Source organism: Tribolium castaneum, chromosome 8 (assembly GCF_031307605.1).
Source record: "Tribolium castaneum strain GA2 chromosome 8, icTriCast1.1, whole genome shotgun sequence".
In the NCBI taxonomy this organism is placed as follows: Eukaryota; Metazoa; Arthropoda; class Insecta; order Coleoptera; family Tenebrionidae; genus Tribolium; species Tribolium castaneum.
Window position 1 is genome coordinate 7814968 of NC_087401.1, and position 111836 is coordinate 7926803.

Genomic DNA, 111836 nt, shown 5'->3' on the forward strand with positions numbered 1-111836 from the left:
CTAGCTAAAAACTAAATAAAATGTTGAAGTTTGACAATATTGTTGACCATTTTGCAAAGCATATGTGCTATTTAAAAAAAAAACTGAGGTGTAGCTGTTGTTTGCTAACTACTTTGGAAAAATCGTACTAGCTTTGAATTTTGACAATTGAGAACTTTGAAAACTCTAGAAGGCTCTGAATATTCGGTTATCGAATGTAAAAAAAAATACTTATCGCAAAGTGTTCAACATCTGTGATACTTTAAATAAATCACTGCTAATGAAAATTTTAACAAAAAAAGTGACATGTGCCAAAAACTATATAACAGATAAGTACCAACAACATGGGTAAATTTTACTCAGCGTGAAAATGTGAATACAAAAATGCAATAAAAATGTATGGAAATATTAAAATGTCAAAGTTGGCGTCAATGTCTCATAGTTCCGGAAGTTTAGTCATTTTAAAATTACACATACTGGCAAAATTATCGCATCACTTAAGGCTTAAGAGTTCTGAAATAGTACTGAAGTAGTAGCATTCTCAAGTAACTTCGACGGCTATAAGTTTTTTAAAAACAATAGGTGTAGATTCATGGCAAACTAATTAAATGTCAAATTATCAAAATCACAGCAGGCTATGCAGAAGGGAGGCAATTATCAAGGTTCGAGGAGGTTATACTAGGTAAAAATGATTACCTCTGAATGCCAAAGTTGCCTCAGTATACCTTATCCGAGCCAAAAAAGTGATCAGAATGAAATTCACTTTTTTTTTATTTTTCACTTTTTATTTATTTTATATATTTATTTACTACGTTTTCATGAAGGTTTAAATTCGATTTGAAAACTGTTTTGGTATCCAATTTCAAACGTGTTTTCATGGCAAGTTTTAAATCTGGATTTAAAATTTTGACAATTTTATTTGTCACTTGTCATTGGAAGTATAACTTAAATTCAACTGTGAACACTTTCTGGAAGAAATGTTATATGGATTTACAATGAATTTAACCCATTCAGTGGTTCATTTAGTGATAGCTCAAGGTTTAATGTCCAACAAGTTAAGCTTTTTTACAAATTCTCCGTTTTCATGAAAAAGGTTCGATTCGATCTCGATAGAATCTCATTTAATTTTGTTGTTTGACCTAAAAACTTTTTAAGATTTTGGGTTGGTAATGATAACGTATGAGATGTAATGTTAATTAATAATTAATTATTAAAATTCAGTCCGACCATGTTCTGACGCATTTCTGTGGCACGACATTGAATATGAATTGATATGAATACACAGACAGACAGAAATTCATTACCAAAGTTACTGCTTTCAATGAAACAAAATTATATTTTGTTTGTTTCCATTGACAACAGTTGCACAAAATTGCATTTGTTCATGCGAAATAGAAAAAATAAATTTTCTCAGGTGATGCGATAATTTTGACTATGAGTGTACCTAATTTAATTGAACTTAGTATGGTCGATTTGGATCGTATACAAACAAAAGTTGAAGCTCTAGCTATATTAGAAATTAAAAAGTTTCAAATGTAGGCCCTAAAAAACATGAAATAATGTCTAATATCAATATGTTACTTTTATTGCCGTCTTCCACCATTTTCACTTGTTCTAACCAAAAACGCAATTGTTTGTTAAAAATAAACTGTAAAATTTGTAAAGTCAGTAAATTAGAGCAAAAATGGTGTTATTTTGAAAAAAAGAGCGATTAAATATGTTTTTGAGATAAAAACTTACTTTTTCTTTGAGATGTTCTGTAATTGGGTGCGTGTCCCTTTTTTCTATTAACTTTAGAACATTTTTTAAATTGTAGTTTCGTCAAAAATTAGCTAAATTTTGGTAGGTATTTTTGTTATTGACTTAAAAACTCTAGAATATTTTGAATATGAAAAATGAGAACTTTTATTCCGAATTTTAGTTTAGATTTTATGTGCATTTTGACCTGACCTGACCATTTTATGTTCACTTAAATTGTTTCTGAGTGTAATCACCAAAAAAAAATCCTACATTAGAAAGCATATTTCTTGGAAACCATTTACTTTGTGATTAAAGTAAAAAACCATCAAAATCAAATGACAGTTTCTTATTAAGGGTGGATTTTACAATCGTCTGACAACTTATAAATTTTTAAAAATACATTGTTGTAACAATTGTTACTATAGTAATTCGAAAATAAAATTAACTAGACACCCTTTGGTGATGACTTTTAAACTATGTCGAAAACAGTAACGAAATTTTCGTAATTCCACATTTAATTGACATTTAATGAATTGTTTAACAATTTTGCGTGTATAATGTTAATTACTTACACTACTAGCTTTGACTTTGGTTCTGCGGTTTTTCGTGGTGCTATAAAGTGTTTTCTGTTGGAATTTGAAAGTGGATGAAAAGTGAAAAAGATTTAAATTTTGATTACAAAGTGTTATTAAACAGTTGTCCAATTAAAGACTATAAGTAATGGGTCACAGTGAACCCATGTTGGGCTCAAGAAGCCAATAAATTAGTGAGGGGTGTGAATTTTAGCTTAGAATTTTTCCACTGAAAAAATTGTGATATAATTCGGTAAATCTACAAAATTACAATTAAAATTAACAACTGCTGAATCCATTGTTCCAAAAGGTAGGCTATTCACTGTCTTTGTAATAATTTTCTAATAAAAAAAGTGAGCCAAACAGTTATTCGTTATTCATGTTTTCCTCGTCATCTCTAATTTGTCAACATTCGCTTCTTGTATCAAAGATACAATAGTCATTCCACGTAGGCAATGCAATAATTGTGAAGCCTCAAAATTTTACAACGATCAAAATATCAGAATAAACATTTTCCCGCCATTTTTGGTTACTGTTTTTGACCTAGCTCAGTGGTGCCCCCAACGGTAATTTTACTTTCGAATTATACTACGAATAACTTATCCGGGGTTTACCTGATGATTGTAAAATCTACCCTAAATTTTACGTCAGTTGAGGCTGTTTTGTTTTTTTAGTTTTGATTATTTAGCAAAAGCAAAAATGGTTTTTCAGATGACTATTGTGGTTTTAAGTCCTAATAACCTTGAAAATGTAGGATTTATGAAAAAAGTGCTTGTTAAGTATCAACACCACTCAATTTCTATTAATATATAGAAATGAAGATATGAAATGAAAATTATTTCTATTTGTGAAAGGCTCATGACTACCATTTCATTGGAATTTTTGTGAAATTTTGACTACTAGTCGTCCTCTTTCCCAGATTTTCGATAATTGTCTTAACCGTGAAGATTAGCTTGTGGCAGTTGGCGGAAGAATCGAAAGAGAACGAAACGAACATTAAAGTGATGGAATGCGGGAAAAGTTAGCAGTGTTGAAAAAGTACTTAGTTTTTCGTTGACTTGAACTGTACTTTATTACTTAAAAAAAATACAAAAAATTAATCAAATAAAATAGTGATTTAATTGTGCAATATGGCGCTCTTCAAGACGGACTATTCCCGCTTCTCTTGGCGAAGGAAGCGAGACAAGACCATTCAGGAGCAACACGCTGGATTGTTAAAAGGTTAATAACGGCCTGAATTGCGGGTTTTAACTTTTTTGATTTAATATAACTAAAAAAATTGGTTTCGTTTGCCTCAAGTAGGTACCATGCAGACACCTGGCTACTTGATGTACATCAACAAGGGACAGGATGACGAAATGGAAATTTGCTGCTTCAAGACGAGCAAAATCAAAATCGTTTTTACGTACTTAGCTACGGTACTTACAGGTGGAATTTTGAGGCTGATTTTTCATTGGATACCGCATTGGTACGTCTTCGCGACGTGCAATAAATGTGCAATCACTCAAGCGGAGAAAATCCTAATCAAGGTTAAAAGCACAATATACAGGGTGGTCCAACTCAGCTCCCGCTTTGTTTAGCTCCGAAATAAGTCTGTTAGACCTTGTTCAAGACGTACGTACTAATAATTTCATTAAAAAGAAACAGTTTCTATTTTTTATTCATTTTTAAAACTAAATATGTAAAACCGATTTTTTTTTGGTTTTTATTTTTTTTAATAGTAATTCCTGGTTAGCATTCCATTACAAAAAATATCTTGACGTCATACTTTTTTGGGACATCTGTATAATTAAAAATATTTTTCTCAATGTGTTCTAGAGTATGAGTACAAAATATCAAAACTTTATCTTACATAATGAGGAAATTTCCATTTTTTTGAAATTAATATCATTAATAGTCTTCATAATTGTAAAACTAATGGTACTTTTCATTACAACTTTAAAAAACAAGAAAATCGTAGTTCCATATCTTTGAAAACTCTGGGTGTATAATTATGAACCACATCTACTTATTCATCGAACGTATCTACAAAAGCATTGACAAATAATGAAATTGTATTTCTGTTTATGCAAGAGTCGATAAATAAGAAGTCGTTTGTAAAACACTTATTTTTTTACATATTTTTTGTACAAAACATTTTGCAAGCATCGCTTGTTCTAGAAATTGTAAAAATTTCCATTAGTTAATATTTTTAATTTTTTTAAATAAAACAATATTGTATTAATATAAATATTTCTCATTAATTAATATTTATTATTTATAAAAAATTGTAGAAAAAATCTGAAAAAATTCGAAGGCATACAGAAAGAAATAAAGCAAAAAAAATCGCAAACGCTGATTTTTGTGTGATTATTAAAATGGATTATTATTAGTTATTAGTGATTTATTACAGTATCTACTTAAACAAATTACTTTAATCATCACAAATAACATTTTCTTTCAATATTTATTTCTTTTAAGTCAATAAAATTATCCAGAGATCTCAATACAATGTCAAAAGGAACAGTAATGTGTAAATCGCCACTACTTTGTGAACAGTTTATGCCGCGTGACGTCATCAGGGTCAAAGCGGGACCGCTGTCAAACCGGCAAACAAAAAAGTTTATATTTTTGTTATTTTTAAAGCTATCGAATTTTTTTTGCATACAATTTCTTGATTTGAGTACTATTATGTTGAAAATAAATAATAACATTTTGAAAAATTGGAAACTTCCTCATTACTGAGCTACAAGAGATGGGAGCTGTGACGGACCACCCCAAATAGGCCCGCCAATAAAATGAAAATTTTAGGAGATATTTGGAGGTAAGCACAAGATATACCACGTCAAAAACCTGAAAGTTTTGACGCCTGAAAGTGTCCAAAAACTCAAAGACGACGACGAGAATCTACTTAATTCCCATCACGTGACCGTGAAAGAGAATAACCCTGTATTGTCTGTGCATTTTGAGAATGGGGAATTTCGCGATTTGGACAAGTAAGTGGACGATTTACAATCAAGGTTGGTAACACTGAGTGATTTAGGCTTCTCATGTTCACTTGTAAAAAGGTGACGTACATCTGGGATTCCCGCAAATTCGAGTTTGTGAAATTGCGCGGTTTGGATCAAGGTGTTTCGAGTGATGTTTTGCATAGAAACAAAGGATTAACAAATGGGGAACAATTCACCCGCCGATTGGTTTACGGCCCGAATAAAATCACAGTAAAGGAGCTCTCAATTGTGACGCTTCTTTTTTTGGAAGTTCTTAACCCGTTCTATATTTTTCAAATTGGGAGTTTTATTTTATGGTTTTTGGATGATTATTATTACTACGCCGCTGCGATTATTGCAATGTCCGTTTTTGGGATTTGTATGACTGTGAGACAGACGCGAAAAAATCAAAGGAATTTGAAATCAACGGTTCACAGTTCAGATGTTTGTACTGTTTTGAGGAAAATACCGAAGAATTGTGATGGGTCTGGAGATGTGTCGTATCAGACTGAGTCCATTTCGACCGAACTTTTAGTACCAGGGGATGTTCTAGTGATACCTTCACATGGCTGTGTTATGCACTGTGATGCTATTTTACTCACAGGGAATTGTATTTTGAACGAGTCCATGCTAACGGGTGAGTAATGCGATAATTAAGATTGGTTTGTTGTTTTGTCGAGTTTAATTGATGGAATTGTGCTCAATCAAATTTTTGACAAGCTAATTGACCTATTGTGTGACAAATTACTTTATTTTTTCCACATTCTTGCTTCTCATAACACCATTTTTATATTTCGGTTGCACGTTGCTAAAATTTTTTTGAAAATTGTTTCTTGAACATTTTTTTAATCAGAATCATTATCAAAACAGTTATCAAATTAAACCTACAGTTGTGTTATTGAACCAAAAACTTAGTTTTTTTTTTGAAAAACTGTCATAAGCGGAAAATAACATAATAAGGGCATACAGGATATTCGCGAAGTTGAGACGTTCCTTTTAACACGAGTTACTATGCATTATTCTTAAGAGTTTTAGCTCAAATCGTCTTAATAAAATGTTTTTAATAACGGAGATAATTTTTAGGTTTTCTAAAATTTTGAGTCCGGTTCTGTCTAACTGCCATTTTGAGAGGAGGGCTTCAAAATAATCTACCTCATTCTTGTGGATACCAGATTTTCAATAACAATGCTTTTATTATTATTTTTTCATATTCTAAGTACTCTCTGAATACCTCAGCTGCATTGTGATAGCATTGCCCATACAATTGCATTGCATCTGTAAGATTGTTGTTATTATTGTAATAGTGAGCCTCTCCGACTAGTTAGATGACAGCTGTAACAGTTTTTGGTGATTACGCCAATGGTTCTTTGATTTTTTTGATCTGAGCAGGGTCGGCTTCCGAAATTAAAAAAAAAAGAAGTGATTGTATCTCAGTTATGATCAACATTTTACTAAGGTGTTTTAGGCTAATACTCTTAAGAACAATGCATGCTAGCAGCTCTTAAAGGGAACGCCTCAACTTCGCGACCAGTCTGTATATTTTTGGTTTGAAAACTTAGTTTTCCTTAATGTGAAAAGTCACACTCACATTTTTAAGTCAAAAAGCAGTTGTATCAAGTAGTTTCGTCTAAAGTAGCTAAAGAAACACCAAATTAAATGTAAAGTTGTCTAATTTTTTCTTTTTCAAAAATTTTATGCAGGTACTTCACAAAAATTTCAGTTTTTGAAAATTTGTCAAAAATAATCTTAAAATTTACAAAATTAGCACAAAATCGCGGTGTTTGGGTTAAATACTTTTTTTTTCCTTTGAGAGAGCCATCTTAATTTGATTAAAAAATCATTAACGTAATGGCGAAGGTTCCATTATTTTTGTTTTGTTGTTGTAACGTACGAGGCTCATGGATCTCAAGCAATTTGTTAGAAGTTTATTTTTAAAATTTGTTTATTGACAATATTATTTATTAACTTGATTTCAAGTTAGTTTCTTAGTTCACTACGTTGCAGTATTGTTTTAGCACGTTTTTCGCTAAAAAAAACAAAACAAAAACAAAAAACAATGCACAGATTTAAGTCAATGAAGTGGTTATTTTTTGCCGACAAAAAGCCCACGACAAATAAGCCTCGGACAAAATAGCTCACCGACAAAAAAGCCCCGAACAAAATAGCTTACGACAAAATCGCCTAGCGACAAAACAGCCTATTGATAAAATAACTCATTACAACCACAGTTGATGGACGTTAGTCACATAAAAATTCATACAATTGATAAACCGACTGAAAAATTGTTCTAAGTTTTAAATGATGAAAACAAATAAATTAAAAATTAAAAAAATATTAGTCAAAAGTTTGTAGTTGTTCTTAGTAAGTTATAATTTCAAACGGATAAAGAGTTAGTTGAATGAAAATTCTATTCTATAACGTAATCAAATAAAAACTAAAATTTATAATTTGAATAATTACGTTGATAAAAATTGCTCTTTATCACTGACAACTTTTGAAAACTTTGAAACATTTAAAAAATTATGAATATGTAATAAACAACATTTATTTAATGTCTTGATTTATTTCAAGATGAATTCAAATGATAAACAAAAAACTCACTATAGGGCAGATTATAACCATTTTTTTATATTATATACAGGATGTATATAATGCAGTGGAATTTAAATTGACAGATTTTTATTGTGTTTGATAGATTATAGTTTTATTCTGTTGAAGTGTCAAATGTGCTACTTGTGATTTTCTCCAACGCCAGTATTTTTGTATGTAGTAATCGTAAAAAATCAACATACGTTCAAAATTTCAGAGCAAGAGTTGATCTAAAGACTTTTTGAACGCACTGTATAAGTCAAAAAATCACAAATTTACATCGGGTAAATTTGGCTTTTCGAGAATATGGTTATAAAAATTGTGACATACTATTGACATGTTGTCAAAATCTTTAAGTTAAAGTTTAGTTCTTTAATGTTCTTTAAATTTACAAAAATTAAACACAGGTAAGACAGTTTGATTTAACTGATATTTATGTTCAAAGAGCTCTACAGACTATCGTTAGATTTTTGACAGTTTTTGTCTTCAATGACAATTCAAAAGTTTGATACACAATAAGCAAATTTTGGATGTACCATTTTTTATGTCCACCGATAGTACTGTTTTTTCAAAATCGCATTTTTTAAATCATTTTTTCCGCCTATAAATTGACGAGCCTTTTATGAAATGGCCCAACAAAGAGAAGTAACAATAAATAATAGTCGCAAGGGTAACCGATTCATAAGGTAATGTTGTAGCCTAGATAACTTTGCTCCCAGTGGGGTGTAACAAAATTGTGTAATCAAAAGTCATCAATTTGGGCCCAAATTGTAGATAATTAAAAATACAATAAGCACAAAAAAAGTTTGACTGTTTGAAAGTGGCTTTTTGAAGTGAAATTTCTTTGCATTTTTAGAAACAGTACCATATTTTTTATACAGAGTATTTCATGCACGAGCACCCGCCAAAAAATATTACTTCTAGTTAATTAAGAATATATCGTTATAATCCAATCGATAGAGTATTAAATGGGCTTTTCTTTCAAACCGTGTAGCAACGAAAAGGCAAAAACTAAATTTTATAAAATATTTTTAAATTCACATATTAAAATATAAAAAAATCTAAAAAAATCTGTCAAGGTTTGCCGAGTTAAAAATAATTCTGACGTTATATTTGGAAGTTTTATAATAATTTGCAGCTTGTAACACATTCGTCTTGAAACTGCGTCTTTTAGTACTGATTTAAGAGTTTGGATTTGTTTTAATTTTTCGCGAATAGTTGAAATATATCTAATACATAATTTTATTCTAGACACAAAATTAAAACGCACTCACCTTGTGACATCTACTTCTGCTAACACTTGGAGAACACAGAAATAAATTAACCATGCAAATTTTTAAAATCACAGTTAAAATCTGTGTTAAGTATTCAAAAATTCACAACACGCCTTAATGAGCAAAATTTAGATTATTTATTTATTTAATTTAATAAATTTGCAAGGCTTACGTTCAACAGCGACCGACAAACTGAATAAAATAAGAAGGCACAACAATTATTGTGTAAGAGTATCCGGACAAATCGTCATTAACAAAAAACTTAATCTGTTTATGTAAATAATCGCTGCAAAATGCGAACAAAGACGTCTGTCTGATTCATTGATTTTTGTTAGCATTCACATTTTTTTGCACAGGGTGGTGCATTTTTAATGTCCATATTTTCGAGTTCATTATAGAAAAAATATTTATGTAATTATAGGTGAATCGGTCCCCGTGACCAAAACCGCCCTACCTAACCTCCCTGATCTCATCTACGACCCTAAAGAACACGCACGACATACCCTATTTTGTGGCACTCAAGTCATCCAAACTCGTTACTTTGGTAATGAAAAAGTCCTTGCAGTGGTGGTACGCACGGGATTTTCGACAGCCAAAGGTGAAACAACCAATCACAATCAAACTTTAAGTCACGTTTTACTTGTAGGAAGTCTCGTCAGGAGTATATTATACCCACCTCCGGTGGATTTCCGCTTCGAAAAGGATTCTTACAGATTTGTTATTTTATTGGCCGGAGTGGCTTTGATCGGTTTTATATACACAGTGGTCACCAAAGTAAGTCGTTTGAACGAACAAAATAGTGTACCAAAATATACAATCAAACATTCTAGGTTATGAGAGGGGTGTCGTCACGTGATTTAGTAATCGAAGCTTTTGATTTGATAACAATTGTGGTCCCGCCTGCACTTCCCGCCGCCATGACAGTTGGACGTTTCTATGCTCAAATTCGGTTGAAAAAGCGGAAAATATTTTGTATTTCCCCGAGGACTATCAACGTTTCTGGCTCCATAGATTGTGTGTGTTTCGACAAGGTTAGTAATTTTTGTTAATTAATTATACAGGGTGTTAGGAAATGGCTAAGAACCCTTATATCATTTTCCCAAAAAGTGGGTACTTTCTTCAGAAATTTTTATTAACCCACCTGTTGAGAACCACTGTGTGGCTTATGGTAGTTTATTAGCAATTAATTTTTTTATTAAACAAAATGGAGATGGTGACGCATGGGCGTTTTGAGAAATTTTCAAAATTGTGGCTAACATGCTCATTTGTGTGGGAAGTTCGCATCCCGGCCCTGGCAAAAAAAAATTTTTCCTAAAATTTAATAACAAAACACAAATTTAAATAGAAGAATAATGTAGTGGACCAAGAAGTTAATTTAACTCCGCTGTTATCTCAATAATATTAAAATTTACGCTAATTTTTATAATTCTAGTTCAGTGGTTCTCAAAATTTGGGACTTTAATTTCAGAACGATTTTTTGGGAAAACTATGCATTTTTGATTTACATAAATTTTGCTTAATCGATTTCTCTAACACGCTGTATAGGGTCGTCCAGCTCAGTTTCTGTAGCTTAGTTATTATTGAAGTTGAGTTTTGATCTATGGCACATTTCAGGAAAATATTTTTGCTTATAGAGTGTCTCAAAAAATGTATGACATTATGTTTTTTTTAAAGGTATGCTATTATTTTTTTGTGCTCATTAGGATACCTTTTAACTTCTTAATTGTCTCTAGAGTTTTTTCAAATCGGTTCAGGGGTTACTGTTGAAAAATATAAACTATATTATATATAGCTATTTTTTTAAATAAAAATAATTGAAAAAAATGGTTCAAGTTACTAAAATTCGGATTTGAAACTTCACTTTCGGTTTTCTACAAGAAAAAGAAATCAAATTCCAAATTTGATTTTAGGGTTAAAAAGAACAGTAAATTTTGTGTACAAAGCACCATTTTAAATATTTTGTTATACAGATTGGTAAAGTCCATTATTGACCTTTAAATGTTAGAAAACTAATTTTTTTTTCCTAAGTTGTAGTTGCTAACCTCCGTCTTATCTAAAATTATTTTCAAATATACAGGCTGATTCTGAAATGAATTACAATACAAACTTATGTTTTTTTTTAATGGAACAGTATTTTTTGCATTTTTGGGTGTAGCTTTTAAAACTAATTATTTTGATCTAAATTTTTATTGGTCGATTTTCTTCTTCTTTTTTAAAGTGGTGAAAGTCCCACTTTTCTAGGAATCTTAGTTTTTGGGTAATAATTTTTTAAAAGAACGTGTTTTTGTTAGAAAAATTAAAATATTTTAAAAACTAAGCAAAAGCGACCATTAAAAGTTTAGATCAAAATCATTAGTTTTAAAAGCTACATCCAAAAATGCAAAAAAATATATGGTGTTTCATTTAAAAAAAAACATAAGTTTGTATTGTAACTCATTTCAGGAACACTCTGTATATTTGAAAATAATTTTAGGTGAGGCTGTGGGATTTTTTTTACTTTTCTAACATTTAAAGGTGAATAATGGATTTTACTAACTCGCTGGGACACCCTGTATATTGTTTAATTAGAATAACAGTTTACAAAAATGTTATGCTTAATATTTGGTCAATTTTTAGAAGTCAATAACTTTTTAAATGAGTCGCTCATAAATTTTTTTAAGATAATTAAAATCGTAATTCCGAATCCACTATAATTCCAAGATTATGGAAACGCCTATTGGTATATTACCAATTTTAAGATTAATTTTCGAGTTTATTTTTGTGTTTCTTATGAAAATACAAATTGACGAACATTTGCTCGCATTTAAATTCAAGTCAGTATTTTTAGAAAATAAGGAAATTTTATCTAAATCTTGATTAATAAAATTACAAGTTCGTTCCACATCATGGGAATCAAACTGATAATACAATGTGTTTTTAAATGATTCATATAAAAAAAATTGCGTCCTAGAGTATAAATAACGTCTACAAAATATCAAAAGTCTAATGTTACTAATAGTAATACTAATAACTAAGCTGCAGAAGACGGGAGCTGAGCTGGATCAGCCTATACTGTAATTTCAGTACAATGTTTCTTTTGAGCACCATTTAAATGCTATTTTAAATTTTTAACTGAATTGTGTAACTTGTAGATTTTCTGAATTAAATCACTCGTTTGCGTCCTTGTGAATTAATACTTTCCGCCTGTCTATAACTACATATTACCAGATTAGTAGTTTAACCGAAGACGTTTTAGATTTTTGTTAGTAATTTTTTGTTAATTAATAACTAAGTCACTCGTGTTAGGCCCTCGTCAACTAAAACAAATAATTATTTCCAGACTGGTACTTTAACCGAAGACGGCTTGGATCTCCTCTGTGTGGTTCCAATCAAAGCGAAGAATTTTCACATGCCTGTGAAGAAAGTCAGTTGTTTGCCTTACGACACTTTTGTTTGTGGTCTTGTTTCGTGTCACTCCTTGACAATAATTGATAAACAAATAGTTGGTGACCCGCTCGATTTGAAAATGTTTGAAAGTACAAAATGGGTGATGGAAGAACACGACATTGCCGACAACAACAAGTTTAATATGATTTTTCCAACCGTGTTAAAACCGCCAAAAAATCGTGAAAACCAAAATCTGGACGACCTTCAAATCGGAATCATTCGAGAGTTTCCGTTTTCGAGCAGTTCGCAACGAATGGGTGTAATAATACGGAAGTTGGGGGCCCAACATTTTGAATACTATTCGAAAGGATCGCCTGAAATGATCTTGAATTTTGTGCGAAGTGATAGCGTCCCTGACGACTTCCATGATGTGCTTGAAAGCTACACTCAGGAAGGCTATCGGGTTATAGCTCTGGCGCACAAAGAATTGAAACTGTCTTATGCCAAAGTGAATAAAGTCCAAAGAGACGCAATCGAGAAAGATATGACTTTATTGGGGTTAATTGTCCTCGAAAATCGGCTAAAACCCGAAACTACACCCTGTATCCAGGCTTTGAATGAGGCCAGTATTCGAGTTATTATGGTGACAGGTGACAATATTCTGACAGCGTTGAGCGTTGCCAAAGATTGTGATATTGTGACACAAGGTCAGAGTGTCATAACTGTGAATTCTGATAACAGTACACCACCGCAACTTTACTACACGTTGACCAACACGAAAAATAAAACATCGAATGAGATTAGTGTTTTGTCAAATTCTGCGAGTGTTGTCAGTTTGGATACGATTGAGAGTCAAATTCAGAGCATTACAACAAATAGTACCGTGAAAAAAATGGAGAAACCGCATTTGTTTAACAATTATCGGTTTGCAATGACTGGGAAAGTTTGGGGAGTGGTTAAGGAGTTTTATCCGGAGTTGTTGCCTCGTTTGGTCACTAGAGGGACAGTGTTTGCGAGAATGTCGCCCGAGCAGAAGCAACAATTGGTCCAGGAGTTGCAGAATTTGGGATATTGTGTAGGTGAGTGGAAAAAATTAAGGAATTTAGAGAAACGTTACTTTATTTGATCAAAAATCGTCAAATTTTTACCTATTTACGTTAGAACGTTTGAGCTAAAAAAATTGTTTACTATTCTTTAATTGGGAAGAAAAATCAGCATATTAATTCTAAAACAATTTTATTTTTGTAGTTTTCGAACGTTTAACTAGGTTATTTGGCGAAAAGCTTAATTTATTCGCGAGATTTGAGACCGAGAAATTATTAATTTAGGTCGAAAAGGACTTATTTTTGTTTTAGCAAGGTTTCAGCCACATCTTCAATTATGTCGTGTAATAATTATAATTAAAAATATTTCAACAAAAACTTGACTATCTTCTCGGAATGCAATTACTTTGCCAGGATTTGTTAAAAATAATCACCGAGATTATGATAACTTTTTTTACCTTTTTTAAAATGTCTATTATACATAACTAAAAACAGTAAAAATATATTTAAAAACATTTTTTTTCTAATTTTAATTTTACAGTCTGATGATAAATAAAATAAAAAAAGAATAATAATAAAATATACAGGGTGACCCACAGGTGCGTAATCGGTCTATAAGTTTTTTATTACTTGATATATTGCCATGCCGTTTTCATTATCCAATAGATCGACCTAAATTCTAGAAACTAAAAATGTTTTTATTATTTACAGGGTGTTGTGTGAACCAAAGTTATATTTTTTAATGGAACACCCTACATATTTTTCCATAATTGCATTCTACGCAAAAAAATTATGTGACTATATAATAATAATACTTTGTAATTTTTGGCCAATAGTCAACTTTTAGTTAAAGCACGCAGATAATAAACATGGTGTGCCAAAACGCAAAAAGTTGAATAACTCATTTTATTTAAATGGAACACCATGCATTTATGTATCGATAACATTTTTGATAAGCATTCTAATGGTATGGGGTTTGTATCACAAATTTAAAATGCTTTCAAATTTTTTTTCTAAAAAATATTTTTTATTACAAGAAAATTTGTTAGTCTAGAATCTGAGTCAAATGGTAATTTATTTTTTGATATGTACTAATGTGAATAATTACATTAGTAATCTTATTATTACTTGATACATAAATAAATTTCACTTATCAAGAATTATTAAAAAAAAAATAAATAAATAAAAATTAACACTTTAAGAAATATTTCAAATTTGCTATACAAAACGGATATTATTAGAAAGCTTATAAAAAATGCTATCGATGCGTGTAAAGAAATACATGGTGTTCCATTAAAAAAAAATGAGTTACTCAACTTTTTTACGTTTTGGCATAGCCTGTACATTATTTCCGTGTTTCAAGTAAAAGTCGACTATTTCCTAAAACTAGAAAGTATTCTGAATTTTTCTGTTGCAAATTTGCCGGAAAATATTCATAGGCGACTTCGCAGTTATTTTTCAAAAATTCGTCTTTTTTATAACGAAAAGTTGAATAATTCCGAAACGAAGAGATAGTTTATATAAAGTTACATTATTTATTTACGTAGAATCTAATTATACCAAGAAATATAGGGTATTCCATTTAAAAAAATATAACTTTGGTTCACCACCCTGTGTGTATAATAAAAATATTTTTAGTTTGTGGATTTTGTTGATCTATCGGACAATGAAAACAAAATTGCAATATTTCAATTAGCAAGAAAGTTATAGACTGATTGTACACCCTTGGCTCAGCCTGTATTTAGTCAAAAACCATAGAAACAATTATCTAACTAAAGCACGTATTCGGAAATAAAATTACCGTTGGGGGCGCCACTGAGCTAGGTCGAAAATAGTAACCATAAATGGCGGGAAAATGTTTATTCGGATATTTTGAGCGTTGTACGAATTTTGGGGCTTCACAATTATTGCATTGCCTATGCGGAATGATTATTGTATCTTTGATTCAAGAAACTTATGTTGACAAATGAGAGATGACGAGGAAAACACGAATAACGAATGACTGTTTGGTTCACTTTTTTTATTGGAAAATTACGACAAAGACATTGAAAAGCCTACCTTTTGGCATAATTTACGTTTAAATGTATCAGCAGTTGTTAATATTTATTGTAGTTTTGTAGATTTACCGCAGCATTTCATGAATTTTTCAGTGGAAAAATTCTAACCTAAAATTCACAAACTTCACTAATTTATTGGTTTCTTGAGCCCAACTTTGTGTTGGCTGTGATCCATTACTATAGCCTTTAATTAGACAACTGTTTGATAACACTTTGTAATCAAAATTTAAATATTTTTCACTTTTTATCCACTTTCAAGTTCCAACAATAAACACTTTATACCACGAAAAACTACAGAACCAAAGTCAACGCTAGTTTTTACCACCACGTACTTTTAAAGTGATTCTTTCTATTGTAAGTAATTAACACTATACACGCAAAATTGTTGAACAATTCATTAAATATCAGTTAAATGTGGAATTTTTACTGTTTTCGACATAGTTCAAAAGTCATCACCAGAGGGCGTCTAGTTAATTTTATTTCTGAATTCTGTAATGAAACCGTTAAAATTTAAAGGCAGTTAATCATTGTTGCCATAGGAATAATCAATAAAATTCCTAGATTTGCGATTTTACCCGGAGTTAAATTCTAACAGCCTGTTAAAAAAGTTACAGAATACAGAAATAATCATTAACATAAATAGGGAAATAAAGAGAAAAAAATCGTTGAAAAACTAATTGAACAATTAAGCGATCAATTAACTAATTATAATTTTTATTTCATTAAAATCTAATAAAAAAATATGGAAAAATGGAATCAAACATTTCACCAAAAAAAGTTAAAAAGTTAAACTTATTAAACTAAATAATAAATTGACTAACCAATTATTTAATTAAAATTTTATAGACTGCAAACAAAAAGATTAGAAAAATGCACAAAAAATAATATATTATATCAAAAAAAACAATAATATACTTAGCTAATTAAATTGAAAATCCTTACGAAACACAGTTTTTGCGAAACAAAAACAAAAAAGTTTTTATAACTTATTTGTATGAGATTTCCCCGTCAAAACCTGATTCGTAATAAATTTGGTAAAAGTGATATTTATTTCAAAACTATAAAATCAAATCATTTTTCAAAATTGCTCTTTTCTTTTAATTAGTGGGTTTTCTTGGGACTAAATTTGTGTCAGACAGACAAAAATGTGAGTGCGCTGTTGCCAGTCTTTCTATAGTTTTGAAACAGTGACTACTTAAAGTAAACAAAATTTTCTTTTGTTTCAGCGATGTGTGGCGACGGTGCGAACGACTGTGGCGCCCTTAAAGCAGCCCATACCGGAATTTCTCTCTCCGAAGCCGAATCGTCCGTTGCAAGTCCGTTTACGAGTCGAAATCCGAACATTTCGTGTGTCTTGAACGTGATCAAAGAAGGCCGAGCGGCACTGGTAACTAGTTTCGGTATTTTTAAATATATGGCAGCGTACAGTCTATGTCAATTCGTCTCGGTTTTGATTTTGTACAGTATCGATTCGAACCTAACCGACTTGGAGTTCCTCTACATCGATTTGTTTATCATTTCGATTTTTGCCTTTTTCTTCGGAAAAACCGAAGCGTACAGCGGAAAATTGGTGAAAGAAACACCCTTAAGTAGTCTAATGAGTGTCAGTCCGATTCTTTCACTCCTGTTACAAATGCTGCTCGTGATTGGGATCCAAGTTGGCGCGTTTGAACATTTAAAATTGCAAAGTTGGTACAAGGAGTTTCACCATAACGACGCGCATAAGGACGAAGTCGGGTGTACTGAAAATTTTGTCATTTTTACAGTTTCCAGTTTTCAGTATATAATACTAGCGGTGGTTTTTTCCAAAGGTAAGCCGTACCGTAAGTCGATTTTTTCGAATTATGGTTTTTTGATAACTGCGATTTTAATGGCGGCGTTTTCGGTTTATTTGGCTTTGTGGCCTGCGCAATTTTTCATCGATCAGTTTGAGTTGGTACTGCCTGAATTTAACTTCCGGGTTTATTTGCTCGGTTACGCCTCGGTTAACTTTATTCTGAGCATTTTTATCGAGCAAGTGCTTATTGATTACGTGGTTTTTAAGAAGTTGCGCTTCAAGTTCCACAATATTGATAAGTCGAAGCGAAAGTTTTTAGCGATTGAACGCGATATTAATTTGGATACGAAGTGGCCAGTTTTGACGTCCGATTTTAAATCGGCCGCCAGTCCGTTGAATCCGCTGCCAACTTGCACGGCTGAGATTGTAATTGAGAAGGAAAAGTTTGCGAAGAATCACGTTTTGAATAAGTTGTATGATTTACCGAATGGTCAATTACATGATGATCTTCCGTTTTCGAGTTTGCCTTCCGAGTCTAGTCCTAGTTTAAGCGACACTTATAAGAGTTTTCCGAGCGGAAATACTAGTTACGATTTGGCCAATTCGCAGTGGAATATTGCTGAGCTTCCGTATGATAGTGCGAACGATTCGGCACAAAATTTATCGAGTTTTAACTCGTTCGGAACAAGTCCGAAAAATAATAAAGAGTGTGTTAAGGCATTAGAAATGAATTATTTAGAAAATAGGTGAGGTATAGTTTTAGGTTTAGCGAACGGGCATTTTGACCCACAAGTATTAAATGTAACAGTGTATCTCTTAGTGTTCTTTATAGAAGAATTTATTTATCTACACTTAATTCATATCATTGAGGGTTTTACGGCTTTACTAAACCTAAGTTCCTTTATTTTTACAGTTTTATAAATTGTAATTTTTAGACTTAATTGATGTGTACTTAGCGGAGAATAAATAGTTATTTGTTTGCTCAATTACTAAGTTAATAACCTATGAAACCGATCCATGATTCATTCCTTTGTTTCCACCGAAAAATCTACAAATTGGCCCTAAAATTGTTATTTCTTATACATTATAAACCGGAAAATCATAAAACTATATCGTTTTTGAGTTTTTTTCCAAAATTTTGATAAACCTGGCCCAAAAAACACCAAATTAAGCTTATTTTGGTCCATTTCAAACAGCTTAGTTCGTTTTGAAGTAATAAATAAAACTTGAAAATTTTAATGATGACTGGCTTTATAAGCATTTTGAAGAAAATAAATTGAAGAAAGAATAATTGAGGTCGAAAATGTAACTAATTCGTTTGTCAGTCTGAGAAGCAGTTACATACAGAGTGTCCCAACTAAAATATGCACCTCCTGAAATCTCTAATCTCGTACAAGTTTGGAAAAATTGCTGAAACAGGTCAATTTTAGTTTAATGGGGGACCAAATTTTTTATTAGTTTCAAAGTTATTTGAGCATTCCTCTTGAGCCCTGAGCTAACCCTTCAAAAAATTTAAATGACAAGAAGGTTCTAGTGACCCATCATTTTGAGGTTGCTTTCATTGTTAATGCAATCATGTACTTTTTTTCAATTTTGAACGATTTGTTGTTGAGAATTTAGAAGTTTAAGGGTCGGTTTACAGATAGCGAAATTAAGATTTAATTCAAAATTAAACCAATTCAAATTAAGTTACCATTTAAAATGTACTGACAAATGTTAATCGCGATTAAAATTTAATTGCACTTAATAAAATTTTCAAAGGTCTAAAATACTCTCATTTAGATTTTGGAGAAGTTTTTTGGTATGGATAGACCCAGAAATCCTATCTTATCTAGATTACTGTTTTTAAAAATCGATTGTACCATTTTTTGGAAATTGAGGTGGACATTTTACCTTCCAATACATTAGGTAAAATGATTTGTTTTCTAATAATTACTTTTATTTCCTCTCACAACAATCTAGTCAATGTTCTCTAAAAGAAATCGTTTAAAATTGAAAAAAAAACATAGTATATACATATTTACTATTTCAATTTTTTAAAGGGGTGGGTTTGCTACTTTAAAGTAACAACATGAGCGCAAATATTATTTCTGAATCCGTTCATGGCCAAAAACGTTCAAAATTTGAACAAGACGGTTCAAGATTAACAATTTTCAAAATATCAGTGATCATAAATCAGTTTCGTGATTCTCGTCATTGACGATTGACGAGTCGTCAATAAATCAGTCAAAATTAAAAAAGTTCATTGTCTATGCAACCAGTTTCAAAATGATGTGTCACTCGACACTTCTTGCCATTTAAATGTTTTGAAGGGGTAGCTCTGGGCGCTTGAGGAGCGCAGAAAATACTTAGAAACTAAGATAGAATTTGTAGTTGTATGACTTACCGAATGGCCAATTACATGATGATCTTCCGTTTTCGAGTTTGCCTTCCGAGTCTAGTCCTAGTTTAAGCGACACTTAAAAGAGTTCCGAGCGGGAATACTAATTACGATTTGGCCAATTCGCAGTGGAATATTGCTGAGCTTCCGTATGATAGTGCGAACGATTCGGCACAAAATTTATCGAGTTTTAACTCGTTCGGAACAAGTCAGAAAAATAATAAAGAGTATGTTAATGTATATATAATGTATAGTTTTAGGTTTAGCGAACGGGCATTTTGACCCACAAGTATTAAATGTAACAGTGTATTCTTTATAGAAGAATTTATTTATCTACACTTAATTCATATCATTGAGGGTTTTACGGCTTTACTAAACCTAAGTTCCTTTATTTTTACAGTTTTATAAATTGTAATTTTTAGACTTAATTGATGTGTACTTAGCCGAGAATAAATAGTTGTTTGTTTGCTCAATTACTAAGTTAATGACCCATGAAACCGATCCATGATTCATTCCTTTGTTTCCACCAAAAAATCTACAAATTGGACCTGAAATTGTGTTATTTCTTGTATTATGAACCGGAAAATCATAAAACTATATCGTTTTTGACTTTTTTTTCAAAATTTTGATAAACCTGGCCCAAAAAACACCAGATGTTGATATTAGTTTTGCCTTTCCAGTGTTTTAAAACCAAAAACAAATTTTTGCTTTTGGCACCTCTCAGTATTTTTTCCGAAGTTTTCACCATATTTGATTGAATTTGAAGTTATTTTGGCCTATTTCAAACAGCTTACTTCGTTTTGGAGTAATAAATGGACTTGAAAGCTTTAAAAATGACTGGCTTTATAACCATTTAAAATTTTAGCATCTTTTTATGTTGAAACGCAAATTTTGAAGAAAATAAATTGAAGAAATAGTAAATGAGGTTGAAAATGTAATTGATGTATGTGTTGTAGGTTAACTGTAAAGTTAGGCATATTTTAAAAAGCCTAGTCATATTGTAAACTGGGCAAATTGTAAATGAATGAATAAATGTCGGGTTTTTATAATCTGACTGAAAATTTTAGGCTTATTATAAAACGCCTAACCAGTTTTCGTCTTAATGTAAAATGGTTTTTAATGGTGCTCACCTAGAAAATGACTGATGAGATTTAGTTGTTTTGTAAAAGAATGGAAAAAATTATCAAACATTTTATAAAATTCCACCTTCTATTGTATTTAGGTAGTTTAATAATAATAGTAATAAAGTTGCACCCCAAATTTAAATGTATTTGTCGACAAAAATCCTTAAGAACTAAATATTCTGATAAGGCAAGTTGTTATTTTCACTTACTTTGAGTTCTACTATCAGTACTATCACTGCTAACAGGCTATCACCCTCTGAAACACCTATTTTCACAACTATCAATTCACCATGTAGTGTTTTAATTTTGAGATTATTTTTTTTCTATACCTATTAGTTATCAGCGGAATTTTTTTGTATTTCTTGATAATAATACAACCCTTTATTAACGATGATATTGCTTTTTGTGTCTTCCAGCATTTAAAAACGATAATTTATAATTAAATTTAATGTTCAAAGCATTTTTGCTCGTTCGTCTGTCAGTCTGAAAAGCAATTACACATTTTGCAATATTTCGTTAAAAAACAACTTGGGAAATCAAAATTCAGTGATTTTTTGGAGCTAAAAACAGTTTTTTCGCGGCATTTTACTCTGGTCCAAAAATTACCTGGTTATATCACAAATGTTGATTTTTTGCCTTCTTCCATCTTTTAACTAGACGCAAAATTACGTTATTTTTGGCTTTTTAAGAACTATTTTAACACATTTTTCAGACAAAAACTAATTACTTGACAAAATTTTGTGAATATGAAGCGAAAAATCAGACCTACAGCGTTTTCTAAGGGTCTTTTTCCTAAATTTTGATGAAGTTGGACCAAAAAACAACAAATTGAGCTAAAAATGTTATGCCTTTCGAGTGTTATGTCGAAAATTTTGCCTTTTTTATGCTTTTTGCACTTTAATTCAATTAGGCCGTAGGTCTAGGTGCAGGGAATCAATAATTTAATATCAAAAATAGATATCTTTAAAAATAAAGGAGACATTTAAAAAACTAACTCTTAAAGACAAATTTTAAGTCAAGAAAACCCACTACAAACTCTCAATTTGTGCTCCATTTCATTCCATAAAATGCAAATGCAGTGTTTCAAAATTCTACTATGAGCTGAAATGGGATATAGGTTTGCTATTTCATTCAAATAAACTGATTGAAAAAAATTAAGGATGTCCCCAACAATATCCAATAACACCAATATCTCTAACATTATTTAAAACAAGTCATTCAGTTTGCAGTTCGTTTGAAGTGTCACAAAATAGGTAGTACTATTTAAAATTTTAAAGGGTGATATGTGTAATAAAGTAAGACAAAAATGACCCATGTATCCCGGTCAATAAAAACTGGCCTTTTTCAGGCTTTGGATATTTTTTCCCATTTTCTGAATTAACCAGTCATTTTTTTTTTTCAAGAAATGTCATAGACAGGGGCGGCAAAATTAAATAGCCCAGGGCAGGGCAGCAGTTGACTTAAACGCTACTGGGGGGTATAGTTTTAGGTTTTGCGAACGGGCCTTTTGGCTCACAAGTATTAAATGTAACAGTGGATATTTTATTATTACTTATTAGGGTTTTACGACTTTACTAAACCTAAGTTCCTTTATTTTTACAGTTTTATAAAGTGTAATTTTTAGACTTAATTGCTGTGTACTTAGCCGAGAATAAATAGTTATTTGTTTGCTCAATTACTAAGTTAATGACCCATGAAACCGATCCATGATTCATTCCTTTGTTTCCACCGAAAAATCAACAAATTGGCCCTAAAATTGTGTTATTCCTTAACGATATGAACCGAATAATCGTTTTCTCCTAAAATTCTAGTAAATCTAGCCCAAAAAACATAAACTTGAGTCATAAATGATAATTGTTTTCTCTTTGGAATGTTTTAGAATCAAAAATAAATTTAAAAAAATTGCTTTTTTTCAATCTTCTGGCACTTTTTAAATTAAAATATCAGTATTTTTTAAATGTTTCACCACACTTGATTGAATTTGAAGTTATTTTGGCCAATTTCGAACAACTTGGCTGGCGAAATAAGAATCAATTACAAATCTCTATTGAAGTCTTAAAACCTACTACATCTTTTCTATATAGAAACGCAAATTTTTAATAAAAGAACGAGTAAATGAACCTATTGTTGGCTTTTTTTAAGGGCTGTTTTAACACATTTTTCAGACAAAAACGCAACTATTTGACAAACTTTTGTAAATATAAAGCGGAAAATCATAAACCCACATCGTTTTTAAGTTTTTCCAAAATTTTGCTTTACCTGGCCCAAAAAACACCAAATTAAGTCAAAAATAATATTAATATATTATATTTTAGAGCTGGAAACCAATGTAGCGAAAATTTTACATTTTTCAAACATTTGGTACTTTTTTTAAATTAAAATCTCAGTATTTTTTCCGAAGTTTTCAATGCACTACATTGAATTCTGTGTAAGTGGGCATACTTGAGGCTTCAAATATGTAGTATCCATTATACACTCATTACCATTTGAAGCCATAAAATACAAAGTTCATTATTAATGTGCATTTTGATAAATACAATACATAAAATTTAGCATGAATTTTGCAGTTATTTTGGCCAATTTTAAAACACGATAAACCATGGCCCAAATAAAAATGCAAGTTTTAACATCGTTTATGTGTAGAAGCGCTCTAATTTCAAAGAAATTAGTTCGAAAATGTAATTAATTGTCTTTGAGCATTTTTGACCGCTTTTGAAAGAAGCATTTACATGTTTTGGAATATTTTATTAAAAACCATCTAGAAAAAACAAATTTCACCAAGTTTTTGAGCTAAAAACTCAGTTGTTTCTCACAATTTTACTAACTCTGGTCAAAAATTGCCAAGTTAGGTCACAATGTTGATTTTTCGCCTTCTTTATGAATCACAAATCTACAAATAATCGGAATGATTGCTTTCTTTATGAATCACAAATCTACAAATAATCGGAATGATTGCTAAAATAGGTAAAAAAATTGTATTATTTTTGGCTTTTTAGGAGCTGTTTTAACACATTTTTCAGACAAACGCAATTATTTGACAAAATTGTGTGTATATGAAACGAAAAGTCATAAAAACCTACAGTTTTTTTTTAAATTGTGCATAACCTGGCTCAAAGACTACGAAATTCGCTATGAGCATTTTGTGAAAGCAAAGTAGAAAAATCAATTTTTCTGTCGAAAATGACTATTTTTGAATAAAGCTACAAATAATCAGATAGAATGCTAAGCAAAATTGACATCTTTTGGACCTGATGTTGTTGTTTGTTTTTTCAAACAAATGCAATTATTTGACAAAATTTTGCGAAAATGTACCCAAAAATCTGGTCGAAAATGGTAATATTTTTGCCTTTTGCAAGCTGTTCGGCACATTTTTGAGTTATTGTTCATTCATTTTAGGTAATTTTGGGGACAATAAAATAAACGGAGGCCCAAAATAATACTTTTAAAAATATTTCTTTATTGACAATTATAAAGTTATAAAAAAATATTGTGTGTTAGAACAATTCACTCGGTAACATAGAACAATAATTTAATGACCTCTGAATACACGAAACTTGTCAGATTTATTTGAGATCAAAACCATTAATAAAATTTTGAATACGTTGATCTTTGGTGAAAAAATTACGAATCAAGCCCTCTGGACTTGCGTTTAATCCTCGCATAGGGCCCCACGTCTGGATCCATGACAAAATCGTACAAAACAGCCGTCCACGAATTATGTTGTGGGAGCGTATCGTAAAACTCCGGTGCGATTTTCTTCACCTTAAACAAAAAATCGTCACACGACTAACTTACCACATTTTTTCTACTACCTCTGGCAAACGTGAGCCTGGCACATAGGGAAAATCATGATGTTCGTTATGGTACCCCACATTAAAAGTAATCCAATTCAAAGGCCCATAATAACTGTACGTTTCATAGCCTTTCTTGAACATGTAATGCTCGGAAATAAAATGCCCAGCAACTGGGTGCAAACCCATCGCCATCACAGAACCGAAAATTAAATAACCTAGAACGCGGCCTCCTACAAACATAAAATAATCTCATTTGTATTTTTTATTTTGTGGGGGAAGTACCGAAATAGTAGACAACGAAAGCGTCGAAAATTATTTGTATCACAGTGTTGACTATTTCGAGCATCGTTGGCGGCTTCGGGTACGTCACGAGAGGCCTAAATGCGTAAAAGAAGGGCTGTAGTAAAACCCAAATGAATTTGCCAAAAGTGGTGCAAAAAAGCTTGGCCTCGAGATACGTGGGGATGTCGGTGTCTTTAATCTCGTCACCCTGGTACTGAAAATATTTTTTAAAAGTCAATTTTGTGAAAAAAACAGCAAAAATATATACAGGGTGAGCCCGTATACAGCACCCGTCTTCTGTAGCTTAGTTATTATTAAAGTTGGAGTTTTGGTATTTTGTAAATATTATTTATACTCTAGGAAAATGCTATTTTTGATTATACAGAGTGACCCAAAAATATGACATCATAATAATATTTTTTTTAATAAATGCTATTATTTTTTTATTAGATGCTATTATTTTTTTATTATTTTTCAGCTTCTTACATGTCATTAATTTTTCTTTCAAATCGGTTCACGAATTAGTGTTAAAAAATGCACGTGAGAATATGAAATATAAAAAACAATAAAATTACATACACAACAAATTACAATTTTAAATTTTCTGTGTATGTTAATTTTTATATTATTTTTTTATATACAGGTGTATCAAAAATACGTGTCTTAATTTTAACAGGTAACAGGGCTCAACAAATAAAACATCTTTTGTATCTATAATTTTTCAAAAAATTCGCAAATTTACTTAAAAGTTGGAAAAAGATAATCTACTGAAACGTGTACCCGCCTATGAGTACAAAAATAAAAGAGGCGAATTATTTTCGTTGTGATGGAAACGGACAATTTAAACAATTTAAAACAACAATGACAATTTTTGCTATTTCTGACGTATTTCTGATACACCCTGTATTTCATATTGTCACATGCATTTTTTATCTTCGAATTGTAATAACTGTTATTCTTTTAATTTCATATTCATATTGCCATATAAAAGGTATGTTGACTTTTGTGAATGTTTAATAAATATTTTAAACACACTTAGTAACTTTTAGTAATTAAGTATTTCCAATATTGGCTGTGTGACCAAAAAAAGTCAGTGTTTGTGCCATGTCAACTTCAGGTAAGACGTATAATTACTAAAGGTATGTTAAACATTTGCAAAAGTCAACAAATCCTATGTTTTCTCCCTTGTAGCCTGACGAAGATTTAATAAAAAATCGAAACGTCGCGAAAAATATAAATTTTAATTACTCCCTGCCTTAAATAACCAATAATCTTTTTTGGTTATAATCATAATTTTGAAGGGCACAAATGTCATCTTAACTTTAATAAGTATGTTAGACTGAAATGTGGAAAACTGCTTCATTGCGTCCTATACCCAAAATTAAAAATCCCAATGCATTTTCTGATCCATTAGCATGTTACCAGTTTTATCAAAATTAAAAAAAAAAGTAATCTATGGTCAAGTGTATAGCTATGTGTTTTCTGAAGGCATAGTTACAACTAAATAATCTGGATATCAAAAAAATTGTAGTACTATTACAGCCCTGGAAAAAATTCTGGATGATTGCTTTAGAGCATTAGATAAAGGTGAAGCCACCATTATGACAATGTGTGATTTTTCTAAAGTCTTTGACACCTTGACACTTTTAGAGTGTGGAATTTTTAACTGTAATAAAATTCATAACTTGGATATAAGGCAATTTTTGTTTCCGCTTTTTGTTTTTTCTTGCCGATCATTTGGTGGATATGGTTTTTGTTTATCTGGTCAAGACTTCACAGCCACCTCCAACTTTTTTTTTCAAATGTAATGGTATGTCGTGTGACACCTCATGTAAAAGAGCACTTCGCAAGTATTACAACGCACTATTTGTTTTTTGGATCTTTCCAAAGCCCACGTGATAAAAAAATAAAAACCAATATTATAAGTTGAACATTATTTAATGCAACAATTGTTCAAAATGGGCACCGTTCCTCTCCTAGGAAATAACATAACAATAGTAGCATGAATTTCTAACATTTTGCAACATTTCTAGTGTGTTTTACCTAATTTCATTTTATAAAAATAGGTTTTCATTTTTTAATCGCGAAGGCTTTGAAAATATTTAGAAAACAAAGAGTGCGTGGTATTCCTTGCAACGTGATTTTTCACATGAGGTGTCACTTGACATACCGTTACATTTGAAAAAAAAAGTTAACGAGGTGGCTGTGCATTTCTGACAACAGATAAACAAAAACCATATGCACCAAATAGTAGGCAAGGAAAAATAAAAATTGACCTGTTTCGGAAATTTTCACCAATATCGCCTAAATAAAAGTTATGAATTTTATTCCAGTTTCGACGAAATTTCAACAATTTTTTTTTATTCCTTCTGACGAATAGAAAACAAATTGTTACTAAAGATACCTTACAATCAAGAGCAGGTAATATTACAATCCGTGTTATACAAGGTCCAATTTTGGGACCGCTTCTAATTTTAATCACAGCGCAGAAATATTAGAATCCGTAAATTATGTAAATATCCATGCCTTTGCAAATGATACACAGTTATATTATCAGTTTATTCCTAATGATTTAGAAAGAGCTTGTAATTTTATTAATCAAGGTTTAAATGAAATTCGATTTTCTAAAAGTATTGGCTTGAATTTAAATGCGAGCAAATGTTCGTCAAATTGTATTTTCACAAGAATCACTAAAATAAACCCAAAAATTAGTCTCAAAATTGGTAATATCTAAATAGGTGTCTCCAATACGTCAAAAATTTTGGAATTATAATAGATTCGGAAATACGATTCAGAGAATATGTTAACTTAATTGTAAAAAGATCTTACATTGGCTTAAAACTTATTCGTACACTTACTAGCTCTTTCAAAAGTACACACACCAGAAAAATCTAGGGATAATTGTAATTTTTCTGAATATGATGAAATAAATGAAACTTTTGGAGTTCTTTTAAAACGAAATGTAATTTTTCAGCTTAAATTTCAAAGATTTCCTGAAAACGATTTTGTTTGTCATTGTTACAATTAAAAAAATAATAAAAACTGTTCTTTCTTACTCGACCTTGCCTGACGTTTTTGCAATTAAAAAGCCAAAAACATAAGAATATTTTTGCTAACTAATGCAGAGTATAGCCGTGGTACACTTGTCTATCTGTTAGAAGATTTCCTGCCGCGCTGCCCATAGGGTTATGAATAAATCCTAATGATTTTTTTTGTAACATTTATCCATAGAACCATTCTTTGGGGCAATTTGGTACAAGGGTCTTATTTGTTAACCTTTTGTCTTTCCTTATACCAAAAATTACGGTGATAGTTTGATTTTTATCCAAGATATGGCCAACCACACACTTCAAGCGATTTAGGAATATTTACGAAGGTAATGGAATTTCTGTTTTACTGTGGCCAGAACAATCTTCTGACTCAATACTCATTGAAATCGTCTAGGATACCTTCCAAAGGAGAGTTCTATAGATAAATGTTCCTCAAAAAATTCATCAGGAGTTATTCACAGTTTTAAGTGCAGTGTGGAAAGAAATCTTCTAAGAAAAGATAAACAACAATGCCCGCCCCGGCGATGTTAAACTGTAGAAATCGGCAGGGGAGGTCACATTCTGCATTAGTTACTAAAAATATTTTTTTTTGTTTTTTTAACTGTAAAAACGTCACACAAGAACAAGTTAGAAACAACAGTTTTTATCTTTATCTTTTTTATTGTAACAATGACAAACAAAGTCATTTTCATGGAATCTTTGAAATTTATGCTAATAAATAACAATTCGTTTAAAAAAAATGCGAAAAATTTCATTATTACATCATTATTCAGCAAAATTACTAATATCCCTAGACTTTTCTGATGTGTATATAAAAACGCCAACGTCGCATTTTTTCTAAAAATTATAAATTATTCATAGACTTCAAAAAATAATAACTAATTTAATTTATATTTTCTAGGAGAGATCTAATCATTAATAAATAATTATTTTACAATTTTATCAATCTTATTTAAAAAAAATAATGTATAATAATACAATTTTGGTGAAAATTCAATTTTTATTTTTCCCTGCCTACTATTTGGTGCATATGGTTTTTGTTTATCTATTGTCAAAAATGCACAGCCATCTCTAACTTTTTTTATAATGGTGTGTCAAATGACACCTCGTATGAATGCCCGTTTCGCAAGCATTACAACGCTCTATTTGTTTTTTGCATTTTTTCAAAGCCTACATGATAAAAAAATAAAAACCAATTTTGTAAGTTGAACATTATTTAATGCAACAATTGTTCAAAATGGGCATTGTTTCTCTCCTGGGAAATAACATAACGATAGTAGCATGAATTTATAATATTTTGCAACATTTCTAGTGTGATGTGCCTAATTTCAACTTATAAAAATTGGTTTTCATTTTTTTATCGCGTAGGCTTTGAAAATATTCAGAAAACAAAGAGTGTGTTGTATTCCTTGCAAAGTATTCTTTCACATGAGGTGACACTTGACATACCGTTACATTTGAAAAAAAATGTTAGAGGTGGCTGGGCATTTTTGAAAACAGATAAACAAAAACCGCATGCACCAAATGATGTGCAAAGAAAATTAAAAATTGAGTTGTTTCAGGATTTTTTTACAAAAATCGCTAATATCCAAGTTACAAATTTTATTTTAGACCGAGCTTTAATTTTTTTATCACTAATATTTAAAAAAACAACTAGTGCATTGTAGTGGTTTCGAAGTATTCTTTCACATGAAGTGTCACACGACATATCATTACATTTGAAAAAAAAGTTGGAGGTGGCTGTGCAATTTTGACAGCAGATAAACAAAAACCATATCCAACAAATTATGGGCAAGAAAAAACAAAAAGCCACGTAGTTCTAAAATTTCTACAAAAATTGCCTATGTCCAAGTTATGAATTTTATTCCAGTTAAAAATTCCACACTGTATTATACCAATCACTTCTAGTTTTATATTGTGCAAAGATTAATTAAATAGTGATCATTTAGTATTTTTTACTGATCAAAATCGGATTTATTACTGATCGCTTTATTACTACCCACATTATTATAACATCACACTTTTTTGGGCCACTCTGTATAATCAAAAATATTTTGCTAAAATGTGTCCTACAGTATAAATAACGTCTACAAAGTATCAAAAGCCCAACATTACTAATAATTAAGCTACATAAGACGAGAGTTGAGCTGTAACACCCTGTTATCTATGACGTTAAATTTTATTTGTCAAGTGATATTAATTATGTCAATTGAATTGTCATACTGACACTTAGTTAAGAGTAAAAGCAAAAAACTTGAAGTGTTTGTCTACATCTGGTTGTAACATAAACAAATAAAACGCCCATTAGCACCTCGTTACCTTGTGGTGCTCCAGGTGGTACTTCCTAAAGCTGATCGAGATGGGTATGCCGATGGGCAAATTGGCGAAAAAGCCAAACACCTTGTTCCACATGGGCCTGCCATGCCCAAAGGCCAAATTATGCGAAATTTCATGTACTGCCAACATCAACGAATGGTTGATAACGCCTCCAAAACAATAAGCCACCAAGAAAATCACCGGCCACGACCTGTCTTTCATCACAAACAGCATCACAAATTGCGTTAATACCATCATGGTAACTACCCATTTGAAATTGGGATCGTAACCGAACAATTTCTTGATTTGTGGGTACTTTTCTGCAAAAAAACGCTCGTATCAAGTGGCCCAAGGTGTGCTCACAAACCTAACCTAGAATTATTTTTCGCCGGCTCGCGTGGGGCTCCTCCGTGTAGACCCACTCGAAATCGGTCCGAGACACGTGCTGGCCCATCCTCACCTGCACAAAACGACACTTTAATTCACTGATATCACATAATTTCGGTGCTAAATGCGGTTACGTCACTGTCAAATTTGACAGTTGGGTTGTCACGTATGCGCATGGAATTACTGACTCATACAAATTGCTTAAGATTATCTTCAAATAAGTAACGTCACGTGATTAGTTTACCTTAGTGATAAGAATAGAATTGGGCGCGGATTACGAAAAAAAAATGGTTTTTAACGAGGCCCCGGTGGGATTCGAACCCACGATCTCCTGTTTACTAGACAGGCGCTTTAACCAACTAAGCCACGGCGCCGTTACCCCAAATTCTACTAAATTGTTATTTCAACTGTGCACACTACACTTAAGCCATTTGTGTTAATTATTTCAAAATACATCATTTAATCTGATTAAATTCAAACTGACTCACCTATTTTTTCTTCGTATTTTGTTGTAATAACTAATATTTACACTACTACGATTTTAATATTTGATAAGTGAGATTTTTTTTCAAATAGTAATAGACACAGAATTGAATTAAATTGTTGCTACACAATTGCAACAATACATACCCAAGTGTGAGGTATTATATTTTCGCTATCTACAAACATGTGTTGAATTTTTTCTTTAGAACTAGTGACGAAGCGCAGTAAAGTGGAAAAATAGTTAAGTTTTATTGGTCATTACTTGCCTCTAGTAGGGAGTTGTGAATTTTTAAATGATTTTTGACCTAAAAATAATTCCGTAAAAAATTAGCCTAGTCTTGGCATTAATTGCTTTTTAATGCAATTTTAATCGCTTCTCGATTAAATTTTGTTTCTCTATTTGCCGGTCAATATTGATTCCAAATCGAAGTTTAATCTTAAATTTTTGTTGAGATAAAACAGTCACTGAATAGATAAACAGCGTTTTATTGTGTTGACTCATTCGTGAAATCAATATTTATTTGATAATTTTCTATCATAAACTCGTTGTATGCATTGTACACATTTTTAAGATTAAGGGGCGTAAAGTTTGTGAAAATGCAAACTAATCTCTTGGTTGCCTCTATTATAATTAATCTTTTTCATTTTCACTTGAGAAGAAAAATGTTTGTCGGCCGTCTCTAAAGAAATAAGTTTCTGTCTGCGATTTTCCTTTGGAAAAACACCGCCTTGATAAATAATTCTGTTTTTCCGCGTACACACAAACAAAATATAAGAAATTGTATCAAAGTTTGGAGAGACACGATCTTGGCGATTCTAAATTCAAAACTTTACGTAAAGAAAACTCAAACTTTAAGCTATCAAAGCGAGAAGCTCTCAAGTCGATTAGGAAAATGTCAAACTCGGCCATAATTACTAGAAAAATAAGTAAGAGTAACTAGTGAGAGCCGACTACTCCTTTTCCAATTTATTGTATTTCAGAAAATCATTTGCAAATACAATTCGTGTTACGGCTAATATGTAAACTTAGCTAGTTTTGTGGAGGGAGAAACTTATGGAAATAATGTTAGACTCGTGGCTACAAATATCTAAAACGCTTTTTATTTCTTATTTTGAACTTTCCGCCAGAGTGTGCAATCAGTGCGCAGGTCTGATGCAAAGTGCACACTTAGCAAATAGCCCCAAAATTAAAATATATATATACAGGCTCACTAAAAACAGAAGCAGATGTATTGAAAGATCTAATAAAGATATTTATTTGAAAGTTGGTACTTAGTCATAATCCGTTGAGTTCTGCACAATGAAAATATTTATTTTCAAGATGGCGGCACTTCTGGTTATGATGAACATTCGTGTTTAACAATTTTTTTTAAAGTAAAAGGAGGAACCTGTTAAAACTTTTGAAATCACAAAACCGGAGAATTAGGTTACAATGTGCTACAACTTCTTATTAATTTACTTTTTGCTTACGGACGAGACATAACGGACGGTACAAAAAATCTTGTGTGTGAAAATAGCTCCAAAAAATTATTCAGTCGGGTTTTAATTATTAAAGACTTTAAAAATATTACAATTAGACAGTGTAAATAAATTCTTGGTTTTGTTTAACCAAGTAAGAGATAAAAACATTTTATATTTGCGATACCGGAGGCGAGATTATAAAGATCATCTAAACCTACACTACTAGAAACTAGAAACTAAAAAAACATTCAAACTGATTATTCTCTCTCAAAAATTATTTTTTAGCAAAATGCATTATTAAATACCTACATATACCTACGTATAAACCAAATCGTGTAATTTCGGGTTTAGGTTGCATTTTTTGTAGAATGCTTTTTTTCCAGAAGTTTAAAATTAAATTTGTGAATTTTTTTAGCTTTCAATCTTGTGTGGAAACAATTGAGTTTTTACTAAAACTTGCGAAATGTTTAAGTTTGAACACGAACTATTGCGAAAATCCCAATTGTAATAGAAAACTTGAAAGTTTTTTAGAAAACAGCGAAATTAGATATATATTTTATATTAGTATATATTTATCCAAAACTGACGCCCTTGTGTTTAAACATTCTTGCGTGGATAAAATGCTTTCTAAAATAAGTAACACGGTTTTAGGGTCAGCGTGTTTTTTACTTTGCAACAATGGCTAGGGACTTTTTAATAGGTTGGTATTGGCTACCATTTAAATGGCAATCATTCGCAATTCATGCAACCCTCGCTGCGCTCGTGCCGCAAACAAAGTGCTCATGTGGAACATTGTACTTTCCAAACTCTATTAAATTAAATAATTATTTTTTGACGAGTTAAGAATCTTAGAGAAATGTAGGACTTTCACACAACTAACTAGAATCTACGAAGTCGATTTGGAAAATTTTTTAATAACTGTTATAATAATTAAAATAAATTAATTTTTTAAACTAAAATTAATAATTGCCGAATATTACGATTTTGACACTTTTACGTAAATATTTTATTATTTTAAAATCATAGCTGATATAAAAAATGTATAAGATACAAAAATTGTTTAAAATTAAAAAATAATTTTTTATAATTACGTAGAATTAGGGTATGTATGTATATTTTCAAAAATTAATAACAGTTCAAAAACTGCCAAACGTACTTTATTTCTGAGAAACTAAAAACACAAAAAAATAAAAAATACTGAGACTGAAATTCTAAAGACCTATAAGCTGAAAACTGTGAAACTGAAAAAATCATAAAACTGGAAAACTGGAATAAAACACTAATATATTAAAACACTACAGATTCAGAATAAAAAACAATACACTTACGAGACTTATAAACTGAAAAAAAAACAGATTAAATTTCTGTAGATCTAAGAGACTGAAAGTGTTATAATTAAAAAACTGTGAAACTGCATAGTAAGAACATTAATGAGATAAAATACTAAAACCATTGAAATCTGAAAATTTTTTGAAATAAATATGAAATATTGGAAAAATAAGAAACTGAAAAGCTAAAATACTGGACGCCTGAGAAAGAAAAAAATTATTTTAAATAGTTAAATTAGAAAGGTTTAGAACACACATTTGTAGGATATTTAAAACTTATTTAAGATTCAAGAAATTAGTTTAGGAATTCAAAAAAATAAAGAAAAAAGTTTTAAAATATTTTCGTTTTTATTTCGAATTTTAAGAAAAGCCCTTCAAAATTGCGTGCTAGGAAAGTTTTCTAAAATACAAATGCAAATAACTCGATGTTTTCAAACACAACACTCTACATTTTATTGCATAGTTGCATGGTATTTTTTATGACCTCTTTCTCGATATAAGGTTTCTGGGGTCTAATTTGTAAATTTGTAAAATTTTTGCAAAATAAAAAATATTGACGGATTTGTCAGCTCATAGTAGAATTGCAACAGAGTATTTGAATTTATCGGAGTGAAAAATAAAGCACAAATTAAGAGTTTCTGTGAGAAATTGAGAAAAGAATGCTGTGTTAAACCAAATATTAAATCTTATGACGAAAAGGTCATAAAAATGTCATGCAATGATGCAATAAAATATAGAGTATTGCATTTGAAAAAGTCGAGTTATTGCCATTTGTAGTTTGTCATTTTCAGAAAATCATAGTAGGCAATGGAATATTGTCTACAGGTGCTCAAAAACTGGCGCACCAACTCAACGGTACGTTATTGAGAAGCAAGTGCAGATTACGGGAAAAATGTTGAAAAAATTCCTAAAGTCATATTTTAAAAAATCTGGAGCTACAAACTTATTGTGTTAACTTCTTTAGTTTTCATTATTTTTTTATGTTTTTATGTTCCATACCAGGTAATCGTTCCCTAACAAAACGATGAGTAATTGTTTTTAAATTTACTATCAGATTTTAGCAGTTTTTTTAATTTAAAAAAATTAAAATTTATCCAAAAATTCACAATGTGTAGATGTGCCAACACTGGGAATTGTTTCCTAGGAAACCGTTTCAAAAATAATTTATTTTTATTGTTGTTCAAATTCTATGCGATCATGACTGTTAGACAACGTTGCCACATATCATTTATCTAAAATCTATTATTTATCAATAACTTTAATACAAAAATTTTTTTACTATTTTTACCTTTATATGTAACCAGTTCTCTGCCACACACCACTGAATTAGTACGCCAGTTTTTGAGCACGCTGTATAAGTTCGCTTTTATTGCAAAAGTTGTGCTAAAGTTTAAGGAATCGACTGGAAAAAATTTGGATAAGTTATTTTCAATGTTTCTGAAGTTATAGATTTTTCTCTGTGCCTATACACGATATTTTCACACATAAATTGACATATGTCAAAAACTATGACAAATAAGTCTAAGAAATTGGGTGCTTTATATCGTCAATTTAGTCACGATTTCAAAAATGTAACAGAAATTAGGGGTTTTTATAATAAAAAAAATAGAACTTAGTTGGGTATTTAATTTTGAAACATCTTGTATTATTATTATTATTATTATATTATTATTATTATTATTATTATTATTATTATTATTATTATTATTATTATTATTATTATTATTATTATAAGACCTATCGTTTAAAAAAATTCAAACTGATAGCTTACATAGAAAAAAGTTATGGGGCATCCACGCACTCCGGGGTCACCCTATAATATTATGACGTCATACATTTTTTAGAACAATCTGTATAGTCAAAAATATTTTTTTAGAATGAGTCCTAGAGTATAACAAAAGTCCAACTTTGCTAATAACAGTAATAACTGAGTTACAGAAGACGGGAGCTGAGCTGTAGCACCCTGTATATCGGGTTAAATATGACAATATGACATAATTTTTTTTTTACGTTTTTCACTCATTCGCTAAATTTGACCTATAAATCAACTTTATTATTATTGAGTCGAAAAGAATGTTGCTTCATTGTCAATTCAGATTTTTTGCAAACGTTTTAGAAGTTAATGTTCTTTAGTTTTTTAGACAGAAACAGAACGATTTTATAAAATTATATCAAATTGGTTCAAAAAATGATAACGTCATGTATTTTTAGAGTCAAATTATATTATATCTACATTTTCTTTGATTTTATTTTATTATTTATTGAAAACCTGGCGCATCCACCATTATTTCACTTCATCATATTTGGCAATACCTTCATCGATTACTCTCAACGAACAGAAAAAACAATTTGTACACTCTTAATAAAGAGCGAAAGCAAGAAGTCGGCGTTAAATTGAGTCGTTCCAGACCCAAACTAACAAACGTTATTAGTGTTTCGTTCATAAATTCATTACGGAGTGAGTCCTACAGGCTCAGAACCCTTTTATTACCCACTGTTCCAGTGAATTTTATTCCATTGTGGTGGCCACACTGAATTATTGCACAAAACCTGATGTAATCTTATCCGAGTTGGGGTTTACAGTGGATTTTTTTAATTAAACACAAATAAACGCTTTTGCGAAAAATCACTTTATTGGCTTAAAAATACGCTTGTACTCATTGTCAAATAAATTATTATCACGTGGTCTCCAGGGCGTCGTCATGTGGGCTCATTCTCTGGGGTTTTCTTGTTCGTTATGCTCTGGACGATCAGATTAAGGCAATCCAAGCTGGAGGCAGTCGAGCCGCTTTCAAAGCCTGGAAAAGAAAATCGCTCACTTATACCAAACAAATCTTTTACTTTGTCCGACTTCAAATAAGTAGCACCTGATATTTATTTTCGAGCTCATTATTTTAATAGTTCGCATAAATCAGTCTAGTTCGGTTTGTGCGACAACTGCGGCCCGATGATTTGATGCGGAATTGGTTAAAGTGTGTGCCGCTTGATTGTACTACGGGTGCGGGCTAAAGCTAAATGCGTCCAGCTTTGACAGGACAGATCTTGTAATGATACAATTTACAAAGTTGGGGTTATTTATATCTATAAAATATCGTTTTACGGGTTGATATGTATTTTTGGACGCCACTGACTTTAACAACTATTTGAATAACAGACGAAAGACGAGCGTTTTTATTTTTTACGCGTGACAGATACGGACTATAATTCCGTTCAGTTTATGAGGCTGCAGTTTATGGGTGGCGGAGAGGCTACTTTTTTTCAGTTTGAAATAGTTAGGCAAAGTGGCCTGTGATTTCGAAATTAAGTTGGTAAGATTGACGGGAGGTGTCAAAACTGACTGTCAATTTCACACTCAAAAGCTACTCTGTATTTTTAATCAGCTTAAGAAACATAGAACAATGAACAAACAAATTTTTTAGGTTTTTTTTAAATTTTGGGCTTAAACTGCATTAAAAGTGTACCAGATATTGTAAAATAAGATTTTTATGGCTTTTTCGACCAATCTTTTCTAGAAATTTAGACAAGGATAAGGCAAAAATCAAGAAATTAGATCGATAATTTTTTTAGTCAAAGCGACTTTATATGAATGTTTATTTTTAGGCGAAATTTTGTCAAAATTTTGCAGTTCTTTTTTTATAGAAATGTTAGACTCGTATTAATTAGTTTTTTGTAATGTTTTATTAGGTTTTGTGATTAGAAACATATTTTTTTGTGAAATGTAGTCAAGAGCGTATAATCCAAAAAATCACGAAATGACGTTTCAAATTGTATTACAAATTAAGAAATCAAGTCGATAATGTGTTATTTTTTTTTTGAAAGTTTTTTTATTGCGAAATTTTGACAAATATGATAAAAATTAGCAAATGAAGTTACGAATTGTGATAAAAATTAAGAAATACAAAAAAATGTGTTAATTTTGCTTTTTTGAGTGTTTTTTATTGCGGAATTTTGATAAATATGCCAAAAAAATATTACCAAAAGGTGTTTCATTTAGTATTATTTTCGTCTTATTTGTATGTTTTTGGGTGAAGAACACAGCTATCTTGCGAGATTTAGGCACAAAACCTGTCCAAATAAAATAGAAACACTAAATTACTTTAAAAATTACATTCTAGTTTTTTTTATTTGATTTTTGATTAGAAACGTAAAATTTGATCAAAAACAAATATTTTCTAAAGGAAATCAAAAACAGTGTTATTTTCGCTTTTGTTGAACTATTACGTAATTAAATTCACTTATTTTACGAAGTTTCACTAAAACAGACCAATAACTTACCAAAACACGTCGAAAATTACTTTATTTTTGCTTTTTTTAACGTTCTTGGATAAAAAACACAGATTTTTTGTGAAATTTAGGCACAAAATCGGTCCATATTAACTAAAAACAATAAATTACATTTTAGTTTTTTTTATTCGATTTTTGATTAGAAACGCAAAATTTGGTCAAAAATAAAAATTTTCTGTTAATAAAGTAAATCAAAAATGGTATTATTTTCGCTTTTTGGGAACTATTGCCTAAGTAACTTTATTTCTTTTACGAAGCTTCACTAAAACAGACCAAAAACTTACCAAATTAAATCGGAAATGACTATTTTTGTGTTTTTAGAGTGTTTTTGTAACAGTTTTTGTCTAAAAAGCTATTGCTTTAAAAAATTTAGACAAAATAACTGAGACATAATAGTGTAGGGTGTTTTTTTTAGAAAAAAAACTTCACAAAATGCGTCACATTTTCTTAAAAAGAGCTGAAAAATTATAAAATTATAATTAATAATAAGTTAAAAAGTTTAGTTATTTTTGCCTTTTTTGAACGTTTTTGGATGCAAAACACAGATATTTTGCGAAGTTTATCACAAAATCTGGCCATATAAACTAAAAACACTAAATTACACTTTAAAAATTACTTTTTAGTTTTTTTTATTCGATTTTTAAAACGCAAAATTTGGTCAAAAATAAAAAATTTCGGATTAACCAGAATAGATCAAAAACGGTGTTATTCTCGTTTTTTTTTCGACTTTGTGCTAAATGACTTTATTTTTGCGTTTTTGTAACAGATTTATGTTCAAAACGCCATTGCTTCCAGAAATTTAGATAAAATAACTAAGGCATAATGGTGTTGGACATTTTATGCAAATAATCCAAAAAATTGTTAAATTTTCTTAAAATGAGCTGAAAAATTACAAAATGAAGTTATAAATTGAGTTATTTTTGCTTTTTTTGAACGTTTTTGGATAAAAAGCATAGATTTTTTGCGAAATTTAGGCACAAAATCTGACCATATATAAACTAAAAACACTAAATTACTTTAAAAATTACATTTTAGTTTTTTTATTCGATTTTTAATTAGAAAAGCAAAATTTGGTCAAAAATAAAAATTTTCGTATTACCAGAGTAGATTAAAAATGGTGTTATGTTCGCTTTTTTGATTTATTACGTAAGTGAATTCACTTCTTTTATAAAATTTTACTAAAACGGACTAAAAACCAATCAAATTAAGCCCAAAATGATTTTATGTCTGCTTTTTTTGAGTGTTTTTGTCACAGTTTTTGTCCAAAACGCCATTGCTTCCAGAAATTTAGACAAAATAACTAAGACATAATGGTGTTGGTGCGTTTTTTTTTAGGCAAAAACTTCACAAATTTTGTAGCATTTTGTTAAAATGAGCTGAAAAATTACAAAATGAAAGTTTTAAGTTGTGTTATATTTGTTTTTTTGAACGTTTTTGGGTGAAAAACACAGATACTATATTGTGAAATTTAGTCTAAAATTTGTCTATAAATTAAAAACACTTAAGTGTCGGTTTCACCAACCTTAACTTTTACCAAAATTTCACCAGTGAAATTTATTAGTTGAATTATTCCACAGAAACGATTGTTATAATTATAGCAACGATTGTTTTTAAAATTGTTTATTAAATTATTACTTTGAAAATGACTTTACACTATTTTTTTGGTTTATTAGGTTTTTGATCAGATATGCAAAATTCGGATAAAATTAATATGAATACTCATCGTATCACCAAAGATTAAAAACGGTATTTTTGCTTTTTTTTCTACATTTTAGTTCTCCAAATTAACTTCTGTCACAAAATTTTAATAAAATGGGCCAAAAACTTACCGAAAGAAAATGTTATTACTTTTTAGTCAAAAACGCTAAAATTTAGCCACATTTTGTTAAAATGGGCCGAAAAATTACTAAATGAAATTAGAAATTGAATTTTTTTTCTTTATGCTTGAAGAGAGCAAAAATGTCATATTTGACAAAATGCTAAAGTAACACAACACCATGTTTTTCACTTTTTAAATTTTGACAAAATATTGTTAAGCAGTTGTGTTACTGGAAGCATAACGTAACATAAAGCTCAAAACACACTAAAAGATAAGACTTAATTCGGTCAACCTTTGCTTAAATTTAATGATATTTAGACCTCTGATTGGAACCACATTTTTGTTAAAAAAAATTTTTAACACAATTTTGTTTTTTTTGACGAAAAACGTGCCTAATTGTTCAAAAACTGCGAAATTTTGAGAAAATTTTGTGATTATTTGGCATAACTTTTGATGAAATTTATAAACAAACATGTGAATTTGATAAATTGTTACTGGAAATAAAGACGTTTTGTCCCTTGTTGCGTTATTAATTTTTGATCACACGCTCGCGCGTCGATCGATTCCTTTCTTTTGGCTGAGATATTCAGCAATCGCTGAATTATGTCTCGAAATCGTTCATGTTTTTTTTCCTCTACATTGATTCGATTCATTCTAATTTTAACCGTTCGTGATTCCTGGAATTTATCGAATTTGTTCCCTCAATTGATAAATAATAAAAAGCGATTTTTTATCCGGGATTAATCCCGGGAGCGATGCATTAAAAGTTAAAATACGTGTCCTGTCATTAGACTCACTCCCACACTTTATAAACACATAAATCTCGAACGACGAATATTTAACGCCTAAATATACTTAAGGTAGCGGATGTTGTAAAAATCGGATCGGTCTCGAGAGACACAAGAGGGTGATGGCAATGTCGCCACTTACAAAGTGCCTGTCAACAGCTATTTTCAGACCGAAATCGACTTTTTTCAGTAATTCACGCTGATTAGTTTTTGGCCCGGAATCGACATAAAGCCGAACAAGTGATCTTTCAGAATTACAAATAGAATCTGGAGAGTGGGAAAGAAAATTGCTAATGAGCCTAAGCATGAAAAAACCTAATTATGGGCATGCTGTTTATTTGCAGTTTTTTAATCAAGTTTATTTCCTAAAAAGCTCTTGTGTAATACTGCAAAAACTTTGTTGCTTTAGCACTCAGAAGCTCATTTGAAAACCATATTTCATACCTAAGTGATTGATTTATTTCGTAATGCAGGGTGTATTAGAGGGAGGCTGAAATACAGACTGTTCCGACTAAAGCCCACATTAGAAGTACAGAAAGTTCTAATAATGATATTTTTCTAAAAGTTGGTACTCAGTCATAACATAACCCGTTAAGTTCAGCTCAATGAAAATATTTTCAAGATGGCGGCACTTCTGGTTATACCGGAAATCGCTCTTAACTTTCTTATTTTAAATGGCAAGCTACGTTTTTCACTGCGTCATTAGTTGAGTTATTTCAAGTGAGTTGTTATCAGCTTTTCATATACCTACCTTAACCGTTTTTGAGATATTCAGGATTTTCTGAAAATTTTTGGATTTACACCTGTCACTTAAAAAATCAGTAACTCGCTTAGTTTTAAAGATTTCAAAATCATATTTGGAGAATTAAAAGAGAAAACCTATATCTGTTCTTCGGTGTGTTCAAAATTGAAAATAAAGTTAATATACCCAAAAATTTTAAGGTTAAGTTCGGACGTAATTTTTTCAAATGGGATGTCCCAGTTTTTATTTTACTAGAGGGAGAAAATCTTGGTTCTGCATTGATCTGTATTAGCATTCCCTATACCTATCTGTGATAATTTGCAAGTTATGTTGGTTTCTTACTAACCACAGCTATTTTTGCATGGTTTGTCATAAAAATATTTCTGATTAAACTTAAACGATAAACTCTGTTCAAAATTGTGTTATCTATTCTATTTAAAAACAATAGTTTATTATACTAGCAGTTGCCCACGGCTTCGCACGCATTTTCACAACCATTTTGAAACACAGAAAAACAATGCCAAACTTAGTATAACGCATAGTTTTATTGTGAACTTTAAAACCGTGACCCAATGCGAACCCGAGTAAAATTTGTTTTTTTTTTATAATTGCAAACAAACTTATTCCCTGTTTAACCCTCTTGTGGATGTAATTTTCAAAAATCCTGAAACATATTTTCTTTCTTTTTAATTGAAAGTCCATATGCCAATTTTAACCGACTGTATAAGATATTAATTGATATGTATAACTTCAATAATAAAGAATTTTTTATATGTATAACTTCAACAATGAAAGATTTTTTTGTTTAACCCTCTTGGAGTGAATTTTTTTTATTTTTAGACAAACGCTCAAATACCAATTTTCATAAAGATTAGTTTAAAAATGACGGATTTTTATATTTAACCCCCTTAGGGGTAGAAATTCCAAATGTTCTTAAACACAAGTTTTTCATCTTTAACCGAAAGCTCAAGTACCAACTGCATGGATACAAATTAAAAATTACGGATTATTATACAAATTTCAACACCTGTTCAACCCCTTTGGGGTTAGTATTTACAACTAAAACACTGTTTCTTTTCTTTTCTTTCACTGAAAATACCATAATACCATAATGTAAATTCAAAAATTACGAATTTTTATACAAATTTTATTACGCCATTTATTTATTTATTACGCCTCTTAAGAGTTGATTTTTTAAAAAATTTTGAAACACGTCTCTTTTTAACCGAAAGCCCAAATATTAATTTTTAAGAATATACTTAACTTTAAATTTTAACACACCATTTAACTCTTTTAGGGGGTGATTTTTTTAAGTGAAAGCCTAAATACTAATTTTCAAGGTTTAATGTAACTTTAAAAATGACAGATTTTCTAAATTTTAATTCTAAATTCGACTCCCCATTTAACCTCTTTAGGGGTTGACTTTCCAAAAATCCTGAAACGCGTCTTTGTTCTTTTTTAACAAAGCCTAAATACTAATTTTCAATAATATAACTTTACAAATGACGGATTTTTCTTCATAGTTTGATATCCTATTTAACCCGCTTAGGGGGTGATTTTTCAAAAATCTTTTCTTAGTACAAGCGTACGTTATAAAAGCTATTGTGAAAATTTCAGGTTTCTACACTTAGGCGTTTAGGCTATGCGTTGATAGGTCAGTCAGTCAGGACAAGCAATTTTATGTACAGAGTTTTCATTTTAAAAGGAGCTAGTCTCAATAACTTTTGACATTGGACAAATCTATTTTCAAGCAAAAACAGGTCGGTTAGGATCGCGAGGTGAAAGTTCAAAACCAACATTAGTTACATTTTAGGTTTAATCCCTTAATCACTAGCCACCCATATTTTAAAATTTTTAACAGCACCTCCTACTTTTTTAAATATTCTCGAAAAAAATTTGCGTATCCAACTGTCAAAGCAGAAAGTTTTTTATCGATATGTTTTTTAGTTAAAGGTGGTTATATTTTTGTAATTTTTATCCGTAATAGGCCATGATTTGATATCTATTTAATTTTAATAAAAAAAAAAATGTTGATTAGGGATGCAATGAGAGAGTTTAAAACCAACATTAGTAATATTTTAACTTTCATCCCTTAGTCGCTAACCACCCTTACTTAAAAATTTGTAATAGCATTTTGAACTCAAAAATCGAAAAAAAATGTCTGCTTTTACGGTTAGATAAGCTTTTAATCCCCTTTCCAAAAATATTTTAAAAAGTTGGGGGTGCTATTTAAACTAAGATTGGTTAGAGACTAGGAGATGAATCTAAAACGTACTTTATCTTGGCTTCGAATTATTTCATCGCATCTCTAATTGACAAATTTCTTATTTAATTATAAATTAAATTGTCTTCAAATCAAAGGCCACTGGGATTATAAATTAAAAAAAATAAAACCACCCCTAACTTTAAAACGAATCGATATTTTTTTTTCTTTGACAGTTAGATACGTTCATAATTGTTCTTTCCAAAAATGTCTCAAAAAGTGAGAGATGCCATTTAAAATTTTTATTTAGGGGTAACTAACGACTAGGGGATGAAACCTAACATGTTACTAATGTTAATTTTAAACTCTCTCATTGCATCCCTAATCGACAATTTTTTTATTAAAATTAAATTGGCTTTAAATCATGGCCTACTGCGATTAAAAATTTCAAAAATATAAACACCCTTAACTAAAAAACAAATCTTCAAAAAATTTTCTTTGACAGTTAGATCCGCAATTTTTTGCTCTTTGCTCTTTCAAGTGAGCTGAAAAATATTTCCAAATTTTTAAAAATGGGAGAGTTATCGATTTTTGAACTGGAAGGTGCTAATAAAAAATAATTAAAAACCATTAATATTTTGTTAACGGCTAAATTTAGGTATAGAGAACGCTTATAAAAACTATTCTACTAATTCAAAATCGCATTAAAAAATATAGCTTTCTATTTAAAATAAGGAAGGTGATAGCGACTTCCGTATAACCGGAAGTTCTGCCATCTTGAAAATATTTTCATTGAGCAGGACCTAAAAGATTATGGTTGTATACAAATTTTCAGGTGACTATCATTATTAGAACTCCCAATACTTCTAATGTGGGGTTTAGACGGAACAGCCTGAATACTTTTGACCAAATGTTGAGTTTATTTTGAGTAAATTTTCTTCAAAAACGAGCAAGCCGAGAGAAAATAACATTAATTTCCACTTATTTTGTGAAAAATGTTTTTAGAATAAGATCATTTTGGATATTGATTAATTTATTAAATTGAAAAAACTGAAAAGTTTTGTATTCTCTGTTTTTATAATGATTTTTGTAAGTAAAATCGAGAAAGAAGAACTATTTTACGAATAAAATCTTTGCTGGGACACCTTGTGTCGTCCTTCTCGCGCTTCCTTTCACTTTTTTCTTCAACTTAAAATCTGAAACAGCCGTGATGAGTTTTGTCAGCAAAAACGGCTAAAAATTTAAATTTCCAAGTCGATATTGAACCGGCTGGCGAAAAACAAAGAGAAGCCTTTACGGAAATAAATCACTGTCAGGGTTTTTGTTTCAAACGCAAAACTTTAAATCAGACTAGGCAGAAAGCGTCATTTATTCCCAGTTAATGGTTTAAATATGAGTTAAGGCCGAGAATAATTTCTTGTCGTAAAGAAATGTTTTCCTGGATTTTTAGTAATAATAATGTGATCGTGGCCTGATTTCGAATGCAAAACTAACAATAGTCCCAACTTCCATTTCCGGAATTGTACGATGCTAAGCACGTAGGAAGCACCGGAAAAGGCGCTTTCGTCTTGAAATTGGGTTACAGTGGCCTATTTTCGCATTGTTTCGGGACGTCTTCCAACGTTTGCCAATAAATAAAATTCTACCCAACTCACGGTTACGTTGTTATTATTTAATTAGCTTGATGATACAAAGTATTCAATATTTGGAATTGCAATACAATTAAGGTAAAAGTCCCGCCGTCGCACCAAATTGATCGTTCTGGAGATGAGACAGTTAGGATTAGGATGAAATGTCATTTTTCATACATGTCAAGGTAATTACAGAATCATTTGCTACTAGAACTTGGAAGGAAATGGGAGAATAAATGACATTTCCTACACGACAGCCTTAATCTCTCGCCTGAATTAAAGTTTTGATTTGTAATTTGTTTGAATAGTTTCATAATGAATTTCATTTCTCTTGTCGTCTTTTTTTTAACACAAACATGAAATTGTTTAAAATTTACAACCAGTGTTGCCAACAGACTCAGTATTTGCGGATCAGTCTGTATTTTTGAGTTGAGAACTCATTTTTTTTTGAGAAATCTATGATGTTTTCAAAAGTGAGTTTGTTTGTTTTTTGAAATTAGGTTTTAACAGCAAAATATGCTTTAATTCAACCTTTTGTAAACCGGCCCTAAGCCTAACAGTTTATAAAATTTTGTCAGAAATAAGCTAAAAAATTACAAAATTTGTAAAAAATTATACTTTTTTTGGCTTTTTTAACCGTTCAAATACATTTTTGAGTTAAAAACTCAGTTTTTTTTAAAGAAATTTGTAGTGTTTTAAACAGTAACTTTTGCTATTTTTGGAATTTTACTTTAACAGAAATTTATACTTTAATTCAACATTTTATAAACTGACTCGAAACCTGACAATTTATAAAATTTTGTCAAAAATAAGCTTAAAAATTACAAAATTTGTCAAAAAGTACTTTTTTTTGTTTTTTTTAACTGTTCAAATACATTTTTGAGTTGAGAACTCTGTTTTTTTTAAGAAAATTATGATATTTTAACAGTGAGTTTTGCTAGTTTTGAAATTATAAGTGTACAGCAAAGTAAATTAAATTCAACTTTTTGTAAACCGACACTAAGCCTAAGACTTTTATAAAATTTTGTCACAAAAAAGCAGAAAATTACATAATGTGTCAAAAATTATGCTCTTTGTAGCTTTTTTAACCGTTCGGGCACATTTTTAGGCTAAAAACTCAGTTTTTTTTAGAAATCTATGAAAGTTTTCAAAAGTGTGAATTTGTTTGTTTTTTGAAATTAAGTTTTAACAGCAAAATAAGCTTTAATTAAATTTTTTGTAAACCGGCCCTAAGCCTAACAATAAAATTTTGTCAGAAATAAGCTAAAAAATTACGAAATTTGTAAAAAACTATACTTTTTTTTGGCATTTTTAACCGTTGAAATACAATTTTGAGTTGAAAACTCAGTTTTTTTAAGAAATTTATGGTGTTTTCAATGGTGACTTTTGCTACTTTTTGAATTATGTTTTAACAGAAATTTATACTTTAATTCAACATTTCTCAACTACCTCTAAGTATAACAGCGAAAAAACACTAAATTTGTGAAAAAAATATTTTTTTTGACTTTTTTTAGCTGTTCAAATAAATTTTTAAGTTAAAAACTCAGTTTTATTTTATAAAAAATTCATGGTGTTTTTAACAGTGAGTTTTGCTATTTTTGAAATTATAAGTTTTAACAGCAAAATAAATAAATTAGACATTCGGTAAACCGACTCTAAGCCTAACACTTTTAGAAAATTTTATTACAAATAAGAAAAAAATTACATAATTTGTCAAAAATCATTCTTTTTGTAGCTTTCTTAACCGTTCAGGCAAATGTTTAGGCTAAAAACCCAGTTTTTTTAAAGAAATCTATGAATGTTTTCAAAAGTGAGTTTATTTGTTTTTTGAAATTACGTTATAACAGCAAAATAAGCTTTAATTCAACCTTTTGTAAACCGGCCCTAGCCTGACGAGTTATAAAATTTCGTCAGAAATAAGCAAAAAAAAATTCAAAATGTGTCAAAAATTATGCTTTTTTTGGTTTTTTAACAGTTCAAATACATTTTTGGGTTAAGAACTCAATATTTTTTAAGAACTTAAGGTGTTTTTAACAGTGAGTTTTGCTATTTTTGAAATTATTTAAAGTTTTAACAGCAAAGTTAATTAATTCAACTTTCTCTAAACCGATTCTAAGCCTAAGACTTTTATAAAATTTTGTCACAAATAAGCAGAAAATTGCATAATTTGTCATAAATCATGCTTTTTGTGGCTTTTTTAACCGTTGAGGTACATTTTTAGACTAAAAACTTAGTTTTTTTAAAAGAAATTTCTGGTGTTTTCCAAAGTAAGTTTTGCTACTTTTAGAATTACCTAAAACCTAAGTGTCAGCAGCAAAGCAACTTTTAATTCAACCTTTAGTAAACCGGCCCTAAGCTTTATAAAACTTATAAAACATGTATTTATAAAATCTCGTCAAAAATAAACTAAAAAGTTACTAAATTTGTCAAAAATTATCCTTTTTTTGCTTTTTTAACCGGCTAGGCACATTTTTGAGCATATTTATAGATATCTTTTAAAAAATGTAATTAAAGATTGTTATTTTTCTATATTTTTTATAATTTCTTAATTACCTACTACTTAGTCGAATTGTATTTTTTTCATTTTGACGAAAATTTTCCTGTCAGAAATCATAAATCTTTCAGCAACATTAACCGTCGAGACAAATTGAACTAGTTAAATAAATCTTAGTCAGAACAATCTGTATTATACTGGTGTTTACTTTGTTTTGGCTAGACAAGGACAACTCTTATAGTATTTCTTGCCAAAATGTTAAAAATAATTAGAAAAAATTTGGATCTAAACTGCACACTAAGAGAATTTTGTTTTATTTGTTTATTTATTATTTTTAAAAACTATAGGAAGCAATTTTAAAAATATTTTGAAATGACAAACGGGGAGTGACAAACATTAAACGTATAAAAAATAATTTTGCATTAATTTTTATAAAAAATTGATAACTAAATTCATAAAAATACTATTACTTTCACTAACTTCATTACATTTTGGACATTTTTTAGAAAACAGTCAAAAGTTTTATTGTCAAATTGGCAGCAGATGTTGCAAAATATGATAAAATAAAATTCAATAAATCCAATGTCCACATTTTAAATTGCACTTCCGATAAGTTGGTCAGATTTGTTAATAATAATAATAACAATAATAATGATCTTTATTGCCAAAGGTGTATTTAGTACATAGGGGCAACAGAGAACAAATGAATCAACTTAATAATAATAAATATGGAAAAAATTTACAACATAAAAATAAAAAGGAATTTATAATAATAATAAATAATAAGCAATTAATGAATGGTAATCATTATAATTGAGATGTTTATCAGAACAACAAAACAAATCGATGTTTTTCGAAATCGTAACTATGTGAACCACCCCGAATACTATTACTCAAGTTTTTTAATACCAACTTATACATTAGAAAAATAATCAAAATAATATAAAAAATGTCTGATTACCAAGAAAATTGTTTGTTGCTTCGACAAGAACGACCAAAAATTTGGTAAAATAAAATCTGTAGATGAATAAAAACAACAAATTTATCAAATCATTGTTACGCAATTACGATTGCAATCGCAAAATCGACATTCTAAAGAAATCAGTAAAATCAAACTATTGTTCAAAGAAAATTATTAAAACCATGTTTAGCTACTCTTAATAAAGGTTTTACTGTTTTTTATTAAACTTTAAAAAATCTTACTAATCAAATTGACAGAAATATTTTCAAGAAATTGATTTCAATCTAATGTTATTATCATCGTTGCTGTTTCAGAATACTTTACTTATTTGATATTTGCACAATTTGATGTTTCTTTTTACAACTCCTTGAAACTTTGCTTTCAAGTTATGAAGTAAAATATGAATTGTTTGCTTCTTTTCACCGAAAAAAATTGTGTAAACAGAAAAATAGAGAGACGGAAAAGAGATCAAAGTTTTGTAAATTTTACGAAGCGTAAAACGTCGTCGTCCGTCGTCTCCACTGAAATAACTCGTCTCAATTTGTCATATTTATTCCAAACTGTTTCAATTATTTGACAATCCAACGACACCCTGCGGAAGTAAAAGGGCGTGACTGTTCCTCTCCACTCCACTTAACCGAATCTGGGCAATTTGTCTATTTCTGTATCTATTTTGACTGAGCCACGAAAGTGGCATTTAGACACGATTCGGGCATTAGCCGACTCCACATCTGGATCTTTTAAATAAAACTGATGGCCCATCAAACGTGCCGTCTCCAAAAACACGCGAAATATTTTCTCCTATGTAAAATAAAAAAAATTTGAAAAAAAATCTTGTTTTTTAGAAAAAGGCTCTTAAGATATTTGAATATATTTTTTAACTTCCTAAAAAACCGGTCTCTACTTTTAAACTGACGTTTATTTATGTGAAAACAATTTAAAACCAATGCTATTGGTTATCTTCAAGCGGAATAAAATTTTTAATTCGCTGTTCTAAAAATACGTTATTCACTCAAAATCACCGTAAAATGATGTATTCCGCAGCAAAATTATTCATTTTTTTTCGTAAAAACGACTTTTAACCTCATGGGGAGGTAATTAACTACAGATTACGTAAGTATGCAATATTTCAATACATTCAGACCCTTTTAAAATTGGCTGGGAAAATATGAAATAGACAGATAAACAATAAAGCAAGTTAAGTTTGGTTATGCTCAAGCGGAATAAAATTTTTAATTCGCTCTTTCAAAGATACAACGTTATTCAGTACAAATTATATTAAAATGATGTGTTCAGCAGCAAAATTATTCATTTTTTTCCGTAAAAACGACTTTTAACCTCATTAGAAGGTAATAACTACAGATTACGTAAGTATGCAAAATTTCAATACATTTGGACCCTTTTAAATTTGGCTGGGAAAATATGAAATAGACAGACAGACAATAAAGCAAGTTAAATTTGGTTATGCTCAAGCGGAATAAAATTTTTAATTCGCTGTTTTAAAGATACAACGTTATTCAGTGTAAATTATATTAAAATGATGTGTTCCGCAGCAAAATTATTCTTTTTTTCCGTAAAAACGATTTTTAACCTCATTTGGAGGTAATTAACTACAGATTACGTAAGTATGCAAAATTTCAATACATTGGGACCCTTTCAAATTTGGTTGGGAAAATATGAAACAGACAGATAGATAATAAATCAAGTTAAATTTGGTTAGGCTCAAGGGGAATAAGATTTTTAATTTGCTGTTTTAAAGATACAACGTTATTCAGTGTAAATTATATTAAAATGATGTGTTCCGCAGCAAAATTATTCATTTTTTTCCGTAAAAACGACTTTTAACCTCATTAGGAGGTAATTAACTACAGCTTACGTAAGTATGTAAGATTTCAATACATTCGGACCCTTTTAAATTTGGTTGGGAAAATATGAAACAGACAGACAGACAATAAAGTAAGTTAAATGGTTATGCTCAAGCGGAATAAAATTTTTAATTCGATGTTTTAAAGATACAACGTTATTCAGTGCAAATTATATTAAAATGATGTGTTCCGCAGCAAAATTGTTCTTTTTTTTTTCGTAAAAACGACTTTTAACCTCATTAGGAGGTAATTAACTACAGATTACGTAAGTATGCAAAATTTCAATACATTGGGACCCTTTCAAAATTTGGTTGAGAAAATATGAAACAGACAGACAGACAATAAAGTAAGTTAAATGGTTATGCTCAAGCGGAATAAAATTTTTAATTCGATGTTTTAAAGATACAACGTTATTCAGTGCAAATTATATTAAAATGATGTGTTTCGCAGCAAAATTGTTCTTTTTTTTTTCGTAGAAACGATTTTTAACCTCATTAGGAGGTAATTAACTAGAGATTACGTAAGTATGCAAAATTTCAATACATTGGGACCCTTTCAAATTTGGTTGAGAAGATATGAAACAGACAGACAGACAACAAAGCAAGTTAAATTTGGTTATGCTCAAGCGGAATAAAATTTTTAATTCGCTGTTTTAAAGATACAATGTTATTCAGTGCAAATTACTTTAAAATGATGTGTTCCATAGCAAAATTATTCATTCTTTCTGTAAAAACAACTTTTAGCCTCATTAGGAGGTAATTAACTAGAGATTACGTAAGAATGCAAAATTTCAATACATTGGGACCCTTTCAAATTTGGTTGGTAAGATATGAAACAGACAGACAGACAACAAAGCAAGTTAAATTTGGTTATGGCCATCGGAATAAAATTTTTAATTCGTGTTTTAAAGATACAACGTTATTCTGTGAAAATTACTTTAAAATGATGTGTTCCGCAGCAAAATTGTTCTTTTTTTTTGTAAAAACGACTTTTAACCTCATTAGGAGGTAATTAACTACAGATTACGTAAGTATGCAAAATTTCAATACATTGGAACCCTTTCAAAATTTGGTTGAGAAAATATGAAACAGACAGATAGACAATAAAGTAAGTTAAATGGTTATGCTCAAGCGGAATAAAATTTGTAATTCGCTGTTTTAAACATACAACGTTATTCAGTGCAAATTATGTTAAAATGATGTGTTCCGCAGCAAAATTATTCATTTTTTGCCATAGAAACGACTTTTAATCTCATTAAGAGGTAATTAATTACAGATTACATAAGTATGTAAGATTTCAATACATTCGGTCCTTTTCAAATTTGGCTGGAAAAATATGAAACAGACAGTCCGACAACAAAGCAAGTTAAATAAAAGCCGTAAAGAATCTTCTATTTTGATTTTAATTAACCCAAATCTAGTTCTCTAAACTAAACATTAGTAACGGATAATGTGAGATACAAAGCGTCGCGTATGATAAATGTCGTCCTTCTTGATGCAGTGTGTGCTTTGGCCAAGTTGCAGACATAAAATAAATAAATCTAGACTCGTCCAGATGTATAAATGTATGTTCTTTACTATTATTACCGTTGTATGAGACGAAACGTGATTTAATAGCGTGTTTGCGGCCAAATAATTGTCGCTTAAACGCGTACTTGTTTTAAATTAATTGGGGGATTTACCTGAATTTGGCGGAGGAAGGCGAGATAAGGGCGAGCCGAAGGCGTGCAGCCGATCAGACACGAACTGTGACGACGGACAGTTCTGCAAAAAAATTATTAAATTATGAAAAGTGGTGGCAGGTGCGTAACACGAAACCATAAATCAGCGCTTTTTGCAATCAAATAACATCATAATATTTGCAAAAATGCATTTAGGAGTGCGTTGTTTTATAAGTTGCCAAGTGTACCAATTATTTTCGAACAATAATAGTTGAAATTGTAGAATTGCCAAAAAAACTGTATTTTTTATGATTGAAGTCACGTGTTCAATTAACACTGTTGTAGTTTGAATCTGGTGGGACAAAATGTTTCGATTTTCAGTAATTTGGGAACGTTGTCTGGCTCGGGTCCAGGATGTGTGCAGGCAAAGCGACAGACATTGGATTAATCGTCGCAACTAACGGACAAGATTCAGATTAAATTCCTCCGCTTTCATAACAGTATTAATGTGAGCCAAATTTATGCCTAGTGCAATGCCTTCCATGGACGATTTATGGGCGGATTAAGCCGTTTTCATTTCGGTTTAGACAAAAAAACAGAGCATTTTTTTGGTTCGTTGTCGAAGCTTGTAAAAACGTAAAGAAGACAATTCAGAAATTTTAGGGAATTATATTTGGAATTGGAATTCCGACATCTTCCTGAACTTCGAAATACTAAGTTTTAGAGTTCATCAAAATTTTAATTTAAGAAGGAAGTGAATAAAAAAAGGGATGTAAAAAATTCAAATGAAAACAAATAAAACTCGTAAAGGCGAAAGAAGGCAATTTAGAAATTTTGGAGAATTATATTTTTTGTGGATAAGTTCAAAGTTAGAATTCTGTGATTTTCTCGAATTTCGAATTTCTAAGATAGAGTTTATCAAAATTTTTTGTTTTTTTTTGTTTAAACTTAAATCAAAGGAAATGAAATTCGTAAAAACGTAAGCAGATGATTCTGAAATATTGGAGAAATATATTTTTTGTGGAAAAGTACAGAGTTAGAATTCTGACATCTTCTCGAATTTTAAATTTTTAATTTAGAGTTTATCAAAATTTTTATTTAAGAAACCAGCTATTAATATAAGAAAAGAAGAAATTTGTTTTTTTTTGTTAAAATTTAAATCAAAGCAAATAAAAAACGTAAGGCAGGCTTTTCAGAAATTTTGAAGAATTATATATTTTTTTTGAATAAGTACAAAATTAGTATTTTGAAATCTCCTGCAATTTCGAATTTCTGAGTAGAGTTTATCAAAATTTTTATTTGAGTAAGTAGTTAATCCAAAAAAGGGAAAATTTTTTGTTTGTTTCTTGTTAAAACCTATATCAAAGCTATTGAAACTGTTAAAAACATAAAAAAGACAATTCAGGAATTTTGTAGAATTATATTTTTTGTGGATAAGTACAAAGTTAGAATTCTGACATCTTCCTGAATTTCGTTTTTTTAAGTTAGAGTATTACAAAAAAAGAAGAGAATTTTTGTTTTTTCTTTGTTAAAACCTAAATGAAAGCAAATCAAACTCTTAAAGCAATTTAGAGACTTTGGAGAATTATAATTTTTGTCGATAAGTACAAAGTTAGAATTCCGACGTCTTCCCGAATTTAGAATTTCGAAGTTGGAGTATATGAGAATTTTTATTTAAGAAAGTAAGTTAATATAAAAAATTGAATTTTTCAGTTTTTTTTTAATTCAAACCTAAATCAAAGCTAACTAAAGTTGTAGAAACGTAAAAATGGCAATCGAGAAATTTTGGAGAATGATACAATGTGTTTTTAAATGATTTTCATCTTGTCGTCTGTAAATTTGATAAGTAATATCAGGAATACCGGTTTATAGAATTAATGACAGGCATTTAGACACCGAATATTACTACTTTCCATTTATTAAGTCTACCAATTTGGAAATAAGCTTTGACAAAAAAAGTGTTTTTTTGCACAGTATAACAATTTAGTTGCAATTTAACGACATTTTTAAAATTAATTAATTGACAATTTGTGAATTTTACAGTTGTCAAATTGTTAAAAACCAAAAACCTGACAGATATTTAAATATTATCCACAAATCTGCCACAAAATCAAATATGAACTACTCTTTCGACTAATTTCTGTTCTAAATTTTGTCTTGAACTTCGCGAAAACATCAGAAAATTTTTATCAAGTTTTGATAAACTATGTCACTTAAAAGATAAAAACCATTTGATCTTAACATTGGACCAAATGCTCGATAGGCGGTTATGACGTCATAATTTCAAATTTAAATCGAAATAACTTGAGTTAGAGAGCAGATACAGAGAAACAGTTTTCACTACTGTAATAAGCGTTTTCATTTAAGACAAAGTTGTCTTTTAAGTTGCCAATGCCTATAAGTTAAAAAAAGGGAAAAAAGTTACACGAAAGACTTTGTATTTTTGTTTGGTTTAGTTTTTATGTTTTGGTTTTATGTTGAGTGTTTTTAGGTTGATTATTTAAAAAAAATACAAAAAATAATTGCTTTTTACGAAAGAAAGCAAGAACTAAAATATAAATTTTTTGTGTGTATTTATGTCAATATTTTTTTATTTATTTTATTTTTTTATTTTTATAAAAAGCAGTAAACAAAAATATCAATGTCATAAAAAAATAATTTTAATTTGAAGTAGGCAGGGTAAAAAATATTTAAAAAGACACAAAAAAATTAAAATATTTTTTGTAATTCGCCGCCATTTTGGTCTCATGAAACTTATAATAACCTATGAAAAAACTTATGAAACTTTTTTTTAATATACTATTATTCTTCGACACTGTCAAAATTTACGATTATTTTCCTGTGTAATAATCTCTGCACGACTGTTAGTTGCTGGGTTATAAAAATACGTTTAGCAGAAATCCTTTATTATATCAAAAAAAAATGCATATATCCTTAGGGCTTTATTAAATTTTTGGCGTTTTAACGTGCTTAAATTTTTCTGATTCGATTTTCGTGCGTCTGAATGAAAAATCACCGAATCCCTCATTTGAATGATCAAAAGTCACTCAAGGAAACGTAACGCGTCATAAATAATCCATTCCGATTTGATGGATTAAACCCAAACAGCCAAACTAATGTTTCAAGCTTGCAAAGTCGTACAGTTATGATTTATTATTCATCAAAATGTCTAAGAGACAAAAAGCAACTGTTGCTCCCTCCTCACACACATTTCAGCGGTTTTCATCCAATTTCATTTAATTATTACTACTATCGAGTCGATTTAAGCGCTTTTGTTGCAATAATAAAGACAATTTTGATTCATTGTTTCGATTCCGCGCTAAGATGATTTATAAACGAAACTTATTGCGAGTGTTGGAAATGTTTCATTTCAGGGGAAGTCCCATAGGTGTACTGTGAGTGTATTACGAGATAACGTAATCGAAGAGAAGCCTTTACTACACGTTCGCTCGATTATTTATAGACGGATGAATATGCACATGATGTGGCTTTCGTCTCGTGATGGGTTATTTGTTACACGAAAAAATTATCTTATTCAAAGCCAACATTATCATATTTTGGACCAAAAATGCCAAAGACATTATCTCCCTATTAGGTTTTGTTGTATGAAGAGTAAAGTAAAATAGACCAGTTTGGAAATTGCTTTCCAAACAAGTTTTTTTGTAACGACTCTTTCAAAAAAAAAAAATTAATATTTTTTATAATTTAGTGTTGTTTGCTACATGTTACATGTTTGTTACATGTAAACCAATTTCAAAGTTAACTAGATGAGAATCATTTTAAAACACATTGTATTAAAAACATTTAATCCTAGAGTTCTTTTGTATCGCAAAATTCTTTTTAAAAATGGTATTCTAAATAAAAATAAATCAAGATTCCGTTTTTATAAATGTGGACAATAATAACTCTGACAATGACGATGTATATTTGCGATATACAGGGTGATGCTTTTAAAGCAGTTAGAAATTTCAAATTTTATGTACGACCTAAATCAATCATTTTGAGTTTAACTATTATTATTTTTAAAATGGCTGTTTTTTCGGAACTACATGACATTGACGCCAACTTTAAAATTTTAAATAGTAATCACATATTCTTATTGCATTTTTGTATTATCTTTCTCAAACTAAGTAAAATTTACCCAAGTTGATGGTACTTATCTGTCATACTTTTTGACATATGTCAATTTTTTTTTAATATAAATGCCTATAACTTAATTTTTTCGAATAGAACGACTCTATTTTCTTAACATCAATTGAAAAAACATCATCGAGATTTATGGTGATTTTTATTATCACGTCCTTACCTGCCTCTTACAGTTTTTGAAATAATCACAAAAAACGGACTTTCCTTTGTAATTTTCATCGTTAATCAAGTAGCCCTTCAAAAAGGGTTAACAATAATCAAACTTTAACTTTTCATCTAGTTTTTAGGTGGTTTGTTATTGCATAAGCATCAAAACAACAATATTTAATTATGGTTAATTATAACTTTTCAGTTTATTTTTTACAAGATTTTATACAGGGTGATTCTTTAATTTAGAGTCTACATTAGAAACTTTTTAACTTCTAATAAAACTAGAGCTTGAAAATTTTGTATACGATCCAAATCGACCTCTCCGAGTTCAACTAAATTATTTTCAAAATGAGCTTTCGGAACTACGAGAAATTGGCGCCAATTTTGAAATTTTACATCGTAACCTTTTTATTGTATTTTTGAATTCAACTTTTTAAATGGAATAAAATATACTTAAGTTGTTGGTACTTAACTGTCATAGTTTTTGACATATGTCATTTTTTTTTTGTTACAATGTTTATTTTCAAAGGTTTATTTAAAATATTACTGTTTACCATAAGTGATTTTTTTTTGCATTCGATAACTGAAGTTTTGAAAAGCCTTCTAGAATTTGTCAACTGTCAAAATCCAAAGCTAGTATAAGTTTTTCAAAATTGTTATTAAGAATCGTCAATAACTCAGTTTTTTTAAATGTACCGACCCTATTTTCTCAGCGGCAATCGAAAGAATAATATTATTTATGGTGATTTTTTTTTATATATGGAAATCACAATAAACAGATATTACTTCGTAATTTTTATAGTTAATCAAGTAGACCTTGCAAAATGGTCAACAATTGTCAAACTTTAACATTTTGTTTAGTTTTTAGCTGGTTTATTGTCGAATAAGCAGCAAAACAATAATTTCTAATTATGGTTCATGCTACCTTAGTGAATTATGTAAAGTAACTCAGTCAGTGTGCCATAGAATTTTGAATTTCTTTAATGAAAATGGTGTACAAATCGACCATTTCTTTTAATTAATAGCACAATTTTATCGTATTTTTCTAAAGTTTGTTTGATTAAGAATGAAAATACTGAGCTAAAATTTCGTTTTTAGCGATTATTTGAAATACTGTAAGAGATAAGTATAGAAGATGTTAATAAAAGTCTGCATAAAAATTGATGTTCTTTTGATTGCCATTGAAAAAACATGGTCATTTTATTTGAAAAAACTGTGTTAAAGTCATTTTTTAATCATTATTTAAAAAAATATAGTTTCCTTGGAATTTGACAGTTGACAATCTTGAGAAGATTCTTCGAACCTTTGGTTATCAAATGCAGAAAAATATTCACTTTTTATAAAGGGTTCAAGAGCTGTGATATTTTTAATAAACTCATGGAAATAAAAATTTACCTAAAAAATTGACATTTCGAAAACTATGACAGATAACTACCAATCGCTTGAGTACTTTTTACTCAATTTTAAAAGGCGAATGCAATAAAAATAGATGATTATTATTTAAAATTTTAAAGTTGGTGCCAATATCTCATCGTTCCAAAAGTTCAGCCATTTTGAAAATAATTTTGTTGAACTCAGAATGCTCGACTTGGATTATATAAGAAATTTTAAAGATTTTTTTTTATTAGAAGTTAAAAAGGTAGGCTCTGAAAAAAGCACCCTGTATTTAGAATATCATAATCAAGCAGAAAATTATATTTGACAAAATGTCACAAGTAAATTTTTACTTTTCAGCCATAAAATTCTACTTTTGTGCCTAAGCATTCTTACTTCACTAACTTACTAAAACGAATAAGAGGAATATTTGACGAAATGTAAATATCATTAAGTCGGTACTAGAAGTATTTTTAAGCCTAATGGTTTTGGACATATCTTTTGGTTCTTTTTATATATTTGGATAAAATAGTAAAAGCGAGTTTGTGTGGCTCAGCTGAATTATTTGCCTGACTTCATTTACCTTCGGCATATAAATTATCACTTTTACTACAAGTAACATAATTTACTATTTTACAAAACCTGTAGTATTTTTCGCACGTGTGTGCTAAATTATCAACCCACTGTATTTATGTAACAAATACAATGTATCTTTCCTAACAATAATTACATGTGAACATCTTTATAGCGTATCGCATTGTGGTAGATACACATGGACCGCACATGTTTACAATTCAATCTCACTCCGAGTTTAATAATGACGATTTTAAAAGCTCGCATGTTTCGACATGCTTTTTATTTTGGGCCAGTCGCGCCGATAATTAATCTTTACCCGAAAATCTAATATATTAGAAAACGCGTCAATTAAACGGCGAATTTATAGACCATTTCGTAACGTCTTCTTTTACGACCAGACAGTTTTGCGTTTATTATTTTCATGAACATTTTAATCGCCACACTCGTGTTTGCTTAATATATGGGTCTAGTCATTGTAGCACAAAAGAAAAATCCATACGCTGTATATATGGAAGGGCGCCAAATTTGAAAAAGTCGAATCGTAAAAATGCGACTTTATTGCTTTTTTAAATACTCGAGACACTTACAGTCTAAAAAACGAGCTAAAAATAGCGAATTCAATTTGCACACGTGGCGGAATTCACAAACAAGACAAATGGAATTAATTAGACTTCACATCAAACATTTCATTGCGATGATTTCGCTCAACTATCGATTATGACAAGAGCGATTGCGATACAAATTTAAAAATATAAGAAAAATGATGGCCAACGTTAATATGAAAAATCCCTGAAATTAATATTCATGGCAAGCTACGCGCCCAAATTATGAAGCTGATTGGGAAAATGTATACAGGATGGTCCAACCCAACTCCTGTATTGTGTAGTTCAGTTATTGTTTAAATCGAAGTTTTAATATTTTGTAGATGTTACCCTAGGACACATTTCAGGAAAATATTTTTAATTATACAGAATGTCTCAAAAAAGTATGACGTCAACATAATAACTTTTTAATGGCATTCTATTATTTTTTGTGCTCATTAGCATGCCTTTCTAGCTTTTTAAATGTCTCTAAAGTTTTTTTTAATCGATTTAGGAATTACAGTTACAAAAATGAAAACCAAAAAAAAATGGTTTTACACCTTATATACAGAGTGTTCGCGAAGTTGAAGCGTTCTTTTTAACACGAGATAACAAGCTATGGAAATAGTTATAAATAATATTATGACCTAATATTTTTTGGGACACTCTGTAAAATCAAAAATATTTTCGTAAAATATTTTAGAGTGTAAATAACATCTAGAAGATATCCAAAGTTCAACTTTACTAATAACTGAGCTACGAAAGACGAGACCTGAGTTGACCAGTTTGTATACAGGGTGTCTGTTTTTCGAGCTCGACCACGGGGATCTTCGGTATTATAAGAGATACCAGAAAACCAAAAGAACTAGACATTTTTAGCTAGATCGTTCTTTAAGCAATTTTTTAAAAGGAACCTAAATCTGTCATCGTATTTTTCAAGGCGTTCTTGATGTCAAAGTTACAACACTCAACTACTTTGGTTTTGCTTATGGACGCCATATTTGACTTTTATATTTATGAAAAGTATTTTTATTTTTGATTACAACGATGTACCACATATGATATTTATTTATTTATTTTTACCACATATGATCGAGTTTTACATACTGATTAGAATTGAAGTATTTTGCGAAGAGTGCTTTGGAAAAAACGCCAACAATTTTGTTTTTAAACCAATTAGATTTTGGAAGTTTAAATAAATTTGGATCTGGAAGGTTTACATTTCCGCCAAGCTTACTTATTTAAAAACTAAACGACATCATAAGATAGAAGTTTATTTTTTGCAAAACAAAACAAGACAAAGTTATAAAAATTCTGCTCGCATATTTAATAGAACTGTCAAAAGTTAGTTTGTTAAACAAAATTATTGGCGTTCTTTTTCCAAAGCACTCTTTACAAAAACGCTTTTTTCTTCTTTTTCTTTTTTTTCCGTTCTGTCATATCATGTGATACATCGTTGTAATCAGGAACAAAAAGACTTTTAAAAAATACAGATATTAAATATGGCGTCCATAAGAAAAGTTGAGTGTTGAAACTATGACATCAAGAACGCCGTGGAAAAGATGATGATAGATGTAAAAAAGTGCTTAAAAATGTCTCGCTTAAAAATTTTTAGTTTTCTTAGTTTTCGCTTAAAAAAACAAAAACCAAAATTACAAATTTTTTATTTTTTTTTCAATAATTCAAAAACTTAAAATGACACATTAAATTTTCTTTTAGGTAATTATTTAGCATAAAAATGCGCAACTTTGCTCTAACTTAACCGTCTTCGTATCTCATAATAACTGAGATCCACATGGTGGTGCTCTAAAAACGGGCACCCTGTATAGAGAAAAAAAATGTGTCAAAGAAATGAACAAAGTTTGTGTCGTAAAAACCCTATCAGCGAGTTATTGGAGATTTATTTATTAACTTGTGAAAACTTGGTTGAACTTATAAATTGCGGAAACTTAAAAAAAATTGTCTCCGAAATCACCGTTCATTACTGTCGTTATTTCAACGCATGTTTAAAACGCTATAAAGTTGGCATTTGCGCGTAGAGTGGCTGTCAACATAGCAAAGTTTTCGTTTTGTAAACTGGCTCGTATAGCTTTCAGCTTAAGCCGACGCAATTATAAATTTAAAGGAGATTACGTGGCAGAGGAGCACCTCTGGAGAGTCACGGTGTAATTGGAGGGTCAGCTTATGATTAAAAAATTACGAATTTTGCGAAACTTACAACGTAATTTGATGTTGTTGAGATGATGTTTTCGGCTTCGGAGGGTGACTTTGCTCCCTGGAGGATCTCCTCCAGGTATTCGATGTACTCGATGGCGCTGCGGAGGATCTCTACTTTAGGGAGCCGTTGGCCGGGGTTGTTGCAGGTGCGACGTTTTAGAACCTCAAACGCTTCGTTCACCTAGATGTTAAAAATTCAAATTAAAAAAAAATTGCACAGTCGGCCTCCTTTACGCCGAATTTTCTGGTACTCAAATGATTCAATATTGTACTAGGTATACGAAAGTTAATATTTATGGCCTATTCGATAACTCTAACAGTCAAACTTTGATAAGCTGAATATCCGATATTTTGAGCTCTTGATAAACCCTCTGTATCAATTTATATCCCACCATTCACACTTCAAGTTTACTGACATTTTTTTACATATTTTTGCACAAAACAACAATTAAACATCATTTATATTAGAGTGAGATAAAAAATTATAAATTATGAATATTAAAAAATATTTTTTGCTGACAACTATATAGGGTCTCCGTTTTTCGAGCTCCACTATGGGGATCTCAGTTATTATAATATAGACAATGTCGTTTAAATTAGGGCAAAGTTGCGCACTGTTATGCTGAGCAACTATCTGAAAAAAAATTTGTGATTTTTGTTTTTTTTTTAAGCGAAAACTGAGAAAACTAGACGTTTTAAGTAAGACATTTTTGAAGCACTTTTTTACAAGAAATCTAAATATGTTATCGACTTTTCCAAGGCGTTCTTGATGTCATAGTTACAACACCCAACTTTGTTTTTTCTTATGGACGCCATATTGCGTCATTATACTTGTATTTTTTAAAAGTCTATTTGTTCCTGATCACAAAGATGCATCACATGATATCAACGAATCTTACATGTTGATTAAAATTAAGAAAAAAGCGTTTTTGCAAAGAGTGCTTTGGAAAAAACTTTTGACAGTTCTGTTAAATATGCGAGCAGAATTTTTATAACTTTGTTTTGTTTTGTTTTGCCAAAAATTAACTTCTAGCTTATCAAGTCGTTTAGTTTTTAAATAAGTAAGCTTGACGGAAATGTGAACCTTTTAGACCCAAATTCAATTAAACTTACAAAATCTAGTTTGTTTAAAAACAAAGTTGTTGGCGTTTTTTCCAAAGCACTCTTCGTAAAAAAATTAATTCTATTTTGATCAGTATGTAAGATTCGATCATACCATGTGATACATCGTTGTTTATCAGAAATAAAAACACTTTTCAAAAATTCAAAAATCGAATATGGCGTTCATAAGAAAAACCAAAGTTGTGTGTTTTAACTTTAACATCAAGATTGTCTTGGAAAATATGTTGACAAATTTAGAATCTTTGTAAAAGAGGCCTAAAGAACGTCATTAAATAAAATTTAAATAAAAAATAATTAATAATTCTTGAGTTCTAGGTTAGATATTACACATACTAACGATTTTTACGACAACTTTTGATCTGTTTAGTAAATAATAATTGAACTGAATTTAACTTAACGGAATTTTTTGTAACTAAACTACAAACTATGTATAACAATAATATAAATAATAAAAATAATACCTCTATAAAACTATTGTAGTATTGTCCTAAAGAACCTAAAAATTAAAATCGGCGAAACGTTGACAAATTACCATATTTTTAATTTCATAAACCAAATTATCCCAATAAACATATAAAAAAAGTAATATTATCTACTTGTAATAAATACAGTAGACTTCAGCGTTTACCAATAATGCAGTTTTTTTATTTATGTGATTTTTTTAGAATTCTTCTACAATTTCTTATAACAATTACGTTATTATTAACAAACACTGTTTAGATACCTACTGTTTTCTGCAATAAATACTACGCTTCCACCAAAAAATAATTAATTAAACAAAAATTAACATATAATTTTGGAACAAGCAATCATTTTTTACGTGTTTTTTGCACAAAATATTATTGATAAAAATACAGATTTTAAAAGCTGAACCTCCGATTTTCGTGCTAAATATTGTGGTGACCTCAAAAACCGAACGTTTGGTTTTAATTAATTAATGAATATTCGATAAAATTTTTAAAATTGATTTTAAATGAGATAGTTTTGACTTTAATTCTATTGTTACAACTCGAAAAAAGTTGAAATTCTGAAGGAGAAATGAGAAAAGTTTTATTTGTATGTTATATTTATATAAGTTAAATGTTCACTAAAATTCTTTTGTCAAAAGTTGTGATTTCTAATTTTGTATTGAACATACAGTATACAAATAATAAAAGTAAAACCACAATAAAACTAACACTCTTTAATACAGAATTATTCAGCGTTCGCTATTAATGCTGAGTTTTTTTATACATGTGATTTATTATAATACTGATTATTATGTGTTGTGCAATAAATACTAAGTGAAATGATATCGCTACCACCAAAAAATTTAATTAATTCAACAAAAATTAAATTAATTTTAAGGCTAGTATAATTTTTCTTGCATCAAACAGCAAAAAATTTTGAATTTAATGGCTAACCTCCGAGTTTAGATCTAAATATGTATTGCCGATACTTCAAAAAAACCGAACTTTTTACTTTAATTAGTAATGAATATTTAATTAAATTTTGAAAACTGTCGGAATTGTAACTTTAAAATTCGGTAGTTTCTATTTTCTGGCTTGAAATTCTTATCTTGCAATATCAACATTTTTATTACTTATAAATTAAAAAAGTTGTAATTTTTATTGAAAATTTTTATGTTTTAATTTTAAACTTTAACTTCAAAAGCAAAATTCAGGACTTTAAATGTCAAAATAAACTACTTTCTGAAATTTTGGCTTTGTTCCTGTGAATTTTGCGACCCATTCTATAGGTATTTAAACGCCAGTTTTAAATTTTTTTTAAAAATATACACAGAGTCGCTAAAAAGTGTGGATACAGTTAAATATTATAATAACTATTTATCAAAAGTTATTGAAATTTGGTATATGTTTAAAGAGTATATAAATTCTCTCGTTCAGATGTTTATCAAATCTCTATTTCTATTTGTTCTTAGAATACAAGGCTAACTTGATTTTTTTAATAGCAACAAGGATTAAATTTAGTATTTTTAAAAAAGGCATTTTTTTCTCAGTTTTATGGTTAACACATAGCAAAACTTTAAGCAAAATTAAAAAAAATTCGAACTAATAAATATTGTCATTGTCTATCGTTAGCTCAATGCTGCTTAAACATTTACCAAAAAATAGGTTAAAGTTAAAAATAATTGTTAAAATAAAACACTTTTAACTAAAAAAACACGTTTTAATTAAAAAAATTAAATACGAAATACATGTTCAAAATTATTTCAACTAACTTCTTGGTTTTCTGTCGCCATGGCCAACCAATATAAAAATAGAATTCGCTCAGTTTTACTTAAGTGTACCATTGTTGAACTAATTATTGCACCCAAGTTTAATTTTTGGCTATTATACAAATGACTAGCTAACTTCCAGAAGTCCAGAATTATTTTTTATTTTTATTTTTTTATCTTTTAATCAAAATGAAGGTGGGTATTATGTTACATCACTAAAATCAGAAAAAAGTGCTCTTTTAAAAATTATTAAATTTGACCCTTAAAAGATATCAGATGATAGAATTTGAACATTTTAAATGTTTTCCAAATTTTAAGGTTCTCTGTTAAACCGTTCTGAAAATATTTATCAGTATCCATATTTTTTAGCGACTCTGTATTATATATTTTTAAACTTAATCTATCAAAGTTTTATGGATTTTTAATGCCTTTCCAACTCTATCGAGTTGTTAAAAGTGCAAAAAAAAGTTAATTGCTTGAATTTTTTAATGTCTGACTTTACCAGTATTTGCGAGATTTTTGTCGATTTTTGGTACTCGGAACATTTAACGAGCAAGATCTCCGGAACTAATAGAAATAACCCTATGAAGTTTATTGTCGTTGGAAAGCTTTTAACTATCTATCTTTTTCAAAAATGAGATCTTTGTTTTTCGACTAATAATTTTAAATGCAAAAAACTAAAAACTACTGGAAATTTGTCGATTTTCTCGACGCCAAAATCGATTCCCCGGATCATTAATTTTGATCTCAGAAGTTCTAAAGCTGAATTGTAATCAAAATTTTGATTTATAAATAAACATTTGACAATGTTTGAATAGAAATTATTTATGTTGTAGACAATGGTTTTCTGAAAATTTTCAAAGATGAGTGCAGATTTTATTTTCTTTTAATAATCTTACCGACAACTGTGAACTTTTTGACTATAAGTCAGTTAAACTAAGATTTAACTTTTGTATTTTAAAACTATTAGGTACAAACTAGCTGGATATTTTAGCCTGAAAACCAAGTACAGGTTGACAAATTTACAAAAAAAATTTTTTTTGTTTTTCTCGTAATACACAGCAGAAAATGATAATCACTTTGATGATTATTTTTGATAACATTTCGACTCACAATTTCACTAGGTCGCTTTACCTTCCTCAACCTCCTCCTCTCCCTCAAAGTGGCCGCTTTCCTCCTATCAATCGCCACTGTTTTCTTCTTACAAGCCTTACAAGCCCAAGCCAGACACTTCCTCGGCCCACAATTGGCATTTTGCGGCTCCAGAACATGATTCAACTCCTTTTCATCGTCACTTTCCAGCGAACTCTCGCCACTTGCATACCCCGTATCCGATTTAGCACTCGTTTCCTTCTTCTTCGCATCACACAAATAGCTGGGATAGAAGCCGGGATAGAAATTCATCTCACGCTCTCATATACCACACACGAACTCCACATATGTTGCTCCCTCTTCGGATTTCCACTAACTAAAATTTCAATTTGGTCGCATCTCCCTACTTTGTGTCGATTTTTTGGTGGTCCGCCGATTAATCGCATTATTTTGATCGAGTGTGCTTAGAAAACGCCCCCTTGGCCCGACTTAACCAATCAGGGGCTACGCCACGCCCCCTTGCTAAGTATAAATAATCATTTTTATCGAGAGCGAGTTTTGAGACCGCCACAACTTTTATCTAATGTAAATAAGCAATAATTCAACGTCGAGGGAAATTATTTCGACGATTCTATTTTAAAAAATCAGCGCACACGACCTGGAATAAGGGCTGGGGGATTTTCCGACTTATCGCCGATGGTGATAAGGGCGCCAACATATCCACCCTTAGTTTGACCCGAATTCGGTGGCCTACAAGGGATGAGAGGCCGAGCTAAGGGTGGACAGATTCGGATGAGTTCGGTTGGGAGAGTTGGGGTAGGTCAGGGTGATGGGTTCGATTTTGGCGAAAATGACGTATTGTTTCGACCGAGGGAGGAAGTAGGTGAAAGATTGGGTTTCCGGCATAATTTCCGGGTTCTCAGAGAAGGGTTAATGAAACTAGTGACATTTTTCATTGTCTTTGCAAAAAAAACGCATTTTTCGTTATAAATTGGCTTTTCTAACGAGGTGACACGCAAGATTTTTTCTACTTTTGCTGAATTGATGAGATTCAATCAATTATCACGCGAAAAGTAGAAAACAAGCCAGGAATAACACGTTCTTGAATATTATTTTGGAAAACTTTTACGTCAAAATGCTAGTTGAGGTTTGGTAAATATTTTTTTCTTTTGAATGTCATCAGTTGTAAGCAAAGGTAGCTAGATTTATCATATTGATTTAAATAGTGGGCCAAATTAAAAATTTTACTTTTTTACTTTGATTTTTTAATTTTTAAAACTCTAACTTTTTAGCTAAAGTTAGCTTCTCAAATTCTGTCAAATTATACTTTATAAATTAACATGATTTTGTTTTATTCAAATTCAAAATTCAGACTACACAGGTTTGGAATTCTAACCCTAAATTCGTATCTAATTAAATTTTTTTGACTTTAGATTTTTATTTTTTTAGTAATTTGTAGTAATTCTGATTGTCAAAGTTGAAATTCTAGTCTGTTATAATCAAAATTCTGACTTTAATTAAAGTCTAAAGTTATAAAAAAAATTTAAAGCCGAAATAAAAAAGAAATTGGGTTTTAAATGAGAATTTTAAATTTGAAGTCTGGACAGTTAACTTTTAATTAATTTTAAACTTTTTTTCCAACACAAGAAATACTTTAACCCAAAATAAAGTTTAAATTACTACATTTAGAACTAGTTTACAGAAGCGCCATTAATTTAATTCGCAATTAAATGCGTGATTAACTAATCACATGACCAAATTGAACAAATGTGATTGGTCCATTTGCGTTGTTAACTTTTAGCAACGAATTAAATTTTAACACAGATTTCTAAAAACCGGCCCTTAAATTAAATTAAATTTTAATCACGATTAACTTGAAATTTGTCAATGCATTTTAAATGGCAACATAATTTGAATTATTTTAATTCTGAATTAAATCTTCAATTTGCTTTCTGTAAACCGGCCATTAAATTTAACTAACTTTTAATTAAATAAAAAATTAAAACTTTTTTTGGCCGAAAATCTTAATTTTTTACTTTTAAATTTAAATTGGGAATGTTAATTAAGTAATTAAAATTAAATGTTTTATAAAAGAAATTGGAATTGTAAATTATAAGCTTAAGTTTTTGAGTTTCTGACCTGAACTTCTCATTTTCTTACTCGAACAAAAAAATTAAATTTTGAAGTAGAAAAAAAATTACATCATTTATTATTTCAAGTGTGAAGTTTACCTTTAAAACTTGAAATTTGGACTTTAGATGGTAGAATTTTAACTTAGACTGTAGTTCTGCTTTTTTAAGTTGAAGTTCTGAATCAGAATGAATGTTTTGATTTATAAGTGAATATCTGATAAAAAAATTTATGTTGAATAGAATAATAATAAGTCGGATGTCTAACTTTGAGTCTAGAAACTCCAATTTTCTGAGTTTGTACCCAAGTTTACCACCTGAAATCGTTATTTTAATTTTTAAATTTAAGTTGGATTTTTAATTAGAACTAAAATTTTATTTGTAAATGTATGTTTTATAAGATTTGTAAGTGGAATCATACATATTGAGTCTAAAATTTTTATTTTTTTACCTAAAGTCCTCATTTTGTTACTCGAAAAAAAAGGATCTTTAAAGTCGAATTAAAATTACGGCAAGAGTTTAAATATTTAATAAATATTTTGTTTTCAAAAGTTGAAATTCCTAATTTTGTGTTGAAGATTAGCTAGAAATTTTATATGTCAAGTGAGAACCTTATCTCTAAATCCCGAAATTTGGACTTGGATTGTACATAGAATCTCAATTTAGAATTTTGACGTTCGATCTGACCCGAATTTTAAATTTTGTAGTTGAAGTTCTGAATTAGAATGAAAAGTTTTGATTTATAAATGCATGTCTGATAAAAAATTTAATGTTGAATACAAGAATAAAAAGTAGGATCTGTCTAATTTTCAGTCTAAAAATTTCGACAATCTGACATTTTACTAAATTTTATTAAATTAATAAATTTATATTTATTAATAATAGGAGTGCGAAACACAAGCCCAAAGTTTTTGGGTGTCTAGATATGCAACTCGCATACGCTTGTTGCATAACGACAGCCCTCGAACTTCTCGTTTTCACATAAGTGTTATTCAAAATTTTTTTGTTGAAACATTTTAATTTAAAACACGTTGCTATAAGAAACGAGTTTAAAAATAGTGAAAACACGTTGCTATCAGAAACGTGGTTTAAAATAGTGTTTATAATTTAGGATTTAGATATTAAAAAGAAGGCTTAAAATATTACCTGCAAAAAAATAAAATTTTGACTCTGAAACCAGATATTTCAAATTTTTAAACTCAAATGTTTAATACCAACTAAATATTTTATATTTTAAATGTGAACTTTAACTTAAGTAATAAAAACTTGAAATTTTTGTTTTTTATTTATAAATTTAAGTGCCAATACTAATTAGATAACTAAAATTTTATTTGTAAATGTATATTTGATAAAAGAAGTTGGAATTATAAATTTTGAATATAAAATTTTGACTTTGTGACTTGAAATTCGCACTTTGTTACACGAAAAAAAAAATAAATTTTGAAATAGACAAAAATTACAGCAAAAGTTTTCTGGTTTTAGGAATTGAAATTCCGAATTTTGTGTTAAATATTTGCTAGAAATTTTAATATATTTCAAGTGTCTCTAAACCTAAACTTGGAATTTTAACTTGAATTTCCTCAAAATCAAAAATTAACTTCTTTTTTGACTAATTTCTATTCCAAATTTTGTCTTGAACTTTGCGAAAACTTCTGAGAAATTTTGATAAACTCTGACAGTGTCACTTAAAAGTTAATAACCATTTGATCTTAATATTGAACCAAATGCTCGAGAGGCGGTTACCACGTCATAATTTCAAATTTAAATCCAAATAACTTGAGTTAGAAAGCAGATACAGAGAAACGGTTTTCACTATTGTAATAAGCGTTTTCAGTACTATCATTTAAGGCAAAGTTGTTTTAAGTTGCCAATGCCTTTAAATTTTTATTTTTAAAATTTTAAATCTGGGGTTCTGAAATTTGAATTTCTAATTAGGATATAAAAATTCTAGTCGATATCTACGTGAATATTTGACAAAAAATTTCAAAACCGTAAGATATCCAAAGTTTTATGTCTAAAAATACTAAAAATTTTAGCTTTCTGCATTGAAATTTGAAGTTTTACCATTGTATTGAAAAACTATTTTTTTTAATTGTAACTTTGATGTTCGGAATTCAGTTTTAAAAGGCAGAATTCTAACTTAGAATTTGTGAATTTTGAATTTTCATAAAAACTTTAAAAAAGTTTGAATTCTAACTTTGTGTCTAGAAATTTCGACTGTCTGAAGTTAAATAAATCGTAGTCCTGATTAATAAATTTGTAAATGTAAATAAAATGTAAAAAATGCATTTTTTCGCTTTGTTCGTGCTTGAAAATTCGATTGTGAAACTGAAATTTTCTTTAACAAATTTCAAGACCGTTCGGCACGCAATAAATCCTTCCCGCCCTTTCGATTTATAATCCTGAAACACCTGAAAAATCCCCGAACAATATCTTTTATCGCTCTTCAAACAGCAATCATCAATCACTGAAACTAATGCGAACACGTGGCGACATCCGGAACTTTAGGAATTCTCCACCTATTTTAAATCCACTGCTAGAATTATTAATGAGACAAAAATTCAATTTTTTTTGTCAAGGCAGTCGTAACAAATCGATCGGGTCACATCCTGAATTAAATCCTGCAGGATCCCGAAGCGATCCGACCTGGTCCTGGCCGCTTATCCTGTCCGACTTCCTCCGACATCCTCCGAAATAATGATCTGGTTGTGCTTCAGTCGGGGATGCTGGATGGTGGTCGAAGGGGTGTGTTTTGACGTCGTGTACATATTGAGAAAAAAACTCGATTTTTACGTTTTTTTCGTTCACAAAATCGGCCTATTTTTGCAAAATGCGCTTAAACAAATTTAGTGGTTGAACAGGATGTCGTGGGAATCGCTCAACTCGCACGACTTCACCAGGTAGTGGTATTTTGGCAATTACGCCCCTATTTGTACACAAATTCAAGCAGCTTTCTTGCGCAAATTTCTTTACTCTATTTCAAGAATTTGCCGATTGGATAACGTCGGTGAATTATTTCGGAAACAGCTGTTCTAGTTTTTCGATTTTTTTAAACAGTGGCGGCTCGCTAGGTAAAGTAATATTAATAAACTGTAACAAGCACTTAACATGTTTAAATCCTTAATTTTTTTGTTTCGTTACTTTCTAAGAGACGTCTCAAAGTAAAGTCAGTTTGTATCTGAATTACAAGCAAAGTTTGCAAACTAAGGGACTTTTCAACTAAAAATAAAATAAATTGCAACATATTTGATAATTTTTTGGCGTCTTACACGAAATTTTACGAAGGAAGTTTTTTTCTCAAAATATGAGTTACATCACTTTGTAAATACACTGTGTTTTTAAATGGTTCTTATCTAGTCGTCTGTGAAATTCTTATGTAAAATCAGAAAATGCCGCTTCATATAATTAAGGATAGGCATTTAGACATCGAATATTACCATTTTCCATTTACAAGTCTCCAATTCGAAAATAAGCTTCGATAATAAAAGTGTAACATTTTAAAGAAATTTTTAAAAGAAATTAATAAAATTTTACAACTGATAGATTTGACATCTATTAACAGAGGGTTCAATTAAGCAGAGCGGCACAAATTTTTTTTTACATCTAAACCAATTAACCAAGTTAACTAGATGAGAATCATTTAAAAACACATTGTATAGGTTCGAGAAAATTTACTTTTGATTTATTTTGGCCATTTTTGGCAAAATTTTGGACGGAAATGGTGTTATAGCATTTTCAACCTTCTCTTTGTGGTTTTGTTTTTATTTTAGCTAAATAAGTGAATTTTTGTCTGAAAGACGTGGTAACATTTATTTTCAAAAAAGGAAATCGTTTAATGTTATTTTTCACAGTTATTATTGATTAGTACTGATGGTAATTTCTCGACTTATGTGACTAAAAAATGGGAGTTGTTGAATGAAAAATATGTAAAAGCATTTGAACCAGGCAAATATACAGTGTATCCGTTTTTCGAGCTCTACCATGGGGATCACAGTTATTATAAGAGTACAAGGTTAGTTAAATTAGGGCAAAAATGCGCATTTATATGCTGAACAATTATCTCAAAGAATATTTGATGAGTTATTTTTAGTTTTTGAATTATTGATAAAAGTCAAAATTTTGCAATTTTCGTGTTTATTGTTTGACGCGAAAATTGAAAGAACTAGACATTTTTAAGTAGGACATTTTTCAGGAACTTGGTTACTACAAATCTAAATCTGTCATTATATTTTCCAAGGCGTTCTTGATGTCAGAGTTACAACACTCAACTTTAGTTTTTGTTATGGACACCATATTTGACACTTGTATTTTTGAATAGGCTTTTTCTTCCTTCTTCCTGATTACAACATGATATGGTCTAATCTTACATGTTAATTAAAATTAAGAAAAAAGCGTTTTTTGCACATCGTTGTAATCAGGAACAAATAAAACACTTTTTAAAAATACAATTATCAAATATAGCGTTTATAAGAAAAACCAGAGTTGAACCTTTGATATCAAGAACGCCTTGGAAAATATGATGATAGATTTAGATTTCTTGTAAAAAAGTGCCTGAAGAACGTCCTAGTTAAAAACGTCTGGTCTTTTGGTTTTCGCTTGCAAAAATGAAAACAAAAATTACAAATTTTCGTGTTTTTTTTTAATAATCTAAAAACTAAAAATGATACATCAAATTTTCTTGCAGATAATTGTTCAGCATGATAATGCACAACGTTGCCCTAATTTAACCGACCTTGTTTGTCTTATAATAACGGAGATCTCTATGGTTTGAAAAACGGATATTTAGATGTCCCAATATTAAAAAAAACACTAACGTTACGTTTTTCCAAATGGAACACCCGATATTTTATTGCATTTTGGATGTAGCTTTTAATACTGATGATTTTAATTTAAACTTGTATTGGTCGATTCTGCTTAGATTTCGAAATAATTTGATGTTTTTTGCCAAAAACACGTTTTATTTAAAAATTTATTACATAAAAACAAAGAATTCTATTAAAGTAGAACTTTGATCACTTTAAAGGGAAAAGTTCAAACTTAAATCTGTTCCAATTAGTTTAGCGCATTACAATTTATTGGAAACAGAAAAATTAAGAAGTTTGTTAAAAGTTGAATAACTTGAAAAGGTTAAATGGAACACCCTATTTTTTGTTCTTGCTTTTCAAAGATTATTAAATTATCTATCAAAAAACATAAAGTTTTAAATGTCTAAAGTTAATAACTAAAGATATGTCACTTTAAAAGTTATTTCTAGCAACAATGCAGACTATTCATGAACATTGTTGTAACCATAGCAACTCCAGCACAGACCATTTGTTGGAGTTTATACGGGAATTTAAAAATTTGCCATAGATATTAAAATTTTAGTTATTTCATTGTAATAAATGATGAATAATAGAGTAACATTAAAGTTATTATTAGCAGAAAATTTCACTTTTCGACTACAAAAAAAATAATATATTCTTTAAGATTGAACTTTCTTCTTTAAAGTGGTGAAAGTTACTACAACTTTTCTGAGATTTTTAGTTTTTATATGTTTTTTCAGATAGCGTGCTTTTGTCAAAATATCAAATTATTTTAAAAACATAAAGCAAATTCGACTAATAACAATTTAGCTTAAAAATATCACTGTTAAAAGATACATTCAAAAGTGCAAAAAAGTATAGGTTGTTCCAATTTTAAAAACATAAATTTGTGTTGTAGCTATTTTCAGAAACAACTTGTGTACTTGAAAACGATTTTAGGTGAGTTAGGAGGCTAGTATGTATGGCTTTCGTAAAAAAAAGATTAATTTTCTAACATTTAAGAGTCAATAATGTATTTAACAAAACAGAGCAAAATAATATCATATTCTATCTTAATTTAAAGATTAGGTTAAAAGATTAAAGATTACAGTATTATGTCCTAAAAATTAAAAATTTCAAAAAAAGCAAACAATATCTATTTGTATATTAAGAGCGTATATTGTCGATTGAGAGAATTTTTTCGAAAATTTGCGCTCGCAACACACACACACAAGACTTTTTCTGAATCGCAAGTATTAAGAATAAAAATATACCATAATATTCAGGACAAAATCATGAAATAATTTATTAAAATCAGATATTATTTATTTTTTGTTTTTACTAGAGATACCACAGGTAGTTACATTAATCACTGGACATATGATCTCAATAAAAAATGGGAGAGCGAACGTTTTTTTTTATTTTTTCGCTTTAAAGTTGAGAAAACGTCAACTTTGCGTTGTTAACTTGAAGCGCAAATATTTATTTTGGATAGCGATTGCAGAAAAAAAAATTGCACTAAGTAGATAAAATACGTACGTGGTGGTAGATATTTTTAGAGTAAGTTTGCAAGGAAAAATGTTAGAAACTTCTTAAATTTAGCAAAACAGACCAACGTAACATCAAATTCAATTTTTTGGTTTATTATAAAAAGAAGACTTCATACATAAAATAAAAGTTTTTAGCTGAAAATAACGTGTATTAACAACTTTGCAAATAAAATTCAATAATTGCATATATTACGTATACCGTAAACCGCAAGTGCATTTTTTGAAAAACTAAAAAACATGATTTTTAAAAAAGGAAATCGTTATCGTTTAATCTTATTTTGATTAAAATTTGACTAAAAAATAGAATTATTGGCTGAAAAATGTTCATAATGAACGAGGAAACTAAATTTGAAAAAAAGTATACCTAGACCTACGTGAACTTGCGACTTTATTTTTGTGAGTAATTATTTTTTTTATTTTGGAGAAATTTGACAAATAATCCAGTTTTAAGCTTAAAAGTGTTTGGCGTAATTTGGTGTTTTTTTACAAGTTTTAACTTTAAATAAGCTAAAAGATTGTCAATATCAACTTAAACCGATAACGGTTTAAGCCAGGGTTAAAGGCGATTAATTTTTAATATAACTCGACCTTCATTTTGCAAAATAAGCGAGTTTTTTACTAAAGGACACTTTAACTTCAAAGAATAAAATAAAATGTGCTTTTTAAACTTCTGCTATAGAATTTAGGCGAAATAAAAGAGTTTTTCACTGAAAATGTTTGACTTTCAGATAATGTCAGCAAAATTACTAAGAAAAATTTTAGTTTAAATGTGCTCCAGAATGTTTAAAAATTTAAAGAAATTAAAGTACCTAAAAAACATTTTGGTATTATTCTTTCGTAATTTTTTCGTCTTTTTTAGAGAAATTTTCAATAAATACAGGGTTACCCAGGCGTGCGTAATCGGTCTATAACTTTTTTATTATTTCAAATATTGCTACGCCGTTTTTACTATCCGGTAGATCGACTTAAAGTCCACAATATAAAAATATTTTTATTGTACACAGGGTGTTGTGTATTGGGTGGTGAACCATAGTTCCATTTTTTTTATTGGACCACTCTATGTATTTTTGCATAATTGGATTCTACGCAAAAAAATAACGTAACTTTCGAAATTATTTAACTTTTCGTTATAAAAAACACAATTTTTAAAAAACACTACAAAATTGCCTATAAATATTTTTCGAAAAATTTACATCTGAAAAACCCAGAATACCCAGTAGCTTTAGCAATAGTCGACTTCTACGTGAAACACGCAGAAACACACAGGGTGTGCCAAAACGCAAAAAGTTGAATAACTCATTTTTTTTTTTAAAAAGAACACCATGTATTTTTTTACACGTATTGATAGCATTTTTTATAAGCTTTCTAATGATATGCGGTTTGTATAGCAAATTTGAAATATATCTTAAAGTGTTAATAAAAGTTTTTTTTATTTATTTTACTATTAATTTTTGATGAGCAAAATTCATTTTGTATCAAGTAATAATTAGAATATTAATGTAATTATCAAAAAATAAATTACCATTTCACTTATCAGATTGTAGGATAACAAATTTTCTTGTAATAAAATCTTTTTTTGAAAAATCTCGAAAAATATTTTAAAGCTATACCGTTAGAAAGCTTATTAAAAATGCTATCGGCACATAAAAAAACAATACAGTACACTCTGTATATTATATGCGTGCTTTAATTAAAAGTCGTCTATTTGCTAACTACAATGTATTCTGAATTTGCCGGAAAATATTTATAGGCGACTTAGCAGTGATTTTTCAAAAATTAGTCTGTTTTATGACGAAAAGTTGAGTAATTCCAAAATAAAAAAAGATAGACCCATAATAGTTTATATAAAGTTACATTGTTTTGTTTGCGTAGATTCCAATTATGCAAAAATATGTAGGGTGTTTTATTTAAAAAAGATATAACTTTTAACTTTCTTTCACCCTGTGCATAATAAAAGTATATTTAGTTTGTGGACTTTAAGTCGATCTATCGTGTAATAAAAACAGTATAGCAATATTTCCAATAATAATAAAGTTATAGACCGATTACACACCCCTGGGTCACCCTGTATAAGTTGCTTGCTCACAAACAAACTAAACTTAGTTTTGCCTCACGAGCTTCGACTGTTTTTTTTCATTGACATCAATAATGGAAGAAAGAATTTTCACTTACTTTTAGAATAATAATTAGGCACCTAAAAGGCAGTTTCAATTATTTTTCTTTTTTTAGTTTTTGTTTCTCTCTTGTTTTTTCTTACTTTTTTTCTTAAAATTTTTCACACTTAACACATAGGAAATTGTGTTCTCTTGTCATAATTTTTTTGCTAGTGGCGGGGTTAGTCACCAGCTTTCAGCCACACGTCTTCTATCATCTCCCGACGGCTCTCGGCACCCCCTCGACGGCCTCGAGCAGATCTGGCCTTGGAACGACTCATACTCGAGCCTTCACCGTGACACCTACACGGAGGTTCGCACCCCAAGACCCCCAATTTTCACCTGGGGCTGTTTTCGAGCCTGTCGGGCACGAATCTACCAAAGCATCGCCAAAAGAAAGGTGAAACTACTTTATCAAAAAAAAAACTAAAAAGGAATTTTTATTAAAAAAAAATAATTGGCAATGGTTTGTTAGGTCGATCAAGGAGTAAAGCTTTATAACCAGCACAAGCAGCAACAAGCCGTCAGAAAGTGGAAGTCGGCTCTGAAAGCTATCAGAAAGCGGGAGGACAAATTTGTGCTTTTAGGGTATTTGTGTCAGGCGTATATGGACTGGGGGAAGTACAGGTAATTTTTTCCAATTTTGTTTTATTCCTTGTATTTATTTTAAATTTCAGGGATGCGTTAGAGTACGCACACCGCCAACTTTTCATAAGTGAGGAGCTGGACAATCCAAATATGAGGGCAGAGTCCTACTTGAGTTTAGCAAAGGCCCACCAAAGACTAGGTGGCCTTGAAAAGTACGTAATTGTGTTTAATGCGTGTGGTGGCTTGCATATGTCCCAGGCGTTTTAATTTAATACTAGATTACAAAAAGTGGCGTTAAAGTCGTTAATCATGAAACGGATTCGAAACAGACCCTAATAACGCGATGTCTCGTTAATCCAGCCGTCCTTTATCTAAATTAGTTGAGGACCAGCACTGCCAGCTTGGTTGTTTTGTAATTTATCATCGTGAAAACTAGAACTAATGAATGTTTTGTGGCTTTTTACTTGTGTTTAATTATTGTAATTTGTTATTACTTTTTTATCAGCTTTTTTTTTAATAAAACTAAAATCTTCGATTATAAAATTAGAAAAAAAGTTGCCGGGTTCGGAGCTGAACTATAGACTACGAAAGTAATTCAGAAATATAGAGGTATGAGGTTCGATTCCTGGTCCAAACTTTTTTTTTCAATGAATAATACATAACATTCATCTTTGTTACATAGGTATCGATTTTTTGGAAAATTTTTTGAAACAGGTCGATTTTATTTGGCATTATTTATTACCTTATTAGTTTTTGAATAATGACGTTTATTTTTTTTAATATTTTTGGTTATTGTTGAAAGTAATTTTATTAATTTTATACAAAGGGCTACGTTATTTTGTCTTACTTTATAAGAGGCAATTGATTTTAGTTTATTTTTTGCAGTAAGAAATCTTATTAGGCGTTTTCATGTTTTCAGAAAAATATACAGGTATACAGGGTGACCCAGGGGTGTCTCTATAACTTTTTTGGTAATTAAAATATTGATAAGCTGTTTTATCCGATAGATCCACTTAAAATCTACAAACTAAAAATATTTTTATTATGCAAAATTGGTGAACCAAAATTATATTTTTTAAGTGGGACACTTTATATATTTTTCATAAATGGAATTTACGCAAAAAAATAATGTATCTTTATATAAACTATTATGGGTCTATCTTTTTTCGTTTTGGAATTATTCAACTTTTCGTTATAAAAAAGACCAATTTTTGAAAAATTACTACAAAGGCGTCTATGAATATTTTCAAGCAAATTTACAATAGAAAAATTTAATATATTTTGTAGTTTTACCAAACAGACGATTTTTAGTTAAAGCACGCAGATAATATAAAGTGTGTGCCAAAATGCAAAAAGTTGAATAACTCATTTTTTCAAATGGAGCACTCTGTATTTTTTTCATATATCGATAGCGTTTTTGACAAGATTTCTAACACTATGGGGTTTGCGTAACAAAATTAAAATGATTTTCGAGATTTTTCAAAAAATGATTTTATAACAAGAAAAGAAAAAAGTACCAAGTTTTAATAAATAAAAATACCGGTTCACCGTTCAAAATTTTTTTGATAAACGACATAATAAAGATATGAATTTTGAGCGCTACTTTTGGTTTAGTCTGTGTATTTCAAAATTCAGCAAAACAAATGACAAAACACGGGCAAGCCAAAAAAATTATGACAGCAATAAATAAATATATCCAATAAATGAAGAAAATAGAGGGTATCTTTTTTTAAGTGAAACTAAAATGGATAATAAAAGTAAAGAGGAGACAATAAAGAGCGAAAATTATTTTTCAAATTTTTAAGTCAAAAACAAATTAGGTATCTAAAAATATTAACTTTATCTTTATCCATATTCTTGTAAGTGATAGTTATGTAATGGAAAAAAAAATAACAAATTGATCTTTTTACTTTTTCTATCAAATTTTATCAATCCGGTACATACATGTTTCGGCTAATAATTATTTGGCCACCCTCAGGTTTAAGTACCTACAGGCAACAATTCCTCATTTTATTCACCACAGTTTTTTGCCAAACAACTATCTGAGTTTTTGCCGAAACATGTAGTGTTTTAGTAAGATAAGATAAGAATAATAAGATAAGAGAAAACGACTAAATTTGTTATTATATTTTTTTATATTATTTCGAAATACTACTAGTTTATTTTGTTTTACTTTGACACTCTTTTTGTTTATATTTATTGATTTTTAACAATTTCTCGCGTAAACATGAACGAAACCTTCTAGTAATAGTATAATAATTTCCATCTTTTTATTTTTGCAAATGCTATCGTGATTTTCATCAATTCATCGCTTAAAAACGAGACAGATTTTCAGCCATTCTTTGCTTAAAATCATTTCAAACTGCCTGAGAACTCCCTTTATTTTAACGTTGCTTAGATGAAATAAATTTATTTTCAACGATTTTTTACTTAAAAATGAGCTAAAATCGCTTGACAATTAAATTAGCTCATGTAATCTCATTTTGAATAAATGACCATTTTTGTGACTCTTGTTTCGATTAAATTAGTTGATACTTTTAACAATTTTTCCCACAAAAATGAGCCAAACCATCTAAGAATATTTTACGTCTTTTATTTTCGCATTATTTTATTTAAAATATTACTGTGATTTTCACCAATTCATCACTTAAAAACGAGCCAGATAGCCTTATTATGATATTTTGTTTCGTTAAAATAAGTTATTCTATATTCTAATTCATATCGGTTTGTAATTCTTCAAATCGCGTTCTTTCTGCACTTTTTTGTATGATATAATCGATTTTAGCCAAATTGCCTGGGAATACTTTTTTTATTTTGGCGTTGTTTGGGTAAAATAATTTTTTACGTAAAAACAAACCAAATCTGTAAAGAGTTTTTCGTTCTAGTTTGAGCAAAAGCGACGATTTTGGTATTTGTTTATTTCGTTAAAATAAATTGATTTTCTTCGTTTTTTACTTTTTTGAAAAGACAAGACAAATCGCTCATGAATATTTAAATCTGCACTTGTTTCGTGCTGTGGGTTGACTTTTACTGATGATTCGCCCAAGAATGAGCCAAATAGTGGGAGAATAGTTGAAATAATCTTATTTTAGCATATTTACTGTTTACCTACGTAATTTGTTTTTGAAAAATCTCTTACTTCAAAACGAATCAAATTATCTGATTAAACATCAAACTGCTTTATTTTAGCATTGGTATTTCTAAACGAAAGTAAAATCAATAACAAGTGCTGTTTACTTCTGACAGAGACGGATTTTCTAATCCAATTTGCACAAATTGGACAATAAACACTGTTTAAAAGTGTTGATTGAATTATAGAACAAACAATGAATTTAAAAACTAAAAAAAAAGATTGCCAGCCCCGGACCTGAACCACGGACACCCACGGCTTGGTGAATCAATGCCAAAAAATAAGAGTCTGTGGTTCGAATCCTGGTCCAGCCAACTTTTTTTTTGTCTTTTAAGAGCAAAATTTGTAACAAGTGTCAACAAATCGTGAAAATAGGTAATAACAACTGGAACAGTGTTTACCTACGTAATTTGATTTTGAAAAATCTTTCACTTAGAAACTAATCGAATTAAGTCTGTGGTTCGAACCCTGGTCCATCTAACTTTTTTAGTCTTTTTAGAGCAAATTTCGTAACAAGCGTCAACAAATTAATAACAAGACGTGAAAATAGGTAATAGCAACTGGAATAGTGTTTACCTACGCAATTTGATTTTGATAAATCTCCAATTAACACAAATTGGACAATAAATACTGTTTAAAGTGTTTATTGAATTATAGAACAAACAATAAATTTAAAAATTAAAAAAAAAAGATTGCCAGCTCCGGAATTGAACCACGGACCCCGACAACTTGGTGGATCAATGCCATAAACTATAAAAGTCTGTGGTTCGAACCCTGGTCAAGTCAACTTTTTTTTAGCCTTTTAAAAGCAAAATTCGTAACAAGCGTCAACAAATTGATAACGTGACGTGAAAATAGCTAATAACAACTGGTATAGTGTTTACCTAAATAATTTAATTTTGAAAAATCTCTTGCTTAGAAACGAATCAAATTTGCTGATAATACCTCACACTGATATATTTTAGCAATGATATTTCTAAACAAAAATAAAATCAATAACAATAAAAAAAATTAATATGTGCTATTTACTTCTCAAAGAGACGAATTTCCGAGTCCAGCTAGCACAAATTGGACAATAAACACTGTTTAAAATTATTTATTGAATTATAGAACAAACAATAAATTTAAAAAATATAAAAAAAAGATTGCCAGCCCCGGACCTGAACCACGGACTCCCACGATTTGGTGAATCAATGCCATAAACTATCTAAAAGTCTGTGGTTCGAACCCTGGTCCAGCCAACTTTTTTTTGTCTTTTAAGAGCAAAATTTGTAACAAGTGTCAACAAATCTTGAAAATAGGTAATAACAACTGGAACAGTGTTTCCCTACGTAATTTGATTATGAAAAATCTTTCACTTAGAAACCAATGGAATAAGCTAATAATACCTCAAACTGCTTTAATTTAGCATTGATATTTCTTAACAAAAATAAAATTAATAACAATAAAAAAATAAATTAATATGTGCTGTTTACTTCTGAAAGAGACAGATTTTCGAGTCCAATTAACACAAATTGGACATTAAATACTGTTTAAAAGTGTTTATTGAATTATCAAACAGACAATAAACTTACAAAATTAAAAAAAAGATTGCTAGACCCGGACTTGAACCCCGGACCCCCACAACATGTTTGATCAATGCCATAAACTATCTAAAAGTCTGTGGTTCGAACCCTGGTCTAGCCAACTTTTTTTCAGCTTTTTAAAGCAAAATTAGTAACAGGCGTCAACAAATCAATAACGTGTCGTGAAAATAGCTAATAACAACTGAAATAGTGAAGATTTTTGGTGTGTTTTTGTGCATTTTTGTTAATAATTTTCGGTTAGGGCCTTGGCATACGCCCGGCACTCCCTGTACAACGAATGCGAGCAATGCACGACCGCCGGCCATGTCCACCTCACCGTCGGCTCCGTCTACTTGGAGCTGGCCGGCTTCAACAAGGCCCTTGATAGCTTCCAGCACGCCCATCGCATCGCCCAGGCCGTCCACGACCCAGCACTCGAATTGCAAGTCTACGTTGGGCTTTCTGAGCTTTTCAGCCGTTTGCAAGACGCCGATAAGTCGGCAAAATACGCTTCAAAAGCCTACGATCTCTCGCGATCTCTCCAACTGGGAGATTTGAATTCGCGACATCATCGAGCTGCGCTTCTGCAGATGGCGTCGGCGTTGCGGAAGCAAGGCGAGTTGGGAGATGCACACGATTATTGTTCGGTAAGTTAACGCTTTGGAGGGGTTGGAGTGATAAGGGTGTGTAGGAGGCGACGAGGTTGGCGCTGATGTCCGGGGACCAAGCGACTTATGCAAGGAGTATACGAATCATGGGGGATATCTACAGGAAGAGGACTGATATTAATGTAAGAATTTTTGGAAATATGTGCAATAATAAGCTCAAAAATGTCAAAATTTGAAAAAAAAGGTGAACGTTATCTCGTTTTTTTTACTAACATATTTTTTTAATTTTTGACCATTTAGTGCATTTTTATATTTACAAAATTTTGTCAAAAAAACATCCAATAAGATCACCAAATTCAATAAAGAAAGTGTTATTATGGCACTTTATCGATTATTTTCGGAGTAAACTCAAAAATCACAAAATTAGAAAGAAAATGGTTTATTTTTGTCTTTTTTTTAACGTTCATAAAGGTTATCTCGTTTTTTTACCAAACATAGCCGAATTATTACAAAATTACTCTAAAAGTGACATACTTTTTTAATTTTTGATCACTTATTACATTTTTAAATTTACAAAATTTTGTCAAAAATCATGCAATAAAATCACAAAATTCGATAAAGAAAGTGTAATTTTGACACTTCTATATCGATTATTTTTGGGGTAAGCTCAAAAATCTCAAAATCAGAAAGAAAATGTTTTTTTGTCTTGTTTTTAACGTTCATAAACGTTATCTCGTTTCTTTTACTAAACTTAGTCGAATTATTACAAAATTAAGCTGAAAGTGACATTATTTTTTAATTTTCTGGTCATTTAGTACTTTTTCATATTTACAAAATTTTGTCAAGTGATGCAATAAAATCACCAAATTTGATAAAGAAAATGTTTTTTTGACACTTTATATATTATTTTTGGAGTAAACTCAAAAACTATAAAACTAGAAAGAAAATGGTTTATTTTTGTCTTGTTGTTTAACGTGCTCAAAAATTGGCGCACCAACTCAGTGGTACGTTGTTGAGAAGTATGTGTAGATTACGGGAAAAATCTTGAAAAAATTCCTAAAGTCGTATTTTAAAAAATATGTAGCTATAAACTTATTTTGTTAACTTCTTTAGTTTTTATTATTTTTTAATGTTTTCATGTTCCACACCAAGTAATTATTCCCTAACAAAACGATGAATAATTATTTTTAAATTTACTATCAGACTTTAGCAGTTTTTTTAATTAAAAAAAATAAAATTCATCAAAAAAGTCACAATTTGTAGATGTACCAACACTGGGAATTATTTCCTAGGAAACCGTTTCAAAAATAATTTATTTTTATTTTTGATCAAATTCTGTTGAGATCACGACTGTTAGACAACGTTGCCACATTTTATTTTTTGAAAATTCGTTATTTATCAATAAATTTAATACAAAGATTTTTTTTACTATTTTTACCTTTATATGTAAGCAATTCTCTACCATACACCATTGAGTTGGTGCGCCGATTTTTGAGCACCCGGTATAAACGTTATTTTGTTTTTTTATTAAACTTAGCTGAATTAGGCTAAATTAGGCTAAAAGTGACATTATTTTTTAATTTTTTGACTATTTAGTACATTTTCATATTTACAAAATTTTGTCAAAAATTATACAATAAAATCACCATATTGGATAAAGAAGGTGTTATTTTAGGCTCTTTATCGATTATTTTTGGAGTAAATTCAAAAATCACAAAATTAGAATGAAAATGGTTTATTTTTGTCTTGTTTTTAACGTTCATGAACCTTATCATGTTCTTTTTACTAAATTTAGCCGAATTTTTACAAAATTAGGCTAAAAATGACATTAGTTTTTATTTTTTTGACCATTTAGTCTATTTTTATATTTACAAAATTTTGTCAAAAATCATACAATAAAATCACCAAATTCAATAAAAAGTCTTATTTTGACACTTAATTATTTTTATTTTTAGAGTAAACTCAAAAATCGCAAAATTAGAAAGAAAATGGTTTATTTTTGTCTTATTTTTAATGTTCGTGTACGTTATCTCGTTTTTTTTTTACTAAACTTAGCCGAATTATTACAAAATTAAGCTAAAAGTGAAATTATTTTTTAATTTTTGACCATTATATTTAGTACATTTCCATATTTATAAAATTTTGTCAAAAATCATGCAATAAAATCACCAAATTCGATAAAGAAAGTGTTTTTTTGGCAGTTTATTGATTATTTTTGAACTAAACTCAAAAATCACAAAGCTAGAAAGACAATGGTTTCTTTTTGTCTTGTTTTTAACATTCATGAACGTTATATCTTTTTTTTACTAAACTTAGCCGAATTATTACAAAATTATACTAAAAGTGACATTATGTTTTAATTTTTTACCATTTAGTACATTTTCATATTTACAAATCACTAAATTCAATAAAGAAAGTGTTTTTTTGGTACCTTATCGATTATTTTCGGAGTAAACTCAAAAATCACAAAACTAAAAAGAAAATGATTTATTTTTGTTTTGTTTTTAACGTCCATGAACGTTGGCTTTTTTTTTACTAAACTTAGACGAATTATTACAAAATTAGACCCAAAGTGACATTATTTTTTAATTTTTTGACCATTTAGTACATTTTCATATTTACAAAATTTTGTGAAAAATCATGCAATAAAATCACCAAATTCAATAAAGAAAGTGTTATTTTGGCACTTATCGATTATTTTCGGAGTAATCACAAAATTAAATAGAAAATGGTTTATTTTTGTCTTGTTTTAACGTTCATGAACGTTATCACGTTTTTTTAACTAAACTCAGCCGAATTATTACAAAATTAGTCTAATAGTGACATTATTTTTTAATTTTTTGACCACTTAGTGCATTTTCATATTTACAAAATTTTTGTCAAAATTATGCAATAAAACCACCAAATTTGATAAAGAAAGTGTTATTTTGACACCTTATAGATTATTTTCGGAGTAAACTTAAAAATCGCAAAATTAGAAAGGAAATGGTTTATTTTTCTGGTTCATGAACGATATCTGCATTTTTTTTACTAAACTTAGTCGAATTATTATAAAACTATACTCTCAATTTAAACAAAAAAAAAAACAGAAAAAGTTTGAAGTAAATTAAAAAATTTGGGGGCGTTAGAAAGCTTTCAGACAGTACGAGACAGCGATGGGTTCGGCGGCGGCGATGGGCGACCGCGTCATCCAGATGGAGTCAATGGATGGGGCGGCAAGATGCTTGGAAGCACTAAGACTCCAGCACAAAATTTGCAACTGCCGACCATTAGAATTCAATACAAGACTGTTAGAAGTAGCTAGTTCCGTCGGTGCTAAAGTAAGTCACTGTTTTTTCTACGTGGGGGAATCACCGAATTTGTATTTGTGTAATAACTCGAAAACTAAAAGTCGTATAACAAAACGGTTTGTTCCGGTGTATTTTACGGTTCATGTTACGTATTGTGCCACCTTTTTTACAACACTAGCTTACTCGAGAACTTTAAGAGAACTTTAAATAATTATTTTTACAGCGTGTCTCAGCTAAGACTTTCGAGCTTGATATCTAAGTTTTTTGTAAAGGGATTGTTATGAAATTTGGAATGCACATATTTTAGGAAGTCTTATTTTAATTAGAAAAACTTTAAGACACGTTTATTTTATTTAAAATTCAGCCCAATTACCATTGGATCATTGAACTTCGAAAAATAGTTGGCCACACAAAAAATTGACCAAATCGCTCGGCTGATCCAAGAAAAAAATTGATTTTGTTGTTAAAAACTTGATCCAAATTTTGAAAGTATTATAAATAAACTAAAGTGTGAAAGTAAAGTGGTATTAATTTGGTGAAATAACTTTAAAAACAAACAGTGGCAGAAATTTCTGTTTTGTTGAAAAAGGAAACAATATTCGTCTATGGAAAGTGCCGTTGGACTTTTTGTGAAATGATATTCAAATGAAGCCTTCATAAAATTTTAAGTTTATAAAAACGGCAACAATTTGAAGACACAGAAAGCCTACGTGAACTAAATCGAGTGAGGATAAAAGACGTCACTAGAAACGAAGAAATAGTTGGGGCTGTAATTCAAGCTTTTGAAGAGAATCCAGCAAGCAGTGTACAAAATATTTTCTAACTCCTGAACAGTCTAGAATTTTTCTGTTGTTCAATCTTCAATCTTTTAGTCTTTTTTGAAAGCATCCAGTACAACAACTAAAACAGAAATATTTTTTTAACTTTATAAGAGTGAAAGATAAATGTGAAATATCACTTGTGTGACACTTAGTTTGTGCAAGTAGGAGTGACCAAAATTCGGTGTTTCATAAGGAGCTACGCTTTTGCACATTTAACAGTTTTTTTCATTTTTCTTGTAAAACGGTCTATTTTCAAAAATGAATTTTTTCTTACAGCATTTTTTGTTGATTTATTTTTTAATATAAGTTTTAAATGACTAAGGGCCGCTTTACAGAACATTTTAATCGTAATTAAAATTTAATTCGAAATTAACTTGAGATTTGTCAATGCATTTCAAATGGCAACTTAATTCGAATTAGTTTAATTTTGAAATTAATTTTAATTTCGCATTCTGTAAACCGGCTCTTAAGATTTTTAAAATGCATGTAAAAATTACATTTGTATGATTTTAGTTTTTGCATTAATTGGATTTTAATCTTTACCTTTTAAAATACCTGCATTTTAAACTTCAAAATTTAAAAAATTTAAAAATCTGTTGACAAATATCTGAGATATCAGGCTCGAAAGTTTTAGGTGAAACAGCTTGTATAATTGAAAAATAGTGGATGCACAGGGTTATTCATTAATAAATTTATAACTCAAAAAATAAAATCGATAAGGAAAACGGTTTCTTTTAGTGAATTCTGCAGCTTATTTTACGTATAACAACAGATTTTTACGAGATTTAAGATTTTGAATTTTTTCCTTAAAATTTCAATGGTCAAGGCACTTACCTTTATAAAAATGAATAGAAAAAAAAATTAGCTCACTCTATCAAAGTTTACACTTTTCTATGCTTTTCCAACCCTCTCGAGTTGTCAAAAGTGCAAAAAAGTCAATAGATTCGATTTTTTAAAGTTTGATTTTTCCAATTTTTGCGAGATTTTTGTCGATTTTCTACAGGCTGTTCGGTCTAAACCCCACATTAGAAGTATTGAAAGTTCTAATAAAGATATTTATTTGAAAGTTGGTACTCAGTCATAATCCGTTGAGTTCTGCTCAATGAAAATATTTTCAAGATGGCGGCACTTCCGGTTACACCGGAAGTCGCTATCAACTTTTGTACATTTTAAGTGGAAAGCTACGTTTTTCACTGCGTTTTTTTAATAGCTGAGTTATTTCAAGGGAGATTTTATCAGCTTTCCCTATTCCTAAGTTTAACCGTTTTCGAGATATTTGAGATTTTTTGAATTTGCACCTGTCACTTAAAAAATCGGTAACTCTTTTAGTTTTAAAAATTTCGAAACCATATTTAACAAATTAAAAGAAGTTAGTAAACTCAAAAATTTTAAGGTTAAGTTTGTACAACTTCAAGTACCCATACCTTAATTTTTTCAAATGGGATGTCCCAATTTTTATTTTATTAGATGGGAGAGAATTTTTTCCTGCATCGATCTGTATTAGCATTTCCTATACCTATCTGTGATAATTTTCAAGTTATGTTGGGTTTTTTGACATTGTAGAAATTTTCTTACTAACCACAGCTATTTTTGCATAGTTTGTCATAAAAAACATTTCTGATTAAACAAAAGGCAAACTTTGTTCGAAATTGTGTTATCGTTCTGAGAAAATAAAATAAATTCTTTGAATGTTGGTTTAAAAAACTTTAATTTCTCACATTTTTTTTCTCGTTTCCATGGCAACGTATGACCTATGGATAATCATCAATTTCTCAATCCTAACAAAAAGTTGTTATAACCTGAAAACTATGAAACATGAGTATATGGAATGTTAATACAGATTGACGTAGAATTAAATATTCTACGATTTAATGAAATAAAACTTATGGCATTTCATTTGAAAAAATTGAGTTAAGGGTGTTTAAGTTCTGAAAACTTAACCTTAAACATTTGAGGTTTGTTATTCTTTTTTGGAAATTTGAAAACAACAAAGGAAAGATCTAGGCTTCGTATTTTAAATGAACTAAAAAATATTTCAAAATTTTAAAAAATAGCAGAGTTATCGATTTTTAAACTGGTAGGTGCAAATTTAAAAATAATTCAAAAACTTTAAATATTTCGTAAACGGCTAAATTTAGATATAAAGAAAGATTGTAAAAACTAGCTTAAAATAACTCTAGCAATCCAAAAGCGCATAAAAAAATATAGCTTTCCTTTCAAAATAAGGAAGTTGATAGCGACTTCCGGTATAACCGGAAGTGTCACCAACTTGAAAATATTTTCAGTGAGCAGGACCTAAGAGATTATGGTGGTATACAAGTTTTCAAATGACTATCGTTATTAGAAGTACCAATACTTCTAATGTGGGGTTTAGACGGAACATTCTACAGCGTGCTCAAAAACTGGCGCACTAACTCAATGGTGTGTGGTAGAGAACTGGTTACATATGAAGGTAAAAATAGTAAAAAAATTCTTTGTATTAAAGTTATTGATAAATAACGGATTTTAGATAATTGATATGTGGCAACGTTGTCTAACAGTCATGATCGCAATAGAATTTGAGCAACAATAAAAATTTTTTTTTTGAAACGGTTTCCTAGGAAATAATTCCCAGTGTTGGCACATCTACACATTGTGATTTTTTTGATGAATTTTAATTTTTTTAAATTAAAAAAACTGCTAAAATGTGATAGTAAATTTAAAAATAATTATTCATCGTTTTGTTACGGAAAGATTACCTGGTATGAAACATAAAAGCATAAAAAAATAATGAAAGCTAAAGAAGTTAACACAATAAGTTTGTAGCTCCAGATTTTTTAAAATATGACTTTAGGAATTTTTCCAACATTTTTCCCGTAATCTGCACTTGCTTCTCAATAACGTACCACTGAGTTGGTGCGCCAGTTTTTGAGCACTCTGTATATACCAGAAACATTTATCGAGCAATAACTCCGAAACTATTAGAGATAACACTATGAAGTTTAATATCGTTTAAAAAGTCTTTTAATTATCTATCTTTTTCAAAAAAGCACAACGTTCTCTGACAAATAGTTTTCGAGAAAATTGCAAACAAACGCAAAAATAAGTAAAATGAAAAAAAATCATAACTAGAAAGCCATTGGGAATTTGGCGATTTTTTCAATGCCAATCGATTTTCCGGATCATTTTACATGAAAATAATAATTCGACTTTTTCTGATAAATGAACTTGCAGTTGTTGGTGCGCACGGTGCGCCTGCGTCTCTCGCGCATCTATCACGCCCTAGGAGACGAAGACCACCGTCTCCACCACGAAAGGGTCGCCTTCCGTCTCCAGCAGGACCTGGACCTCATGTGCGGCGGCTGCGGCTCTCCTTACGGCCTTGAAAGCGACTCACTTGAAGCTCTTCCCTGTGCTCATATCTTACACGCGAGGTTTGTTATTTTTCTCGCGTATTATTTGTTTTTTTTTCCTAATTTCTGTTTCAGATGTGCCTACGATTTGTTCCGAAGGAGTAGTAAAAAGAAGAAACGGTCGTGTCCTGAATGCGATCGGACTAGTTCTAGGTTATATTTGAATTGTACAGAGTACAACACTTCGTACAGTCCGGTGCCGTTGTCTGTCTGTTCTTCCGACAGTCACTGTACGTCGCATCAAGCCACCAGTTCGGTTTAAACAGTACCAATGATTTTGCTCACTTATCATTTCTGACCACACGGTACAATCGCTACGTGAACAATCACTACTCATCACTAGAAGTAGACCAAAATCTGGTAGAGGTAGATTAAGTAGGTGTTGAAAATTTCTTGGGCACTTTCTTCCACGCACTATTCAAAAATTTAGACGGTCGATCCTTTCTAGTCCGGAATCAAGTCACGATATTTCATGTAAATACAATATGTAAGGCAATTTTTATTGTAAATAATACTGATTACTGTACAGAAAGTTTAAGCGAATTAAAAGGATTATGAGGTTGTTAAGCGATTTTTTTCAATCCATTTCCCGCAAAACAGGTGCGCCCACAAAACAACATTTATTTTGTTATTATATTTATTGGTTCTTGTTAGTTTTGATGACTCAAATGTTCACAAAAGGTAACAGATATTTTTTGAATATGCTACGTTTGATTAGAAGAAAAAGTGAAAGTTTTATGACGTTTTTCTGGAAAAAGCAAATAAAGATCGGTATGCGCTCCTAATTACATAACAAATGTTATAAATTTGGAAACACTCCGGGCGACGGTTCCAGTTACAGACATATTTTTAGTTTTTCAATAGAAAAATTCATAACTCGCAAATTAAAAGTCGCAGAGCAAAACGGTTTGTTCTACTGAATTCTGCGGCTCATTTCGCGTATTACACGAGCTTTTAAATATTTCAAATTTTGAATATTTTTGCCTAAAATTATGGTAGCAGTTTCATAAAGATTTATTTAATTCTTCGACAAATAAATCATTAGATCTTGAAAACTAAGAGTCGTCGGACAAGTCGGTTTATTCCAGTAAATTGGACAGTTTCTTTTACCAGCATTTCGCAAAATTTTAAATTTTGAAATTTTATACAAAAAATTTTACTGTGTAATAAATACACTTCAAGAGACGAATAAACTTGTTTTATAGCATAGTGTTATGTAATCTTCTATGTTTTTACTATTCTCTCGAGTTGTTAAAAGTGCAAAAAAGTCAATTCTTTCGTTTTTTTGAATTTTAATTTTTCCAATTTTTGTCGATTTTGGGTAGATACCCGGAACATTTATCGAGTAAATACTCCGAAGCTATTAGAGATAACCCTATGAAGTTGTATTATCATTGGAAAGCCCTTTTAATTATTTATCGTTTTCAGAAAAATACCTAATTGTTCTCCAACTAATAGTTTTCGAGAAAAATACAAATAAAGGCAAAAGTAAATAAAATAAAAAAATACATAACTAAAAAATTATTGGGAATTTGGTGATTTTCTTGACACCAATGAACGCCAGTTCAATAATATAAGCTAGAATCAAAATAGTTCAACATTTTTTGAATAGTTTTGCCGTAATTGAGAAAATAAAACAAAAATAAAAAAACTGGTAACACCCCCGTGTCTAACACCCTTAGTCTTATAGTTTCGCCGTAATTTCGGTATAATATTACAAAAAGTGAAAATTTTAACATTTCTCTGACTTTATCTCGGATACTATAAGAATAATTACACAACAATTTATTCTATTGAATTCTATGGTTCGGTCTACGTATTATAACAGCATTTCTCAAAATTTAAAATTTTTAAATTTTTTGCTAGTGACGAAAGACCTTCAAAAGACCAAAAAAAATTTTTTTAAAGTCGTCCTAGCAAAGTTTTATGAACTTTTCTACGCTTTTAGAAACCACTCGAGTGGTTAAAAGTACAAAAAAGTCAATTGATTTGATTTTTTGAATTCTAATTTTTCCACTTTTCGTCGAAATTTTTGTGGATATTCGGTACTCGGAATATTTATCATGCAATAACTCCAGGACTATTAGAGTTAACCTTATAAAATTTATTATCGTTGGAAAGCTTTTTTAATTATATATCTTTTTCAAAAAATGTAATTGTTGTTAATCTAATAGTTTTTGAGAAAATTGCTCGTAAATGTAAAAATGGGTCAAATTTAAAAAAAAATCGTAACCAAAAAACTGTTGGGATTCACCGGATCATTTTACATAAGCTAGAATCAAAATACAGTAGAGTCCGGTTGCAATGAATCTGCTTATAACGAACCTCCAGTTTTTAAACATACTTACAGTTTGAATCTGCTGGTTGTGCAAATATTTTATGGTACTTAATAAAGCTCAAGGGTCAAAATAAATCAACTTGCTTTATCCGAACTTTTACTTTCTTACTAATATTTGCGACATAGAGTACAACCTCTATAACGTCTAAAAATTCGCCAAAAAACACAATATCAACTAGGTTTGCGATTTTTAGATACTTTTTTAAATGCTTAGATGACTATTAAGCAGTGACATTTGAGGAAATGAAATGTTTCGCCAAAAAAATCGGTGCAAAATTTTAAATTTTTATAATTTTTTATGGAAGGACTTTCTGTGTTTGTTTTTGCTAATTTTAACTCAATTTTACATAGGTTTACAAAAAAGTTTAGTTTTTCGAATTGTTTTGCCCTAATCGAGGTGTAAACCGCAGGAAAAATCGGGGCACAAAAAGAGAAAATCAGCGGAAGCCTTGGAGAATTCAGAGAAAATTAGGGAAAATTCGAGGAAATCAGGGGAAATCAATGAAAATCTTCAAATAATGTGCATGCGCTTGTTGAGATTTTGTAAGTCCAATCGTCAGATAGCTTAATCCTGGGGATAAATTTTGAAAAATACATTGTTGTAACAATTGTAACCATAGTAATTATACTACGAACTCATTTTTTTCAAATAAAATGCCAAAAGTTTTATTTTATTAAATGGTAGAAAATTTTATTCTGCATCGATCTGTATTAATATTCCCTTTACTTATGTTTAATAGTTTTCAAGTTACAATAACTTTTTGTTGGGATTGAGAAATTCATTAGCCATAGGTCTATTCTCATACTTTGCCATGGAAACGAATGAAAAAATGTGAAAAATTAAAGTTTTTTAAACCAATATTCAATGAATTTATTTTGTTTTTAGTGGATGAATAACACAATTTTGAACATAGTTTATCGTTTAAGTTTAATCAGAAATATTTTTATGACAAACTATGCGAAATGGCTTAAAATTTTTGGCTTCATTAACTTCTTTTACAATTTTGAACACTCTGGAGAACAGACATAGGCTTTCTCTTTTAATTATCTAAATATTATTTCGAAATCACTAAAATTAAGAGAGTTATCGATTTTTTAAGAGACAGATGCAAATCCAAAAATTTTCCAAAAATTCAAAATATCTAAGAAACGGTTAAACTTAGGTATGGAGAAAGCTGATAAAAGCGGCCTCAAAATAATTCAACTAATTCAAAAACGCAGTGAAAAATATAGTTTTCCATTAAAAATAAAAATGTTAATAACGACTTCCGGTCTATCGTCTTGAAAATATTTTCATTGAGCAGAACTCAACAGATTATAAATACCAACTTTCAGATAAATTTCTTTATTATAACTTTCAACACTTCTCATGTGAGGCTTAGACAGAAAAGCCTGTAGATACATTCATAAATTTATGAGAATGATTTTTTACCAGTAGAATAAAAAAATCACCAAATGACCATTTTATTACATCGAGACAAAAAAAACTAAATTAAATAATCATATTAAAATTTCTGAATTTGACTTGACTTTTGATTTCGATAAGACAATGAGACAATATCTATTACAAATTAAAAAATACATATTATGATAATTAAATTGTGAAAGAATGAAGAAAATTCTGCGGTGAAATGTCAATAGGTATTTAATTTACGGAAAATAATTTTAAAAAATTAGGGTAAATTTAGAGGATATCGGAGAAAATCTAGGGAAATCAAGGAAAATTTTGAGAAAATCAGAAAAAATCTAAAGGAAATCAGAGAAAATCTAGGAAATCAAAGCAAAAAGAAAAATCTGGTACAAAATTTGGCTTGCGGTTTACCCCTCGGCCGTAATTGAAAAAAATAGTAATAATCGATTGAAATCCATCCTTGCCAACTTAATTTTAAAAAGTTATAGACCAGCATGTATATTTCTATGAAACTCCTTGTATATTTTTCACCTTAGTGATTCCTTTTTCCACCATTGTCAAGGTTGTTTTCCTTTTTATTTTCTATTCTGTGTCGAAATTAACCTTAATTAAATCAAAAACTAGACAAAGTCAAGTCGACATGACATTATTCAAATCGTAGGCACCACTACAAATTTTTGAAAATTATAAATTCAAACTTTCGTTTATAAAAAAAACCGTATTAACGTCCAACATTTGATGCAAATTTTCTTCCGATCAATGCAACAAATTCAATTCATAATAGTGCGTATTTACAGTTACCTTGACAAGAAGGTCGTACTAGCTGAGACCAAATACGTCTTCTCGTAAATAACATAACAATTTCCAAAGAAAGACGCCTCCATTGCAATTCGAATAAACCGATCAATTCTTCCAACAAGCCAATTTTCGTGGGAGAACAAAACAAATAAATACAAAAATTCGTCAAAATTTAATTGATCACATCCGCCTCGAATTCGCCAAATAAGCGCCAGACGTATTTGCATACAGATGTGATGTAATAATCAAACACCTACTCTTCACGTGTGGCAATAAAGACACACCTCTCTGAGAGGGAGTTTTACTATTTCAGCGACCATTTCTCGACCGGACTTGTAGTTGTTGTTGTGATTTTAAGTGAGGTGGACTTTGTTGTATTTTTCATTAAAAAAAAATTAGATGGGGTTGGGTGCGACTTTGAAGTGGCTGGTTCTGGCCCATGTGCTGGCTGCAGCCCTAGGTGAGCCTTCATACTACCACCAAAGAGGGTACCCGTACTACACAAACAGTTACACTTACTACACCAATCCGTTCAGACAGTATTACAATTATTACAACAGTCCGGCTTATACTAAGTACAGAAGTTGGGACAATTATTACAATTACAAAAGCTACAGCCGACCGACGAGCTATGATGATGATACGGTTTATGTTACTGATATGTATGGGAACACCAGAGCGTCGTCGGCCAGGAGTTTGAGAGGTTTGATGGCCCGAAACTAACACTGCTTCAGTCTGTCACACATACACTATTTTTTCTATTACTGATAAAAACCGATTTTTTATAATTATTTGAAGGTTTTTTTTTTATTAAATCAGTCAATTACGACTCAAAATATGCAGAAACTTGTAATAACAAGGAATAACAAGGAAATTACAAAGTAGTTATTTATTTAACGAGTTTTAGTGTAAATCGGACGTTTCAATTCATCCAGGAAGGTAAATAAATGAACCGGTTTACACGAAAACGAGTTGAATACAACATTTTATTTTTCGAATTTACCTCAACAAGGCTTAAAATTGCTTTAAATCTGTTAAAAATAACTGACGTTTCGTATTAAGAAATGTCAAACAGTTGTCAAAATTGTCTTACACACGAGAAGACTAATACGAACCTTCTTGTAAAACTATTTTGTTGCACTCTCAATGTATTAGCTGTTTCAAAACTATAAAAACGCCAACGTTGCATTTTACCTAAAAATATAAAATAGTTATAAATGATTAAATCTCTAATTGAAGCTATAGATTACATTACCTATTATTTTTTGAAGTGTATAAATAAATTATAGTATGTAATTTTGGGAGAAAATGCGACGTTATCATTTTTATAGTTCTGAAACAGCTAATACTTTACCAAGTTGATTTTCTATCTATTTCAGTTCATAATTATTACTAAGTTCCTAAAAATAACACAATGTGTTTTTAAATGATTTTCGTCTATTTATCTTTGAAACTGGTTTACATGTAGAAAAAATTGTGCCGCTTTGCTCAATTGAATTCTCTGTCAATAAATGTCAAAACTGTCAGTTGTAAGTTTTTTTTTAAATTAATCAATTAGTTTAAAAAATTTCGTTAAAATGCAACTAAATTGTTAAACTGTGCAAGAAAACACTTTTATTATCGAAGCTTATTTCCAAATTGGAGACTTAATAAATGGAGAATGGTAATATTCGGTGTCTAAATGCCTGTCGTTAATTCTGTAAAGCGGCATTTCTGATTTTACATGGGAAATGCACAGACGACTAGATGAAAATCATTTAAAAACAAATTGTATTTAAGTACAAAGCGAATGATTTTTGGAAATCATAATATCGATTTTATCTTATTTTTTAAAATCAATGTTTTTTTGTTTTTTTGCCTGTTTGAATTATGTGTCAAGTTTATTTCGCCAGAAACAAATTGAGGAAGATTAATTGGATCTTATTTAAGAGTTTAAAGAAGTTTTTTTTAAACTCAGTTTCGTTCAGAGATTTTGTTAAACCGAGCTCAAAAGTCACCAAATATGGCGAAAATGATAAGCTTTTCGCTCTTTAGCCAACTATTTCGTAAAATTTTGTAAAAAAATAAGGCAAAATACATAAAATTTAGTCAAAAATTTATGCAAATTTTTGAGTCAAAAAGCTCGCTTTAATGAAAGGTTTTGCTAAAATAAGTCGAAAAAAATACAAAATTAGGTAGAAAATTACTTATCTTTTTTATTGGCAATCGTAAGTTTTTTAGCAAAAAAAAGGCAAAGATTTTAGAAAAAGCTAACTGAAAATTTCTAAATTAGCAAGTTTTTAGTCAAAACTATTAATGTTATTATTATTATTAATATTCAAAAATGGTTTAATTTTTTTTTTTTGATCATTTACGTGTTTAAATTTCGGTTAATAGTTATCTAAAGAATTTTACCTGTTTTTCAGCTAAAAACTCGTTTTTTTAATGATATAGAGTATATTCTTTTACAATTTGCGAGTTTTTTTGCAAGTTCTTTAACAAGGAACACAATTAATTTGTAAAATTCTGCAAAAAAAGTATAGTCAAAAAATATCAAATTTACCCGAAAATAGTTTTACTTTTGCCTTTTTTAAGCGTTCATGCAATTTTCAGTAAAAAATTTAGTTTTGTTTAAAAATTTTGCAAAAATGAGTCAAAACACGAAGTTTTAGGTAGAAAGTATACTTGATATTTTTGAGCATACCAATTAGCAAGTTTCTTAGCAAAAAATACAAATATTTTGGAACAAGCGAACTGAAATATTACGAAATTAAGTCGCAAATAATTTTAGTTTTATCTTATTTGAGCATTAAAGCTAGTTTTTAAACTAAAAAAAATGTTTTTTCAAAATTTTGTTAAATCAGCAAGTTTTTTAGTCTAAAACAGATTTGTTTAAAATAAATGTGACACATTTTTTTCCCAAACGTTTAAAAAAATGCGAGTTTAAAATTCATTTTTTTGTAGATTCTTCTAATCCAAAGTCAAAAATCACCAAATTTACAAATTAATTAAATAATTATCTATATAAAATTTGAGCTATCTTTTGGCTAAAAACTCGGTTTCTTTGAAAAATGATAAAATCTTTTACCATTTGCAAGCTTTTCAGCAAGTTTTTTAACGAAAAACGCAATTAATTTATGAATTCTTGTAAAAAAAATAATCAAAATTTTGGTCGAAAATGGTTTTATTTTTAGCTTTCTTAAGCGTCCATGCAAGTTTTTTTGATTAAAAATTCGACTAAATGAGTCTAAATCACGAAGTTTTTGGTAGAAAGTAACACAATTTCTGTCATGTTCAAGCATATTACCAAGTTTCTTATCAAAAAATACAAACATTTTGGAAAAGGCGAGCTAAAATACCACCAAATTAAGTCCCAAATGATATTAGTTGAATATATTTTAAACATTAAAGCATGTATTAAACTAAAAATACTAAATTTTTTCAAGATAAAATTTTCCTAAATCATACTCAAAAAAGTTTTAAATTGGGAATTTTTTTTGTCAACAACAGAATTGTTTAAAACAATATAACACAAAATTATCAAATTTGGTCAAAAATGCTTTTACTTTTGTTTTTTTTTCGATCGTTTAAGAAAAATGCGAGTTTAAGATTCGGTAAGTAAAGTTAAAAATTAGCAAATTCGAAAGTTTTTTGAATAAAAGCACATAATTGTAGAAAAAAATTTAAAGACATTTTTGAGTTGATAAACTGAGAGATAAATAATTTTTCGAAAGTTATCTTTTGCAAAACAGAAGCTAAAAAACAACAAATTCTTAAGTTTTTTTTTAGACAAACATACAATAATTAGCATTTTATAGAATTTTTCAGAAACAATAAGTCTATTGTTTTTGATTTTTTTCCTACAATTTCTTTAGTTTTGCGATTAGAAATGTCACAATTTTGAAAAAAATCCAAGAAATCACCCAATTTTAGGTCAAAAATGATGTTAGTTCATTTTTTCGGAGAAAATCTAGCCGAAAAAGCATCAACTTGTTAATAAAAACACAATTTTTAACAAGCCAGAAAATTATGTTACTTGGAAAATGAATGTATTTTTGATTTTCGGAATCGAAATATTTTGTAACAATAGAAAGCCAAAAATTCTGCAATATTTTCTGTTTTCAAGTGGCGAACATAATAAGTTTCTGGCTCATAAACTTAGTTTTTTTGCGAATTTTGCGAAAGACATTAGTTTGCCTTTTTCAATTCTTTTAGCATATTTTTCAGCTGAGCACTTTATAATCGTTTCGAAAGACCTCAAATCATCATAATTATGTCTAAAGCCTTCAAAAATTAATTCGTTTGTTTTAAAATCAAACTTGTTCTAATTTTAGTGCAATTTTGCATAATCTTCAACCTTCAAAACAGTTTTTTTTTCTTCCAACGCCTACTACTCTCTTTTCTCTCCCACTATCTTAATTCAGTGACCCATTTTTGGAAGCTACACTTCAAACAATAACACAAACACACCATTAATCAAGTAATTTTTTATAACCTTGAAGGTTAATGCGACATTCTCCCGACTTACACACCAAATTTTTTCTACTTGTCTAGCCATGGCCTACGTTTCGTCGTGTTCAAGCGGCACTTGCGGCCAAAACGCCCAATGTTCCATCATTGGAGGACGTCCAGTGTGCTCCTGCTTCAAAGGGTATCTTGGAGACCCCATCACTTACTGCAAAAGGGCCGAATGTCTCGACAATTCCGAATGTCGGGGGCATTTGACATGTCGCAGTGGGCGTTGCATTGACCCTTGCGATGGTACTTGCGGAGCTAATGCCCTTTGTACCGCCAGAAACCACCTCCCGGTGTGCACATGCCCTCCGGGTTATACAGGAGACCCTTTTTCGCACTGCCGACGTTTCGACCCCTGTAAGTCTTCATCAAGTTTAAAAAAATATTGTTGAGTAAATTGAAGGAAATAAAGAAAATCAAAGCACAAAAATTTGGTATAAAAATTACATTGCCTTTTACTTCTCGAAATAATTGATCAGAGTGGCTCGAAATTTGCCAAATCATAAGCTTTAGGTCAAAAATGATGAATCTAGAATCTTGAATCTAGAAAAATGATAAATTTGGTCACAACATTGTACCTACCTGTTTCAAGTGTTTGTAAATTTTTTATATAAAAAAAATATTTTTTTTAGAAACTTTCTTTAAGTGACCTAAAAATAATCAAATTTTTAGGCTAAAGTAGGTAATATTATTTTTATAATGTTTAAGATGTTTTATTTAATAATGTTCAATTTTCATTTAAAAACTCTGAATTTAGTTCAATAACAAGCTGAGAAATTACCGAATTATGTTTGAAGTAATGTGTTTTTACATTTTACAGGTTTGAATAAAAAAATAAGTTTGGTTTAAGTAAAGGTTCCTTCTTTAACAATCTCATATTATATCATCAGCAAGTTAGTCCACAATATATAACAAATACGCTATTTTTTATTATTTAAATAGTTATTTAATAAACTAGTTTGTTAATGAAAGCGATTATAAACGTATCGGTTTAATGCACAAACGAGGGATAGCGAGTGAGTGCCTTTAATATACTCGTTTTCAAAATAAAAGATATCGCGGTAGGCCATGACTGTGTAAAACGACCTTTACGTTTTGTAACTAGAAATGATAAAGTTACGTTAACGTTTGATTGTCAAAACTTAAAACGTCAAACAAAATTTAAGGTTATTCTAGAAAAAGTGAAAGAAACACAAAAGAGTGACAAATGTTTTCACAGTTTTGACACATCTGTTGGAAAACAAATACCAACTATTAATATGTGCACATACTAAAAATAGCAGTATAACCAACTTAAATTCAAATTTCCACAGCCTACTGGGATATCATTTAATTTGAAGATGAGTATAGTTGAGTTTATCAATTGCCCATTAACAAACGAGTTTATTACAATATTTTTTCGTTTAACCGTAATTACAAATCAAAATCAATTTTATTTTTTTCGTCGCATCGATACAGATGAAATTATAAAATACCTTCATCGTTTGTTTGTCGTCGAGGTAGACCATTTTTAAATTTTTCAGCACTTTCCATTCACTTTTTCACAAAGACTATCAGAAGAAAATAACGTCAACTACATACATTTTCAATTTCACGTAAAAATCACGTTTGCTACAAAAACAGTTTTTTTTTTAATTTATACGTATTAAGCATATTTCTGAGCCAAAATTTTGTTAAAAGAAGGAAAAAGAACAGTTGCATTTTTCTGTTTTGCAATATTTAAATAAGCTGATACCTACATGTCAAGTCTAGTCTAAAAGTGTTCTATTTTTGTCAGTATTTAAATTAAGTTTAAGTTAGCACTAGTAAAGTTAAAAACTTTTTACGAGGTTTTCTTAAAATTAACTAAAAACCACCGAATTAAGCTTAAAATAATTATGCTTCTGCAAAAAAAATCATGCAACTTTTATTATTTGGAGTATTTTAGCATGTTTTTCAGTAAAGAACTTAATTTTGTTATTTTTCAATTTTTTAGATAAACGTTTAGAAATTTTCCAATTAAATTTGAACTTCTGCACGACCTTTTTTTAAATTAATTTTTCTTAAAAATGTACGGTGCTAATTAGAGTTTCATGGAGAGCATTTGTTAAATCAACATAGAAAAAAAACTAAATTTTTGGCATTTGTAGGAATATTGGCATATTTTTCGTTCAAAAATGAAATTAGTTTTATACAAATAAGCTGAAAAACTTCAGAATTTTATTAAAACTGATGTTATTTTAACCTTTCTAAGCTTATGAGGTTATTTTAATAAGTTTAAGAAACCAAATTTTTTCGAATGTCTTACCACGTTTTTCAGTAAATATTTCGAAGTCATACTATATTTAATTAGAGTTGAAAAATTTTAAGTTTTGCTCAAAATTGTGATATAGGTTTAGGTTTGGTCAGTAGGTTATTACGTTTGGTAAAATTTTTTTGACTATTTTCTGTTATTTTGTGAAATCTCGTAAACTACAAAAATACTATATTATTTTGTTAACAATGGTCGTATCTTATTAATGATTTTAAGTTAAAAATTTTATTTTACCTGTATTTTTAAAGAAGTGTACCTAAAATCTAAATAATATAACAACAGGTCGGAAATTTAACGCTTTTGTATTTCTGGTCGTTTTATTCAATTACTGTGTTTAAAATTTAGTTTATTCATGAGATTTTGTTAAAACATCTTAAAAACACACCATTATTTTTAAATAACTTTGCTATATTTTTTTGTTAATTTTAATTTCTAATACATTGAAAATGGTGTATAACTACATTACATACAGGCTGACTCAAAGGTCTATAACTTTTTTATTGTTAGAAATATTGCCATGCAGTTTTCACTATCCGATAGATATACTTAACGTCCCCAAACTAAAAATATTTTTATTGTACACAGGATGTTGTATATAGGGTGGTGAACCAAAGTTATATTTTTTTAAAAGGAACTCTATATTTTTGCATAATTAGATTTTACGTAAAAAAATAATTTAACTTTATATAAACTAATATAGGTCTATCTCTTCGTTTCGGAATCATTCAACTTTTCATTATAAAAATGAAATGAAAAACCACTACGAAGTCGCTTATAAATATTTTCCGAAACATTTACAACCTATAGTTTTAGCAATAATCAACTTTTACTTAAAACATGCAGGTAATGTACAGGGTGTGCCAAATCGTAAAAAGTTGAATAACTCATTTTTTCAAATGAAACACCATGTATTTCTTTACACGTATCGATAACATTTTTATAAGCTTTCTAATGATAATGCGGTTTGTTAGTTTTTTGTTTTATTTATTTTATTATGAATTCTTGATGAGCAAAATTCATTTATGTATCAAGTAATAATTAGATTACTAATGTAATTAATCACATTAGTACATATTAAAAAATAAATTACTATTTGACATAACAACTTCTAAGATAACAAATTTTCTTGTAATAAAATATTTTTTTTGGAAAATCTCGAAAAATATTTTAAATTTACTATGCACACGCTTATATTTCTGTATTCTTTAACTGAAAATCTAAAACTACAAGATATTCTAAATTTTTGTTGTGTAAATTTGTCGAAAAATATTCATAGGTGACTTTGCAGTGATTTTTCAAAAAAAAATTATATCGAAAAGTTGAATAATTCCAAAACAAAAAAAGATAGACACATAATAGATCACATAAAGTTACATTATCTTTTGCGCAGATTCCAATTGTGTAAAAATATATAGTGTGTTTCATTGAAAAAAATATAACTTTGGTTCACCACCCTGTGTACAACATCCTGTGCATAATAAAAATATTTTTAGTTAGTGGATTGGATTTTAAGACAGATCGGATAATAAAAACAGCTTAGCAATATTTCAATTATCAAAAAAGTTATAGACCAATTACACACCCCTGGGTCACCCTGTATTTAAATTATTAAATACTTTGCGACGTTTCGAATTTCGATACTTTATTGTATCATCTTCAAAAATTTTAACATTATCTTTTTCAACGTATTAAAAACATTAAAATATTTTAGAATATTAAAATTTTTGTTTGTCATTTTTTTAATAGGTCAAAATAAACCAAAAAATCAACCGGACAATGTTACTTTTGTTTTTTTGAGTTTAAACGCACATGTTTGGAGTTAAGTTTTTTGTGTAAAATGTCGTTAAACTAAATTAAGCTTAAGTTACTATTACTTTTGTTTTTTATTATATCCTCAGCAACGAATTTTATGAAAAATAAGCTGAAAAAATTAGTGACCAAGTTTGTGGTGATTAACCCTTTTGTTTTTTATGTAAAAGCTTAGTTTTTTGACGAGACATTAGAACTGACGTAATTTTTGTGCTTTCTAGTGCTTCAGCCGTAAATAATTGTCATGATTATTAGTTTTATAAAAAAATATAACTTTTTCCAGCTGAATTATGCCACCCAAGCCCATGTGGTGCCAACACCCATTGCGAAGTGGTCAACGAGACGCCCACCTGCAAGTGCCTTCCGGGGTACCATGGCTCACCGATCAGTGGGTGTCGCCATGAGTGCGACAGTGACAGCGAATGTGGGCCTTCTATGGCTTGTATCGAGTTTAAATGTCAAAATCCGTGTTCACAATGTGGCAAAAATGCCGAATGTGATGTCAGGAATCACCGACCGGTTTGCAAATGTCCGAAAAATTATTTCGGGAATCCCCTGGTGTCCTGCCAACCTGAGTGTTACGGAGATAGGGATTGTCCAGCAGGAAGGCCAGCTTGCTTCTATGGGATTTGTAAAAATCCCTGCGATGGAGTCTGTGGAGTTGGGGCCAATTGTGAGTTAAGGGGATTGACTCCAATTTGCTCCTGTCCGAGGGATATGACGGGAGATCCCTTCATTCACTGCCGGCCGTTCGACAAACGTAAGTTTTTTTTTTAATTTTGAATACTTTTGAACTTGCTATTACAATTTTAAGCAGTTAAGTTTTAGGCTAATCAGAGCAACAAGTGAAACGTTTTGATATGTTTTTTGGAATCTTTTTCTACATTTTTCGGTTACAAAAATAATTACTTAACAAAATTTTGGCCGTAAAATTGATAAATGATAAAATTAAGGTCGAGAATTTTTGTTTTTAAAGGGTCTTCTCATTCTAGAAGATTGTTTTGTAAATAAATTCTTTTTTAACGTATTTACAAGTCTTCATTTAAAAGCGAAGTTATTTATGGGTTTTCAAATTTTGCAAAAAAAAACATTTCAGTGATTGAAAGTAAAGTTATTCTTTTATCTGTTGTGGACGATTTATTACCTCGTTTTTTAGCAACGTACATTATTTTCATTTTTTGTAATAGCAGTATCAGTATTTATGATTTCAAAGTGTACAAAAAAAAATGTAATCGCACATGTTTTTAAAGACCTCAATATTCACTTTTATTTTAGTATCTTATTTTAGTACTTGGTTAAATTTGACCAAAAAATTATAACACTGTAGTAAAAACGGCGTAGTATTTTTCTCTTGAGCCAATAAATAACAGACCAAAAAATTTACCAAAGAAAACAATATTAGCATATTTTCGTCAATAAACAATTTCCTAGGAGAGAAGGACTTATCGCAGTTGGCCTGCATGAAGTCGGATTTAACCTCGTTGCAGTTTTTCCTCTGGGGTTTCGTTAAGTTTCTAATCTATGACATATAAAAGCAAATCAATCTTAACCAAAGTGATGGCAACATATCTTTTCGTGGCGTAAGATCCGCAAATGGAAAATGGGTCCACAGTGCAAACGGCTCATTTGCGACTTGGGGTTTGTAAGCAAAAGTCGTCTGTCTCAATGACTGCTACAATACTATAACTTTTGACAACATCTTTTTGAACAACGCTGTATAAAGGTTCAAATCGACAAATTTGACTTATCGATTTGCACATCGGAGCACACAATCGATTCGAATTACAAAATCCTTAAATTCTTTTTACTTTTTACATCTTTTTAGATGCTTAAAGCTTTGGCACGATTGTCTTCAAGAAATTCAATTACTTTTTCATTTTTTTAAATTCCGTTTCAATAGGCCAAGAAATTATAAAATTAAGATGCGCAGTTGGGTATTTTATAATTTTTTCGAGTATATACTCTAGTTTTTTTTCAAATCACTAGGTAAAAAATTACTGATTTTTTTCTCTATCGATTTTTTAAGCAGAAACGCAATTATTTAGTGAATTCATTATTTTTTGAGCGTTCAAACACGTTTTTGTAAATGTACAGAAAATGATTCTATATCAAAAAGTCGGCCATGGAATTTAAATTCAATGTACCGCTTCGTTGAAATGACTACTGTAATTTGTGGGAAATGCCAAATTTGTAATTATTCGTTTCCTCATGTTTATGCATTTTTCGGCAATGTTTCAATGAAGGGTTTGTCTTGATTTGTGTTTTATATTTTCGTGCTTACTTGAGTACTCTAAGCTGTTGTTTTTATGTTTGAAGCGTTTTTGCTTTTTTGAGAGATTCATCATTTCTAATAGAATTCACAATTTCTATTTAGCGGCACAGCACATTTAAAATTCATAGGTGCATTTTACAATATTTTGTTCTGCAATTTTGCTAAATTTTGTTCACCTTGTAGAGATTTTCCTGAAACAAGCCAAAAAATTACCGAATTATTATGATTTACTGAAACAAACAAAAAAACCTCGTTTTGGATCAATAACAACCCAAATATCACCAAAGGTCAAAATAGCTTTAGTTTTGAATTTTTGAGCGTTTGTCAGGTAAAAACGCAATCGTCTTGCCAAAAAGTTACCAAATCATATCGAAAACTTTTTTTTTTTTTAAAAGCGTATATACTAAAAATATTTCAAATTAAAAAAGGAAGTTTTACAATAAAAAATAGGTTTAAAATAACACTATTTGTGCTTTAAAGTTATTTTTGTGTATTTAAGTCATTTTCCTCGTTGTTCTACAGCCGTCAAAAGCAACGTTTTTGAAAGTTATTTACAGGAACATTTTTCTACTAGGGCTGTAAGTGAGAAAATATTTTAAAATGGTATCAGTATTTTATTTAAGTCAGAAAAAAATCCTGAAAACTTGAAGTTCCACCCTGACATCAAGATCAAAAAATAGCAATGATAGCAAGAGATTACCAGAATTTTCAGTGTGGGATTCCTCAAGAGATTCTCATCCTGACGTCATGATCCAAAAATAGCCATGTCCTCATAATCTAAAAATAGCAACATAAAAATAAAAAAGCATAAAAATAAATAGTAACAATATCAGGGGATTCACGTAATTTTTAATGTGAGATTTCCCAAAGTGACGCATGCGCAGACAAAGACAAGCCATGACATCATACTCCAAAATACCATATTAGCATCAACATCAGGGGATTCTCAGAGGATTCCTAAAATGGCGCATGCGCAGACGAAGTGAATTAGAATCGGCACAGCGTATCTACTCGCCTTCATACTGAAATAGTAGTTTTTCTGGGAATTTTTAAAAAACTTAAAATTGCACAAATATTTCATTTACATCGTCATATATATTGCTTCCGGATAAAGCTAGAGACTTTTTTTGTAAAAGATTGAAGCATGTGTACATTACGGGAAAAACCTCGAAAAAATTTCTTAAGTCGTATTTTAAAAAATCTGGAGCTTTAAACTTATTTTGTTAACTTCTACAGTTTTCATTACTTTTTAATGATTTTGTGTTTCACACTCAATAATCGTTTTCTAACAAAACGATGAATAATTATTTTTAAATTTACTATCAGACTTTAGCAGTTTTTGGAACTTAAAAAAAAATAAAATTCGGCACAAAATCACAATTTTTAGATGTGCCAACACTGGGAGTTATTTCCTAGGAAACCGTTTAAAAAAAATATTTTTATTGTTCATCAAATTCTATTGCGATCAAGACTGTTAGACAACATATTGCCACATATCATTTATTTAAAATATGTTATTTATTAATAGCTTTAATAGGAAGATTTTTTTTACTATTTCTTAAACACCTGGTACGTAGTTTTAACATAGATACATGACTTTTAGTTTTGTAAAAAAAAACCGAGAAAATTGGTCAAGAATACGGATACAAAGGGAAATATGTGATAATACCATTTTAAGCGCGTATTTCGCAGTAAATTTAAATTGCAATAACTTGGTGAGTGTTAAAAAATATCGAAATCATTCTTGTACAAAAAAAAACTTATTTAGACTATTATTAGATTTATTTCCTCTCGATTATGTATAGGTCTATTTTTATAATAAAAAAAAATTGGCATCTCGAAAATTTCACTACACAACTATGAGATATACAAGAAAAAATACTTTTCTCAGTTTTAATTTATCCGAACTAAAACTTGTGTCTATTCGTTAGAGTCCACATTCATTCGAAACTACATTCAAAAAACAAAGTTTCTAACTTTACTCAGAAGGAAGATATGACGTTATGACAATGTAAACACAAAATGTGATCAATTTTGTTTTTTTTTAATTCTCAGAAACGTCTTTTTCATAATGAAGGCAATGGCAAACAAAAAAACTAACTTTGAATTCAAAATCAGCAGAAAATTTTGCACAAGAAACAATTTAAAAAAACATGTGACCTCCAACCTGGACATACATATAAATTATTATAATTCTTACGCGCTACTGATAGATCTTCTCCTGGCCAGTTGACATAAATACAGCGTTCTCAAAAACTGGCGCACCAACTCCATGGTGTGTGGTAGAGAACTAGTTACATATGAAGGTAAAAATAGTAAAAAAATTATTTGTATTAAAGTTATTGATAAATAACGGATTTTAGATAAATGATATGTGGCAACGTTGTCTAACAGTCATGATCGCAATAGAATTTGAGCAACAATATAAATATTTTTATTTGAAACGGTTTCCTAGGAAATAATTTCCAGTATTGGCACATCACACATTGTGATTTTTTAGATGAATTTTAATTTTTTTTAATTAAAAAAAAACTGCTAAAATCTGGTAGTAAATTTAAAAATAATTATTCATCGTTATGTTGCGGAACGATTACCTGGTATGAAACATAAAAACCTAAAAATAATGAAAACTAAAGAAGTTAACACAATAAGTTTGTAGCTCCAGAATTTTTAAAATATGACTTTAGGAATTTATTCAACATTTTTCCCGTAATCTGCACTTGCTTCTCAATAACGTACCACTGAGTTGGTACGCCAGTTTTTGAGCACCCTGTATGTGACGGCAAAGGATTTGTAGGCAGTTACTATTTGAAACACAAGAATTCTCCCCCTTAAGCAAATTTAATTTTTTTGCTATATTTTCTTAAAACAGGACAAAAAATCGTTCGAAATGAATAATATTGTGATTTTTTTGGGGCGACTTAACTAATTATGAAGTAACAAATCTGGTCGAATAACCAAGTTTTGCTGAAACAAACCAAAAAATCGTCGTTTTAGTTGTAAAATTATAGTAATTTAATCGAAATTTAGGTGACTTATGTGAACCAAACCCTTGTGGGGACAACGCGCGTTGTGAGCCAGGCCACGACCGAACAGGAAAAGAACGTCCAGTCTGCACCTGCCATCCAGGTTACGTAGGAGACCCCTTGGTGTCCTGTCGTCCTGGCGAATGCACCGAGGACTCCCACTGTCCCGATTCCAAAGCCTGCATCGATTACAAGTAAGTTGACAGTCGCTGCCAAATGGACATCAAATCAAACTTGGTCCGGTTTTTCGAGCAAAACCAGAGAAAAATCGCATGGGTTACCTGGGGCTGTTTCCTAACCTACCTCCTCTACAAGTTCCTCTTCCAAACTCCCGCCAAAACCAAGCCCGAGCTGACCGTCGAACAGATCAAAAAAATCATCGAAGATCTGCCCTTCGAAGGGCGCAGCTCTGAGACTAATCTCACGCTCAAGGATCTGCTTGATGAGTTGAAGGATATTAACGATGATGAAGAGTGGAAAAAGTTGATAACGAGTGTGCAGAGTTTTTATAATGAGGAGAATAATAAGTGTGAAGGGCAAGGGCAGTAGTAATTGGTTGTTTGTTTTTTCGTAGATGCCAAAATCCGTGTGTAGGGCAATGTGGGGTCAACGCTAATTGTAATCCTAGGAGACATATTGCTGTGTGTACGTGTGCCGAAGGGTTCAATGGGGACGCTCTGACTCAGTGCCATAGGATTCAAGGGGGGACTTAAATCACTGCCAAATAACGTGTAATTTTATTTAACGAAACAATAAACACTTCTTCTAACTGCGTCTTATTCACAAATCATTTTTGTTCTTTAGTTTTTCTTTTATTTTGCTTATTAGTGTCTAAAATTTTATTTTAAAAAACAGATTTGGTTTAATTTTTTTTGCATTAATAAGCAGATTAAAAAGACTAAAATACATTTTTCACAATGTAAAAAAACATTAAATACACAAGGAAAAAATTTCAAACATTTTAAACAAAATATATAAAATATCCAATTTCTTATCCGAAAAAAGATTAAAATGTACTCAGGGTCTGTTTCACCAACGATAAATAAATTGCCACTTAGTTATTTGACGAATAATTTTTATTTATTATTAGCCCAGTCAAATTAGACTGACCATACGTGGTAAAAATTCTAGAGAGTTGGATTTTTTAACGCTTTAATGTTAAAAGTTGGCGGCAGTTTCTCTTAGTACCGGAAGTTCAGTCATTTTGTGTCACTTAATTGAACTCAGAATGATCGCATTGAATTGTATACAAAATTTCAAAGCTTCAGTTACATTAAAAGTTAAAAAACTTCTAATGTATGCCCTAAATGAATCATCCTATATACTTTAATGTGGGAATTGGATTCTTCTGCAAAATTTCTGTAATAGTCACTGTAATAACTTAGAAGTCTATATTTTCGCAAAAAATATTAAATTTTCTTAAAAGAGTTTCTATCAAATTTTAAATCGCCCGCGCGTTTTTGCTACGAAAGATCTTCCGCAAACCAGCCAATGCGGACGTCGGTGATTTCACATCATGTGTGCAAAAAACTCTTCTGATAGCGCGTTCTTTTGTTATGCGTGTTACTAAAACGCTATTTTTGTGTGTATACTACAAAAATTACTGAAGTGTGTGGAGTTTATATCAGTTGACAAATTCAATTAATTCCTTTTGAAAATTTCGTTAAAATGCTAAACTAAACTGTTACACTGTGTAAGAAAATACTTTTATTATCAAAGCTTAATTTCGAATTGGAGACTTAATAAATGGAGAATGGTAATATTTAATGTCTAAATGCCTATCATTATTTACAAGAAGTGGCATTTTCAGATTTTACATGAGAAATTCACAGACCACTAGCTGAGAATCATTTAAATACACATTGTATTATGGTTTATTTTTGGCTAGACTCGAAAACTGTACCTTTCACACAAAATTTAAAAAGACAAAAAAGTTTCCAAATGAAACAGGCTTTTAAATTCTGTTAGTACCAATGCTAAACTAATTTGTGCTACGAAGTTTTGAAACAATTTAGGTCAAGAGGTCTCTTATAGCACCTTCAGCAGTGCCCTACATCATAACAATTTGCACGGTTAAATGAGTGTTGAAACAACGATTGTATGTCAAATTTTATATAAATGTGTATTATTAGAGATAAAAAATATAATCTATATTTGTGGGGAAATTTACAGTTTTTGAGAAAAGTCACAAAAATTTAATTGTAATATTCATAGTTCATCAAGTAGACCTTGTGAAATGGTCAACAACTGTCAAACTTTAATATTTTATTTAGTTTTTAGCTGGTTCATTATCGAATAAGCAATAAAACAATAATATTTAATTATAGTTTATTATAACTTAGTGAATTATGTAACGTAACTTTTAGTTAGTCTGCCAGCCAATTCTGAACTTCTTGAATGAAAATGGTGAACCAACAGGACACATGTATGTTTTAATTAATAGTACAAATTTATCGTATATACCTGATTAAAAACGAAAATAATGAGCCAAAATTCTGTTTTTTGCGATTATTTCAAATATTGTAAGAGATAGATGTGGAACATGTTAATAAAAGTCTGCATAAGAAATTGATGTTCTTTTGACTGTCATTGAAACAACAGAATCATTTTTTAATCATTATTTTCAAAAAATTGTAGTAGTCTTGCAATTTGATAGTTGACAATTCTAAAAACTTGAGAAAACCCTTTGTACCTTTGGCTGTCAAATGCAAAAAGAATTACTCACTTATTGTAAAGGATTCACGAGCTGTGATATTTTAAATAAACCCCTGCAAATAAAAATTTGTATAAAAAAAGACAGACATTATACGTCAAAAACTATGACAGATAAGTAATAACAACGAGGGTACATTTTACATAGTTTCAAAAGACGAATTTACTGCAATAAAAATAGGTGGTTACCAGTTGAAATTTTAAAGTTGGCGCTAACTTGTCGTATTTCCAGAAATTCTGAATGGTCTAGTTAGGTTGTATACAAAATCTTAAAGCTCTAGCTATAGAAGAAGTTAAAAAGTTTTTAATGTAGGCCCTAAAAGAATCAGCCTGTATAGGTATTATTGAAATTAATATTCTCATTGCACTGTTTCAGTAAGTCTTCTTTAATAAATTATCAGATAATAATTGTATACTTACCTTTAACTACATATTTTGGGCGTGTCTATCAAGAAAGAAGTAGACCGTGCAAACTTGAAATAAAAACTTGGTTTGTAACGCGTACCGATTATATTAACGAATACACTTGTTACAAAAGTCTTTATTTACAAAAAACGACGCTCAAATACAAAAACAGAATATTGCATCAAAGAACACTAGGATTGTACATACATTCAGTTCTCCTGGTTTTGCTCCAGACCGGCAGCCATTGGTTGGAGAAAGGGAGGGTTGAGTACCTAAAACCCATAAATCAAGTATCTGCTAAAACCAACTAACTCCAGAAGGGTCCCGCGAGTGGTCTTGTAGCGAGCTTGAAAGGCTTCGCCCAATAGTGGGCG

General features: G+C 29.9%; 5 protein-coding genes and 1 non-coding gene across 11 annotated transcripts in view; 3 read left to right on the forward strand and 3 right to left on the reverse strand.

Moving 5' to 3' along the window:
• The window catches only part of LOC660831 (polyamine-transporting ATPase 13A3), a 21323-nt gene extending 2971 nt beyond the window's left edge, over nt 1-18352 (forward strand). Inside the window, exons 2-10 of one of the 4 annotated variants that reach the window (XM_015981101.2) lie at nt 3211-3512; nt 3591-3820; nt 5082-5266; nt 5314-5897; nt 9545-9721; nt 9770-9897; nt 9954-10154; nt 12443-13568; nt 16816-18352. In XM_015981101.2, coding sequence (XP_015836587.1) covers nt 3422-3512; nt 3591-3820; nt 5082-5266; nt 5314-5897; nt 9545-9721; nt 9770-9897; nt 9954-10154; nt 12443-13568; nt 16816-18116 — 4023 coding nt within the window. In that variant the 5' untranslated portion in view covers nt 3211-3421 and the 3' untranslated portion in view covers nt 18117-18352. The remainder of the gene's footprint in view (nt 1-3210; nt 3513-3590; nt 3821-5081; nt 5267-5313; nt 5898-9544; nt 9722-9769; nt 9898-9953; nt 10155-12442; nt 13569-16815) is intronic. The other 3 variants (XM_967034.4, XM_015981103.2, XM_008196828.3) reach the window with 3 other exon arrangements.
• Nucleotides 18353-24307: 5955 nt separating this feature from the next.
• Nucleotides 24308-30888, reverse strand: ifc (infertile crescent). The gene is made up of 5 exons (XM_966983.4): nt 30685-30888; nt 30316-30632; nt 24947-25160; nt 24683-24894; nt 24308-24632 (listed from the first exon to the last, which is right to left on the reverse strand). The coding sequence occupies exons 1-5, from the start codon at nt 30764-30766 to the stop codon at nt 24492-24494; spliced, it is 966 nt and encodes a 321-aa protein (XP_972076.1). The 5' UTR covers nt 30767-30888; the 3' UTR covers nt 24308-24491.
• Nucleotides 30889-30999: 111 nt separating this feature from the next.
• Nucleotides 31000-31073, reverse strand: TRNAT-AGU (transfer RNA threonine (anticodon AGU)). Its single transcript has one exon. It is a non-coding gene; the product is annotated as a tRNA-Thr (tRNA).
• Nucleotides 31074-36580: 5507 nt separating this feature from the next.
• nau (nautilus) lies at nt 36581-66336 on the reverse strand. Its single transcript, XM_966932.5, has 4 exons — nt 65937-66336; nt 61464-61643; nt 52440-52521; nt 36581-36769 (listed from the first exon to the last, which is right to left on the reverse strand). The coding sequence occupies exons 1-4, from the start codon at nt 66204-66206 to the stop codon at nt 36672-36674; spliced, it is 630 nt and encodes a 209-aa protein (XP_972025.3). The 5' UTR covers nt 66207-66336; the 3' UTR covers nt 36581-36671.
• Nucleotides 66337-70722: 4386 nt separating this feature from the next.
• LOC660667 (uncharacterized protein) lies at nt 70723-90466 on the forward strand. 2 transcript variants are annotated; one of them, XM_064358560.1, is made up of 9 exons: nt 70723-70923; nt 76685-76910; nt 76986-77137; nt 77188-77310; nt 82056-82440; nt 82485-82583; nt 85530-85721; nt 89726-89925; nt 89980-90466. In XM_064358560.1, exons 1-9 carry the CDS (start codon nt 70886-70888, stop codon nt 90164-90166), a joined length of 1602 nt encoding a protein of 533 aa, XP_064214630.1. In that variant the 5' UTR covers nt 70723-70885; the 3' UTR covers nt 90167-90466. The 2 variants fall into 2 exon arrangements, with proteins under 2 accessions (XP_064214630.1, XP_008195048.1); XM_008196826.3 differs by having other exon boundaries at nt 70724-70926.
• A 4285-nt stretch (nt 90467-94751) lies between these two features.
• aspr (asperous) lies at nt 94752-109114 on the forward strand. 2 transcript variants are annotated; one of them, XM_008196824.3, is made up of 5 exons: nt 94752-94911; nt 98985-99302; nt 103331-103807; nt 108350-108539; nt 108920-109114. In XM_008196824.3, exons 1-5 carry the CDS (start codon nt 94851-94853, stop codon nt 109056-109058), a joined length of 1185 nt encoding a protein of 394 aa, XP_008195046.1. In that variant the 5' UTR covers nt 94752-94850; the 3' UTR covers nt 109059-109114. The 2 variants fall into 2 exon arrangements, with proteins under 2 accessions (XP_008195046.1, XP_975880.1); XM_970787.5 differs by having other exon boundaries at nt 94767-95154.
• The last annotated feature ends 2722 nt before the right edge of the window (nt 109115-111836 follow it).

Excerpts from the sequence above, each read along its gene's own strand:
- LOC660667 (XM_008196826.3), top strand. The coding sequence starts at position 70,886 with ATGTCGTGGGAATCGCTCAACTCGCACGACTTCACCAGGTA. Across the intron at positions 82,584-85,529 it reads GGAAGAGGACTGATATTAAT|AAAGCTTTCAGACAGTACGA; the intron begins GTAAGAATTTTT and ends TGGGGGCGTTAG. Across the intron at positions 89,926-89,979 it reads GCTCATATCTTACACGCGAG|ATGTGCCTACGATTTGTTCC; the intron begins GTTTGTTATTTT and ends TTTCTGTTTCAG.
- aspr (XM_970787.5), top strand. The coding sequence starts at position 94,851 with ATGGGGTTGGGTGCGACTTTGAAGTGGCTGGTTCTGGCCCATGTGCTG. Across the intron at positions 95,155-98,984 it reads GTCGGCCAGGAGTTTGAGAG|CCATGGCCTACGTTTCGTCG; the intron begins GTTTGATGGCCC and ends CTACTTGTCTAG. Across the intron at positions 108,540-108,919 it reads AAAGCCTGCATCGATTACAA|ATGCCAAAATCCGTGTGTAG; the intron begins GTAAGTTGACAG and ends GTTTTTTCGTAG.
- ifc (XM_966983.4), bottom strand. The coding sequence starts at position 30,766 with ATGGGCCAGCACGTGTCTCGGACCGATTTCGAGTGGGTCTACACGGAG. Across the intron at positions 30,633-30,684 it reads CCGGCGAAAAATAATTCTAG|AAAAGTACCCACAAATCAAG; the intron begins GTTAGGTTTGTG and ends GTTTTTTTGCAG. Across the intron at positions 24,895-24,946 it reads TTTCGTTGTCTACTATTTCG|GAGGCCGCGTTCTAGGTTAT; the intron begins GTACTTCCCCCA and ends TTATGTTTGTAG.
- nau (XM_966932.5), bottom strand. The coding sequence starts at position 66,206 with ATGAATTTCTATCCCGGCTTCTATCCCAGCTATTTGTGTGATGCGAAG. Across the intron at positions 61,644-65,936 it reads AGAGGAGGAGGTTGAGGAAG|GTGAACGAAGCGTTTGAGGT; the intron begins GTAAAGCGACCT and ends TTTAACATCTAG. Across the intron at positions 52,522-61,463 it reads CAACAACATCAAATTACGTT|AACTGTCCGTCGTCACAGTT; the intron begins GTAAGTTTCGCA and ends ATTTTTTTGCAG.